Genomic DNA, 144,179 nt, shown 5'->3' with positions numbered 1-144,179 from the left:
AACCCCTATCAGTTTATTGTTTGCCATCTGTGATCTATTGGGGAGATTTCCCTTCACTTCCTGTCCCATAGCCAAATTAGGAAGTGAGAGGAAATCATGGAAATTAGAGGAGTCCTTTGGAGACCCCCAGGTCACCAGGACTAGTGTCCCCATTGGACACTGTATAACTTTTCTGGGGACATCCCACAATTTGGGATTTTCTTTTACCTTCACTTTCAATGATAATGGTAAAAAAGACAATTAGAGAGGTGAATCTCCCTAACAGGGGCACAGACAGCAATACAATCTGACAGGTGTTTGAATCTCTCTCCCCTTTGTCCAATACAAAGCTTTGCTTTAGTTATACTTTAACCCAACCCGGATTCGATCTCTGAAGCAGACATTACCTGCCAGGGCTGTATATCGTGTACTCCTGTGCACGGTTCCTTTCTACAGTAAATTAAGCTTTGGAAGGCATTGGCGATGGCATATACAGCATGGTAAACATTACAAGTGATTCTTAGTTGTGACACATCTGTATATGTGTTATTCACCGATGACAAGTCCTCATTGCCAGTACAGATGTTTGTATTGTTCTGAGATTGAGAAAGATCAGGCCAGGAACACCTGAACATGTTCTCCCAGAACAACTTTATTATAGGATCTTCAGGTTCCCATTGTGGATTCACTTGTAATAGAAACTCTTTCAGGCCTGAGATCCTTCCTGTGGGTATTGCAAGTCCAAGAGTACCGCTAAAAAATTGACTTTGATCTTTTGCTAACACAAAAGCGGATGTGCTCCAGCCTTCACTAGCTATCCATGTCCTGCCACTAATGTTCTGTTTGGCTACTTCCCAAATTATTGGTATCAAGTTAGTGTCTCCAGAGACCACAATTATAACTTTCGCTGAGGAACGTTTTATTGTGGAAGCAATCTGTTCATATTTTGTTTTTGAGTAAACTAGAGGAATTGTCTCTGAAAATGCGATGCATACACCAAGCCGTACAATCTGTTCAGTGAAAAGCTGCATTCCCAGATGTCCATAGTCATTGTCTTCAGCTAAAGTGCCCACCCAAGTCCAACCAAAGTGTTTCACCATGGCAGCCAAAGCTGTAGTTTGAAAGGTATCACTTGGTATGGTCCGGAAGAACGAAGGAAACTCCTGCTTATTACTTAAGATGTTGATGGAGGAATAATAACTCACCTTAGAAAATAAAACAACTCAGGTAATTACAATCAGAAATAAATAAAGTAACTTGACATACTTAATTCCTAAAATTCTATGTAGCTAAGCCACAATCTAAAGAAAACATGGCCATGTGGGGCTCCGTCAGTTCTGTGACTGAATAGACTACAACTATCTACAGCCTTTCGCGGCTGTCAGCTTGTAGTTCTCAATAAACTACCACGGCGCTGTTAAGCGTCAAGGTAGTTCATTGATTTCTCCTGTCAGTGTGAAAATGCCTGCCTATATGATGTATGGGCAGACAGCTTACACCAACAGTCTGCAGGAGACCTGCATGGCATCAGCGATCTGCTGATTACTGGTGCAATATTTTCCAGGCTCCTAAAAAAAAAAAATAGTAAATGCACATTTTTTTTTAACTGCAAAAAAAATGTGTATTTATTATTTTTTTTTAAGGTGAACTTATCCTTTAAGTCTGTGAAATACCTTCTATTGTTCTCAGCCATCTCCAAACCTCTAAATTTCTGTTGGAGGATGGCTAGGTTCATTCTCCATGATCCCACTGCATGTTGAAACATTTCCATTACTCTTGCTCGCTCCCGAGATGGACTGTGGACAATGGGATTCGTGGTGTGCAAAGAGCAGGGCGTATGACCACAACAAACATGCTTCGTTCATTTTAATCCCTTCACACCGACCGTACCTAGTATGCGGCCTTAGCTTGAAGGAGTTGTACCGGGGCGATGCCTGCAGCTGTACATTGGAAAGTGGTTGGCTTTCTTGGGATAACAACCGATGCGGCTAAGAGGCCGCTCAGGTGTTATCCCAAGCAGCGGGGGGGGGGCATCCCCCCCTTCCGCGGTGGGGGGGACATCCCCCCCTTCCATGGCTCTCCCTGGCTGTCCTGTACAACCGAGAGGGCCGAGCGATCAGCCGGCACGTCCGCCGGCTGGCTGGAGGCCCGAATAAAGCAAGAATCGGCTTCGGTCGGGTCTCAGATCTAATAACCTGGAAGCGATGTCATGACATCACTTCCGGTTTACAGAAGACTTAAAGCGGTTGTATCCTCAAAAAAAAAAAAATATGCATAATGAGCTAGTATGCATCGCATACTAGCCCATTATGAAATACTTACCTTAGAACGAAACCTCGAAACGGTCGCCCGGACACCGCTGAGGCAGCTGACACCTTCCCTCGGCGTCTCTTCTGGGTTCGGCGGCTCTGACGCTGTGAGTGGCCGGAGCCGCGATGGCGTTACTCCTGCGCATGCGCGCGGGAGTTCCCTTTCCCGCAAGGAGCTCTGAAGGTCCGTCGGACCTTCAGAACGCATGCGCCGCTGGAGTCAGCAGCGGCATGCAGGGCGAATATCTCCTAAACCGTGCAGGTTTAGGAGATATTAATTTTACCTACTGGTAAGCCTTATTATAGGCTTACCTGTAGGTAAAAGTTAAAAAGCGGAGTATTACTACCGCTTTAAAGGTGCCAAATTTTAAAAACATGACAACGTTCAAAACAGCCAAATTTGGCTAATGCTTTAAGGTGCAAAGAAGGGATTTGGGGTCTTATAGACCCCAGATACCTCCATAAAGAGTACCTGTCACTGCCTATTACTGTCACAAGGGATGTTTACATTCCTTCTGACAGCAATAAAAGTAATCAGAATTATTATTTTTTTTCTGAAAGAACAGTGTAAAAACCAAAAAAATTAAATAAATAAATAAGAAAAAAAAATGTAAAGCGCCCTATCCCTCCGTGCTCGTACGCAGAAGCGAACGCATACGTAAGTTATAACCGCAAATGTAAGCAATTTTCAAATCAGTGTGTCCAATGATGGGACTGGACTGATAGTATAAGTGCACAGGTGGCAGAATATGATAGTGAGAGCCTGTCCGCTATCCTTATGAAGTGATGGTCTTGTTACTGTAGATTAAGTTAGGTGGAATGTATTGATGTGTCCTTAACCAGAAAATTTATATACTCTATTCAAATAAAGATTTTACTCAAATTTTATTGCGCTATGTGAAGCGCTTTTTCTTTGCATGTGATCCCTATTAACAACACCTGCTTTGGAATTGTGGAGCAGAGTAAAGCCCCCGTTCACATAGACTGCAGCTTTGAAATCGTGCAATCTTCATCATCACAATTTCAAAGCGGCATGTCAGTGTGACTTCAGGTGCGACTTGAAAGACTTCTCTGTGGTTTCATGCACACGTCTATGCAAGTTGCACCCGAAATCGTCAAAAGTAGAGCAGGAACTACTTTTTCAAATTGGTGCGGCACTGCAAAGTCGGCGTCCCTTCGATTAGAACAGTGCGATTGCCGGTAATAGGCTGCGACCTGTCAAATCGCATACCAAGTCGCTCCAATGTGAACGGGGTCTGAAGGTCGAACGAGGTTTGTTAAGAAGAGGTGTGTGGAGATTTATTGTATGAAGCGCAGAGTGCTTGTCTGTGAAATGACAAGCAATACCGTTTGGTGACCATTCTACCTTCATTAAGATAAGGAGTTTGCACATAATTATCACTATTGGTGTGGTGGAATAAGATATCTTGATCTACATTTTAACTTATAATGTTTATTGGACTCACAGATGCACTATGTTGTTTTGAGGATTCTAATATACTTTGACTAAGGCCCCTTTCATATTTGTGCGACTTGTCCTGCGACTTGGGAATGCAAAGTAGCATGACAAGTCATACCCCATGATTTCCAATGAGTGCCATTCATCATATCTGTGTGACTTCAAAGTAGTCCCTGCACTACTTTGATCCAACTTTAATGCGACTTGAGGTCCATTGACCTCAAGATTACAAAGGCATTGCTTCAAGTCGCGTCAAAGTCGCGCAAATTTCAGGTTGCACAAGTGTAAATGGGGCCTTTAACACATTTAATATTTTATTTTCAACATATTTTCTTTGGGTAACCTTAGGGCAAAGTAGGGGTTGTTGTTTTTTAAGTTGTACTGTATAGTTGCTGTTTTAAAACATATAAGAAAGACAGTACACTTGTAATCACTGAAAACGTTGACAAAGAACACAAAGGGGTCTATATATACAACATTTTTTCATGCAGATATTTCAGCATTCACAGAGGCACAACAAATTCTCAACATATTGTTTGTAATATGAGTGTCTCTTATGATAGTCAGCTCCATCTAGTGGACAGAAAGTAATATTTTTCTGAAAATTTTTCAGAAAATCAAAAATGACTGCATTCTGACAATTAGATGGAGCTAATTATCATTGGAGTCATATGACAAGCAATACAGTAATAATTTGTGGCGCCTGTGCAAATTCTAAAGACATCAACACTGCAATTTTTTTTATACATAGACCCCCTTAGTACTACATGTGTGCTGCCTAAAATGCCAGCCAAGGTATAGCAGTTTTGCACATATTTTTTTTTTTTATACATTTCCTAATATTTTGTTATACATTTTAACTTAAAAAAATATTTTAGATATTGTATCCTTGTTTTTTTAAGAATGTTATACATTTTATAATGTATTTGAAAATATTGTATTCTTGTTTTGGCTAACCGCTGAAGCTCTAAACTCCTTCCTATATTTTCTCCAGTTTTTATAGAGGTTTTTTCTGGTTTTCTGTATTAAAAAGCTCAATTACTCAGCATTAAATTTGCACACACAAATGAATCAATGTGACTCCTTATCACAGACTCCTTACCCTCCTCCTTCCATACAGCTGCATTTAAAGCAGTATTAAATCCGAAACCAGAAATGTATTATATTATACTGGAAAATTCACTATAAAATACTTACCTTAATTTTCCTTTGCTGATGAACTCCGTGTTAGCATACGTTTGGGTAGCCCCTGTCCTCACTCCTACCCCATAGGACCCCCGCTCTCATAAATTTTCAGGCTAAGCCAGAGGCTGCATCCGTAACTAGCCTACTCATGACTCTGGGAGGGAACTCCTGCTGTCATGGAGTCCATCAGGAAAGAAAAATTACAGTAAGTATTTGAAAGTAAATTTTCCATTGTCCTGACAGACTTCCATGGCAGCATATGTTTGGGAACTAACTAGCCAAAAAAACTAGGGTGGGATGTCAGAAAGGAGGGTTTCAATCATAGGGTTTCTATGGATAGATATTGACAGCATAAGGAAGTTAGCTACACCCAACAAAGATCCAGAACAGCTTTAATGGAAGATATGTCATCCTCCAACTATTCCTGGTGCCCTTTCACAGGGTGAGACTGTGGTGACTGCTTCCAAAGGAACCAAGCCCTAAGCTTTAATGCTAATGACTAGCTGAAATGACCTATCCAGCAAAAATTCTGGATGACATTTCTGTCCCACTGATACTGCTAGAGAGAGGGACAAATGTGTCCTAAATCTCTGAGCAAAACAGTAGCTTGAGAGCATGCTCGAAAAAACCCAATATCCATGGCATGGAACCTGTTATTCTTGGTGGTCCTGCAAAAATCCTTTGTTCTCGTAGAATGCCAAACCCACCTCAGGTTGCCACCCGGTATGGATATAAACACTAACCGTACTGGGCATAAAGCCACAAGGATCCCTCTCAGGACAAGGCCCAGATCCCTGGCAACTCTCCTGACTGAGGAAAAGAACCCATAGAAAGGCTGCCTTCATGACTGATACTTTGAAAGAGATTTCATCTGGAGCAGCAAGCTGTCAAGGGGCCTCAAGAGCCCTGATTCTGGCCAAGCTTCCTGCTGAGGATGTAGACCTATAGAGATTGACATCAGGGCTCAATCCTTACTCCAACTGGACTGAAGGGCATCCCATCTGGAGCTTGAGAGTCACCAAAGGATCTTTCCTAGCCTAAAGCTGTGAGATTTGATCTTGGCAAATGTCCTGGCTGAAGAGATAGACCTTAGAGTGCATGTTGTCATAGCTCAGTCTTTACCCAGGCTGGACTGCAAAAAGATCTCATCTGGAGCTGGCAAGGAAACCCAGAGCAAGAAGTAAACTCTGCCTAGAGACACTTGGTTTTCCTTTGAGTCTCAGATGCAACCCCCCATCAAAGTATTGGATGAGTAAGAGATAGTTTACCCAGGAGACATTGGATATAACAGAGACTGCAAAGATCTGCCCTCTAAGAGAGCTTTAGGATCAGTTGATGTCCAGAATGCACCTGACCAGAGGACTGAAGCAAAGAAAACAAAGCTTTTAAAATCCTTTTGAAGGTTTTATAGATATTAGCTTAGAGAAACACCCAAGCCTGATTAGTCTCTTCCTGCCAGGATGAGAAAAAGGAAGAGATAAACAAATGTGGAATGTTAATCTTGATGACGGAAGATCTCTTCCAAGAGAAATGACTTCAATCTGATACCCCGGTATCAAAGGCAGGAACCAAGGCCTGTTTGACCTTAGCAACAAACCCCCCCCTCCCCCCCAAAAAAATTGTATATGGATCGAACTAGAAAAAATTTGCCTTGTGAGACCTTTCCTGATCTAACATAGCATCCGCACCCAGGGCTTAGCCCAGGCCCTTAGGGAAAAGCTTTGCAGCTTGTAACAGTAAGGAGATAGTACCAGATGTAACTCTGAAATCTTGTCCAGAGAAAAAATCCACTAGGAGGGACCTGTAAGTAGGAACCACTTATTGCCCAATTAGGCCACAGAATATGGATTATTCCTAGAAATTCTATGTAGATTTATAAGAGAGAATGAAGATTCTACTCCACCCAGATCACAGTCATCTCTACTTCTTCTCAGTGGACTGACCCTGCAGGTTCTGACCTGCCCCCTGATGTAGGACACCACTGTGAAGTTGTTCAGCCTCACTGGAGACTAAAAAGTCCGCTGTCAGGTGACAAAAGGTGAAGGGAGCATGAAAGAACTAGCCACAAAACCAGAGTGTTCAAACTAACTTCCCAACCGGGGAGTTCTACTGGCAAAACAACTTCCTGACCGGGGAGTTCCACAGGCAGTAACTCAGCAGCACAGGAGATGTATTACTGTTCCAGCCCTCACGGCTTCATCTTCCTGTTTTCAAGACATGAATTGCTGGGTGCATGATCAACATTGGAGAAAAAAAATTCTCAGGACAGGAGGCCTTTTCAATTGAGCACACCCTAATATAGGGAGAGACCATGGTCCTGATCATCAGGTATTGAGACACTGACAAGTGAAGAGAGGAAAGTCAGAAATACCCAGCATCCCACCACCAGTATGCTCTAGTGGCAAAATCTATGTATCCTGAACCATGATGGATTAAGCTCTCAGATACATAAGGATTTGCGTAGGAGTCACAAGACCCTTTTTGAAAGACTAGCCAGCCAATCTCTTGCAGGGTTCTGAGAACTCCCTCCGTATGCTTGACAGGAATTCCTGTATAGAAGAGGAGGGGATGGAGAACCCAACCAGCAGACATACAGTGGGTACGGAAAGTATTCAGACCCCCTTAAATTTTTCACTCTTTGTTATATTGCAGCCATTTGCTAAAAATCATTTAAGTTCATTCTTCTTCCTCATGAATGTACACATAGCACCCCATACTGACAGAAAAACACAGAATTGTTGACATTGTTGCAGATTTATTAAAAAAGAAAAACTGAAATATCACATGGTCCTAAGTATTCAGACCCTTTGCTGTGACACTCATATATTTAACTCAGGTGCTTTCCATTTCTTCTGATCATCCTTGAGATGGTTCTACACCTTCATTTGAGTCCAGCTGTGTTTGATTATACTGATTGGACTTGATTAGGAAAGCCACACACCTGTCTATATAAGACCTTCCAGATCACAATGCATGTCAGAGCAAATGAGAATCATGAGGTCAAAGGAACTGCCTGAAGAGCTCAGAGACAGAATTGTGGCAAGGCACAGATCTGGCCAAGGTTACAAAAAGATTTCTGCTGCACTTAAGGTTCCTAAGAGCACAGTGGCCTCCATAATCCTCAAATGGAAGACGTTTGGGACGACCAGAACCCTTCCTAGAGCTGGCCGTCCGGCCAAACTGAGCTATCGGGGGAGAAGAGCCTTGGTGAGAGAGGTAAAGAAGAACCCAAAGATCACTGTGGCTGAGCTCCAGAGATGCAGTCAGGAGATGGGAGAAAGTTGTAGAAAGTCAACCATCACTGCAGCCCTCCACCAGTCGGGGCTTTATGGCAGAGTGGCCCGACGGAAGCCTCTCCTCAGTGTAAGACACATGAAAGCCCGCATGGAGTTTGCTAAAAAAACACCTGAAGGACTCCAAGATGGTGAGAAATAAGATTCTCTGGTCTGATGAGACCAAAATAGAACTTTTTGGCCTTAATTCTAAGCGGTATGTGTGGAGAAAACCAGGCACTGCTCATCACCTGTCCAATACAGTCCCAACAGTGAAGCATGGTGGTGGCAGCATCATGCTGTGGGGGTGTTTTTCAGCTGCAGGGACAGGACGACTGGTTTCAATCGAGGGAAAGATGAATGCGGCCAAGTACAGGGATATCCTGGACAAAAACCTTCTCCAGAGTGCTCTGGTCCTCAGACTGGGCCGAAGGTTTACCTTCCAACAAGACAATGACCCTAAGCACACAGCTAAAATAACGAAGGAGTGGCTTCACAACAACTCCGTGACTGTTCTTGAATGGCCCAGCCAGAGCCCTGACTTAACCCCAATTGAGCATCTCTGGAGAGACCTAAAAATGGCTGTCCACCAACGTTTACTATCCAACCTGACAGAACTGGAGAGGATCTGCAAGGAGGAATGGCAGAGGATCCCCAAATCCAGGTGTGAAAGACTTGTTGCATCTTTCCCAAAAAGACTCCTGGCTGTATTAGATCAAAAGGGGGCTTCTACTAAATACTGAGCAAAGGGTCTGAATACTTAGGACCATGTGATATTTCAGTTTTTCTTTTTTAATAAATCTGCAACAATGTCAACAATTCTGTGTTTTTCTGTCAGTATGGGGTGTATGTGTACATTCATGAGGAAGAAGAATGAACCTAAATGATTTTAGCAAATGGCTGCAATATAACAAAGAGTGAAAAATTTAAGGGGGTCTGAATACTTTCCGTACCCACTGTATATGCTCCATGACGTCTTAATTCATGTAGAAACAGAGGTATGTCAGAAGACAGCTCTGGGAATTGGAAATAGGCATCCCTCTGTGCAACACTAGTACTCCTCTTAAAATCACATCTGCTGGAATTGGAATTGCCGTCCCTAGAGATGGTAAGAACCATGTTGGCTAGCAGAACTTGCTTATTGTTGCGGAAGCAAAGGATTCCTCCTGGCATGAAGGTGGCTGATTGACCAACATGGCCTGAAGTGCTTGACCTGAAGGTCCAACCGTCCGAGACCAAAGCTGTATCTTCCTAGCAGAAGAGGAGCAACCAGGTACCCATAAGTTACGTATGGGTGGCACAAATAGGAAAAAGGCCAGTAAACAACCTTTCCCCCAGAAGTGGAGCTCTTTGCTGAATACTTGGTTGAGGACTCTTTCTCTCTTCAATTCTTTCTGGACTCCAGGTTGGAACTGCAGGAGCAAACTTTTGGAGTTAGACACTGACTCTTGAACTGCAATCCTCTTATTCAGCAGACGTGTACTTTGAGGGAAGGAGGCCAGACTAAACACAGCTTTTGGCTGTCAAATGAGACTAGCCCTTGAAGGGTACTGTTTAGACTCTCACAATGAAGACAAGATTGTCCTACTTGTAGAATTATTCCCAGCTATTTGCTATCAAATAAAGCTAGCCCTTTAAGGGGACTGCTAGACTCTCGCAATGCAGACAAGACTCTCCCACTTGTATAATTATTATCAGCTATTTGCTATCAAATGAAGCTAGCCCTTTAAGGGATAGGTTTAGACTCTCGCAATGCAGACATAAATGTTCTACTTTTAGAATCATCTCCAGCTATTTGCCATCAAGATAAAGCTAGCCCTTGAAGGGGCAGAATAACTCCTGCAATGCAGACCAGATTGTCCCACTTGTCATAATTATTAGGAAAGAATATTCTTCATCCCAACTTCTATTGCATTGGAAGGAAGGCAAGGGTTAAGGCAGGCTCCTAGGCTGCAACTGCAGACAGATATACCCCTTAGGGACAAGTTCAACACAAGGCTATCACCAGAAGATGCTACACCCCCCAAGGACACACCCAATCATCCTGAACGAGTATACCCCTGAAGGACACAGCATCCTCCAATGACAACTCCATGACAACGGCTAAGCTAAATAAGGCCACATCAACCAAACAGGTGACTCATTATGCTGGAAAACATCTTCCACCATAAGTGCCTTAATCTGACATCCTGCAGTGCAGGTTGAAGTGTCCTGGTTGGGGTTTGAACTTGAGCAACCCAGTACTGCAAGGTGCTGACCACTAACACATTCTGCTGCTCTGTCCTTCTGTTCAAATTGCATCCCTCTTGAAGAACGATCTTCTAAGCTTTAACATCATAGGAAAAAAAGGAATGCACTCTTTGGAAGTGCTAATTGCATTGCAGGTACCTCTGCCATTTTAGGCACCCTAGCAGCCTACGAAAGGAGGTACAAAAAAACCTCCTCAAAGATCTTCCTCCGCTGCATATTCCTTTTACGAATTGTTTGAAGAGAGGTAAATTGGCCAATTGACTTGTCCTGCAAGAAAAAGCTTGACATTGTCAGAGTATAGAATCCTTGCACAGGGAGAGTTGAAACAAACTCCTTTAAAGTGTCTTGACTACCCGTGGCAACCTGATGATCGCAGTCATGTTGCAACCTGAACAAAATTGCACACCCCGCTCAGGCAGATGGATGGTTCAGCACATTGTTGCAGGTGCTCGCCTCGGCTCACCACGGCGGAATACAGAGATAAAAAGGAAGAATATGGCCGCACACCACAATCCAAAAAGTGCTTGTCAAGGTTCTTTATTCATTGCCAAATCAGACAGATACAATAGGACAAGGTTGACGTGTTTCACATGAACATACCGTGCGTGTTCACAGACATTTATTATGGATAAATGTGAACAAGAACGGTATGTTCGTGTGAAACGCATCAACCTTGTCCTATTGTATCTGTCTGACCTGGCGATGAAAAAAAAAAACCTTGACAAGCACTTCTTGGATTGTGGTGTGTGGCCATATTCTTCCTTGTTAATCTTGCAACCTGGATGCCTGAACAAGGCATGAAATTCATACAGGGTTTTACCAGCCAAGGCATGAGCAGCATAGGCCCAGTTTACGATGTGCATAAAACATGTAGATCTGGAGACGCTTAATAGCAAGTGTTCATTAGTCAGCTTTTCATACTCCAGCTTTAGGAGACCCGTAGAAGAGCTGCCAATCCATGAACAGTATCAGTAGGGAGACACTGCCCCCTTCCAGCAATAACCTGCATAGAGCAAACAAGGCATAGAGGTATAAGGCTGCAGAGGATTTGATGCAGAAATAAATAAATCTCAGTAAGTTTTAGGGAGAACTCCACATTGTTAAGAAAATAAATATTATATATAATTGCTACTCAAGCCATGCATTCATTTATTAATTAACCTTCCCAATACAAGCTGCAGCTGCTGAAGTTTCCTAAACTGTTCAGATAGACAAAGTAAGGGCTCTTTCACATGGGCGTTCCTTTTTTTTTTGCCCGATCGGGTCCTTTTTTTTTTTTTTGTAACGGACACGGATGACACTTGTGTCATCCGGTCCGTATGTCCGTTTTTCATCCCATCCGTTTGCAGATGAAAAACTGACATAATGCATGTCTATGTAAATACGGATGTCTGCGGATGACACCACTGACATCTGTTTTTGCTTCCGTTCTGTTTTTTGAAAAGAAGGAAAAATTGGGTTCTCCTCCGTTCAAAAAAACTGAACTGAACTGAACTGAACTGACAAAAAACGGATGTCAGAGGATGATCATCCGATGACATCCGTATTTACATAGAGATACATTATGTCCGTTTTTCATCCGCAAACGGATGGGATGAAAAACGGACATATGGAACGCCCGTGTGAAAGAGCCCTAACAGTTGTTTGTTTGCTAGGTAAGAGAAAACCCCTAAAGGGTTAACCACTGCTAAAGAAAAACTACCACAGCAGACTTCTCCCCACAGGTGATTTCATTAGACAGAGCCTCCATGCAAAGAAAAACCTTGCTAAAACATACAGATATCTGTTCAGGACAGAAAGCAACTGCACCAAACTTTGATAAAAATGCTACAATGCACATCACAGCATAGACATCTCCATATGTTTGCATTTTGGTTATTTAGATATTTTTCTTTTCTAACAGAAATAGAGTTACGCCCTAGCAGCCCGCATGGCATCTGGTGCCTTATGCTGACCTCAAGCCAAACATACTCACTTATTGTGGACCTCGTCCACAGAGCAATCGATGCATTGGCAGGGCAAAAGGACCATTGGACAAGAAAAAAGGGGAAGGGGGAAAAGAAGGGGAGAATAGAGGGGGGATACAGATGATAGGGAATGTAAGGAATGAGTCACCAGATAGTCCGGGGGGGCTTATTGGGAGACTAGGCCCCCCCTTTGGACTATCTGGTGACTCATTCCTTACATTCCCTATCATCTGTATCCCCCCTCTATTCTCCCCTTCTTTTCCCCCTCCCCGTTTTTTCTTGTCCAATGGTCCTTTATGTGTTCATAGCTTATATGACTCTCTGGATGAAAGCTCATACTTAGATTTATTTATGTATAATTCCTGAGAAATAATAACTAGACTTTTTTCCCTGCCAAAATAAATAAAAAAGAAATAAAAAAGAAATATAAGAATTTCAGATATGAATATTTAGAGAAAATAAAGTAACGTAGATGAGACTAATACATTTTTAAATTATAGATGAGGATTAAAACTATTTGATGTCTATTTGACTGTATTTATATATTGTCTTTTATGATTCTAATTAATGTATTATGTATCCTTAGATCATTGTAATTTCCTCAATATAAATGTATAAACACTTTTGCTGGACCCTGAGGAAGCATCCATTGCGAAACGTGTAGTTCCAGCAACGAATATGTGTCACCATTTACCCTTTATGGGATTTTTTTCAATTAAATGATCTTGTTCTGATCAAATAATGTAGATTTTATGAAATTTGTATGTCATTGTATTTAAATAAAATTTTGTGATACTTTTTAAATAATTTCTATTTGTAGCGTGTGATATATACGCATATACAGGTATTTTAAGAGGCACATTTAAATCCCCCCCTGGTGCGGCTCCACCAATTTTGTTGATCTGTACCCCCCCCCTCTCTTTCGAAATTGCAGCCTACCAATCATGACCGGGACACTTCTACATGCACTGCAGGATGTCAAATTAAGGCACTTATGTGGTGGCTGCATCAGTTTTCTTGCTTTTTTTCTCTCTGATTTCACCTGATCTGACCAGTAACACACCTCCTGTATTGTTGGGACACCATTATGGATAAATGAGCATAGGAAGCACAGCGGACAACAGCATTGTCAGTCTACTAAATGTATTAGTAGATTTAAATACACTAACACATTGAAGCCAAACTCCAGCCATACTTTATAATCAGTTACAGCAAACAGATTTTGCCTTGTGGGATGAAGGTGAATAAATAAATAAAAGCTGATTATTTTAAGCGCCCCTGCCCCTATTAAATGGTTTATTTCATTCATGTGAACTGATGCATTCTGCTGGACAGTGTGTGCTTTTGAAAAACAGACTTGCTGGGTGGATCACCATAAATAAATAAAAAGCATAAAAAAAAAAAATTTGTGCATGAAAAAAAAAAAAAACGCTTCAGTTGTGCTATCTTTTTAGGAAAAAAATAATGAATTTGTATAAATACTGAAAATACTGAAAAAAGTTGCTGAAACAACATATATGTGAACCTATCCCTTTTAGCAGAGCTCTAATCAGGGTGTTTACAGTGGTCTATCGTGGCTCCAAGACATCCTCAGTATCTACTATACTTAATTGATAGTTATTAAAGTGATTGTAAAGGTTATTTTTTTTAACAAACATGTCAAACCTGCTGTGTGCAAGGATTTTCCACAGAGCAGCCCCGATCCTCCTTTTCTGGGGTGCCCTGGTGGAGCTCCTGGCTCCTACTCTTCATTGGGTGCCCCCACAGAGAGACGCTTTCCATGGGGGCACCCTTGTGGGCGTGCTCACGAGTCCCGCTGCTGCATTCATTAACACAGACAGTAGGACTCTGCAACGCCCCACGCTCCCATGTCACTGGATTTGATTGACAGCTGCGGGAGCAATTGGCTTCTGCTGCGACCAATCTATCCAATGAGGACCCGAGACAGTGCCTGGAGCTGCTGGGCTCGTGCTCATCGTTGGAACGTTCGGGTTCAGGTAAGAATAACGGGGGGGGGGGGGGTCTGGGGAACAGCTGCAAGCAAGAAGGTTTTTCCCCTTAATGCATAAAATACATTCAGGGGAAAAACCTTGAGACTTTACAACTCCTTTAATTTAGGAGGACATTATAATGCCTCATATACCATGAATTTGGTAGGGAAGACTTTGCTAAGGGGAAGGGAAGGTCATTGGTGTTTATATTTATGATAGAAAAATATGTTTTTGGCATCATAAAATAAATTAATTATCATGAATTACATTACTCCAGTAGACACAATAATAAAACACCTGTGGATAATGATATGTGCCCAAAATTCTTGCCATTGCTATTGATATCACAGAGGCGGATTCACCAATAACAGCAGCTAACATAGAATTCTTTTGACATTGGTAGTTTGGAATATCTCTTGCTTCATTTGACGGTCCAGAAATCAGCTCAAACATCTCTTTCACTGCTTCAGCCATGTTGTCACAAGTGTCATAGATTGCATAGCCGAGCGTCGTATTAGGAAGGAGGTATGGATTATTATTAATTTCTTGGACTGTAAAGATCATTGTTTGAAGCCAGCGGAAGCTCCTAAAATCAAAACTGATAGAAGACCTTCTGATTATGATGACAATGGATAACAGGGCATATAATACAGATATAACTAATACTGTTACTATCAGTGATTACTATGATATCTATATCTCTCTTTCTGGTGTGCAAAGTAAATGTAAATAATGAATGTAGATGGTAAACTACAAATACATGCAGCTATGTAGCAAAGCATATCTGACAAGATACAAAAAGAGAGAGAAACATTGCCATACAAGCGTACAATCTAAAAAAAAAGAATGCATGGTAGAAACAAGAGAACTATTTGGGAAGGTTGTACAAAAAGATATAGTACAGAGTTTATTTACTATAGGAGCAGAATGCAAAATGAATAGTCACTGCGCTCAGTAAATAAAAAGAAGTTGTGTTCATCTCAATCATCCAAATGTGCAAGGAAATAATGTGTTGTTTTAATTTCTCTAGTAGACTAGACTGGGTATTTAGTGTGAACACAGCTACTTCTTGTTTACTAATCTAAGTGTATAGTCTCTATGTAGGAAATCACCCACTAGTGTTTTGTCACATAAAAGTAGAAAAACTGATAATAATATATTAAACCAGATTATATGCTTATCTGTAGTCTATGGATGCATTTAAAGGTGTGAAGAGTCAGTTGGTGGCAGCAAACATCTTAAGAAAGGGAACCCCAGAGAAAAGAAGTCTTGAACCGAGAGTGTGATGTGATGTAGAGCAGTGGTCCTCAACTCCGGTCCTCAGGGCCCACTAACAGGCCAGATTTTAAGTATTACCATGGGGAGATGCAGACTAGAGTACTGCAATCACTGAGCAGCAAATTATATCACCTGGGATGTATTTCAGTTATCTTGCAAACCTGGCCTGTTAGTGTGCCCTGTAGGCCAGGGTTGAGGACCACTGATGTAGAGGAAAGGGGAAGGTTATGAACACAGTGGCAGTTGCACTTTGGGGCATGCTTAGAACTTAGTGAAGGCAAATGTATGAAGGAACCAAGTTGGAGAGAACTTTGTAGGTTAGTGTGTTTTTGTTATTTAAAGTTACAATTAGTGAATCAATGAGAGTAAGGAATGGAACTTGAGAAATGAGATAGATCATCTCAGAATAGACTGAAGTAGTGCCAGTTCATTCATTGGTAGACCTGAGAAGATGGGCAGAATACAATAAAATCAACTATGGCCTACCATAGCATTTTAATTGTATCTAACATGAGAGGAGGACATATATGGCAAATATTTTAAGTTGGAGATAGCAGAAGGCATTTAGCTGTTTGGCATAAATTAGAAAGCAAAATGGAGCTAACAACAAGCATTCAAGCTTGGACTCTTTAGGGTGTTAACAATTAGGTTTATTATTCAGGTTCACCTGGGTAATAGATGCCTATCAAGAGGTACTTGGAATAAAATTACACCAGCCACACCAACGTGTACATGGTAAAAATTGGCTTTACATAGAGTAGGAAAGCATGTGAAAGGCAGATTAGAAAAATACAGTATAATAAAATTACCCAGGGCTGTAAAATTTCCTCCAGTTTGGAAGATTTGGCCTTAGAAACTTTTGTCCTGGAAATGTCAGGAATAGCCAACTAAGGAATAAAACCTTTATACTGTATTGCATGTTCAAGTTCCACTTATGAACTAAAGTATCAACGATACTTGTAAAGATATTACAGTTTTACTAAGTCTATGCATGTATCCTTTCTGACTCTGCTGCTTTCCTTAAGTGGGGTACACACTAAAATAAAATTGGTCTAACGATCATCAGATTTTCCTTGTTGTTTCACAGCAAATCAGAACCAATGAAGGAAAATTCATACGAAAATTCTCATACGACATAGGTTTTTTTGTTATTTATTGTTTCAGATCAAGCGCAGTCTTTTATTTCTGATTTTTTTGTACAAAAAGTGTACGAAAATGGTATACATTAAACTAAAATTATTCGTTCTGTTCCCATACTAGAAACATTTTGGAGCTTGGAACTTTTCGTTCAGAAGGTCAGAATGTAGTATTTAAAAAAAGCTTTTCCAATTGCATCCCTGCTTTTCCTTTCCTTAACCCTAAGTAATTCCCCTTTACTCCTTTCTACACCTAGAAATATTTTTTTGCCCTTTTTTTAACATTTCTAGATTCACAAAGATACATATTCATGTGTTTCGCCAATGTGCATTGCTGCCCTGCAGTGCCATTTATTCTGGTGTGCTAGTAAGCCCATTCAAAGGAATAGACTGCCATAATGCAATTCATGTGAACCGCTTAGTGACTGCCCACCGTAGATATACTGCGGCAGGGCGGTCGCTCTATGCCAGATCATGTACCTAATACGTGATCTGACACTTCTGGGTCTAGAGCACGCGCGTCGCCGGCAACCCGCTCTCACTGGGATAGGACACAGCGGGAACAAATCAGCGGGTTCAGCGAACGCAATGTCCGCCAGGATAGGCTGATCGTTCCGGAGAAAGGCAGAACGACGGTCTATGTAAACAAGGCAGCATGCCGTTTTGTGAGAGAGGAATGTGCTGAACCTGTGTTCCTGATAAGCAGGAGCACGGATCTTTACATTCCCCCAGTCAAAGCCCACCCCTCACAATTCGTAATCACTCACAGAGAACACATTTTACCCTTTGATCGACCCCTGATTTTAACCCCTTCCCTGCCAGTGTCATTAGTACAGTAACAGCACATATTCTTTAACACTAAAAAAGGAGGGAAGAGCGCCACTTGAGTGCAAGATTATGATTTATTATGACATAAATACGTAGTAACTTACATTAAAGTAAGGATAAAAGCGTCTGTCAGGTACAAAACGGTTCCACGATGGTGAGAGGGGTCCGCACAATCTCACCATCGTGGAACCGTTTTGTACCTGACAGACGCTTTTATCCTTACTTTAATGTAAGTTACTACGTATTTATGTCATAATAAATCATAATCTTGCACTCAAGTGGCGCTCTTCCCTCCTCCCTTATCCGTTTAGAGTTGACTTCACTCTGTTTGAATGAGCTGACCCTGAGCTGCGGATCACCCTTGGATTGCTTCTAAGCACTGTCAGAAATTTGCACATGGACTCTTAATCCCCCCCTGTGCGAACTGTTTTTGCCCCACCTGTGTACATCAACACTTTTATCTGCCATTGTTTCAGCTTATATCTATATGAACTCTTTGACCTTTGACCTCTGAGCACCTAAACCAGTCTCTATATTCTTTAGCACTGATCACTGTGTTACTGTCACTGGACCCAAAAAGTGTGAAAAGTGTCAGGTGTCCGATTTGTCCGCCACAATATCGCAGTTCCACTATGTCGCTGACTGCCGCCATTAGAAAAAAAAATATCCCATAGTTTGTAGACACTATTACTTTTGTGCAAACCAATCAATATACACGTATAGGGATTTTTTTTTTTTTTTTTTTTTTTTTTAGCAAAAATATGTAGCAGAACAGATATTGGCCTAAATTGATAAAGAAATTCGATTTTTTACATTTTTTTTTTTCAGGAATGCTTTATAGCAAAAAGTAAAAAATATTGTTTTTCTTTTAAAAAAATTGTCTGTCTTTTTTTTGTATATATATATATATATATATATATATATATATATACAGTGGGTACGGAAAGTATTCCGGCCCCCGTTAAATTTTTCACTCTTTGTTATATTGCAGCCATTTGCTAAAATCATTTAGGTTCATTCTTCTTCCTCATGAATGTACACATAGCACCCCATACTGACAGAAAAACACAGAATTGTTGACATTGTTGCAGATTTATTAAAAAAGAAAAACTGAAATATCACATGGTCCTAAGTATTCAGACCCTTTGCTGTGACACTCATATATTTAACTCAGGTGCTTTCCATTTCTTCTGATCATCCTTGAGATGGTTCTACACCTTCATTTGAGTCCAGCTGTGTTTGATTATACTGATTGGACTTGATTAGGAAAGCCACACACCTGTCTATATAAGACCTTCCAGATCACAATGCATGTCAGAGCAAATGAGAATCATGAGGTCAAAGGAACTGCCTGAAGAGCTCAGAGACAGAATTGTGGCAAGGCACAGATCTGGCCAAGGTTACAAAAAGATTTCTGCTGCACTTAAGGTTCCTAAGAGCACAGTGGCCTCCATAATCCTCAAATGGAAGACGTTTGGGACGACCAGAACCCTTCCTAGAGCTGGCCGTCCGGCCAAACTGAGCTATCGGGGGAGAAGAGCCTTGGTGAGAGAGGTAAAGAAGAACCCAAAGATCACTGTGGCTGAGCTCCAGAGATGCAGTCAGGAGATGGGAGAAAGTTGTAGAAAGTCAACCATCACTGCAGCCCTCCACCAGTTGGGGCTTTATGGCAGAGTGGCCCGACGGAAGCCTCTCCTCAGTGTAAGACACATGAAAGCCCGCATGGAGTTTGCTAAAAAAACACCCGAAGGACTCCAAGATGGTGAGAAATAAGATTCTCTGGTCTGATGAGACCAAAATAGAACTTTGTGGCCTTAATTCTAAGCGGTATGTGTGGAGAAAACCAGGCACTGCTCATCACCTGTCCAATACAGTCCCAACAGTGAAGCATGGTGGTGGCAGCATCATGCTGTGGGGGTGTTTTTCAGCTGCAGGGACAGGACGACTGGTTGCAATCGAGGGAAAGATGAATGCGGCCAAGTACAGGGATATCCTGGACAAAAACCTTCTCCAGAGTGCTCTGGACCTCAGACTGGGCCGAAGGTTTACCTTCCAACAAGACAATGACCCTAAGCACACAGCTAAAATAACGAAGGAGTGGCTTCACAACAACTCCGTGACTGTTCTTGAATGGCCCAGACAGAGCCCTGACTTAAACCCAATTGAGCATCTCTGGAGAGACCTAAAAATGGCTGTCCACCAACGTTTACCATCCAACCTGACAGAACTGGAGAGGATCTGCAAGGAGGAATGGCAGAGGATCCCCAAATCCAGGTGTGAAAGACTTGTTGCATCTTTCCCAAAAAGACTCCTGGCTGTATTAGATCAAAAGGGGGCTTCTACTAAATACTGAGCAAAGGGTCTGAATACTTAGGACCATGTGATATTTCAGTTTTTCTTTTTTAATAAATCTGCAACAATGTCAACAATTCTGTGTTTTTCTGTCAGTATGGGGTGCTATGTGTACATTCATGAGGAAGAAGAATGAACCTAAATGATTTTAGCAAATGGCTGCAATATAACAAAGAGTGAAAAATTTAAGGGGGTCTGAATACTTTCCGTACCCACTGTATATATATATATATTTATATATCGCCAAAAAAAAAAAATGCAGTGGTGATCAAATACCACCAAAAGAAACCTCTATTTGTGGGAGGAAAAAGGACATACAATTTATTTAGGTACAGTATTGCATGACCGCGCAATTGTCAGTTAAAGTAACGCAGTACCGTATCATAAAAATGGCCTTGTCATGAAGGGGGGTAAACCTTCCGGAGCAGAAGTGGTTCATGAAGGTGAATGTCTATGTGCACCAAAAAAATTTGAATGGGGCTTTAAAATTCGGAAACCTATTGTAACATGACTCTGACAGACTCAGCAATGGCATGCGATGCAAAGCTGCAGCAAGCAGACTATTAGCATGCATAAAAAGGGTATTTAACTTAGAGATAAAACTATAATCCTGCCACTTTATAAAATTCTGGTTCGCCCACATCTGGACTATCCCATCCAGTTATAGTCACCACCAATCCTCAGGAAGGGTGTGCTGAAACTGATGAGAGTTCAGAGAAGGGCAACAAAGTAAATAAGGAGACTGGAGGAGGAAAGACTAAAAACATTAAACGTATTCTCTCTGAAGAGACGTTTGAGATGAGATATGATAGCGATATACAAATATGTTAATGGTGATTCTAGCATAGGGAATAAACTATTCAGTCTCAGGGAGTGTAAGAAGACACAGGGCCACTGAATGAAATTGGAGAAGTTTAACTTTCACAATCGGTGGTGCCAGCTGGAAGTATTCATAGTTTCAAAGAACTCTTAGATGGGCATCTTGGTTAGCACAATATACAGGAATATGGGAAATTATTATTTTTTTTGTCATGAACACATCTATACAGGTTGAATTGGATGGACTGGTGTCTCTTTTCAACCTTACCTACTATGTTTGTTTACCATAAATGTCATTTAATTCTTGTGGTAGAAATAAAATATTAGGAATGAAATATTTACTTTAAATCTACAAAAATACTAGTCACATTGAAATTTGTCAAACTAAAGACATGCATATTCTTCAATTTTTTTTTTTTATCTTCGTTTACCTTTAAATAATTCTTGAAGGACAATTCCACCAAAAGAAAGTCATAAAAAAAAATACATATATATATATATATATATATATATATATATATATATATATATATATATATATATATATATACACGAGTAGCATTTTTCTCTGGTAGGTAATGACAAAGTTATAGTTGAATAAATAGGTCAATAGCTAAAATGCGAAAAGAAACGCTCTGGTCCATGCGGGATGTTAACAAATGTGAGAGGTGAAATGATAGGTATTGCATGTGGGACAGCTATACAATTAAAATGTACAGTCTTTTAGCACTCACCTGTCATCACATACTTGGGTGGATGGATTATCAGTAAACATGACATTTGTAAAGCTTTTAGTTCGCTTGATGGGGAATACCCCTCCGATGAGCACATCTCCTCTTTTGAATATTCCTGGGATCAAACTCATATCTAGTCTACAAGAGGGAAAAGTTATTTTGCAGATGGATACCTGACAAAGCAGCAAGTGTAGAACATAGCACAGCATCTTGTTGTAGTTTAGAAGAGACCATCTTAGCTCCTATTTATACCCTCCAGATCACTTGTCTCTTCAGGTTTAATTGTCCAAGAACTTTGCTGTCAGGTCCTATGGGATGTTCCGATATGGATGCAGACGGTGACATGACTTTAGCCTGTCAGTCCTGATTATGTGTGAAATGCTAGTATAAATATGCCACCAGAGGGATAACTTGATACATTAAACAGAATCTAAGAACATTTTGTACACATTTAAAGATACAGCATAAAATATATGTATATTATAGGGAACATAAACATATAAAAAAATATTATTTCATGAAGATGAAACTAACTTCAACAAGCTGCGATTCTTATAGCACGACACTAAATAAGATCAAATATTTGCAACAAAGCGCACACTAGGTAAGTGGGAATGTTTTAACTAAATAAGTTCATTAGTGATTGTTTTCCATTGGGTAGCATACATAAAAGAACAAAATTAAACTTTATGAAGTAACTAGTGTTAATAAATAAGTAAATACGAAAAAAACAGACATCTAAAAAGTACAAAAAAAAAAGGGACACCCTCTGCATTCAAGATTTACGAGGAATGCAACAAGAAATGCATTGGAGTAATCAGAGCGGTTAAAATAGAATATGAGAAAGACATTGCTACAGCAAGTAAAACAAATCACAATTTTATTTATTTTTTTCAAATATAACAATAGTGAAAAAGGTTGTGAAAGAAAAGATGGGCCGCACAATGGATGAACATGAAAAACAGGTAAGAAAAGACTAAAGAAACCTAATGTAAACAAATCACCAGGTTCAGATGGCTTACACCCATGAGTTCTTAGGGAACGGAGTTCAGTTACAACCAAGACGTAAAGATTTCAGGGGTCAGGATTAAATAATGCACAAAGTTCAGTGGTCAGCATTAACCACTGCAATAATGGGCACTTTTACCTCCTTCCTGCCCAGGCCAATTTTCCGCTTTCAGGGCTGTCTCACCTCGCATGACAATTGTGCAGTCATGCAACACTGTACCCATATGAAGTGCTTATTATTTTTTCAGACAGATAGTTTTCTTTTGGTGGTATTTAATCACCATGGAGTTTTTTATTTTTTGCTAAACAAAAAAAAAATTTAATAAAAAAAGTTTTTCCTAATTTCTGTTCTAAAATTTTGCAAATAAGTAAATTTTCTCCTTCACTGATGGGGTTGCACTAATAATCAGGGCACTGATGTAAACAATGTGCTGGCAGACTTGCTATTTAACAGCAATCCTTTCCTCACAAATACTGTAAACAGCTCGTGAGGAAAAGGACTGCTGATAACTGGCAAGTTTGTTTACATGTGATCAGCTGTGATTGGACACAGCTGATTACATGGTAAAGGGCTGCTGTGATGTTCCCCTTACTGATATCTGTGAGCAGCTGTGTCCAAAAGACACATCGGTCAAAGATCGCACCGGATGTGCACCCCAGGGGGTGCGCAGGTGGCAGGGTTCTGGGAGGACGTCCATGGATGCCCTTTCAGAACTGGACGACCACACTGTAGCCATCTTTTGGCTATATTGCAGTCAGGAAGTAGTTAGGTAATGCACAGAGTTCAGTATTATGTAATGCACAGAGTTCAGGGGTCAGGATTCAGTATCGCACAGCGTTCACATGTCACGATTGGGTAACGGACAGAGGCCAGGGTTCCAGGTTACATACGTACAGAGTTCAGGGGTTAGTTAAGTAATGCTCACAGTTTCACCATATAACTGGGTGGTTCAGTTTGATTTGAATTTTTCTTGCTCATCACTTTATTATTTTCACCTCTGACGAAGCTCTATTTTAGGAGTGAAACATGTACCGTTTGAGTGTTCAAGTTGTGTTCATGTTGAATGATCCCAAAACGTGCCACATCCCAAAATGTATAGCAAAAAGAGAATTCCCCTATGGGTGGGACTTTTTAGGCACTTGATTATAACATACACAGATTGCGTTTAATAATGTTTATTGAAAAAATTAATACAATAAGTTAAAAGCATGGCAAGCTGTGTAATGCATCACATGAAACAGATGGATAATAACCACAAAGCCCCAGGGTAGATACCCGACACGTTTCAGAGTGCCAATAAATACTCCTTCCTCAGGGGTGCCCTTGGAGAGTGGTCTGTAAATAGTTGATACAATAAGAAAATAATTTTACAATGAAAACATCACATGATATTATTAAGCACGTGTTGAAAAATATGTGATAGTAAACTTACATCATCCACTGTAGTGATTTCAAACAGATAGCCTGCCCAGGTATTAAAAAACAAGTGATCAACATGCCTTTATCGATCATCAGGAATGCCGTTTGAAGGAAACACAGGTTTTAAAATAAAACAAGGTCCTGGATCTATGATCTCGGTATTGCGTGCTGACCAACCATGTACCGTTTGAGGTCCTTTTGGGAGCACATATTTTTTCATTCCTTTTTCCTTAGGGATCACATGATTTAGTATTTTTTCCTCCTCAATCTTTTTTCTTTTTTGCTGGGGTGAAGTACAAAAATATGCCTGCCAAGACATTGGTTTTTTACTAGAGAAGGATTTTTGTGGATATGGGGCTTCGCCATTAGTGGTGTTTTTGCATCCACCTGGATGATTGTACTCACATTACATATCTGACAGAGATAGGTCCTGATAGGCCATAAGATAGATAGCTTCACATTCTGAGTGAGATAGGATTTTTAGACACTATACCTTTCTTTCTCAATTAATGTACATTTCATTGTGGGACAGGTGAACAGCGATAACCGCCATCTACATCCTTTAAGACCATATTTGTAAGTATGCCCAGATATATATTTTAAAACTGTTTTGGGTTTACATACGATAGTACCATATGGGGGTGATATTGCTATCATTGTGTTCCATACATACAGTATGTAGAAAGGTCTCAGCTCAGGATAATTGATTGTTTGCTATACATGTTGACATCTATATAGATTTGTGTTACTTGGAGGTACTTAAAACAAGTATATTTATTTTTAACTCACTCTATAGGAATTCCCATTTATGGTCATGAAACATACTTTTAGATTACTAATATACAGTTAAAAAATTTTCTCGGTGGCCTTTGGTACCTTGGGATACGCATCTATAATTGCCATATAGGATGGTTTTATAACTATATAAGGCTTTTGTAGGTTTCGAACACACAGAGTTTAGTGGTCAGCATAAGATAACGGGGCAGGATTAAAGAGGATTCCTCTGCAATCATTTACTTATAGGTAAGCCTATTGAAAGATTGTATTAATATGCCTTATGATTTTTCAGATATATATTTCAGTTTATGCCCATTCTGTGATGAAATGTGGGCCCTTGCATTCACATATTAACGAGCTAAGACTGACAACCGTTCATCCACCTTGGTCAGCAGACAGCTATGTTTTGCATTTAGACGACATGTAAACACCTGTTCATTCATTAATTGGGACACTTGACAAAGTTAAGTCTGCGCATGGAAATTACGGACACCACCTAAACAATTGACAATTGCTTACATTAACACATGACAAGCTGAACACAGACGGACCGATACTATAACAAGACACCCCATATTGACACAGATGTATAGGACACAAAATCCTTTTCATGTAACTGTTTCTATGAGTGATGTTGTACTGTTCAATTGACTTACGATTGTTTCAAGCAGTTTCTGCCGCCGAAATATCCTTTAAATGGGAGCACGAAACTTGAAATAAACAGTTGTGACTGCACTAAGTTTGAGTGCTGTGTGTCGTCATAACTCCCAGCTGGATGGAGGGTGAATTCATTATCTATTGGGAGGGTAGCAACTGAAGGGCTGTAATATCATCGTGATTGCCTCCTGACGAGATTTGAGCTAACACCTATATATAGGCTTACCTATAGGTAGTGTAAATATCTCCTAAATGTGTACCGTTTGGGACATATTTACATGACATACAGCCCATTCCTTCCGAGCCCCCTGCCGGGGATGGCGGCTCCTGCGCGCATGTGCGGGAGTGATGTCATCGCAGCTCCGGCCAATCACAGCGCCGGAGCCCACAAACCTAGAAGTAGCTCCAGGGGAAATGTCAGTGGTGACACCGATGTGCGGGCGCCGCTGCGGGGGATTCGTTCTAAGGTAAGTATTACATAATGAGCTTGTAAGCGAGTATGCCTTTGTCTTACAGGGTTTTTTTTTTTTTTACAACCTCTTTAAGTAATGCACAAAATGGTCAGTGTTATGTAACGTACAGAGTTCAGGCGTCAGGATTAAGTAACGCAGAGTTCACATGTCAGAATTAAGTAATGCACAGAATTCAGGGGTCAGGATTAAGTATTGCACAGAGTTCAGGTGGCAGAATTAAGTAGCACAGAGAGTTCAGAGGTCAGGATTAAGAGTTCAAGGGTCATGCAGCTACCCACAGATTGTAACCTGTGTCTGTCATCCCCAGGGCCTAGTTTTTGTAGAGCAGAGTAGACTGTATTCCCCAGAAGCCACCACCACAAACTTCTCTGTCCACAGCTTCAATTCATCACACTATGAAAAGGTCAGTTCAAAAATGGCAATGGTAGACTAGAGAGTGCTCTGCACCTGCACAGCCATTCATGCTGCCATGCATGCACAGACAACTTCAACTGTTCTGTGCAAAGCATCAGTCCAAAACAGTATGGTTGGAGCAGTCTGCACATGCGCAGTGGCATGAATAGCGATGCATGTGAACAGTACTCTACCAGTGCCATTTTTGAACTGTCGCTTCTGCAGTGTGATGAATGGGATCCGTGCAGTGAGAATTTTATGGTGGAGGCTCCTGAGGACAAATTCAGGGACGCTTGTTTCCAAAGTATAGACCCCTCAACAGGTACTGTCCCTGGGAAACCGGGATAACCCTATATTAATATATAGATATTCAAGCGCTCAATATCAATGGGTGATTAACCCAGTATAAGGTACCCACACCATAAAATATATTTTCTTTGTGATGTTTTTGTAACAATAAATTGATGCAATTTTATTCTGATGTAATGTTCTTGACGGTACCAAGAAACATCCTGATGCTCTTTTTACTCTTCGTGTTCAATCAAACCCTATATTAATCTAAAAAACAAACTTAATATATTGCAGTTTACCAATCTATAAACATGGTCGGCATTCGCTTTCTTTATTTTCACCTATTGATCCAGCCAATAACACACTTCTTGTCTTAGGATGTCTCCACTCTAGACGGAGGAGAAATGGAGCAAACCTTGGACAACAGCATAGCTTCTCAAAGAAGATGGTAGTGTTAAGCCTCGTACACACGATCAGATTATCGGACTAATTTTCCTCCGTTTTTTGTTACATGCTAGTCTTATAGCAAAAGTGAAGAGGTTACTTTCATATGAAAATTCTCATATGACAGAATTCAACTTCAGAAGTGATTTTCTGTGTTGAATTGTTTTCTATGTATTCTTTCACTTCTGAGCATGCGTAGTCTTGCCCTTATGATATTTTGAACGAAAACTGTCCCAATTAAATGAAAATCGAACGTTGTGTTTGCATACAATAAATATTTTATGGCTTGCACCTTCAGTGTTTGTCGCCCGAAAATTCGTAATCGGCTGTCAAAAGCACTATACTAACAACCTGAAAATTGGCAGATCGTTCGTCGGGACGAAATTTTACTTCCGATTTTCTTATCGTGTGTCCGGGCCTTTAGATGCACTAGCATATTTAAATAGACTTGACTAAAAAATTGAAGCTGAACTCCAGCTAACAGTTACAGCAACTGTTTATTTTCTTTTGGGATAAAGGCTTTATGTAAAAAGCTGAGCATTGTAAGCACCCCTGTCACCATTAAATTATTTTTCTCATCCCTGCACCTGCCACTTTTACTGGACAGCTTGGAAAAGTTGAAATATAACAAACTTACTATCCGGGTCATCAGGTTGAAATAAAGGCAAAAAAAATTAAAACTAATGGAGCGACCACATTTAAGAATTGGTAAACTGCAAAATAATACATTTGTAGTTTAGGTTTAATACCACTTAGGAAATGCTATCTTTACAAATCATCTTCTGTTCGCCTTAAAATATAACCAAAACTCAACTTTTTTTTAAGATGTGAATAGAGTGTTTTCCATCAGGAACTTTGGTGCCTGTCAAATATTAATGTTCATTATTGGCTGGACTTAAAGCGGAACTGTTACATTCCTGGCATGCCGGAAATGCTAAGCCCCCGTTCACACTGGGGCGATCTGTCAGGCGACCTGGTCGCCTGACAGGTCGCCTCGCATAGAGAAGCTGTGGACCCGTTCTAATAGGAGTGACACAAGTCGCTCCGACTTAGAAAAAGGGTCCGGAGCTTCTTTGGGGCGACCCGGAGCGACCTGCATAGACTTCAATGTTATGAAGTCCGTGCCGGCCGCTCCGAGGTCGCGGTGCGGGCAGCGCGCCGCGACCTGTGAGGTCGCCCCGGGAAGTAGCGTCGCCCCAGTGTGAACGGGGGCTAACTGTCACATTTGCTTGTGCTTGCAACCAAACTGTCAAACCATCAAATGGCTGGTGTAATAAATGATCACATGTGCAGCACCATGGCAGTTGCAGATCAAACAGAGGCCAAGATGGTAGCTTCCTTGGCTGAAAAGGAAAGGAGGGTTTTGTTCCACTCGAAAAGAGGGAACCTAAGGCGTAAGGAGGGACAGAGGGATTTGGTTCCAAAAGAAGGACAGTCCCTCCAAATGTCAAATTGCCCTATTGGTGTGTTTTTTAATGACATTGGTACCCTTATTTGAACCTAATGAAGTTTAAATTAGTGTGTTGATGGTGTTATGAAAGTGAACATAGCCAGGTCTGCAGTATTCTCACTAAAGCCCCGTACACACGCACCGATTGTTGGCCGACCGATCGGCCGTCTTTTGTCCAGTGTTGTTGTGTTGGTTGAAATGTGCTCTAGACTGCACACAAATTTTGTCGGCCAACAACAACCAACTGCAGAAGTGATGTCATGTTCTGGTCTACTTTTCGTGTGTTTTTTCTTCACTGAGCATGCCCAGTCTTGATCATCACATTTTTGTCGGCCGAAATCTGTACTGACTGACGAACAATCGGCCGTTCTGTTGTTGGCCAACAAAAATTTTATAGCCTGCACACCAGATTTTGTTCGGCCGAAAAGTCGCAGTCGGTTGTCGGAAGCATCATACTAACAAGCCGATAATCGGCGATCGGACGTCGGCCGAAAATTTACGGCCAACAATCGGTGCGTAGACAATAGCAAAAAAGTTGGGACTTTAGATGAGAGACATAATTTGACCAGACTGATGGAACAAAGTAATTACATTTATTGATGTGCACAATATTACATGTGACAGCATGATATGTAGATACAAACATCATAAATACATGGTATAAAATTCAATGGCAAGGTTGAACACCCCCAAGTCAGATTCAATTAAACCAGCATGACAATGTAAAAGAGTAACAGAGTATAAAAGTACATCATAACCATTAATGACTGACGCGTTTCGTGGACTGAATTTTCCACTTCTTCAAGAGTAGGTATATGATCGATATCTATAAAAAATGTGTATAGGAAACATTGTGTTATATGATGGTAAAAAGACTGGGAGGGGGGGGGAAGGGGGAAAAGGGGAAATGATCCCCGCATTCCCACAAACTTACACAGTGAGACTGGCGGTGAAGCAAAACTGGAGGCGGAGGCAGAGACCCAAACGCCTCCCACGGGAGCTGAGGGAGCATAAGGTCCATGGACAGGGTGAAGGACGCCGCACACAAGGGAAATATAGATGAAAGTGATGAGATTGATGCTTGTAATCACGTAAATACCGTATCTATATGGAATGAGTAAAAGGAAGTGATTACTGAGTATATAATAGATGATTGTATAGAAGTATCTATATGGAATGAGTAAAGGAGGATATATGAGAGTATATATTATATAGATTGTATAGAAAGACTTCATACTAACTTGCATATTATTATATAAAAATTGTTGAGTGAGGTATAAAAAGACTTCATATTAACTTGCATATTATTGTATAGAAATTATTGAGTAGGGGTATAGACTAAGAAAGCGTGGGTAAAAAACACAGTCAAGTAAGTAAAGAGATGGTGATATAGTATACCAGTGAGAAGGTGAAATAAACCAGTGACCAGGTTGAATGAATTGAAACCGAGTGGTGATTGTGCTGATACTGTGAAATGTTGGATAAAGTAAAAAGCCGTGAGCCTGTGAAAAATAGAGAGGTGAAAATGTGAATTACCGAATGAAGAGATACCATAAAGAGCAGAGAGTGTGCTCTGACTTCGCCGTTGGCCACCGACACTAGGGCTCCCAGCGTCACGTCAGTGCATACATGAGGACCCGCGGGAACGGCAGGCAGATTGCCAAGCCATCCACCGGACTGCCTCTAAATGCACTGAGGTGGAGAAACAGCCGTCGGCGTGTTGGCGCCAGAATGACGTCACACGTCGGCGCAGGGCGTGGCGCCGATGTGCGGCGGTACCGCCCACCCGCCCCCCCGCGCCCGAACAGGCGTAGGGAGAGCGGGGGGGAGGACCCCGCACATCGCAGCTCCCGAGGAGGACAGTAGGAAACGTCCCCGCCCACCAGCAGGCACCGCCAGAGACGCTGTGCAGCAAAAAGTAAAGACTGGTGAACCAGTCGCCAATTGATACAATGTATGTACAGAAGTGGCATATACATGGAGTATGAAAAATATATCAGGTTCATATATGTGTTAGGAGTGCAAAGAAACCCCCAACTGGTCCGGAGGGAATCTGTACTGACACAGCGTATTGGGCTAAGGGATATAAGCCACTATATACGGTCAGTGCACAGTGACACAATGTTATATAACCCTGTCTGTCAATGTTATGTCTCTCCATCCCTGATTCGGTAAGAGAGGAGGGGGAAGGGCGGGACTTTAAATGAGGCGCACGGTGGGATTTGCCGTGCGTCTCCATCCCTAATATCAATTGACAATAGCAAAAAAGTTGGGACTTTAGATGAGAGACATAATTTGACCAGACTGATGGAACAAAGTAATTACATTTATTTATGTGCACAATATTACATGTGACAGCATGATATGTAGATACAAACATCATAAATACATGGTATAAAATTCAATGGCAAGGTTGAACACCCCCAAGTCAGATTCAATTAAACCAGCATGACAATGTAAAAGAGTAACAGAGTATAAAAGTACATCATAACCATTAATGACTGACGCGTTTCGTGGACTGAATTTTCCACTTCTTCAAGAGTAGGTATATGATCGATATCTATAAAAAATGTGTATAGGAAACATTGTGTTATATGATGGTAAAAAGACTGGGAGGGGGGGGGAAGGGGAAGGGGGAAAAGGGGAAATGATCCCCGCATTCCCACAAACTTACACAGTGAGACTGGCGGTGAAGCAAAACTGGAGGCGGAGGCAGAGACCCAAACGCCTCCCACGGGAGCTGAGGGAGCATAAGGTCCATGGACAGGGCGAAGGACGCCGCACACAAGGGAAATATAGATGAAAGTGATGAGATTGATGCTTGTAATCACGTAAATACCGTATCTATATGGAATGAGTAAAAGGAAGTGATTACTGAGTATATAACAATCGGTGCGTATGTACGGGCCTTTATTCTCCAGGCCTGAGAATCGGGGGGGGGGGGGGAGCTTTCCAAGAAGGAATGAATGAATGTGGGAGGGATGCTGCACACTCTAGATGTGGGAAGTAATCAGGTAAAGGGTTTACCAGTGGAACCAAGTATCCATTCTCTAGGAATTCTTTACCTACAAAATCCATTATACCTTTTGGCAGACCTGCAGCACTGTCTACTTCACTTGTATCTCAGCCATCTAAGCTCATTGCTGCATCTGCATAGACATCTATAGGTGGCCAGTACATTAGCTCAGAAACTAACATACACATACAGTGAGTACGGAAAGTATTCAGACCCCCTTAAATTTTTCACTCTTTGTTATATTGCAGCCATTTGCTAAAATCATTTAAGTTCATTCTTCTTCCTCATGAATGTAAACATAGCACCCCATACTGACAGAAAAACACAGAATTGTGGACATTGTTGCAGATTTATTAAAAAAGAAAAACTGAAATATCACATGGTCCTAAGTATTCAGACCCTTTGCTCAGTATTTAGTAGAAGCCCCCTTTTGATCTAATACAGCCAGGAGTCTTTTTGGGAAAGATGCAACAAGTCTTTCACACCTGGATTTGGGGATCCTCTGCCATTCCTCCTTGCAGATCCTCTCCAGTTCTGTCAGGTTGGATGGTAAACATTGGTGGACAGCCATTTTTAGGTCTCTCCAGAGATGCTCAATTGGGTTTAAGTCAGGGCTCTGGCTGGGCCATTCAAGAACAGTCACGGAGTTGTTGTGAAGCCACTCCTTCGTTATTTTAGCTGTGTGCTTAGGGTCATTGTCTTGTTGGAAGGTAAACCTTCGGCCCAGTCTGAGGTCCAGAGCACTCTGGAGAAGGTTTTTGTCCAGGATATCCCTGTACTTGGCCGCATTCATCTTTCCCTCGATTGCAACCAGTTGTCCTGTCCCTGCAGCTGAAAAACACACCCACAGCATGATGCTGCCACCACCATGCTTCACTGTTGGGACTGTATTGGACAGGTGATGAGCAGTGCCTGGTTTTCTCCACACATACCGCTTAGAATTAAGGCCAAAAAGTTCTATTTTGGTCTCATCAGACCAGAGAATCTTATTTCTCACCATCTTGGAGTCCTTCAGGTGTTTTTTAGCAAACTCCATGCGGGCTTTCATGTGTCTTACACTGAGGAGAGGCTTCCGTCAGGCCACTCTGCCATAAAGCCCCGACTGGTGGAAGGCTGCAGTGATGGTTGACTTTCTACAACTTTCTCCCATCTCCTGACTGCATCTCTGGAGCTCAGCCACAGTGATCTCTGGGTTCTTCTTTACCTCTCTCACCAAGGCTCTTCTCCCCCGATAGCTCAGTTTGGCCGGACGGCCAGCTCTAGGAAGGGTTCTGGTCGTCCCAAACATCTTCCATTTGAGGATTATGGAGGCCATTGTGCTCTTAGGAACCTTAAGTGCAGCAGAAATCTTTTTGTAACCTTGGCCAGATCTGTGCCTTGCCACAATTCTGTCTCTGAGCTATTCAGGCAGTTCCTTTGACCTCATGATTCTCATTTGCTCTGACATTCATTGTGATCTGGAAGGTCTTATATAGACAGGTGTGTGGCTTTCCTAATCAAGTCCAATCAGTATAATCAAACACAGCTGGACTCAAATGAAGGTGTAGAACCATCTCAAGGATGATCAGAAGAAATCGAAAGCACCCGAGTTAAATATATGAGTGTCACATCAAAGGGTCTGAATACTTAGGACCATGTGATATTTCAGTTTTTCTTTTTTAATAAATCTGCAACAATGTCAACAATTCTGTGTTTTTCTGTCAGTATGGGGTGCTATGTGTACATTCATGAGGAAGAAAATGAACTTAAATGATTTTAGCAAATGGCTGCAATATAACAAAGAGTGAAAAATTTAAGGGGGTCTAAATACTTTCCGTACCCACTGTATAAACAAGTGAAGAATACTTTAGTGAAAAAAAAAAAACATAAGTAAATTACATCTAGTATACAATTGGCTTATTTAATACAGGGGGTAGACTTTTTACTAAGCCAATCAAACCTGCATTCCCTTTTAACACCCAGTTATCCAAAGGGTCAATTAAAAATATACTTTGATTTGCATGTTTGGATGACAGAGGTGAATACGGATGTACTGAGTGAAGTGAAAATGGTACTGCTTTTTTAAATTACCCAAAATGACAAGAGGTTACTTTTTCCTTTAGAAACCATCCACCAGTTGATAATTTCTGCTCAATGTTGTAATCCACAGGGCTTTATGTTGTCAACTTTATACAAAGCTTTCTTCTCCTATTAGTGAGAATTATTCCGGCTGGAAGAAATAAGTTATCTGATCTGTTGCTTTAGTCTCTAAATGCCAAAATCTTAGGGGAGTTTGAGTATCTGGGGAAGGAACATGTGTCGTGCATTAGTATTCTCTAAGGATATGGCATCTAATTGTTTTCAAAACCAAACATAGTAAATTTATAGTGAATTTGAGGTTATATGAAGGTCTGGCCTGTATCAACTGAGTTTAAAATTTATAACAGTCCAAAGAGACACATTTATTTTTCATGTCAGCAGCTTAAACCCAAAAATGTTATATATTGTAGCTTAATAATCATTAGATGTGGTAGCTGCAATCATTTTCTTTTTTTTAGGCCTTTTCCCCTCTGTTTTCACCTGATGATCTGGCTAGTTACACACCACCTGTATTAGAGTACCCCCACTCTGGATGAAAAAGAACAGGGAGCACAACGGACAGCAGCATTGTCAGTCTGGGGAGGAGGGGGGTAGTATTAAATATACTAGCAGATTTAAATACACTAAAACAAATTGAAGTCAAGCCAGCTTAAACTTTATAATCAGTTACAGTTAACAGTTTTTTCCTTTTGGGATAAAGGTTATACATAAATAAATAAATGCTGATAATTTTAACCACTTTATTACCACGCTTTAGCAGATATAGGGCTACATGACGACTCTCCAGTTCTTGGAGGGCGTCCCCGGATATCCTACCAAGAATGCACTTCCCCCATGCTCCCTTCAACACAGTTACATAGTTACTAAGGTTGAAAAAAGACACAAGTCTGTCTAGTTCAACCAATAGAAAAATAAAAAACAATAACCATACAATCCCATGTACACAATCCTATACCCAAATCAAGAGGAATGTAAAAAACCCCAGCAAAGCATGATCCAATTTGCTCCAGCACGGGAAAAAAATTCCTTCCTGATCCCCCGAGAGGCAATCGGATATTCCCTGGATCAACTTTACCTATAAATGATAGTATCCAGTTATAATATGTACATTTAGGAAATAATCCAGGCCTTTTTTAAACCAATCTACTGAGCTGGCCAGAACCACCTCTGGACGGAGTTTATTCCACAATTTCACAGCTCTTACTGTGAAGCAACCTTTCTGTATTTGGAGATGGAATCTCTTTTCCTCTAGATGTAAAGATTGCCCCCTTGTCCTCTGTGATGTCCTTAAAGTGAATAACTCAACATCAAGCTTACTATATGGACCCCTTATGTATTTATACATGTTGATCATATCCCCCTCAATCTCCTCTTCTCAAGAGAGAATGAATTCAGTTCCTCTAATCTTTTCTCATAGCTGAGCTCCTCCATGCCTCTTATTAGTTTGGTTGCCCTTCCCTGCACTTTCTCCATTTCCCCGATATTCTTTTTGAAAACTGTTGCGAAAAACTGAACTGCATATTCTAGATGAGTTCTTACTAATGATTTGTACAGGGACAAAATTACTTCTCTCTCTGGAGTCTATTCCTCTATTAATATAAGAAAGGACTTTGCTCTATTTGGAAACCGCAGCTTGGCATTGCTTGCTTATGATCTACTAAAACCCCTAGATCAGGAGTCTTCAAAGTATGGCCCTCCAGTTGTTTAGGAACTACAATTCCCATCATGCTAGTACGTCTGGGAATATCAGTTTTACAATGCCCCATGGGATGTGTAGTTCCGCAACAGCTGGAGGGTCGTAGTTTGAGGATCCCTGCCCTAGATACTTCTCCACCATTGATTCGCCCAATTGTACTCCCCCTAGTATGTATGATGCATGCATGCATATTCTTAGCCCCCAAGTGCATAACTTTACATTTATCAACATTAAACCTCATTTACCACATAGTTGCCCAATGAAACAGTGCATTGAGGTCGGCTAGTAAGTTGAAAACATCCTGTAAGGATGTTATTCCACCGCATAGCTTGGCATCATCTGCAAAGACTGGAAAGATACTTTTAATCCCAGACCTTATATCATTTATAAAAGTATTAAAAAGCAGTGGAAACTATGGACCGCCGGACTGGAAAGGAAGTGAGTGCCTGAGCAGCCCCCCTGTGTGCCTGGATAGGAGGGACAGCGGAGGCAGCTGCATATAGAGGAAATAATCTTTCCATATTCCTCCTGCAGCCGCTGAATGCCTGCAGAAGGGAGAGGAGAATCAGGAATTCAGCGGCTGCAGGAGGAATATGGAAAGATTAATTCCTCTATTTGCAGCTGCCCCCACCGCTCCTCCTATCCAACTTCTTTTGCTTGCCCCCCAGAGCTCTCCAGCCACCCCCCCAGTGCTCTTAAACCTCCGGTGCTCTCTGGCCCCCTGCAATGCTCTCCAGACCCCCCCCCCCCGAAGCTCTTCGGCTCCCCCAATGCCCTTCCGCTAATCCAGTGCTCTCTGCTCCCCCTAGTAGTGCTTTCTATCTTCTATCATATCCGCGGTCTCTGACCATTTAGTGTATCATGTCTGCAGTCTCTGACCATCTCTTGTGCCATGACTGCAGTCTCTGACCATCTCCTGTATCGTGCCCGCAGTCTCTGACCATCTCTTGTATCATGTCTGCAGTCTCTGACCATCTCTAATATCATGTCTGCAGTCTCTGACCATCTCTTGTATCATGTCTGCAGTCTCTGACTTTCACTTGTATCATGTTTGCAGTCTCTGCTTATCTCTTTTATCATGTTTGCAGTCTCTGACCATCTTTTGTAGTATGTCTGCAGTGCCTGACCTTCTCTTGTATCATGTCCGCAGTCTCTGACCACCTCCTGTATAATGTCTGCAGTCTCTGACCTTCTCTTGTATCATGTCTGCAGTCTCTGACCATCTCCTGTACTATGTCTGCAGTCTCTGACCATCTCCTGTACTATGTCTGCAGAGAATGTCTGCAGTCTCTGACCATCTCCTGTACTATGTCTGCAGTCTCTGACCATCTCTTGTATCATGTTCTCAGTCTCCGACCATCTCTTGTATCATGTCCTCAGTCTCTGACCATCTTCTGTAGTATGTCTGCAATCTCTTAAACACATTTTTCTGTTTATCCTGAAGGTAGGACTGTGCAGGGGAGGCAGAGAATGTAAAAGGGGGCACTGTAATTAGAGATGGGGTGGGGCAGACTGCAAGGGGCACTGTGATGGGGGGCTTTGAAATTTGTGCAATAAATATTCTTGAAAACATTACAAATTGTTGTGGGTGTTTTTACATTTTAAAGTTGGGGGGGGGGGGGGTTGCCAGATATAGGATTCGTTACGGGTGCCACATGCTCTAGGTATGCCCATCTTAAAAAGTAAAGGTCTCAACACTGAACCTTGGGGTACGCCACTGGTAACTTTAGACCATTCAGTGTCAGAATCATAACCACTACTCTCTGAATTCTGTCTTTTAGACAGCTTTCTATCCATTTACGAACTGATTTTTCCAAGCCTGTAGAATTTACCTTACACATTAGCCGTGTGTGGGGAACTGTGTCAAATGCTTTTGAAAAATCCATGTATTCTACATCCACAGCCACCCCACACTCCAAGGTTTTACTTACCTCATAAAAAGAAATCAGGTTTGTTTGACAACTTCTGTCTTTCATGAATCCATGTTTTCTGTTGCTTAAAATATTATTTCCCAGCAAGAACTCATCTATGTGGTCTTTTAGTAAACTCTCCAGTATCTTCCCGGCAATAGAAGTTAAACTAACAGGTCTATAGTTACTTGGCAAAGACATTGATCCCTTTTTATATATAGGCACCACATTGGCCCTATGCCAACCCAGTGGTACTATTCCAGTCATTAACAAGTTCTAAAAATTAGAAACAAGGGCTTTGAAATGACAGAGCTCAATTCTATTAGATTCCACGGGCAGATGCCATCTGGTCCAGGTGCTTTATCCACCTTTATTCTGTCTAAATACTTCTGGACCATTTCCCATTTGATCCATTGTGGGTCATTTGGGGCTGTGTCAATATAATCCCCATTATGGTCATGAGCTCCCCCATGCTCCTTTGTATACACAGAGCTGTAGAAAGTATTTAATAATATTGCCTTCTCTTTGTCCCCAGTCACCCACTCCAGATTATTTTGTAAAGGGCCTACATGCACAGACCTGACCTTTTTATTCTTAATATATTTGAATAATTTTGTGGGGTTTGTCCTACTATCTTTTGCAGTTTGTCATTTGTTTTGAATTTTTGCATCCTTGAATTCCATTTTACATATTCTGTTATATTCTTTATAACATTTAAACGATGATAGTTTTCCTTTTTTATATTTTTAAAAAGCACATTTCTTATAATTTATAGCTTTTTTAACTTTGGCCGTGAGCAGTGGATTACAGATAGTGGTAAAGGGCAAATCACAGAGGTCTTTACCATGTAATCAGCTGTGTCCAGTCACAGCTGGTCACACTGTAAACAGACTTTATGGTTATCGGCTGTCACTTTTCCACACAGAGACAGCATGTGAGGAATGGAGAGCCAATCTATCAGGGCACAGTGAGTACCACAGTTATAATTATAATCAGGGCAGTAAAGCTTATAAGTGCAGGCTCATCAGTGCAGGAAAGGAGAGGTACGGGAAAAGATTTTTCGGCCTTACTTCTCTTCTGGGTCAAAGCCCACCTACGACTAAAGTCGCAGAGCTGATCCAGGCTCTGCACGGATCCTGACTTTAATGTCAGTACCACCCAGATGCCTAAGCAGCAGCTGTCTCTCAACGCGCCACTGAGAGCCTGAGACAGCCACTCCCACCTCCTCCACAGCCCATCTCTCCAGTGAGCGCTGGAGGAACAGAGCAGAGAGCCGGTGACTAACAGTGGTTCTCAGTCTTAGAGCCGGCGGGGGAAGAGATGCAGCACCAAGCTGATGCTGCAGCCAAATAGGTACATATGTAGGTTTTTTGGTCTATATAAGCATTACTAACCGCTTCAATACTAGGCACTTTCACCCCCTTCCTGCCCAGGCCAATTTTAAGCTTTTAGCACTGTCGCACATTGAATGACAATTGCGCGGTCATGCAACAATGTACCCATGTGAAATATTTATCATTTTATTACACAAATACAGTATAGCTTTCTTTTAGTGTACAGATGTACCATGCGATCACTGTGATCAATCAAAGCTAGCAACACAATTGTACACAATGGATGGCATGAAAAGACGCCATCCATTTTTTACAACGGACATGTGAAGTATATGAGGTCTAATAATTTAAATCTTGTAATGCCAATGGTGTAGCACTACGGTGGAGAGTCACACAGCCATTCGCACTGGAGCATGTTCTTACATGTTCCAACTTGCACTTGCCTGGGTCGCAGACCAGTTGACTCAGTCTTTAAGAAGTAGCAGAAGAAATACAAGAGTGCAATGTGCTGTAGGTGGAAAAAAATGACAGGAATCTGGAGCAGCGGATTACCATCAAATTTTGCATGAAAATTGTCAAAAGCAGGAGTGAAATTTTTGCTCTGTTACAACAGCCTTATACAGTGCCTTGCGAAAGTATTCGGCCCCCTTGAACTTTGACCTTTTGCCACATTTCAGGCTTCATACATAAAGATATAAAACAAATTTTTTGTGAAGAATCAACAAGTGGGACACAATCATGAAGTGGAACGAAATTTATTGGATATTTCAATTTTTTTTAACAAATAAACTGAAAAATTGGGCGTGCAAAATTATTCAGCCCCCTTAAGTTAATACTTTGTAGCGCCACCTTTTGCTGTGATTACAGCTGTAAGTCGCTTGGGGTATGTCTCTATCAGTTTTGCACATGGAGACACTGAAATTTTTGCCCATTCCTCCTTGCAAAACTGCTCGAGCTCAGTGAGGTTGGATGGAGAGCGTTTGTGAACAGCAGTTTTCAGTTCTTTCCACAGATTCTCGATTGGATTCAGGTCTGGACTTTGACTTGGACATTCTAACACCTGGATATGTTTATTTGTGAACCATTCCATTGTAGATTTTGCTTTATGTTTTGGATCATTGTCTTGTTGGAAGACAAATCTCCGTCCCAGTCTGTTCTTTTGCAGACTCCATCAGGTTTTCTTCCAGAATGGTCCTGTATTTGGCTACATCCATCTCCCCATCAATTTTAACCATCTTCCCTGTCCCTGCTAAAGAAAAGCAGGCCCAAACCATGATGCTGCCCCTACCATGTTTGACAGTGGGGATGGTGTGTTCAGGGTGATGAGCTGTGTTGCTTTTACGCCAAACAGAACGTTTTGCATTGTGGCCAAAAAGTTCGATTTTGGTTTCACCTGACTAGAGCACCTTCTTCCACATGTTTGGTGTGTCTCCCAGGTGGCTTGTGGCAAACTTTAAACAACACTTTTTATGGATATCTTTAAGAAATGACTTTCTTCTTGCCACTCTTTCATAAAGGCCAGATTTGTGCAGTATATGACTGATTGTTGTCCTATGGACAGAGTCTCCCACCTCAGCTGTAGATCTCTGCAGTTCATCCAGAGTGATCATGGGCCTCTTGGCTGCATCTCTGGTCAGTCTTCTCCTTGTATGAGCTGAAAGTTTAGAGGGACGGCCAGGTCTTCGTAGATTTGCAGTGGTCTGATACTCCTTCCATTTCAATATCGCTTGCACAGTGCTCCTTGGGATGTTTAAAGCTTGGGAAATCTTTTTGTATCCAAATCCGGCTTTAAAACTTCTCCACAACATTATCTCAGACCTGCCTTGTGTGTTCCTTGTTCTTAATGATGCTCTCTGCGCTTTAAACGGACCTCTGAGACTATCACAGTGCAGGTGCATTTATACGGAGACTTGATTACACACTTGATTATCCAATAAATTTCGTTCCACTTCATGATTGTGTCCCACTTGTTGATTCTTCACAAAAAATTAAAGTTTTATATCTTTAGGTTTGAAGCCTGAAATGTGGCAAAAGGTCGCAAAGTTCAAGGGGGCCGAATACTTTCGCAAGGCATTGTAGTGAATATTCCAAAAGGATTTTTTTTTTTTTTAATAGTATAGGCGATTTAGGGAGGAACGGGAAGATGTCCACAATGACACAAGAAGTGGGCAGACTGATGCAAATGTGCAAACCCTTGTACGCTCCAAAAGAGAACCCTTGTAAGCTCATGCTAGTGTGTTTAATTGATCACAAGGAGATAGTTCACTACGAGTTCATAGAACATGATACAATGGTCAACCAACATTGTTACTTGGAAAAAGGTTACAGGAAGCTATTCGGAGGAAAAGACTAACTCTGACCTGAGAGGTGGATTATCCACCATGACAATGCTCCTGCACAAACATTTATTTTTTCACGGTCCACTCAAGAAATGAAATTGTCCCACCTCTTAGATTTAGAATTCTCCGAACAGTTCCGTATGTTGTTCATTATTCCTTTAATGGCAACCCTGGAATCAGCATTGTATTTCAGCTCCAGAGAACAGAAAAAGTATATTGCATTTACGTATTAACGTTATCTCTAGGGATCTAATGTAGCCCCAAACTGCAGTGCTGCTCTGCAAAACAGACCAGTCTGTCAGAAATATATTTTATCAATAAATTTTGCCCAGGGCCCACCTCTTTCTTGTATACCTCTTTTTTAGAATTATACTGCTGCCACTACCTCTCACTCCTCAGTCACCAACTATGAGAGGTGTGGATGTGCAGAGAGAGAGACAGCACTGGGAATTTAACAGGGGTTTTGAGCAGACTGAAAGCCAGAGGGGAGCCCTTTCCACCAGCATGGAAAGCAGAGGAATCTGTAAATGGAATGCTGTGCACCTTGGGAGAAGACAAAGCCTGTTGTGAGGAGCAAGAACATGTGGGGGATGCGGGCCCTGAAAGGAGCCTGGTGTTTCCAAGCTGTGTTGGATCTACAAGTCGCAGCATTACAGGGAGCTGGGAGGGGAAGGAGAGAGTTCCTGGGCTCTAGGCAGTAGTGCGGAGTACACATTGAAGCAGGCTGTCTACTGGACAAATCACTGTGGTTTCAGAAATACTGCAGGTCTGTGGGAATGTCATACTTGAGTCCAGTCTGTAGTTCTGTGGGAATGTCGTACTTGAGTCCAGTGCTGCTGTGGGGAGTTGTGTCACAGTTGAGGGATTAGAAAGCAGGAGGAAGCAAGACCTCAAATGATTCAGTAGCGAGAGGCTGCTGGCCACCACCTTCTGCCCACTATTCAAGGGAACAGAATTACCTGTTTGGGATACATTTTTGGCAACTATGCCCAGTTTTGAGTGCTCCAACACAGGAAACGTGGGCCCCAACATACAAGACACAGCCAGTGGATGGGGGTTTGACAAAATGCTGGCCATACACTGTACAAAAAATCTTTTGAACTCATTTTCGAAAAACAAATACTCAGCCGTGAGAGCAGACGATCGTGCCATAATGTAATGACCGAATTTTGAACAATAAATCGTTCAGTGGACATAAATGAATTCGTTTTTTGTTTATTTTGTCTCATATGCCTAATGCCAACAGTTCAGGTGAAAAACACATTAACTTTTCAATTAATCGTTCATTTCAATTAATCGTTCGTTTGGCAGAAGTGTTCCTTTTGGTTTTTTAGCTCTATTTGTGCTCATTAACTGGATGAAAAATGAACAGGCCAAATGACAGATTTTGGAACAATTTTTTGGCTAGTGTATGGCCAGCTTTACAGACCTTTAAATTTTGTATCGCCCCTTATTTAGGATGCTACTTTAGTATAGGGCTTAGGGGTTGAGTAAAGGGACCTAAATTCAGGTGTAACATGTTCAGAAGGTTAAAGTAGAACTAAAGGCAACTTTTTTTTTTGGAAAGAACAAGGGAGGGTTATATAACCCGTCATATTTTTGTTTTTCGTTATCTGTGTCCCATTGTGGAGAATTCCTTGTGGACCCCCAGGTCACCAAAACTACTGTCCTCATTGGAAGATTTTTCCTCTACTACTTTTCCAGGGACAACCCAAAATTTGGGATTTTCTTTCACTTTCAATAATAATGGCAAACAGGGCAAATGGAGAGGGTAAATCTCCTTAATGGGGGCACTGACAGCAATAAAAACCGACAGATGCTCTAATCCATCTCCACTCTATCTAAATCTTAAAAAAAAAAAAAAAAAAAAAAAAAGGGATTTTTCTCTTCCCATAAAATCCAGTTCTCTGATTTTCATTGACGGGGACAGCTCCTGATCTTCTTAACCATTAGGTTATACTGCCCCATACAGGAGTAGGACACTAGGCAGATAAAAAGCTTGATTACGCTTTTGGGCAGTCCCAGGGGGTATACTCCCACTCTCAGCTATAGGCACTCAGTTTTGTTACAAGCAGTGTCAGAAGAAATCCAATTACACAGAGGGGTTGGTGCTGTGTCCATCGATGAACATCAGAGAAATGGATTTTATGGTAAGACAAAAATCATTTTCTCCATCGTTCATTGACGGACACAGCTCCAGATCTTCTTAACCATTGGGATGTCCCAAAGCAGTGTTAAACATGAGGGGTGGGAACAGCAGAAAAAAATTCCCCAAGGCTAAACCATAGCCAACCAGGTAACATGGAGCTCAACCAAGAACAACTGGAGCTCACCTGAAAAAACAATACACCCTCAAAGAGGACCGGGTCCTCTAAACAGCAGCCTGCAAAACTTTGTGAGTCAAAGGAAGCATCCGCAGATGCCAACACATCCACTATATACAATTTTGTAAAGGTGTGCACAGGCGACCAGCTAGCCCCCTTGCAAACCTGCATCACCGACGCCTGATGAGGGAAGGCTCAAGAAGCACTAAGCGTCCTAGTAGAGTGCGCCATAACAGGGAAAGGAGGAACCTGACCCTTAATTGAATAGGCTTGAAACACCGTCTGTCTGGTCTATGTGAAAATGGTCAAAGCAGAAGCGGGCAACCCCTTCTGAGGTCCATCCATGAGCACAAATAGTGATTCTGACTTCCTAAAAGACGTCGTAGCTGCCAGGTACACCCTAAGTGCCCAAACCACATCCAACGAATGCAAGGCAATTTCCTTAGGATGTTTTGGCCTGGGACACAGGGAAGGCAACACAATGTCTTCATTCAAATGAAAATCAGAGACAACCTTTGGAAGTAATGACGGACAGGGGTGAAGAAACACCTTATCTCTGTGAACCACCAAGTAAAGTGAACGACAAGACAACGCCACCAGCTCCGACACCCTGGGCACAGAAGTGATAGTCACCAAAAAGGCCACCTTCTGGCATAACGTAAGCAGGGGAAGCTCCCTAAGATTTTCAAAAGGAGGACTGAAAGCACCAAATTGAGGTCCCAAGGCGGCAATGGAGACCGCACCGGAGGAGAAAAGTGTCAAACTCCCTGGATAAAAGTACGCACCAGGGAAAGTGTGGCCAATGGTCATTGAAAGAAGACTGCCAAGGACGAGACCTGGCCCTTGATAGTACTCAAGGCCAGGCGCTGCTCAACCCTCCGTTGGCGGAAGGTCAAGATTTGAGCCACCAGAGTGAGGATGAACCCCAAGAGACTCACACCATGGAATGTACGACTTCCATGTACGATGGTAGGTCTTCCTAGAGGTAGATTTTCTAGCTTTTAACAGTGTAGAAATCACTGGATCCGGCAAACCTCCATCTTTCAGCACTTGGCTTTCAACAGCCAAGCCGTTAAGGCCAGCGACTATAAAGCAGGATGGAAGATTGGTCCTTGGGACAGCAGATCTTCCCTGAGAGGAAGTCTCCAAGGAACATGAGCGACCAGCCGTACCTGATCAGCGTACCAAGACCGCCGAGGCCAGTCTGGAGCCACTAAGATGACTGGAATCCCATCTGCCTCGATTCTGCGCAGAAGTCTTGGCAGAAGCTTTAGAGGGGGAAATGTGTAAATCAGATTATACTGGCCCCATGGGGCCACCAGAATGTCTGTGGCATTCGCCAGAAGGTCCCGAGACCGTGACTGCACATTCCCATTGAGACAAGAGGCCAACAGGTCCAACTCGGGAGTACCCCAGCAGAGGCACAACTGATGAAACACCTCCAGGTAAAGTAACCATTCCCCCTGGTCCAACGCCTGTTGACTGAGGTAATTCACCTGCCAATTTTCCACCCCCCAGAATGTGTACAGCAGAGATGGCTGGAACTAAACGTTCTGCCCACCTTAGAATGATGGTTACTTCCTGAGCCACCAGGACACTTCTTTTGCCCCCTAGGTGATTGACATAGGCAACAGCTGTGGCATTGTCAGATTGTATGCACAATTCCAAGTTGTCCGCCAGAGGAGTCGGAGACTTTGCTTGCAGCAGATCATCCAGGTACCCCAGTACCACGATCACCCACTGACGCAACAATGCCAGCACCGGGGCCAACACTTTTGTGAAGACCCGAGGAGCCATTCAGAACAGGGTTAATCAGCACTGTCCAGAAAGAGGGTCAGGAGTCCTGCAGCCCCATAGGACTATCAGGGGAGAGTGAAAACTACTCCCACAAGCTTTAACCAGGCACTGATAGAAGCCACAAGACTGCTATATACTCCTGATGAGAACAGTTATTTAGCAGTTTGTATTCATTAAAACTGTTGCATTTCCATGTTATGTGTATTGTGAGAGACAAGGTATAGTGAATGTAGGGACCTGTGTTTAGTAACACTAACAGTGACATAAGGATCAGAGGATGGAACTATAGTGTGCTGTGGTGTACCCAGACATCTGACATTACTGGAAGTCTCAAATACTAGCGACTGACTTTAGCTGCAGCTCTGGAACAGGGAAAGTAGGAAACATGGGCCCTGTTTTTGCAGGGCACTTTTTTTTTTTTGTAACCTGAACTAATTATTTTAACAAGTGAACTTTCTACTAAATTTATGAAATGTTAAGTGTAAAATGGTTTTCCCCTCATGTAAATTCCCAACAACTGACACACATATGCAACTCCATTTGGCAAAATATTTATTTATAATAAATCTGTTCAAAAGCTGTTGGTCACATCAGTTATTCATTTTACATTGTTGGGCTATTACAATGGTTTTGATAAATGTATATAAATGAACTGCTTTTTTTACATTTTACAAAAGAAAACAAAAAAGAACAAAGAAATTTAAGAAAGAAGAAAAAAAATGCAACAACAGAAACACGTGAAAACAGGCGGATTCCGTAAGACAAAAGGCAAAGCAGGATGAGTTGTTTGCCCTCAGGCAACTGCTGCCAATATTGGTACCCGTACAAGTCCTCTGCCCCAATAAAGTATGACCCAACTTAAGTTTACTTTAGGTGCAGGCTCTGCGAACGGAATCAGATGTCACGTACAGTAGCAGCTCCAGTCAACTGAACAACAGTACTGCATGTCAACACTGGGAATGGTTTCTGATAAACGTCAAGCTGCACACAGTACTTTTACACCAGATTAACACATTTTATTACTCCCACTCAGTAGTCCCTGGTGGCTTAGAAGTCAAATCGTACATTACTCGAGAAATTCCTGGGATCTTCTTAATTTCGGTCACCATTTTCAATACAACCTGTAGCAAGAAAGAGGAAAAAAACAGATGTGAAATATTTCCAAATTAATAGTATGCTCCTGAATCCACAATCACATATTCTTGACACATAAGGTCTTGCGGTTAAAAATGAATTAGAGTAACTCATACATGTCATGCCCAAACATGGAAAGTACTTCAATATCTACAATCTGCAATACAAACTAGTGCTAAAAGTAGAAAGGTTTCCAATATTTGGGCCCATTCACACAGGCATACCAATCCATACACCCTTTGCGAAGGGCTTTCTTCACAGGTGATGGAAAGGTGTTCCCTGCAGGCAGCCTGTTCAATGTCAAGTGGCCAGCTGCATGGACCTGCATAGATTTTCGAGCGCATCCCAGAGAGTACATCAGAACTGTACATGTACACTAGGGGATGCCTTGGAGATCCATGCAGCCATCCGCCTGTCGTTGATTTGAGAAAGCAGCCTCCATGGAGCACCTGTGCATCCCACACAGGTGAAACAGCCCTTCACACAGTTGTATGGACTTGTATGTCTGTGTGAAAGAGGCTTTAACTGTAATTTAATTTAACACATGGCCTAGTAACCAGTCAAACAGGAAGTGGGCAGCTGAAGGGCACTAAGCCTATGACATCTTCTCAGGACCAACACTGAGACAATCTGGGGGATCTCTTTTAGAGCCACACCACCAGGCCTGGACTGGCCATAGGGCACACCGGGCATTTGCCTAAAAGACCGGACAGGGCTAACACAGACCACGGTCCCTGCTCACCTCCTGGTATGCAGCCATGTCTGTCTCTCCTCTCGTGGCTCTCCAGGCCCACAAACAATGTCATCCTATCAGCAGAGCAGGAGGAGCTGGAGATCTGCGCAGACAGCGGGAGTCTTCATATTAACAAGCAGGTAATCACCCACTTGCCAATATGATCCAGATCTCCAGCTTCTACCTTTGGCAGGGCAAAGGCTGGATTCAGCCTGTGTGTCCTCTCCAGGGTCTCCCACCCACGATGTCATCCTATTAGCAGGGGAATGGGGAGGAGACCCTGGAGAGGACACAGTCTGAAATCTGCTTCTACTCAGCCAAAGGAAGGCAGAGAGTAAAAGGAAGGGGGCATGTTAATGTAAAGGGGACTGCACTGTAATGATTACAGTGCCCCTTGATATCACAGTGCTTCTGCAACTCATTCTGACTAGATTTAAATACTTTTGCTCATGCACAGAGTCTGTGCAGAGATCCAATGCTGACTGAGCTCAAGTGTAGGCTACAGTATGGCCACAATGCAGTAGTTAATATCTACCAGCAGATGGCACAAGAACACACCTCAGCAGAGCATGCTTACACAAACCAGGTAGGGGGGGGGGGGGGGATGAGGCAAGAATTTGGCCAAGTATGGCAAAAGGTAAGAATATGTGGATAGGTAGCTCCAAATAGAATAAAATTAAGTTTGAGATTTTAACCGCTTAACGACCAGCCGCCGCAGATATACTGCAGCAGTCTGGCTCCCCTGCACAAACCACCGTACCCATATGGCGGCTCGTGGGAGCGGGTCTCGGGTGCGCGCCCGCTCTCTAGCCCTGCAGCTAAGCAACGGGGACAGCAGCCGCTGCAGGGACAGACAGAAGGCGGTGTGCTGTTGTAAACACGGCACACCGCTCATCTGTCACTGATTGAAACAGGGCTCCTGTGTTCCTGTTATTTTGGAAAACACAGGAGCCCTGTTTCCATCCACCAAGTCTGGCCCCCATACAGTAAGAATCACTCCCTAGGTACACATTTAACCCTTTGATCGCCCCGGGTGTTAACCCCTTCCCTGCCAGTGTCATTATTACAGTAACAGTGCGTTTTTAGCACTGAATACTGTAGTAATGTCACTGGTCCCCCCGAAAGTGTAAAAATGTCAGTTAGGGTCCGATCTGTCCACCGCAATGTTGCAGTCCCACTACAAATCGCTGATTGACGCCATTACAAGTAAAAAAAATAAAAATGACAAATCTTTCCCCTAGTTTGTAGATAGAGAAAACTTTTGCGCAAACCAATCAAAATGCGCTTATTGGGATTTTTTTTTTTTACCAAAAATATGTGGCAAATTACAAATTGGCCAAAAATGAAAAAGTTTGATTTTTACATTTTTTTTTGGAATGTTATAAAGCAGAAAAGTGAAAAATACAGCTTTTTTTTCAAAATTGTCGCTTTTTTCTGTTTATAGCGCATAATCAAATACCACCAAAAGAAAGCCCTGTTTGTGGGGACAAAAAAAAAAGGACTTTAAATTTATTTGGGTACAGCGTTGCAGGACCGCGTAGTTGTCAGTTAAAGTAACAGTGCCGAATCGCAAAAAATGGCCTGGTCATTAAGGGGGCAAATCCTTCTGGTCCAGAAGTGGTTAAACAACCTGAAATAGGTTCCAATGCTGTTCTAAGCCAATTAATGTGACGAAGGAACATTTTGTGTTAACGGCAGTAGTAGGTTACACTACAAAAAAAATGGCAACGTTAGGCTAGATGCAGGAAATAAATGAGGTGAGTCCAGCAAGCAGTACTTACTCTCCCTTCTCTTCAATGACTGATCTGCTGTGCTTCAATACAGGAAAATTGCTTCTTTAAAAGGGGGAATTTTGTTAAAACAAGTTATAGAAGTGGAAAATAAAATACCTCTTCTGGGAGTTCATTGCCTGGTGTAGCTGCAATGCCAGTCATAAAATCACTTGTGATAAATGTCCGGATGACAACAGATCTCTGACACGATGGCTGTTTTTGTAAAGGATCACGATCAAAGTGCATTGGTGTCAATATGATCGGCATCTGACTTATTTTGCCAGCATAACCTGTTTAAAAAGAAAAATCAGAAAACACCAGTTGCCAGCAGCACAACAAAGATCTACGTGTATGTGTAAAATGAATGTGTGCATGAAAACAGTAATGCTTCATACAAAAAAAAAAAAAAAAAAAAATGATTATATACAAAAAAGTAAAGATAGGAAGATAGAATCTTGCTTTTTATTATTTTTATTAGTGACTTCAAAACCATATGGGCTTGCTCAGTAGGGAAGTGAAAATGCAATGATGATAGTACGTATGTAACACATTAGAGTTTCATATACTAAGATCTGTTAAGAGACGGTATCTAATTGGTAGATATGAGTTCCAATACGTTCATACTATTGTTGTCCTATGCAATGTTTTAACAAATGAGCCTATATATCTGCACTTCTGTAATTTACCACTGTTACTGATATGAAAGAGTAAAATGTTACATAGCAGCACAGAACTACTGCAGACTCCATCAAGGCAGTTGTTTTAAAGGCTCCATATGTCTAAGCATCCTACACCATATGCATTTACACATACCGAGAAAGCAATATGCTGCACTGTATTAAACCAATGTGCCAAAGCAGAATGCAGAGCACTAATTACCAGGGGATTCTAAATAAATAACAAATGAGTCACTGCAATTATACAACACGTTTGCCAAACCCACGCACAGGAATTAAAGTGATAAGCTGACGACACTAGAGAAAGACAATTACACAATGGCAGCAACTTACCAGACTCTCTTAAAATATTATGTGCCTCAAAGTCAGCTTGTCGTAACGTACTAAGCACTCCTGTCGTTAAAAAGGTAGGGGTAACATCAGTGGGGGGTTCTTTCACGGGTGGACCAAAAACATATACCACTCTAGAAGAAATAAATAACAATCAGCATTCAATATTCACCTGTCAAAAATACAAGTGATCAATGTATGGACTTGCAACATTAACCTTTATGACACAGGAAAACATTTATGCGGCATCCGGGAGATGGGCTTTAAACCTGGGTATCACATATATTTGTTCTTGTGTTTGTCCTGGGAGCGCGCTGGATTGTACTCTCCCAGGACAGAGATCGGGCTGTCAGTGATACCCCTAGGACTCCTCTACAGATCAGTTCCCAGGGGAAACGGATGCCGATCCCATGATCGCTGTGATAGCCCTTGATTGGCTATCACAGTGATTATTCAATCTGTAGCCTGCCCGTATTGTATTTCTCTAGGGAGGGGAGAAAAGATACACTATTTTTTCCTCCTTGCCAGAGGACAGCTCTGCAAAACAAAAAAAAAAATCTGTTGAAGGAAAAAATAAAAAATAAAGATGAACTCCTTCAGTGCTTGCCCTTTGCTTAGTGAATATAGGTATCAGTGTTCGTGACAGTGTAAGTTACTATTGCTGTCAGTTACTGTCAGTATCAGTTAGTGGTAGCGTGTCAGTTACTGTTAGTGGCAGGGTAAGCCCTCGTTCACATTGGAGCGAACTGTCATGCAATTTGACAAGTCCCACCCTATTGTCGGCAATGGCTGAATTCAAATCACCAGCTTTCTGGTGCTGCATAGATTTTAAAAAGTAGTTCCTCCACAACATTTGGCTATTTCAGGTGCAACTTGTATAGACATCTGTGCATGAAGCTGCACAGATGTCTTCAAGGTTGCGATGAAAATCGCAAGATTTAAAAGCCGTATTTAATGTGAATGAGGGCTAAGTGTCAGTGTGTTTTAAGTAAGAGAAAAAAAGTTTTATATTTACTGTCAGTTAATGTTCATGGCAGTGTAAATATCAGTTAGTGTCAATGTCCTTAATTGTCAGTGTGTTTAGGGAAGACAAAAAATTATGCACAAATGTTTCTTGGCCATACTACAAGTACAAAATCACAGACATACATGATATCACTATGACCGTCAGGAGAAGGAGGATTTATTTTGCAGGTTTTGTGGTGGTAGACCATTGTAACGGCATAAAAATATACAGCTAAAATTTTTTAAATACATTTCTTTTACTATTTTTCCACCAAATGAAAGCCCTATCTGTCCTGAAAAAAGGTATAATCCACCTGGATACACTAAAAAGAGTTGTGATATGTACAGTTTTCAAATACAAAACTCAATCAGCGCAGACAGATAAACCTAAAATTACGGTATGCAAGCTGAACACCAAAGATAAATCACTTGTATCTCATATAAACATATACCGTATTTTCCGGCATATAAGACGACCCCCCTAATTTTCAAGTTAAAACATAGGTTTTGGGCTATACTCGCCGTATAAGACTACCCCCCTTCCGAAGCAAGGCAACACCATTGAAAAACATCAGATTTCTCAGATCTCTCATATATCTCCAAGGTACCCTATGTATTACCAGTAGATGTAATCTCAAGACGCTGGCTGTGCGGGAATCCTGTACCGGTATACTGTATGTACCGTAGCTTCGGCTACATACAGTATACCGCGCTGAGCCAATGTATTCTATTATTGAATGCAAAGCCTGCTCGGATTGGCAGAGTCAGAGAGGCGGGCTGATGTTACTCCGCCAATCCGAGCAGGCTTTGCATTCAATAATAGAACACATCGCTCTCTCTGATTGGCTCAGCGCGATACACTGTATGTAGCCGAAGCTACGGTACATACGGTATACCGGTACAGGATTCCCACACAGCCAGTGTCTTGAGAGATTACATCTACCGGTAATACTTATATTTAGGGTACCTTGGAGATATTATACGTATAAGACGACCCCCCATTTTTGGAGGATTTTTTTGAGGTTCAAAAGTAGTCTTATACGCCAGAAAATACAGTAATTATTAAAGTGCAGCGCAATAAATAGTGCCCCGCTGACGAAGTCCCCTATTGGACGATACGCGTACGGGAGGTGGAGCCGCTCGTCACCCGCCGCCATCCTTTTGATCAGCTGTACCCGGAAGCTGCGTTCCTCGCGTCCCTCTCTGGCTTAGGGGCACAGTGTCATGGGAAGAGTGTCACGCTTTTTACTTCTGTTTTAAATGTAAGTGCATTACCTTGTTTTATGTTCCTAATAAAAAGGGTTTAACAGAGCAGTTCTCTTTATTACATGGTATGCACAATGATGAGTGGAGATGGTCCGGGTTTGATCAGCTGACAGAGTCCCTTGGTTGAGTCGTGGATATAAGGAATCTATCTTGGCGATTAACCCTCCGGGGAAAGCGCTATATTTAAACCTTTCAGGTGAACACGGTGTACTCAGAGGTGGAGGGGACTGATTTGTTTCTAACTTTCCTGCACCACTTGGACAGTTTTGGGACTTTTTGCTTTATATGTACAGATTTACTAACACATGTCAAAGTTACAAAGTCGTTTTGAAGGTTTATATCCCCTTCACAAAGATTCATCCCCCCAAGAGATTATTGTAAAAGAAAACCTGTCACAAATACAATATGTAGCCTGCCATTGCTGACCATTTGCTTCTGAAAATGCAAGGTTTCTGGCTGGCCTGGAAAAAATATGCATACAAGGACATCTGACTTTACTGATCCTTATTCTTGTTTTGGGTTAGTGACGCTGCATACCAACCAAAGAGCATTTTCAGCAAAGTCAGCAATGAAAGTGACTAAAAATTGAGTCTCTCTCAATACAAGTCTATAGGAATACAAAAGCAGCTAAAAGAAGATCAGAAGGCCAAATAAACCACAACAACGTCTGAATGGTCTCAGAAGTGCCTCAAACGAATGCCAAAAGCAAGATGTATACACTCATCAATAAAAGCACTAAGTCAGGTTTATTTTTAAGAGAAACAAACTGCTGATTTCTCATTCTCAATCTGTAAGTTGCTTAGCTTTCATGCGGTCCCCCTCCAATTGTCACAGTGGGGTACAACTGGAGAGTGCAAAATCTGGTGCAGCTGTGCATGGTAGCCAATCAGCTTCTAACTTCAGCTTTTTCAATTAATCTTTGACAAAAAATCCTGGAAGCTGAACGGTTAGTATGCAGAGCTGCACCAAATTTTGCACTCTCTAAGTTTTAGTAAATCAACCCTGTGAGTGACCAATACAGAACAGGTATAAACATAAGGAATTATTTGCTTTTCCGGGTCACTTAAAAAGTACTGAAATTACTGAAGCCAATGAATCAGTAAAACCCCCTGGTAAAAGCAGAAGGTCAGCAATGAAGCTCCAATATTTTTTATGGGAAAGGTTTATTCACTTTATTATACTTCATAATTACAACCACCTAGAATAAAAAGATTACCTTATATCAAGCATACCATGTAACCTGCAAACACACACACACACACACACACACACACACACACACACACACACACACACACACACACACACACACACACACACACACACACACACACACATATATATATATATATATATATATATATATATATATATACATACATACATACACACACACACACACATACATACATATACACACTTTCTCTTTAATTATATATAACATACTAAGCAATAGCCAGGATATATACCTGTTGATGTTGTGACACATTCGTGGTATTAGCCTGGCTAAGTACTTAAGTGATTCCCAGTGTGGAGCGTCCTTACTTGAAATTCCACATACATAGCTGTATGAGCGACAGTCACCCTAAAAGAAGAACAGCATCAAAAATATTTTGGTAAGGCTATAAGAATTCAGTTAGACAGCAATTTATTTTTAATGTAAACACGTCACAAAAAAAAAAAAAATAGGCATTGCAGATCTCTTCTTAAAAATACTAGTTGCCTGGCTGTTATGCTAACTTATTGGCTTCTGGACAAGTCTGCAGATCGGGAAGGTTGGAGGAAAGGCAAGAGTCCCTATCTGCAGACTTATTTTAAAAAGGGTTAAGAGGAATTGAAGCAATAGTGTCACCATCCAGACATCTAGCATTTTCAAGAAAGGTTAACAATAGCATCCTCCATGTTTCCCCGTGACAGTTTTTTAGCACAATCAACGCATTCCATGAATACAAGCCAATTCAGCTTGGTGGGTTGCAAAGGAATGGTCATACTTAACAACGATCATGAGAGGAAGTATATAGTCTTCAAAATAAGGGTCCTTACACTGTCCCTTTATCATCCATCCACTGACAGATGAAAAACAGGCAAACGGATGTAAACAATCAACCATTTACAACCATGCCCGTTCAAAAAGCAGACCTAATCGGATGTAAATGGACAAATGGTCTCTTTTTGCATTAATTGTTAGGATCGACACCCGCCGGCATAACAACTAGTGACTCATCCCTGCTGTCAGCCCCAGGTATGAGCCAATGGTTATGGGGCCACCACCCACCGGCTTCCTAATGAGGAGTCATCCCGGTTGTAAGCAAGTTGAGTTCCCCTCTGACAGCAGGGATGGGTCACCAGGTGTTAGGACGCTGGTGTTGCCTCCTAACAACCAACACAAAAACAGATCATTTGTCTGTTTATATCCACGTCTGTTTTTGAAAACAGAACAAAAATACGGACTTGTTTAACCGGTTGCCGACCGCCGCACGACTATATACTGCGGCGGTCAGCCCCGGCCAGGCAGAGTGACGTATCGGTACGTCACTCGCCTGTCACTGACTTGCGAGCCTATAGCGAGCGGGCGCGCGCCCGCCGAGGCGCGCGCCCGCCGCGGCTCGTTCACAGGCAAGTCAGTGCGTGTGACCGGCGGACTCGATGTCCGCCGGCCACACTACGATCGCTCCTGTGAAGGGAGAAAGACAGAGCAGCTTGTGTAAACAAGCTGCCTGTCAGTTCTCCCTGTGTAAAAGTAAAGATCTGACCGTTCTACTATGTAGAACGGTTGATCTTTGCTTTTACACCAATAGCAATGTCCCTACACAGTAGAAAGCACGCCCCTAGGACACACTTAACCCCTCCCTTCCCAATAAAGTTAACCCCTTCCCTGCCAGTGTCATTTTTGCAGTAACAGTGCATATGTATAGCACTGATTACTGCAGTAATGTCACTGGTAACCCCAAAAGTGTCAAAAATGTCAGTCAAGGGTCCGATCTGTCCGCCGCAATGTCGCAGTACCGAAAAAAAAATCGCAGATCGCCGCCATTACGCGTTAAAAAAAAAAACACCAAAAATGACAAAAATCTTTCTCTTTGTTAGTAAACGCGATAACTTTTGCGCAAACCAATCAAAATACGCTTTTTGCGATTTTTTTTACCAAACATAGGTAGCATAAAACAAATTGGCCGAAAAATGTTAAAAAATTTTGATTTTTACTTTTTTTTTTGGGGAATTTCATATAAAAAAATGTGAAAAATATTGTTATTTTTGCAAAATTTACGCTCTTTTTTTGTTTATAGCGCGTGATCAAAAAATCGCACAGGTGATCAAATACCACCAAAAGAAAGCTCTGTTTGTGGGAAAAAAAGGACGTCAAATTCGTTTAGGTACAGCGTCGCACGACCGCGCAATTGTCCGTTAAAGTCACGCAGTAAAAAATCGCAAAAAAACCCCTGGTCCTTTAGCAGCCAAATCCTCCGGGGCTTAAGTGGTTAAAAACAAAAAACTGACTTGAACAGATGTGGATGTATACAGATGATTATCCGTTGCCCACAAGAATGCATTGCTGTCCATCCATGAACAGATGGATGAAAAAAGCACAGACAGAACGCCCATGTGAAAGGACCCTAACTGTTCTAGTGGTTCAAGTACTGCTATTATCTCAGTTGAAAAACAATTAACAAATAAGACAGTGAAAAGGTCTATAAAATATTACCCAGCATAGGCTTTAAAAGTCAAAGTGAACCTTAAGTGAAAGTAGAGCTAGGTTTTTGGGTAAATCAGTCAAATACCGTAAGGGTATTAAACGGGCTGCAGTTGTACAATGCAGGCACTTAGCTATTCAGGTCCTTGGTGGTAATATGGCAGTTTTTATACTTGCTGGTAGCGTCATGAGATGGCCTACCCACCTCCAACACACGGGTTTACTGGCCAGTGAGGCCACCCCTAACAAATGAAAGATGGTCAGGAACACGTAGTAAGTGGGGGCCCAACTCTCTACCTTACCAGGAAGTGTAAAAATGGTCATGATACAGCAACTTGGGATTCACAGCAACTGCATAGTTTAACCTATCCAGTACCTTAATGTTCTCAAAAACTAAATATTTCAATTCAACTGACCAGTGGGGTAAAATAAGAAAAACCAAAACATTTTTAATTTCATTTTTTTTTTTTTACAATCAAAGGCACAGGATTTTCAGAGGTTTTACGTGAAAGAAGGAATGTTCACCTGCACTCCTACAGTTTTAATAGGCATTAAGAAGGCATTCAGTGAATGTAGACTAGTGATGTGCATCAGTTTCTCCTGCTCCTCTTCTGTTGTACATGCTTTGACTCTTTGTAGCAGGGTGTGCGGCTGTAAAGAAAATATCAAAGCTTGACATGTTTATACCATACTATGTGCTTTGTGTATTCATTAGTTTGATTTCAGGCAGAAGTCCACACTCAACAATAACTGAAAAGGTTTTCAATACATGCAGCATTCTGCTGACTTCCATCGACAATGGAATTAAATCAGAGAATAAAAAAGGCATTCCGAGACATATGTGTTCATATGATTAAAAAAAAAAAAATATTAGTAAATGAGCAATAAGCAGAACTCGGTTGCGCCATCTTCTGGCTGTACATAAAATCATGAATTCAAATAATATTTCATCAATCATTCTTCTGGAAATAAATCACATTTTCCTTGCATACATACAGTATATACAAACATGTTTATACATCTCCTTTAATGTAACAAAGCAGAGATTAAAGTGATTGTAAAGCTTTAAAAGGATAAGTTCACCTTTTGTAACATGTTACAAATGCAACAAACAACCCCCCCCCCCCCCCCCTCTGCTGTGTCGTTTGACAGTCTCCCCCCCGCTCACTGTCACAATCTAGAAATAGGAAAAAAAAAAAAAAATCCCATAGGAGCCACTTCATGTATGCTCCATCCCAAGCAGGGCTGTTTGCGATTATTCAGACACACCGCAGGGCTTGCGGGTTTTGACTGACAGCAGCAAGAGCCAATGGCTGCCGCTGCTCTCAGCCAAGATTGTGAGACATGGGAGAGGGGAAAAGAGCTGATAAAGACATACATAGCACATTATCAAAATTGGGCTCAGGTGAGAAGGGGGAGACAGGAAGCTACTATTAAAAGGTTTTCTTTTTACCTTATGGATTAAAGTAAAAAAAACTTTTACCTTTACAATCACTTTAACCCAAAGCAATGGACCAAATGCAAGCTGTGATGTACACAAAACAAAAGCCCATGTTGCACTGACTGCTATGGAAGCGAGAGCAACCCTTTCAATAACATAGAAGGAACAGCTAGAACTTGCTCTGACTGCGAGAAGAAAGAGGAGAAGCCTCCATTCTCCTTGAGAAATAATGAAAAATAAAAGTAAAAATAAAAAAGGAATGTAGGTTACAGCATTCAGTGTCAGCCTTTTAAGAGACATTAAAGTGCAGAACCGATGCCAAGAAGAGGGGCATAACAAGCTGGAGCTGTATTTTTCAGTCAATGGGAATATACATTCCACTGAAATGGCACTCTTCAAATTGGTCTATATTTATCTAGGTACATTACAAATACATTAAAAAAAAAAAAACAATTTGTGCGGAATGCTAGTTTACTACTTCAATTAATCTGATGAATTTGATGATTTAAAGTGATCTATAAGTCTAGCTTTTGCACCTTTGTGTCTTTTGCCTTTACAATCCCTTTTAAGATAAATATTTACATAGATATAAAAGGTTTTTTGATCTTAAGGCATTCTATGCATGAAGATGAAAAAAAAAAAAGCCTTTTGTGTGCAGCAGCCCCCTTCACCCCCCTAATACTTACCTGAGCCCAGCCTTATGCAGCGATGTTGCAGGAGTTTCTCAGCTGCCCGAAACTCACCTCCCCTTGAGGCGAGACAGCAGTGCGGCGCGATTTGCTCTCGTTGCTGTCAAAGTCAGTCAGCCGAACAGGAGAGAGAGAGAGAGGGGGGGGCAGGGCCGGGACGCTGCTCTGTGTCTGAATGGACACAGAAAGCGGTGACTCGGCTCACGTGCCCCCACAGTAAGCTGCTTGCTGTGGGGGGCACAGGTCAGGAGCACAGAAGAGGGACCTGAGAAGAGGAGGATCCAGGCCACTCTGTGCAAAACTGACTACACAAAGCAGGTAAGTATAATATGGTTATTAAAAAACAAAACAAGACTTTACAATCATTTTAAACTGACCATACATGGATAAAAATGTGGCTGGTTCAACAAGGACCAGCCGAACTTGGATGATTGTATGGGCACTGTGATTGAACAGACGTCAATCTACTGACTGACTTCTGAACAAGCACCCTGTCAGATTTTAGCTGCTTGATATAGACTGCAGCACTGATCAGTGTGTTCCGATGGCAGTGCAGTCTCCCTTCTGTCAGAATACAATAGCTCAGCAGGGAAGATTTTCCCCATCCACCTGGAATGTATGGATGGGGATACTGGATCCGTTTTTTTTTTGTTTTGTTCAATTCACTGGTTGAAGAAAAAAATTGGATTTTTGACTTACCAAAAAATCAATTTCTCTGATGTTCATTGACGGACACAGCTCCTGATATTCATAACCATTGGGTTATACTGCCCCTTACAGGAGTAGGACACTAGGCAGAAAATAATTCTGGCTACACCCATGGGCAGTCCCAAGGGGTATACTCCCTCTCTCTTCTATAGCCAGTAAGTTTTGTTACAAGCAGTGTCGGGAGAATTATAACTCCGCAGAGGGGTGGGTGCTATGTCCGACAATGAACATCAGAGAAATGGATTTTACGGTAAGTCAAAAATACCATTTTCTCCTTCGTTCATTGACGGACACAGCTCCTGATATTCATAACAATTGGGACGTCCCAAAGCAGTGTTTGACATGAGGGGTTGGAACAACAAAAAAATTCCCAAGGCTAAACATTAGCCAACCAGGCAACAGGAGCTCAACCAAAACAACTGGAGCTCCCCTAAAAAAAAAAAAAAAAAAAAAAAAAAAACACACCCTCAAAGAGGATCAGGTCCTCTTAAACAGCAGCCTGCAAAACCTTGCGGCCAAAAGAAGCATCCACAGATGCCAACACGTCCACTTTATAAGACTTTGTAAAAAGTGTGCACCGACGACCAGGTGGCCGCCTTGCAAACCTGCGTCACTGACGCCTGAGGATGGAAACCCCAGGAGGCACTAAGCGCCAAAGTAAAGTGCGCCTTGACAGGGAAAAAGAGGAACCTGACCCCTGTAAGAATAGGCCTGAATCACTGTCTGTCTAATCCATCTAGAAATAGTCGCAGAGGAAGCGGACAACCCTTTTCGAGATCCATCCGTGAGCACAAAGAGAGAGTCTGACTTTCTGAAAGACTCCGTAGCTGCCAGGTACACCCTAATTGCCCAGACCACATCCAAGGTAATTTCCTTAGGATTGTTAGGCCTGGGACACAGGGAAAGCAATGTCTTCATTCAAATGAAAATCAGAGAAAACCTTTGGAAGGAACGACAGACAAGGGAGAAGAACCACCTTATCGCTGTGAATCACCAGGTAAGGTGAACGACAAGATAACAAGGCCAGTTCCGACACACTGCGCGCTAGGGCTGGGCGATTTTGCCTAAAAAAAAAATCTTCGATTTTTAAAGAAAAATTTGAGTTTCGATTCGATTTTCGATTTTTTTTTCAATGCACTTAAAAAATTACTGCAGACATCAGCTATAGTGTCAAAAGTGCAACTTTATAAAGTGCTTGTAGACTGTCTTGCTGAAGAAAGCATAGTAGAGTTCTATTGGAGTGAGTAGTAAATACAGTGCTTGTTGACTGTCCTAAGCAATGTAGAATGTTTGATGACTGTCTTGCTGGAGAGAGCAGTATAGAATTCTATTGGAGAGAGCAGTATAGAGTCTGTAGACCGACTTTGTGGAGAGAGCAGAATACAGTTCTTAGTGACTGTCCTGCTGGAGAGAGTGGTATAACGTACTTGTTGACTCTTGCTGGAGAAAGCAGAATATAATTCTGTTCAAGAGAGCAGTATAGAGTGCTAAGTGACTGACTGTCCTGCTGGAGAGAGCAGTAAATAGTGTGCTTGGTGATTGTCCAGGGGCTGTGATAGGTACAGAGAACTCCCCAGTAACCAGCCACCGCCGCGCCTGGATGTGACGTCAGCTGCCGGGAGAGGAAGCGGGCAGTGCGCCTGTACAGGGGCTGTGATAGGATAGGTACCTATCCTATCACAGCCCCTGGCCTGTACAGACGCACTGCCCGCTTCCTCTCCCGGCAGCTGACGTCACATCTAGGCCGGGGAGTTCTCTGTACCTATCACAGCGCGCTGCAGCCCCTGTACAGACGCACCGCCCGCAGCTGACGTCACATCCAGGCGCGGCGGTGGTCCGTTACTGGGGAGTTCGGTTCCTGTGCGGCGGACTAGGAGCTGGCTGGAGCCCAGGGTGTGTGTAGTTACGCGGGGGCTGGCTGCACAAGGCGGAAAAAGAAAAAACAATTGTAGAAAAAAACGAGTTTGAAAAAAAAAATAGTTTCAAACTAAAATATCGATTTATCGCCCAGCCCTACTGCGCCCAGAGGTGATAGTCACTAAAAAGGCTACATTCTGGGACAGCGTAAGCAGGGAATCTCCCTAATATTTTCAAAAGGGAGGCTGAGGGTGGCAACAGAGCCTGCACTGGAGGAACCAAAAGTCAGACACCCTGAAGAAAGGTACGTAGCAGCGTGTGACAAAGCAGACATCTGGCTCTTGATGGTACTCGAGGCAAATTTCTGTTTAACCCCCCATTGAAGGAAGGTCAAGATCCAAGCCACGAGAAGGAGGAAGAACCCCAGAGACTCATACCAAGCAATGTATGTCTTCCACGTACAATGGTAGGTCTTCCTACAGGTAGATTTCCTAGCTTTCAACAGTGTAGCAATCACTGACTCAGACAAACCTCCATTCTTCAGCACCTGGCGTTCAACAGCCAAGCTGTCAAAGCCAGCGACTGTAAAGCAGGATGGAAGATCGGTCCTTGGGACAGCAGATCCTCACTGAGAGGAAGCTGCCAAAGAATGTAGGCAACCAGCCGAACCAGATCGGCGCACTAAGCCAGGTGAGGCCAGTCTGGAGCCAGTAACATGACCGCAATCCCTTCTGCCTAGATCCTGCGTAGAAGTCTGGGCAGAAGTTAGCGAGGAGGGAAGGTGTAAAAAATAAGACGATACTGACCCCATGGGGCCACCCGCACATCTGTGGCTTCTGCCAGAGGATCCCTTGACCGAGCCACAAACCTCTGCACCTTTCTGTTGAGCCGAGACGCCAACAGATCCACCTCGGGGGTGCCCCACCGAAGCCACAGCTGATGAAACGTGAAGGGACCACTACCTGTGGTCCAAAGCCTGCCGACTGAAGTAATCCGCCTACACCAATCTTCCACCCCAGGAATATGCACGGCAGAGAGGGCTTGAACTAACCGTTCTGCCCACCTATGACTGCTGGCTACCTCCAGAGCCGCCAGGACACTTCTTATGCCCCCTTGGTGATTGATATAAGCCATGGCTGTGACACTGTCCGATTGAATGCGCACTGGACAACCCTGAAGACGATCAGTCAAATGATCCAGACACAGTCTGATCGCTCGGAGGTCCAAGACATTGATCGGTAGTCTGAGTAGAATGTTTGCCAAGGACGCCTCCCATGCCGGACAGGCTGGCATCCGTGGTGACCACCATCAAATACAAGGGGAGGAAGGATTTTCCCAGCCGAAGCATCGGAGAACGAAGTCACCATGTCAGGGACTCCTTCATGCCGCAACTCAGCTGGATCTGATTGCCCAGAGACTGCAGAGTCTTGTTCCATTTGGTAAGAATTTTCCTTTGCAGGGACCTCATATGGAACTGTGCAAATGGAACTGCCTCAAAAAAAAGTAGACCCCATCAGGCCCAGCACCCACATGCAAGTCCGGAGGGATGACTATTCGCTGGACAGCAGGAGGCGAATTGCAGCCTGCAATGAGGAAGGAGCACTCTGGCTAAGTCCAAATCCAGAGTCAGGCCCAGATAGTCCAGCTTTGTGGACAGAACCAGAGCAGACTTCTGGAAATTCATAATTCAGCTGAACTCCTGCAGAGTTTGTATTGTGATCTCCAGGTTCTCCACCAGAGCAGTAGGAGACTCCGCTCACAGAAGAAGATCGTCCAAGTAGCCCAGTACCACGATCCCCCATTGGCGTAGCAAATCTAGCACCAGGGTTAACACTTTTGTTAAGACCCGAAGAGCAAATGGGAGACCAAAGGGAAACGCCGCAAATGGATAATGCTCCTCTCCCACAGCAAAGCGGAGAAAACTCTGGTGACTGGCACATATTGGAATGGAAAGTAGGCATCCTTGATATCAACAGAGGTAAGAAAAACCCCCTGATACAGGGATGCCACCACCGTTTGAATGGACTCCATTCTGAACCTCTGTACCCACACAAAGCAGTTTAGCACCTTGAGGTCCAGGATTGGACGCACTTTGCCTTCCTTCCTGAGAACAGATTTGGGTAAAAACCCTGAAAAGGTTCTGAGGTCGGAACCTGAACAATCACCCCTTGAAGGAACAGGTTTTGTACCGTCCCAAACAGGCCCTGTAAGCAGTCTGGGGACAGGCGCAAGTTGGAAGGAAAAAACCTTACCGGATGACGAGAGCGAAACTCGATCTTGTGGCTGGACCGAATGACTTTGTGGACCAACTTGTCTTGCACCGGGAAGTCCACGGGTCTGGAAACCAGCCAAGACTTCCCCCCACCCCTGATACAGGTGAGGGCACAACTTCATGCAAAAGGAGCCTTATCCATGGGTCTGGAGAAGCCCGATCTTGGCTTACCAGACCAGGTTCGTTTGGACCCTCCAGAAGAGGCCCTGAAAGGCTTTGAGCCCTTGTCAGTCGACCCTGGGGGATGAAAAAAAAACGTATGAGCTTAGAAGGAAGGCCCACGTCTCCCACGAGGTTCCTTGCCCTTAGTAGCCAGCGGAAAAAAAAAAGAACTCTTCCCCCCCCTGTGAGACCTTTAATGATGACATCATGGGTAGCTCCAACCAGGCGATTTCCTTGAAAAGGAAGATCAGTCAAGGCCTTTTTTGAAGTCTGATCCACAGACCAGTACATGAGCCAAAAGACACGCCAAAAGGACCACTGCGAAAACAGAGCTGAGCCACATCCAAAAAGGCATCATAGATAAACTTCGGCTCCTAAACTGGACAAGCTGGTCCACCAGCTCAGCAAAGGTAGGAGGGAACTGTTCCCCCTCCATGTCACGGTGTAGGAGCTTAGCCCACTCAGTCAGAGTTTGTGACACTAGCGCAATGGTGAATATCGGCCTCATTGCCGAACCAGCTAGAGTGTACATAGAGCGGGCCACAGCCTCCATTTTCCGGGCAGCTGGATCCTTAAAGGCCGGGGACTCTTCAACCGGAATCATGGTTGCCTTGTTTAATCTGGAAACCAGAGGGTCCACCACCAGTGGCACAGTCCACTTCTTAAGAAGGGACTCCTCATATGGGTAACGCCTAGTAAAGCGCTTAGGGACCCCACGGGGACGCTTTGGTCATCTCCACTCTTTAACGACAATTCTGTAAAAATCGGCAGGGTTTTGGATGGCTTGTGAGTGCCAAAGGGCATCTGCGCCTCCATCACAGCTTTAGATTTACCTCCATCTTCAGGGTCTCGCGCACAGATACAATCAGTGCATCCATCATCACCTTATCATGCGCAGTCGCAGACGTGGAGGAATCATCCTCACTATCGGAGGATTCCAGGCGCCTGGTTGCAGGCCCAGCATGGTGAACCGGCGGCCGAATCAGATTCAGGATCTGATGAGACCGAAGAGGCAGGGGAAGGCGGAGGGCGCTTTTTGCTATCCCGTCACCCGGGGCACAAGGGACTCCAGGACCGCAGTCAGTGCATGGATGGATAGATGGTTGGGACCTGGAGGGCCCCGCTGCCTCAGAGAGGGGATCAGGTGGGGAAATGTGTTCAGTAGACTTCATGAGTCACCAGGGGGACCCCACAAAAAGTGTAAAACACTGCTAAGAGACAACCCCCACCACACTGGCAGCACTAGCCAGTCGCCAGGCACAAAGCGATCCTCAGCAGGCAGGGAGAGGACCCCACTAGACTCACCACCCACAGAAACAGGCATCTGCAGCCATCAGAAGAATCTGAACTACATGTGCCGCGATCAGGAAGAAAAATGATCCAGGAGTCAGCACCAGGGGATGAGGAGGGGAGCCCACCACAGGATTCCACAGTCATGGCCACCGCTATTTCCAATGGCAAACCACAACAAAATGGCTGCCGTGTATAGAAACACACAGGCTACAACAAAACGACAGCCCCGCGCAGTACCACGAGGCTTACAGGGACCCAGGAGGGGGACCAGGTCTCAAGGACAGATCCAGGATGGATGGGGGGCCCTGGCAGAGGTCCCTACCTTGGGGGGGCAGGATGAGGGACGGTGGGAACCCTTCCGTCCACCCCAAAACCCTCCGGGGGGGGGGTAAGGAGGGACATTTCCAGGAGGGCACTGCTCCAGACAGAACCCCTCTCCATCGGGGGCTGTCTGCCAGGAGGAACGCTGTGACTCGGGCCTAGACCTGGTCGTATGCGACCTCGCGAGGCATTTATTTCGCAGGCCAGTCCCTGTCCAGTGGGGTATGTCGCGGGCGACCGAAAAAATTTTGCCAGGACCAAAGATCCCAGCAAGGAAAATAGGTCCTTACTCCTGACTAGGCAGAGAAAAAAAGCGGAGTGGATATAGTAGCGAGAGGGAGTATACCCCCTGGGACTGTCCATGGGTGTAGCTAGAATTCTTTTCTACCTAGTGTCCTACTCTGGTAGGGGGCAGTATAACCCAATGGTTATGAATATCAGGAGTTGTGTCCATCAATGAACAAAAGAGAAATAAAACAGACCAATGTATGGGCAGCTTTAGGGTGTGCCACTTTTTGAAAATTATCTTTTTCCCACCTTTTGTTACTCCCCAATTGGAGCAACTATTTGTATTTGTAAGCCCTAGAGACTAAATTGTTTACAACACCTAAAAATAATAATCAGCTCAGTACTATTAGGAATGATTATATACCTTTTTAACACTTGCTGAATAATCTGTAACTATTTTCAATATATTGTTTGTCTCAGGGAAATCTTTGCAGATATAAGGCTCTTCGGCACAAATTACACGAATTGCTAATCCTGGACCTGTCGGAGAAGAAACCAAAAAAAATAAAAACATTTTAAAATTGAGAAATTAAAAGAATGTACTCTAATAAAGATGTACATTTAAAATAAAAGCACAGTCTATTAATCCAATACAAATATACAAAATGACCTTCTTGGATTACAAAACAAGAGTGAGGAAAAAAAATTTCAGCACGGCATTTCTGGAACATTGCCATGCGGGTAAAAAAAAATCTGCCACTACGACCCCATTGGACATCCTTTGTAAGAACTCTATTAAAAGGAGAATGGCCAAAGCTTTTTTTGGCCCTACTTCTCCTATGGATCACAGGAGAGCAGTTATTTCTGCACTCCTGTGACCCATTTTTAGCCAGTCCAGGCTGGTGATGGATACCAACTTTACAGCGCCTTGATCAGCAGCTGGCTCAACCTCCACTGAGAAACTGAGCCAGCTGCTCCCTCCCCTACAGAGCACAGCACTCCAGTGACCACTGAAGGGGCAGAGCAGAGAGCAGCTGACAGTCACAGTTCTATGCTCAGAGCAGAGGGGAGAACTGAGTGATCTATGGTGTTTGATCGCTCAGTTTTCAGTGCAGCAGGTGACAGACACAGCATCGGATCGATGCTACAGCCACCTAGATGAGGTTTTTTTGTACGTATACCCCATACTTCTCATTTAACTCCAAAGCTTGTATAGGATTTCTCAAGATGCTCAGGCTTACCCCTACCATATAAAGATTTATATGCTAAAGAAACTGTCTTCAAACCAAATTGGCCCTTGGAGCGTGCCTGGACGCACACCTCCAGTAAGCGCAATGACTGACAACTCCTTTATAGCATAGGCTAATGTGAAAGAGCTGCACAATATGGTGGCAGTATATGAACATGGAAAACAACAAGGTGGTCATTCTAGGTCAAATTATCCCTACTGTTCTTCAAAATAGTTAATGCATAATCAGGTGAAGGAAAGATTTTGGAAGAGGTTTGGTAATAAGAAAATGCTTAACCACTACTATATAAAAAGCTAAAATGTGTGTTACAAATATGCAATAAATACAACAAAAACTGAGAACAAAGACACATACCTGGGAAGGGATGTCGACTGACCAGTTCTTCAGGTAGCCCAAGCTCTCGTCCTAAGATTCTAACTTCATCCTTGTGAAAATCTTTTAAGGGTTCTATTACTTTACCCTAAAGGGAAAAACATGTAGCTTTAATGATCAGGATATGTCATAATGAGTACATCTGACAGTCAAGAGTGCTTCTTATCATACCCCTTTTGCTAGGTACACACGGGCCTAAAATCTTTCGAAAAGTTACTGACGGACATTCAGTCTGTGTACGACCTCACAATCGGCCTTTGTCAAATAAGCATACTGGAAAATCAGCAGCCAATCAACATCCGATCAGCGCTTTCAGCCAATGGTTGTGTGCGCTGACTGGTGTGTTCTGGCGAGAAAGGGGGGGGAGGTCCCCTTGTCAGAACACAATAGCACGCTGGGTTAAACGGAAAGCATTAGACAGCCAATTCTCTGAGAATGCTTAAATTGTTGTAGACCTTGGTGATAAACTGCATAATTGCTTCATTCTCAGGGTTTATCTGATATAGTTTTAAAAATTGGTCAGTGAAAGAACAAACTATATCTGGCCATAGATGCTTTCTTAATCAGTTGATTCTTAATCAGCCGGGCGATAAATAACTAAAACAAACACACACAAAAACATGAACGGATTCGCTTATCCATACATTTGTGGTGGATGAAGGAACCCTCCCTGCTGCACTATTGTATTCTGACAGCAGGGACTCCACCACTGTCAGAATACACACGTTCCATGAAAAATTTCTGACATTCCCCATTCAGAGCAGCTGTTAGATTGACTTCTCTCTAGAAGGAATGGCCATAGATTAATTGAAATTAAGACAGTCCCAACTGAACTGGCCGAAATAAGATACATCTATGGCCAGCTTAATGGAATTATTTGCTTTTGTTGTTACAGCTCACCAGTATGTCGCTGCAGAATAGAAATCCACATGACAGTAGTTTCAACACATCTATCAAAAGTATAAACATGTGCTGATAGCAAATCTCTTCTAAGGGCCCTTTCACACTTGGAGTCCGTCAGGCGAACTCCGTTTTTTTCAGCGGGGGATTGATCCGGAGGCGGATGAGAGCTGTGTCTCCGTACTGTGTGCGGAGACACATGCTGTCAGGTCCACATGCATCTCTATGGGGTAATCGGATGTGAACAGACCGTCTGTCCGTTCTCATCCGATCCGATCGACGGATGGAAAATAGTGTTTCCATCCGTCCAGATTTGACGGATCGGATGTCAGCGGACATGTCTTGGCTGACATCCGATGCCCCATAGAGATGCATGGGGTGACCGTTCAGATCCAACAAAAAAAAACTGACAAGCGGATCTGAACGGTCCGCATGTGTGAAAGGGGCCTTACACAAGCCCTCAAAAAATATCATTTCTTCTACAACCTAAATGAGATGTTTTGCAAAACAAATAAGCCAACATTACCTCTTCCCTCAGTTTTCTTATAAGTTCTGTATCATTGTGATGGGTTTTTATAACTTCCGCTTTAACACTGGCAATAAGAGATGCACTTTCTATCAGATCAGGTCGTAATGTGCCTTGTGCAAGAAAGACCTCCTGAGGATTAAGATTCAATTCACCTATCACCTCATTGGCAATCTGGAAAAGAATAAACTGGTAAGGAATGTGTAAACACTTGCAGACAAACCTTCCACTAGCCAACACAAACTCATCACCCGAAAAGCTCATCCACTCAGCACCTGTGCAGTCTATCAATACTCACTACCAAAATACCTTCACAAAGGTGTCACCAATGATTTTCCTCTTCTCCTCAGGGTTCGTTGTCATATTAAGGGTTTTGCTGATTCTTTTACGTGGTGTTCTGTCTTCATCAGATATTGGCAATGTTGTTGTACCATTATAAAAAGAATGTGCTGCATTGACAACTGTTAAAACACAAAGTCCAGAATTAACAACATTTCTAAACAGCCAATAATCTACTTACAGTGCTATGAAAAAAGTATTTGCCCCTTCCTGATTTTTTATTTTTTTTAATTTGCATATTTGTCACACTTAAATGATTCAGATCATCAAACAAATTTTAACACAAAGATAACCTGAGTAAACAAAACGCAGTTTTTAAATAATGACTTCATTTATTAAGAAAAAAAAAAAGCTGTCCAAACCTGCCTGACCCTACGTAAAAAAGTTATTGCTTTCTAAACCTCATAACTAGTTGTGCTACCCTTGGCGGCAACAATTGCAATCAAGCATTTGCGATAACTGGAAATGGAGGTTTTCACATCGCTGTGGAGGAATTTTGGCTCACTCTTCTTTGCAGAAATGTTTTAATTTAGCCACATTGGAGGGTTTGAGCAATAACAGTCTGGTTAAGGTCATGCCACAGCATCTCGATCAGACTAAGACAACCTAAATTCTTTTTTTGCTTTTTTGAGTCTTCAGAGGTGGACTTTCTGGTGTGTTTGATAATTTTACCGCTGTATAACCAAAGTGCACTTGAGCTTACGTCACAAACGGATGGCCAGACATTCTCCTTCAGGATTTTCTGGTAGAGAGCAGAATTCAAGGTTTCATCAATTATGGCAATTGTCCAGATCCTGAAGCTCCAAAGCAGCCCCAAACAAACACACTAACTCCACGTTTGACTGCTTGTATGGTGTTCTTTTAAAAAATGCTGTTCGTTTTACGCCAAATGTAAAGGGACGCAAACCTTCAAAAAAGTTTAACTTTTGTCTCATCAGTCAACAGAATATTTGCCCAAAAGACTTAGGGATAACCAAGATGTTTTTTTGGCAAATGTAAAACGAGCCTTTGTGTTCTTTTTGGTCAGCAGTGGATTTCACCTCGGAACTCTCCAATGAATACCATTTTTGCCCAGTCTCTTTCTTGATGTTGAATCATGAACACTGACCTTAACTGAGGCAAGTGAGGCCTGCAATTCTTTACATGTTGTCCTGGGTTCTTTTTTTACCTCATAGATGATGTTGTTGTACTTTTGGAGTCATTTTAGTAGGTCGGCCACTCCTGGGAAGGTTCACCATTGTTCCACATTTTCTCCATTAGTGGATAATGTCTCTCACCGTGGTTTGCTGGAGTCCCAAAGCCTTGTAACCCTTTTCAGACTGATACAGGTTTACATACATACTTTATCGGTTCTTGAAATTCATTAGATTGCAGCATGATGTGTTGCTTTTGGAGATCTTTTAGCATGCTTCACTAATGGGTAAAACTAGTATTGTGCTTCTGATGATTTCTCCATAAGAATAAACAGAACCTTAGGCCTAATGGTTAGGATTTAACTAAAGTGCCTGCACCCTGCCCCATTTACCTAAAACAGAAAAGCCTGTTAGGGTTGGATAGAGGAGTAGTTCTTCCCACATTCACATTAGTCCGATTTGACATGCCCTTTGACATGTCCAATCGGAGCCAATTGCCAGCAATGACACCATCCGTAACGATGCAACGCCAACTTTGCCGCACCGATTCCCAAAAGTAGTTTCTGCACTACTTTTGGTGCCTTCGGGGGGCGATTTCAATGAACATCTGTGCGAGAAACCGTACAGATGTCTGTGAAATCGTCCCTGAAGCCGGACTAAAAATGCTGGTTTGAAATTGTGCGAGTTCAGCTGAACAAGCACAATTTCAAACCGGCATCTGTGCGAACCTAGGCTAAATGCTGAACTCCAGGAAAGAATACATATTTACCCTTGTCTTTTTACTTATCTCTCCCCTCGCTTTCGCTAAAGACAGCCTCTTCCCTCTGGCACTCTGGCCTGTGGGTCGACCCTTGGCACCCTCACTTACAATGCAGAACTACTGGTTCTACAGTATACGTAATTAGGTCAGTGTACAACCAAAGGACTATGCACTGAAGAGGCTTAGCAGACTAATTACATGTAATGGAGGAAGCCTGTGGGAGTGACAAATTAGGCAAAAACAACTGGAACTAAAAAGGTACCCTGGACAAAAATGAGCATTTAACCTTTGCAGCGTGGGGTGGCCTAACTTCAACGGTAGTTTTAAACTTTTACCAGAGTTCAGCTTAAAAACATAACTAAGGTTTTAGGCTGCATGACAGGAGTGTGTGACCTGCTGGAGCTGGTTCACTCTGGTGCAGCCGCGGCCCGCACTGAAAAAGTGTCCTGTGTGTATTCTGGTCCATTTCAGATCTGAATTCAGGCAAAAATTCAGACCTGATTTGCACCTGAAACAGAGGACAGGGATGCATCGAACCACCTGCTGGGAGCCGTGGCCGCAGCTAGGGCAAACCCAGCCTTAAAAAAAAAAAAAAACCTTTGTTTAATATTACTGCCTACTTGCAAAAAAAAAAAAAGAAAAGAAAAGCTTTTGGTAAAGAAAGCCTTTGTTCTGTCCGTTTCCCTATCCTATATAGCCAAGACTGTGCTTAAAGCATTATTAAACCCAAAAGCCAAACTTTATATACCAGCATACAAATTCTTAGATGTGATGGTCGCATTAGTCTTCCTTTTAAGGCTTTCATTCTTTTATTTTTATCTGGTGAGCCAGCCAGTAAGCCTGTTTTTCAAAAGAACAAGCTCTCTCTTGCAGTTACAGGGATATGAGAATATTTAAAACTGTCAGGGATGCTAATAATGATCAGCTTTTATTGGTGTAAAAACTTTATCCCAAAAAGTAAAAATGGTTGCTTTAACTGCTTATATAGCATTAGCTGAAGTATGGTTTCAATTATTATTTAAAATTATTTTATTTGTGCATTTAAATCTGCTAGTACATCTAACAGTAAATAAGTGGTCCATATAGTGAACTAGGCGGTGAGTTGTTCACTTTAAGGTAATCACAGAGGACAAGGGGGCACTCTTTTCGTCTGGAGGAAAAGAGATTTCATCTCCAAATATGGAAAAGTTTCTTTACAGTAAGAGCTGTGAAAATGTGGAATAGACTACCTCAAGAGCTGGTTCTGGCCAGCTCAGTAGATTGCTTTAACCACTTGCCGACCGCTCACATTGAGCGTACTGCGGCAAAGTGGCTCGTTCCCGTCCAGCGACGTAGACCTACGTGGCTGGACTCCTACCCTTGTGGGCGGCGCTCGCTCCCGCTGTATTCAGTTACAGCGGGAGTCCGGCCAGGGGAGGAGCGGTGGTGATCACCGCCGCTCTTCCCCGATCGTCGGGGAATCGAGTGTGGAGATCTGCCCGCTTGTGTAAACACAAGCGGGCGGATCTCCTAAGTGACAGACAGGGTCAGATTGCAGGGTTCAGCATAGCTGAACCTGCGATCTGTCCCTGTGTCACTCAGTCACCTCCCCCCACACACGTCAGTAAGTACCAGGCATACATTAACCCCTTGATCACCAATAAAAATTAACCCCTTCCCTGCCAGTGTCATTTTTACAGTAACAGTGCATATTTATAGCACTAATTACTGTAGTAATGTCACTGGTACCACCAAAAGTGTCAAAAATGTCAGTGAAGGGTCCAATCTGTCTGCCGCAGTCCCAAAAAAAAAAAAAAAATGACAGAAATCTTTCCCTTTGTTAGTAAACGCAATACCTTTAGCGCAAACCAATCAAAATATGCTTATTGCGATTTTTTTTACCAAAAATATGTAGCAGAAAACAAAATTGGCCTAAAATGATAAAAAAAAATTGATTTTTACATTTTTTTGGGGGGGAATTTCATATAAAAAATGTGAACAATATTGTTATTTTTTCAAAATTGTCGCTTTTTTGTTTATAGCGCAAAAAGTAAAAATCGCACAGGTTATCAAATACCACCAAAAGAAAGCTCTGTTTCTGGGGAAAAAGGACGTAAATTTTGTTTGGGTAATGCGTTGCATGAGCGCGCAATTATCAGTTAAAGTCGCACAGTGCCGAATCGCAAAAAGTGGCCTGGGCGTAAGACCGCAAAATCCTCCGGTGGTAAAGTGGTTAAAGAAGGCCTGGATTCTTTCCTTAAAGTATACATTATAACTGGATACTAACATTTATAGGTAAACGTGATCTGATTGCCTCTCAGGGGATAAGGAAGGAATTTTTTCCCCTGCTGTAGCAAGTTGGATCATGCTTTGCTGGGGTTTTTTTGCCTTCCTCTGGATCAACTGTAGGTAAAGGATGTGTACATGGGATTTTATGATCCCCCCCCTTTTTTTATTGCTTGACCTAGATAGACTTGTGTCTTTTATCAAACAGGCTATGTAACTCTGCCTACACAAAACGCTGAAAAGAAGCACAGTAAGCGCCTACATGCTTTGAATTTGCAGCAGTGAAAGGCATTCTCAAAAGGACCATTACACTGTTCTGGAAAGGACAGCAAGCAGAACTCACCTTTGACTTGAATTCCCAGTTTCTTCAGAGCCTCTTCCACAGACTGGCTCTCCCTCTTCCGCATAAAGCCATTGTCTATGTGCACTGCAATCACTTGGTCTTTGTTTAAGGCTTTGTTTAAGAGAGCTGTGCAGACAGTAGAATCTACTCCACCACTCAATAGCACCTGCAGAGCACAGAAACAAGCAACCGATTTCACATAAAAGGGTTCCAAATACAAATTTATTCTATTCACATCAGTCAAAAAAAGTCTTAAATATGATTAACAAATGCTGAACATGAGTAAGATTGACAAAGTGTTTGAGACGAAAATTACACACAAAAAATATCAAGATCACTGAAGGCATGGGACAATCTCCCACTTTCTCCAATTGGAAAAATTAATTTAATCAAAATGAAATTCCTCGCCGGCAGACTCTGTTCTGCTCAGCGGGGATGGATCCACCGATCCCCGCTGAGCAGGTGGATGGCAGCTCCGTCTCCGCTCTGTGTGCGGAGATGGAGCGGTCAGATCCCCACTGTCCTCTACGGGGGAATCGGGTGAAAACGTACCGCCTGTCAGCACTAATCCGATCCGATGGAAAATAGGGTTTCCATCCATCCGGATTTCACGGACAGGATCGGATAGCAGCCGTTGACATCCGCTGCCCTATAGGGATGCATGGAGTATACGATCAGGTCCGCCTAAAAAAAACTGACAGGGGGATCCGATCAGATCGTTCGTGTGAAAGAACCCTAAGACACCCCCAGTTGTGGATTTCTAAAAATGTTTTCAAACAATTTTATTCCCTGCTCTCCTCCTTTCCCTGGAAACCCACTTCTCCCCGGTTTAGCAAGAAAACATTATGTAGGCCCCTGACACAGGGGGGATTAGCATGTCCTGATTTGTACTTTCCTTTTGCTAGCTAGAGGCATCATCCCGGTACTGTTTTTTAGAGCCGGCGGTCGGCTTTCTGGCAGTAATGACCGATGCGGCTCGAGAGCCGCTCTATTGTTACCCCGGCAAGCGGGAGGGGATGCCCCCTCCCGCAGCTCTGCCCAGGTTTCCCGTCCCACCGGGAGATCCGAGCAACCAGCCGGCGCATCCGCCGGCTGGATGGAGTCCCGATCAAAGCCGGAAGAGGCTTCGATCGGGTCTCCGATGACGTAACCCGGTGGCGGTGTCCATGATGTCACATCCAGGTTACTCAGCTGCTAAAGGCGGCAGTTTTAAAAAAAGTGAATGTATTCAAAAATGCAGTTTTCAGCGTTTTGAATACATGGAAGTGCAGTGGAGGGGGTCTAGGGTCTTTGAGACCCTCGATCCCTCCATAAAGAGTACCTGTCACTGCATATTGCTGTCACAAGGGATGTTTACATTGCTTGTGACAGCAATAAAAGTGATCAGAGCCAGAGCGTGAGCAATAATTAAAAAAAAAAAAAAAAAAAGCTACACTCTTACTCTAAACTGGTAGCCGTTAAAAATTTTTAAAGTGTCGCCTATGGAGATTTTTTTGACCGTAGTTTGTCGCCATTTTGCGGGTGTGCGCAATTTTAAATCGTAACATGTTGGGTATCTATCTACTCGGCGTGACATCTTTCACAATATACAAAATAATGGGCGAACTTTACTGTTTGTTTTTTTTTTAAATGCAGTGAAATGTGATTTTTTCGTAATTTTTCAAAAAAATGGCGTTTGAAAGATTGCTGCACAAATACTGCGTGACAAAAAATATTGCAATGACCGCCATGTTATTCTCCAGAGTCTTTGCTAAAAAAAATATATATATATATATATATATATATTATATATATATACACACACACACACACACACACATAATGTTTGGGGTTCTAAGTAGTTTTCTAGCAAAAAATACTGATTTTAACTTGTAAACAAAAAGTGTCAAAAATGGGCTTGGGGCTTAAGTGGTTAACTAAACCTCTTTCAGAATTATATAAGACTCTTCTGCCATCGGTTCATGTAGGCATGCAGAATCTACGGACTAGATGGCAGGCGGATGCTCTAGGTATTGATGATGAAGCTTGGGAAGACTGATGGGAGTATCCCTTCCCTCAATTGGTTGCCAGTAGAGACAAACTGATTCAATTCAAGTTGGTACACAGAATATATCCGACACCCAAAAAGTAAAAACAAAAAATGTTTCCGGGTCTTTCCTCTTAAGCCCCGTACACACGTACCGATGGTCGGCATACAAATGTTCCTCTTTTCTCCCCGGGATGTCGGTGTCTGTTGAAAAGTGCAAAGACAGCACAAGGACAGCACAAGAATTTTGTCTGCAGACTTCAGCTGACTGCAGAAGTGATGTCATGTAATGGTTAACTTTCCCTGTGTTTTTAATTTTCTGAGCATGCCCAGTCTTGCAAATCTGCGGTCTGTCGGCCGAATTGTGTACTGACAGGCGAACAATCGCCCGTTCTGGTGTCGGCATACAAAAATTTTCATGTTTGCAAGAAAGACTCTTGTCCGCGGATTGTGCGCAGACATCTGTCGGAGGCACCATACTAACACGCGTACAATCGGCAGATCCTTCGTCCACCGACGTTTGTATGCCGACGATCGGTACGTGTGTACGGGCCTTTAGTGCTGGAGATGTTCGGAGGAACATGCAGATTTCAAACATATGTTCTGGACATGTACAAAAATACAAATGTTACACAGTTCATTGCTACATTAACTACGGTGAGGGTCTCTCTCACCATAGAAGTTTGCTTACTTGGTCTGGTGACCCCTCTAGCTCCTCTTAAGGCGCTTAGAACCCCCCTTAGTTTACTCCTTTACTACACCCGCAAAGCCATTAGATTAAAGTGGAAATCTATGGAGGTTTCTACTATAGTTTTTTAGTAGTGAATGCGGTACTACCATTATTATAAAGCCACATACCTCTCCCGTGGCTGCCCTAATACATTTTCCAAAATCTGGGATACCTGGCTTGAATCCCCCTAGACAGTTTCTGCCTAAGATATTTAGCCCTCTTGAAAAAAAGTATTTGTCGACTGATGCTCTATGGAGGTACTGTAACCCAACTATGCATCCAGTAGCTCGAAGTTGCATATAATCCTAACTAATGAGAGGAACGGTACCATAAATTACTCTCCTTCATAACCCCGTTTTTGGAGCTGAGCAGCTGTTTTGTTAGACTATGTTATGGAATTATATGTTTATCTTTTTTTATTGTTGATGTGTTTATTTTGAGCTGGGTATGCCCAAGGCTCTGCTGTGAAGTTTTTATTTTTTGCAAAACTAAAAAATATATATACAGTATCTCACAAAAAGTGAGTACCACGCCTCACATTTTTGTAAATATTTTATTATACCTTTTCATGTGACAACACTGAAGAAATGACACTTTGCTGCAATTATTAGTGAGTGTACAGCTTGTATAACAGTGTAAAGTTCCTGTCCCCTCAAAATAACTCAACACACAGCCATTAATGTCTAAACTGTTGGCAACAAAAGTGAGTACACCCCTAAGTGAAAATGTCCAAATTGGGCCAAAAGTGTCAATATTGTGTGTGGCCACCATTATTTTCCAGCATTGCCTTAAGCCTTTTGGGCATATTGCCACTGGAGTCCTCTTCCACTCCTCCATGACAACATCATGGAGCCGATGGATGTTCGAGACCTTGCGCTCCTCCACCTTCCATTTGAGGATGCCCCACAGATGCTCAATAGGGTTTAGGTCTGGAGACATGCTTGGCCAGTCCATCACCTTTACCCTCAGCTTCTTTAGTAAGGCAGTGGTCGTCTTGGAGGTGTGTTTCGGGTTGTTATGTTTGGAATACTGCCCTGTGGCCTGGTCTCCGAAGGGAGGGGATCATGCTCTGCTTCAGTATGTCACAGTACATGTTGGCATTCATGGTTCCCTAAACAAACTGTAGCTCCCCAGTGCCGGCAGCACTAATGCAGCCCCAGACCATGACACTCCCACCACCATGCTTGACTATAGGCAAGACACACTTGTCTTTGTACTCCTCACCTGGTTGCTGCCACACACGCTTGACACCATCTGAACCACATAAGTTTATCTTGGTCTTATCAGACCACAGGACATGGTTCCAGTAATCCATGTCCTTCGTCTGCTTGTCCTCAGCAAACTGTTTGTGGGCTTTCTTGTGCATCTTCTTTAGAAGAGGCTTCCTTCTGGGACGACAGCCACGCAAACCAATTTGATGCAGTGTGCGGCGTATGGTCTGAGCACTGATAAGCTGACCCCCCAATCCTTCAACCTCTGCAGCAATGCTGGCAGCACTCATATGTCTATTTCCCAAAGACAACCTCTGGATATGACGCTGAGCATGTGCACACAACTACTTTGGTTGACCATGGCGAGACCTGTTCTGAGTGGAACCTGTCCTGTGTGGAACCCTCTTTATGGTCTTGGCCACCGTGCTGCAGCTCAGTTTCAGGGTCTTGGCAAACTTCTTATAGCCTAGACCAGTGATAGCGAACCTTGGCACCCCAGATGTTTTGGAACTACATTTCCTATGGTGCTCATGCACTCTGCAGTGTAGTTGAGCATCATGGGAAATGTAGTTCCAAAACATCTCTGGGGTGCCAAGGTTCGCCATCACTGGCCTAGACCATCTTTATGTAGAGGAACAATTTTTTTTTTCAGATCCTCAGAGTTCTTTGCCATGAGGTGCCATGTTGAACTTCCAGTGACCAGCATGAGTGAGAGCGATACCACCAAAATTAACACACCTGCTCCCCATTCACACCTGAGACCTTGTAACACTAATGAGTCACATGACACTGGGGAGAGAAAATAGCTAATTGGGCCCAATTTGGACATTTTCACTTCGGGGCGTACTCAGTTTTGTTGTTAGCAGTTTAGACATTAATGACTGTGTGTTGAGTTATTTTGAGGGCTCATCAAATTTACACTGTTATACAAGCTGTACACTCACTATTTTACATTGTAGAAAAAGGTTATTTCTTCAGTGTTGTCACATGAAAAGAGATTTTAAAATATTTACAAAAATGTGAGGGGTGTACTCACTTTTGTGAGATACTGTATATATCAAGCTCTTGACAGCCAACATGGATGAAATGCCTTAACTAATTTGTGTTCCAATTTTGTATGGTAAGAGGTATTATTGTTTTTAGGTAAACATGTAAAAGATTTGCTTAAGGCCCCTTCACACTTGTGCAACCTAAATATTGCGCGATTTTGCCGCAATCTATTGCAGCGACTTGAAGCAATATCTATGGACCTCAAAATGCATTAAAGTCAGATCAAAAGTAGTGGAGGCCTGGAGGGATGACGTTTTAGTCACACAGATTTGAATCATGGGGTACGACTTGTCATGCGCCTTTGCAGTTCCAAGTTGCATGACATGACAAGTCACAAAAGTGTGAAAGGGACTTTAGAGATCTCCAGGCCATTCATACAGCCGAAGCCCGCGTACTCAGAGAGAAGATCGGGTGAAGATGGAAGCACCTACAGTGGGGACAGCGTGCCTCTGGAGGGTACCAGAAATTTTTACACAGGTTACCTCAAACAGATTGTGTGTTTTTGGTTTGTTTTCTGAAAGCACACAAAGTTATGCATGCTGCATCTTTGCTGCGCTTTAAGAAAATGCATCTAAAGTGTGCAATCTAAAAAAGCCCATGGGAAAGTGCAGGTAACACGCACTAAACCCACAATTACACTGCACTTCCCCCTGCGCTGCGGCCAAATTGTAGCGCAGCAGTTTGAAACTATCCATAAGCTGCTGGCCACAATAAAAGTACTACAGGAATGTGCAACCAACTTACAAATCACTCAGGATCTCCCCAGTTAAAGAATATATCGCCAGCACACCAAGAATCTTTGATATAGCATCCAGTTTTATTGAAGCGATCACATCACAGCATAAAGTTACGATGTTCCAGAGACACGCAAGACCCCTTCTTCAGACAAGTTAAAGAGTAAGTTCACCTTTACAGAAAATCTGTAAAGTGAACTTACACTGGACCCTCTCCCCATCCCCCCAGTCCTGCTATACAGGAATTCTGCAATCACCCACCGTAAGACATCGGGTTGTCGTTTAACCAGTTTGAGGGTTTGAAATCCCCGCGGCATACTCTCCTATACGTACCTCTCAGCATGTACAGATAATTTAATTGGTAGGTGCCGTCACATGGACAGTGCTGACCAATTAGAACCCACTTAGCCTGTCCTGTCAGCGCTGGAGAACACAAGAGAAAGCCGCGGGGACTTTATATCCCTGGACCGGTATAGCGGGACCTGGAGGATGGTCCAGTGTAAGTTCACCTTACAAATTTTCTGTAAAGGATAACTTACACTTTAGGCTCACTTAAGTTATAAGGTCCCAATAGCAGCAATCACTGAGATTTGCAGCCAACAGATCAGTGACATACAATGATCCCACATCTCCATTTTTTTTTTTTAAAGCAACTGTTGACCACTATGAGAAAATATAACTCGTGGCCTATATATGAGCCTAGAATACTTACCAAAACTTTTGATGATCCCACTTTCTCCTTAATTTCTCGTATACATTCAATCTCTCGGTTCTGTACAGTATAGGTCCCACTACATCCGGCAACATCATACAAGAAGTTTTTCAACATCACTTTACCATTCTCTGTGAGACCAACCTCAGGATGGAACTGAACGCCATAAAGCTTTTTGGACTCATTAGCAATGCCTTTGCAGAATAAATGACATGTTTTAAAATTAATCACAGAATTTATCACAACAGATATAACATTTCAATTACTCTTTTACACATTTGCCACCGTAGAGCAAATAATACAACAGAAATTAGAACTCAAGCATCAGATAGGTTACTGATCAAATAATCATATCCTTAAAACCTGTATTTTTATTATTCCCTTGTAGCATTGTGTTTAGTAATAGGTTTCATGCTGGCCCTGCACAGTCAGATTTTGTTTCAGATTTATCTATCAAACGTAAAAACTTTACTGGCAACTATGTGATGTGAGGGTCTACCTGTCTAAATAAAATGTAAACTTATAAATCTTTTGCTCCTGCCCAGCTATACAACCTTTCTGGACCCAGGCTAAGGACCTAGCTCAACAATTCACTGATTACCCACTTCCCGATGACCAAGCTTTTCTCTTGCACCTGTCTACCATACCCACAAAGATGTATTTAAAATCTATTCTAGGACATCTGATAAACCTTGCCAAATCATGTATCCTGCCCTTGGAAAAGCTCCACTTCTCCATCCATTAAACTATGGAAATGCAACAAAGCAAATCTAGAGGATGGAGAATGTGATTCTATTAGCCAAAAAGTAAGTACAGGCTTTACTATTTGGAGGAGACTCAGAGCAAAAATTGGTCCCACTCTTGTCCTGCCAGTGTGCCCCCCCCCCCTTCACATCCCTACCCTCCCCAATTTATCCCATTGATCTTCCCTTTTCTGCATGATATTGATATACTAGGTTATACTCTTATCACACCACCACTATTTGGTATATATTTTGCCATTGCCTGTTTACCTTGTATACTGAAATCCTTAAGTATGGTCAAAGCTCTTTTGGCTATACTTCTCCTGTAGGTCACAGGACTGTACTTTGTTCTGCACTTTTGTGACCCAGATTTAGACAACAGTGGCTAAGGTCCACTGTTGACTGACATCACCAAGCCGGTCCAGGCTCTTCATGGATCCCAACAATGTCAGGTTAATCCCAGATTCCTGGCTCAGCCTCTAAACAAGCCGCTTGGAGACAGCCAGGTGCTCTCGACCCCTCCACAGCACAGCATTCCGGTGAGCGCTAGAGGAGCACAGCAGAGAGCCGGTGACTAACATTCACCTCTCTATGCTCATAGTGGACCAGAGAACTGAGCGGTCAGTGGCCTTCCATTAGTCAGTTCTCAATGTAGAGCTGGTGGGAGACAGAACAATGGTCGGAACGAGTGAGAAATCCTGCACTTCTCTATCTATCCATATCTATCTATCCATATCTATATCTATCTATCTATCCATATCTATATCTATCTATCCATATCTATCTATATCTATCTATCTATATCTATCCATATCTATCCATATCTATCTATATCTATCCATATCTATCTATATCTATCCATATCTATCTATCTATCCATATCTATCTATCTATCCATATCTATCTATCTATCCATATCTATCTATCTATCTATCTCTATATCTATCTATCTCTATATCTATCTATCTCTATATCTATCTATCTCTATATCTATCTATCTCTATATCTATCTATCTCTATATCTATCTATCTATCTATCTATCTATCTATCTATCTATCTATCTATCTATCTATCTATCTATCTATCTATCTATCTATCTATCTATCTATCTATCTATCTATCTATCTATCTATCTATCTATCTATCTATCTATCTATATATATATAGTGAGAGCGAGAGATGCTGGCTTTTTTTCAGATTTAATATATCAGATAAATATAATCTATTAGCCGCAAAGTAGTGCTTATCTACCCAAAAATCCCCCCCCCCCTCTTCTTACCTTAACCCGAACGTTCCAGCAATGAGCACGAGCCCTGCAGTTCCAGCTGCAGTCAATCAAATGCAGTGACACGAGAGCAGGGGCGAGTCCTGCGGTCTGTGTCAATGGACGCAAGCAGCAGGACTCGGGAGCGCGCCCGCATGGGTGCCCCCACGGAAAGCGTCACTCTGTGGGGGCACCCGATGAAGAGAAAGAGCCAGAAGTAGCGCAGGGGCACCCCAGAAGAAGAGGATAGGGCTGCTCTGTGCAAAACCCTTAAGTAGGGTAAGTATAACATGTTTGTTATTGTAAAAAAAAATAAAAATAATGAACCTTTTACAAATCACTTTAATATACGAACAAAATATTTTTGCACTTACTGTAAAATATTATTTCCTTGGAGTTCAATATTGGATACAGAATTTGAGAAAGTTGGGATACTGACAAACAGAAAAAAAAAATGCAAGCCAGCCCCAATATATCCCCCTCCCCTACCCCAGCCCCAATATATCCCCCTCCCCTACCCAGCACGCTACAGTTTTAAGTGAAAGCAGTACCAAGGGCAACAGCAAAACACAGACCGGTGAAAATATGTCCACCAAGAATTTTTTTCTTTTTTACAGCAAGCACAATTTTTTTCTTTCGAGGGACACAGAAATTTCAGAAAAAAGCAGTCCAACTGAGGGGTGGGAAAACAGCCAGTGACAAACTCAACACAACACAGCAAGGCAATCTGGAAAACAAGGTACCTGTAGGACCAATGCAAGAGTCTAAACCAAGGAAGAAGAAGCCTAGCAGGACAAGAAAACTGGGATGAATGCGGTGCCCCAGACCAGGACAGAGCACCACTACATACTAAGGCACTGCAAAACTGTGAGAACCACCAGCAACTCATCAAAACAGGTGGCACAACCTGTAACCTGAAAATGGGAAACTTGACCAACAACAGGTTGTGGTCAACAGAAAAATAACCACTGTAAAAAGTCCCAGAATGACAAAACCATACTGGAAAATACAGACAGCCAAAAACAAGTTCAACAGAAAAGATGAACCAGTCTACAAGAGAAGTTCAAGGCCTCCTAATCTTAACCCATATAATTTAGAGAAAAGAGGAGAAAACTCCCAAAAGGAACCTCCCCATCCAGAAGTCAGACTGACTGAAAGAGGGAGAACTATAACAAGACTCCCACACAAGGATAGGGAGAAAGGAAAAACAAACATACCACAACCCACAATGGTGCAGAAGACAAAATGAGGTTATGCAGGGACCCATCCGCATTAAAAGCTGCAGGGTTCTCCGGGTTTGATAGAGGAAATCTGCAATCCTGCCCCCCTCTGAACTCAAGGAGCATGACCCTGATAAAAACTGTCCCACCAAGATCCAATGAAGCCCTCCCAGCTGAGGATTGAGGGGCAGGAATCATAACAACAGTGCTAAGAACATATAGCTGATAAGGCACAGAAACAAGGAATCTGAATGAAATTCCTCATAAGGCTGTGCTTCATAGGAGATATCTACAGTGGATATAAACACAGTGGTCTACACACCCCTGTTAAAATGTCAGGTTTCTGTAATGTAAAAAAAAAAGATAAATATAAATCAAATCAGAACTTTTTCCACCTTTAATGTCTCCTATAAACGATACAACTAAATTGAAAAACCATCTGCAATCTTTTAAGGATATGGGGGGAGTAAAAATACCTGGATTTTTGTCTTACCATAAAATCCATTTCTCTGATGTTCAGTGATGGACACAACTCCATATCTTCTTTTACCCTTCAGTTATACTGCTCTCCATAGGAGTAAGACTATAGGCGGAAAAAAATTGACTACGCCCATAGGGCCGTCCTAGGGGGTATACCCTCACTTCCTGCTATAGGACTTCAGTTTTGTAACAAGCAGTGTCAGAATACATAACCCAACTCAACAGAGAAGTGGGTGTAGAGTTTGTCAAACATCAGAGAAAAGGATTTTACAGTTGGGACAAAAATCCAGTTTTCTCTTTCGTTCATTGACGGACACAGCTCCATATCATCTTTGACCGTTGGGACGACAAGACTTGTCAACATGAGAGGTGAGAGAAAAAAAAAAACACAGCAATAAACATATTTCCCAAAAGGGCTACATGTAGCCAACCAGGTTAACTAGGAGCTCAACTACCAAAGAAAAATAGACCCACAATATTCAGGAGCCTCTGCAACAGCAGCCTGTAAAACTTTGCGGTCAAAGAAGCATCCGCAAATACGAGTACATACACTTTGCAAAACTTTGTGAATGTGTACACAGACAACCAGGTGGCCGCCTTGCAAACCTAGACCACTGATGACGGAAGGCCCAGGAGGCACTAAGCGCCCTCGTAGAATGCGTCTTAACAGGCAAAGGAGGAACCTGATCCTTGATGAAATAGGCCTGCACCACCGTCTGCCTGATCCATCTGGAAATAGTCGCAGCAGATGCAGCCTCCCCCTTACGAGAGCCATTTGTAAACACATACAAGAAATCCGATTTTTAAATCGAAGTAGTCGCCGCTAGGTACACCCCAATTGCCCAAATCACATCCAGGGAATGCAAGGCTTAGGGCACAAGGAAGGCAACACGTCTTCATTTAAGTGGAAACCGGAGTACACCTTAGGAAGGAATGACTTTCAGGGACGTAGCACCACTTTGGCCCTGTGAATTACCAGGTAGGGTGACTGACAGGACAATACAGCCAACTCGGACATCCTGTGTGTAGAAGTAATAGCAACAAAAAAAGCCTTTGATGGTGCCCAGGACCAAACGCTGATCAACTTCTCTTTGTGGAAACTCCAGCAGACGGAACACTGAAAAGGAACAGGGGGGAACGGGGAACACGGGGAACACGGGGAACCCCCCCCCCCCCAAGACTCACACAAAGTAATTTAATGATGATAAATCTTCCTAAAAGTAGATTTCCTAGCTTTCAACAGTGTAGGAATTACCGAATCCGACAACCCTCTGTCCCTCAGTACCTGGCTTTCAATAGCCAGGCCGTTAAGCCAGCGACCGTAAAGCAGGATGAAAGAGTCCTTGAGACAAAAGATCTTTTCTGAGAGGGAGTCTCCAAGGGGCATCGGGTATCAAGACCTGCGAGGTCAGCCTGGAGCCACCAGAATGACTGGAATCCCTTCTGCCTCAATTCTGTGCAGAAGTCTCGGCAGAAGTTGTAATGGAGGAAAGGCATACATTAGACAATATCAACCCCAAGGTGCCACCAGAGCGTCCAGGGCATCGGCCAGAGGATCCCAAGACCTTGCCACAAACCTATGAACCGTGTTGTTGAGACGAGAGGCCAACATGTCCACATCAGGAGTCCCCCACTGGAGACACAGTTGATGAAAGACCTCTGGATAGAGACCATTCACTCGGATCCAGCGCCTGCTGACTGAGGTAGTCCGTCTGCCAATTTTTCACCCTTGGAATGTACACAGCAGAGAGCTGGAACAAAGCGTTCTGCCCACCTTAGAATGCTAGCCACTTCTCTGGCCGCCAGGGCACTTTTGGAAGGAGTCAAGAAGTGAATGTAATGTAAAGTCTTTGCAGTTGTTAGAGCCCCAAAAGATCGAAGACGTGAGTAAACAGGCTGATCCTCCAGGTGAAGGATAGTGCACACTGCATCTATAAGGTTTAAAACAACCTCTTGTATATTCTGGGTTCTACTTTAGAAGACTGATGAGTCAAACACAGCCTCACCAGAGGTAGATCGCTAGCAATCTGAATCAGAAATCCACAGGTTCAGGGTTAGTAGAAGGCTCAGGATGGTCACAACCAGAGACTGCAGGGGATGGCACTGGAGGATGCTTAAAACTTCTGTGGGAAGAATCTGTGCAGAGGCAGACAAAATCCAAAAGTAGACGCTGAGGTCCATCTGCAGATGGGGGAGGGCCTTGGTCACACCCAACAGAGTCGAGTTATAGGATCATCCCTGTTGGAGTCTAACAATAGGGGTTCTAGGTTCAGGATTATGAGCATATATTTCTTATTCAAATACCAGGTAAACATCCCAATAACCACTTGCGAAGTATAACTAGAGGTTACTTGTGACAGCAGGACTGTTCTCTGTGTCTAAAGACATGTTACATCCGCTCAGCAGTAATGCAACTAAACCAAAAACCAGGAAAGGCCTCAGATACTTAAAAACCCAGACAGCTAGTGCTGATGAGGGTTTCAGGTGGCCACAAGTGACCAAAACACCATAGGTGGGCAGTGGAATCAGACCAAAGATCCATGTGGTGCTTCAAGAGCAAGAGCAGCAGTAGGATGATGCTTGGTCCAGGCTGAATGGTGGGAGAGAGAACATGAAGAGGGCCACCCAACAGAAGGCATTATTGCTTTATCCCTCAGCCTTACTGTGGTAAACCGGCAGCAGTGGAAAATATTGAGGTAGCTCCTGGTGCGTTAACCCGACCGGGCTTACTCGCGAAATGGAAAATGGTCTGCAGCAAACAGTACAAAGTCAGGAAAAAAAAGTGTCACAATGTAGAGCCCAGTGCCCAAAGGTCCCATTCCAGGCCAACTTTGCCATGTCCAGTCCAGTGGGGTCAGGATATAGTCCCCAAAGTTTGGGCTGAGGAGCAGCTGATCCAGATGGCTGTTATGTAGAAACCAATTTGAGCAACAATGTAGTAACAAGAATCTTGATCTAATCACCGACTTTAAAAGCACTTGCGCCAGCTTGTTTGAAGTCACCAAAAAAAAAATGTTAGGAAGTTAGAAGACTAGACCAAAAAAAAAAAAAAACACTTTTTTTTTTTTTATATAGCACAGCCAACCTCATTAGCAAAAAAACTGGGGCATGCTGGGAAGAGTAGAGGTTGTACAGGGGCTGGCTTTTTGATTGCCAGTGTCTGAAGCTCCCATAGGCAACAGTTTAACCTGTTTCCCTCAATGGACAAGAAAGATGATACAATTCAGGGCCAGTTCACACCACATGCAGTTCAGTGCGTTTTTTTTTCCTGAATCAAAAATGTATGAAAAGTAGGTGATATGGTTTCCAATGGCATAGTTCACACTAGTGCGGTCAGTTTCAGAAAAAAAAACAAAGTAGAACATGCTGCATTTTTTCTGCACTGGAATGCAGTAAAACACATAAAAAATGCACTGGAACCCACATGTCCTTATTTAAGGTTAAGGAAAAAAAAAAAAAAGGCAAAAATGCACTGGACTGTATCAAAAACGCACTTAAACGCATCAAAAACCTGTCAAACACACATACAGAAAAGCATCTGGCACGCATCCAGACTGGATTTCTATGGTGTGAACTGGCCATCAAACACTCTCCAATAGCTATCATCTTGGCTCGTTTTCTTATTTTAAATTACTTATTTACCACAGGGTTTTTTTTTTACTCATTCAATAATAAATACACATTCAATTTTTAGATGCGGTCATAGCCTTAATAAAAATTCTTATATATCAAAATGTAATATCACATATTATCTGATCACATAAATGACAAGCTACCCCTTATGATGGAGGCAGGGTTATAGTGTAGAGAGAAGTGACCGAGATTAATCTATTTATAGTTATCTGTCAGGGTCATATTAAGGATACCAGACAGTCATAGGACTGCAAGTAGATATTTAAGATGCATACCTGCAACTATGTTTCCAGAGCGAGCCACAACTTTAAACCCATCGGCTACCTTGTCTACGCTGTCACCGTGTGTCAACAGCACAACCTCCTCTTTTTGCAGTCCCCTGAAAACACAAGTTAAACCATTGAGGAAGCAAAACCAATACAAAAGGAAAACAGATTCAGTTTTGCATAAACATGAGAAGCTCAGGCTTTAGTACAATTTACACACACTTCTTCACAGCTGGGAATATCAGAGAGGCCTTTAATGTTTGCTAAGTTAACACCTTGAATGAGAGGGCTGTGCTACTTATACCCCTTAAAAACTGTTTTATGGTTTTAAGACCATCACTATAAGATGCTCAGCTGTGGTCCAGCCATGATAACCTACAGGTTCTCTTTTTTTGGTTTTGAAAGCTTTATTGAACTATTTTTTTTTTTTTTAGGAAATCTAACATCAAATATTCCTTTTTGGCTTCATAAGAAAACACAAATTAATTTGAGCCTGTTTGTCATTCAATTTTATATTTCTTGCATAGAACTTTGCATCCCCACCATACTATGAACCATTAAATAAATAGCAAAGATCAAAAAAGAGAAAATAGGAGGAAAAAAAAAAAGAAGAGTGGAAAAAAGAAGAAAAAAGGGATGGCCTTCCTTCACAGTTTCCTATATTCAGATGTAAGAGAAACTAGATCACAGGTACTGTCTCAAGATATCCAAGGTGCAAAGTCTTTCCAAGCCCCCATTTAGCCATGAGTTTTGGGTATTTCTTCTGTAGGCTCGCGGAGAATTCCTCTATAAGCATAACATATTTTAGTTCAGACACCCATTATTTAATACTGGGAATGACACTAGAATTATAAACGTCTGGATATAATAGCACTGGCTGCGGCAAAGGTAAAGCATGTTAGACCCTATTTAGCCATCTGTGGTGATCCTGGAAAGATAGAAAGTAAGGCCAATTCTGATAGTTCAGGTAGCTTATTGCCTGTAATATGTGCTGCAAGTAGAAATACAGCCTTCCAGTATGGTCTCAAGTACAGACATGACCACCACAGATTCAACATTGTGCCAAGTTCCTTGCCACAGTGCCAGCAACTAGATGAATAATTATAGAACATTTGTATTTGGTCAGGGCATCAATACCACCTAGATAAGATTTTACAGTTTCTCTCGTGTCTGAACTGAGATGTTTCAATAATTTATAAATAAAAAGATTTTTCCCAATCCTCTGATGAAAGTGGGTGGCCTAATTCTCGCTCCCAATCTCCGATATACAAGGGATTGTGAGAGAAGGCATTTTGAACAAGTGTCATAGATAGTAGATATTGCTCAGGTACAATCCTTCTTCAGAAAACACAGTCTCTATAAGAGCTGTGTCTCGAGAACATAGACCTTGTTTGGTGAGCTGACCAAAGAAATGTTTAAGTTGAAAATAGTAGAGCCAATTGACTGGGCTATTGAGTTCCCCTGCTGTAAGTTCAGCTAGTGGAAAAAGTCCAGCAGCATTGTACGCTTGTTGTATTGAGGGCAGCCCCATTCGCCAGTGCAAAAAAACCCAGGGAGGAGAGCCCAGCGGGGAAGCTCGGATTGCCCACTATCGGTTTTAAAAGGGCCTGGCACGGAAGAGATTCCCCATCTCCCCACCGCCATATCAAAAAAGCTTGGGTCAAGTATGGGAGCGACTGTCTTGGTGGTTATACATACACCCATGGAAGGGAGGTCAATGGTAGATTCAAAAGCAAAGAAACAAAAAAGGGCGCACAGACCTAGCGCATTATCCTCAATAGAAGGCTTTATTAAAGTAACATTAAAAAATGGCTACTCACAGACGTAGATAAAATAAATCATATCAAGCTCAATTGCTCAAACGTCCGGGTGTAGTCCATACAATCGTTCATAACTGATGAGTTGACGGCTGACGCGTTTCGAGGCCCAGCCTCTTCCTCAGAGCCACCAGGAAGGCCAGGTGGCTCTGAGGAAGAGGCTGGGCCTCGAAACGCGTCAGCCGCCAACTCATCAGTTATGAACGATTGTATGGACTACACCCGGACGTTTGAGCAATTGAGCTTGATATGATTTATTTTATCTACGTCTGTGAGTAGCCATTTTTTAATGTTACTTTAATAAAGCCTTCTATTGAGGATAATGCGCTAGGTCTGTGCGCCCTTTTTTGTTTCTTTGCTTTCAGTACCGGTGGACTACCCCAGTCCGTTATGGGCAGCAAGACCTAAGCCATCTAAGAAGCCAGTTGTGAGTCCCGGAAGGAGTGTGGTCGAGGGGCCTGGATACCAAGCGCAGGAGGAGGGTGGTCACACCTTATTGTTTAATGGTAGATTCAACCATGTTTTGCTCTATGGAGACTCATTGTTTGAGTTTAGAGTGGAGAAAATGTAATAACCGGGTCAGTATATAAGTCACATAATAAAAATCCATCTGTGGCAACCCTGTCCCTCCCTAAAATTTACGCTTAACCAGAACTCCATAGCATATACGAGACAACTAATTTGCCCAAAGATATTGCGATAATGCTGTGTGTAATGACCAGAAAAAAGATTTCTGTAGGAAAAATTGGATTTTTGTACTTACCATAAAATCTATTTTTCTGAGTTCATCGTCAGACACAGCACTCCATAAATCATAGCCCAAGAAGTACTCAGCGCCCGAGTAGAATGCGCCGTGACATGGAAAGGTGGAATCTGACCTTTAATAGAATAGGCCCGAGTCACCGTCTGATCCATCTGGAGATGGTAGCCGAAGAAGCAGCCAGCCCTTTTCTTGGTCCGTCTGTAACAAATAGCGAGTCTGACCTCCAAAAAGGCTCAGTAGCTGCCAGATACACCCAAATCGCACAAACCACATCCAAGGCATGCAAAGCAAACTCCTAGGGATGAGTCGGCTTGGGGCAAAAGGAAAGAAAGACAATGTCCTCATTCATTCAAATGGAAGCCAGAGACAACTTTGGGCAAGAATGATGAACAGTGACGAAGAACCACTTTATCCCTATGGAGCACTAAATAGGGACCGCGACAGGATAATGCCGACAATTCTGATACCCTGCAGGCTGAGGTAATAGCCACCAAGAATGTCACCTTCTGGGATAACGTAGGCAAGGGAATCTCAGGAATATTTTCAAATGGAGGTTTCTGGAGAACCCGAAAGCACTAAATTTTAGTTCCATGGCGTCAAAAGAGACTGTACAGGTGGAGTCACATGTCGAACCCCTGAATGAAGGTACGAACTAAAGAGTGCGTGTCTAGGAGTCACTGAAAAAAGATTCCCAAGGCAGACACCTGGCCCTTGATGGTACTCAAGGCCAACTTCTGAACAATGCCTGTTGAAGAAAGATTAAGATCCGAGCCACAGAAAAGGATCGAGGATGAGCGCCAATGGTCTCACACCAAGAAATGTACGCTTTCTACGTACGATAGTATATCTCGCTGGAAGACAACTTCATTGTCTTCACCATAGTAGGGATCACTGATCGGGACAGAACTATCCCTCAGTACCTGGCTTTCAATAGCGAAGCCATTAAAACCAGCAACTGTAAAGCAGGATGGTAGATCAGCCCTTGGGACAACACGTCTTCCCTGGGAGGAAGCCCCCAAGGGACGTTTACAGCCACCAGGATGATTGGACAATCCTCGCTCTTGATTCCTCGCAGGAACTGCAGAAGCAGCCTTAGCCAAGGATGATACTGGCCTTACCGTAGCCCTCAGAGGGGATCAGAGAACCCCATGACCTTGTCACAAATTTCGGTATCCTTCTGTGGAGCAGAACCTGCTAAAGGAGTTGCATGTAAGACTGTGCAAACAGAACTATCTTGAAGATGGATACCAGCAGACTCAGAACTGGTATGCAAAATGGGAGAGAGAACTATCCGTGTGACAGCAGCCGGTGAATCACGGCCTGTGGTCCCTGAAGTTTGTGCAGAGAAAGGACCACCCTGGTCAGAAATAGAATCAGACCTAGGTAAATCAATTCCCTGGACAGAGATAGAGGGGACCTTAGGTAGTCCAGACATCACCTGAACCTTTGCAGAAATTAAATCCGCACAAGGAGACTCAGGACCTAAAAACCTGAAAAGGACAAGCTTTGTCCCCCTTTTTGAGTACCCCCAAAAGAAACATTTTGCAGATCTCATTGACACTTACTAAAAAAAAGTCCACGGGGCCGGAAACCAGCGAATATGTCCCCCCAACCAGAATAATGGGTGAGAGCAGACCTTCATGCTGAAGAAGTCTTGTCTGCTGGTCCAGGGAAGCTAGCTCTAGGCTTACCAGACCAAGGATGTTTGGAACCTCCCATGGAAGATTTAAAAGATCCATTTTAATTATTCTCTGTCCTAGAAGCACATAAGAATTTATGGGCTGAGAAGGAGGGCCCCCGTCTGCAGCGAGGCGCCTTCCCTTTCTTTGACTGTGGCAGGAAGGTACTTTTCCCTTCCATGATACCCTTAATGATGTCATCTAGGGTAGCCCCAAACAAGCAATCTCCTTGAAAGGGCTAATCAATGAGAGCTTTCTTGGAGGCTTGGTCAGCGGACCAATACTTAAGCCACAGCACACGCCTAACCACCACCGCTGAAAAAGAAAGTTTGGACAGCACAGGAGCTGTATCCAAAGCTGCATTACAAACTGCAGCCCATGGACCAACTGGCCTACTAAAACAACATAAGCAGCGAAACCTGCTCAACCCCCAGGCCCTGGCACAAAAGCACTAGGGCTAAGGCAAAGACTGGCCGCAATGCCAAACTAGCCATAGTAAACATGCTGCGTGCCACAGCCTTCGCTTTCTTGTCAGCCGGGTCCTTAAAGGACGGGGGTTCCTGGACAGGGAACATGGTTGCTTTATTGGAAACAGGAGGGTTCACCACTGGTGGATCAGCCCAATCTTTTAAAAAAGGGACTCCTCAAAAGGGTAACTTACAGCAAAACATTTGGGAACCACAAAGGGTAATTTTAGTTGTTCCAATTCCTTACAGGTAAACCTGTCAAAATAAGGCACATAAGGAAACTCCTTTGGAGTACGATGCGATTTGTGCGTACCAAACGACACAGCCACGTGTCTCACGCGCTGCAGTGATAAATGAATCTACAAACGCTTTTTAATTCGCAGCTGCGACCATGGAGGAATCATCCTAATCGGATGGATAAGGGGGTGTGATATTAAATCCCCCTGGACGGGCTGCGTCCACTGCGGCATCAGGCTCAGAATCAGATGAGACAGCCTGAACAGGGAAAGGCGGGGGATGCTTCCTCCTGAGCCTTTGCCCACACATCACTTCCACCCGGGACACTAAGAACTGCAGAACCGCCGTCAGTGCAACCATGGGAAGCTGGGGTTCCGAGGGACCTGCCAACTCCATGAGGAGGTCAATGGGGGAGATGTGACCCTAAGGCTCCAGAACGAAAGTAAGACCTTGCAGTACAAAAACAATCTTTTGGCACCACTAAAGGATCCCCTCAAGGCAAAGGGTACCTATCAGCAGAGAGAAAGAGAACATCAAAGATAACATAGACCCCCCAAAGACTCACCCTACCGACTGGAGGAGCGCAGAGAATTTGTTTGAACACAGCACCATCATGGACGCTATCCCTGTTCATATGTCCCGGACAAAGGAAGAGGAAACTAAGGAGGAAGAGAAGGAGCTTCGGCATCCCCACGAGGCTTCAGTGGTCTCCAGAATCTCCCAGACAAAGGGAAAATGGCCCCCATGACATTATCCGGCTACACAAAGATGGTCACCAACTGAAGACCAGCCAGACTACGGGAAAATGGCCACATTCAGCTAGAAACACTGAAGCATGCTGCCAGGATCTTTCCTGAACCCTCTGCAAGGTGGCCCCCCTGAAGGTAGGACACACATTTAGGGGAGAGACTGCTGTGCACTCTGCACCAGCCTCTGCACTGGGACCCCCTGAACTATACCCACACTGCAATCAGCAGGGCATGCACCTAGGGGTTTCATACACTGGGACCCCTCTAGACTACCAGGGTGGGGGACAAACTATCCCAAGACCCCTACAGAGTGGGGATACCAAGGGAGACCCCAGGGGTCTCTGCTGCATTCTCTGCCCTGGGACCCTCACCAGACTCTAGCTCTAGACAGGGGGGGATGGCAGTGGGGGAAGACCAGCTCAGTGAGAAAACAAAAAAGATGTAAGGATGGAGAAAATTGCTAGGACCAGAGATCCCAGATGTCCTTAAAACTGATTACCTAGAGCAGAGAGGGGTTATATACCAGCTGAGGACAGCCCATGGGCGTAGCAAGGTGTTCTTTGTTCTGCCTAGTCCTACTCCTAGAGGAGGCAGTATAACCCACTAGTTATGGTTTGTGGAGCGCTGTGCCCGTCAATGAACGAAAGAGAAATGAGGAGGGTTTGGTAAAGATAAAGAAAACAAGGCAGTAGACATCCATTTTTATAAAATTTCGATTCTACCTATCCAAGAGTGATTCTTAGCTGACCAGGCCTGTAGTCTACGCACTGTAGAGTTCAGGAATGGTAAGTAATTAAATTCATATAATTTGGAATGAATAATAATGAGGTAGTTATCTAGGTATCCAATTGTTTTGGTCAAAGGCGACTGGTTTCGGTCTTTCACTTCTAGCAGCAGAAGAATGAATGGCAGACGACAGGCAGAATATTGCAACTATTTTTTCCCCAGACAGAATAAAATTTAAAAGTGGAACTTCACTCTCTCAATCAACATTTTATTTTTTACATTTGTTTCAATTACTTCCTGCTTTCCATGCCTAGGCAAATGATGACATACATCCCAGTAGCCTTCAGGAGAAGAGAAGGGAAGGAATTTCTCAGCTAAGCACACACATTTTTCCGCATGCCCGAGCTAAGGGCAGATGGATTCCAGGAAGTAAATGCTACATAAATCATCTTCCCTTACTCAAGATGATCATGGCCAGAAATGTTAGGGGTGTTTTTTTAAAGTTATTTCTCTGCAAAATAAAGCATGGAGACATGGATGGGGGAGTTTGCTTTTAATACTAAAAATGAATTAAATAGCGTTTTTGGCTTGTGGTGCTCAGATGCAGTGTAGTCCCGCTTTAAAATGTTGAAATGCTTAAGTCACAAAAGCTCCAGTGGGACAAATACAGTAAAACCTTGGTTTGAGAGTAACTTGGTTTAAGAGCGCTTTGCAAGACAAGCAAATTTTTAAATTAAATTTTGACTTGATATACAAGTAGTGTCAAGTCACAACTGGGTATAAAAGAGAAGAGAGGTGCCTCCAAGTATAGCAATATGGGTACATTTAATGAAGGTACAGTATTTAGCAACTCACATGGTTGGTGATTAAAACAGGCACATATAAGTATGCAGGCATCCGGGGTAAAGCTGTCCACATAGACCGTCCTCCTCACTGCCATCTTCATCACACCCTTCCGCGCTGCGATCCACGAGGGATTCAAAGTCTCGCTTTCAGATCACTCTACTGCAGGGTAGTCTTCCCAATCACGATTGCAGACTGACATCGGTGAGAGCCAGTGGTTCAGAAGATGGCCTATGTGGACAGCTTTACCCCGGATACCTGCATACTTAGATGTGCCTCTTTAATCATCAAACCATGCGAGTTGCTAAATGTTGTACCTTCATTAAATGTCCCCATATTGCTACACTTAGAGGCGCCTCTCTTCTCTTTTATACTCTGTAGCTCCTGCTGGATTTTGCTTCTAATCCCCTTGTGGAGGCGCCATTTGTGGATGGACATTTTATGATGACACAACCTATCACATTAATATAATAATCTTTGTATATAGACTATAAACTGAAAGACTTATGAATAAATGGTTGTGGAACGAATCATCTGAGTTTCCATTGTTTCTTATGGGGAAATTCGCTTTGATATAAGAGTGCTTTGGATTACAAGCATGTTTCCAGAACGAATTATGCTCGCAATCCAAGGTTTTACTGTACTAGCAAAAGTGTAAATGGTAATTCAATAGGTTGGAATTCATGGGTCCTATTATATACCATGTTACTTTTTTCACATTTTTGTATTGCCAGCAATGGTCTTTTTTTTTTTCTCCATTCAGCTGTTAGCAGGAAAGCCAGCTGACAGCTGAGGACTCATCTGTTAAGGACGCAGCGGTCGGCTTCCCAGCCCACTCCTTAACAACCAGCTAATCACTGGTTGTTAAGGACGCTGGTGGCCTCCGCATAATTAAGTAAAATGAAAACCTGCTGAGCAATGGACACAGAGTTTAGCAGCATTTAGGAGCGGTCAGTGTTTTTTCCTGCTAAAATGCTGCTGCTCCAGAACATGCTTGGCCCTGGGTTTTTTACAGCTTCTAAACGCCTATGCCACTAAAAGCTCCTTAAAGCCTACATGTGGACACACAGAATAACATGGAGGGGAAGTTTTGAAGCTGTAAATAAAAAAATAAAAAGTCCGATGTGATTTAAAATGCCCTGTCGGCATCAGGCGTAAAATGGATGATGGGTTTGAGGCCTGGTTTACATTGACACGCACGGTAAAACACAGTTTTTTGCCATGCAAGCAGCTGTCTGTGTGAGCTACAGCAAGGAGTGACGCAATGCAGGTTTTAGTGCATCACACGGCTTACTTGTCTTTTTCTTTGAAGGGTCAGATAGTGACACTTCATTCATGTCTTGGCATTGCAGTTCGGTGTGTTCAGCTGCAGCATGTTGACACACAGCGAGCCATCCAGTGCGCTGTGGAAAAATGCTTTTCTCTGATCTGCACATCACACTAGCATTGTGGGGTGACCAGGGCACATAGAAAACAAAATTGTTCCCAAGCAGTGACCTGCATTTATCCAGTGCAAAAAACCACACGTTACCAGACATAATAATGTGAACAAACACTAAAGAAACAGAAATTACAGACAATATGGACAGCATAGCTCATATATGCATGGACATCAATTGAATCCATCTGTGCCACAATGACTACAAGCATATAGGGTGAAGGCAAAGTATCACAGGATGGAGCGGCTTTAACATACAAATTGATATAAGCACAGTTTCTGTTCTTCTGTATCTTTAAGTCTGCTACCAAGCAGTGTTACCATCAGCAACTGAAATTACAAGCAGCCAGATCAAATGGATAAACAAAACTGTGATCAATAAAATGAGATGAGCATGTCCTGATCCAGGGATTATCTCCTGCCAGTACTAAATTGCAGACAGCACAGGTTAACCCTTCAGCAGGGTATGTGATTAAAAAGGAACTACACTGTATCTGAAAAAAAAAAAATACTTTATTTTGCTGAGAATTCACTTTGAAAAACACCCACTAGAATTTCTGAACATGGCCATCTTGAGTAAGGGCAGATGATTCATGTCGCATTTACTTCCAAGAGCCAATTTACCCTTAGCTCAGCCATGCAGGCAGGAGGGTGTGCTTAGCTGAGTAAACCCCTACGTTCCCAAAGACTCCTAGGATGTATGATGTCACTTGCCTAGGCATGAAAACCAGGTACAAACTGAAGAAATATAAAAAAATAAATAGAGTTGCTCTTACCGGTAATGTCTTTTCCAGTAGTCTTCCAGGACAGCCATCTTTGAGAGACCCTGGCTCCTCCCTTCTCAGGAAACACCGCCCCATCCATACAGATCTAAGCCTCCTGATAGCCGGTGCCCTCCAGTTCTCCAAGAGTACCTCTGGCCAGCTTGGGAGACACAAAGACATATCATACCAACCTCCATCTTCTGACCGTCTTATGTCCAGACCTGCTTCGGGTGGGTAAGAGTGCTGTCCTGAAAGACTACTAGAAAAGACGTTACCCGTAAGAATAAACTTTTTCCCCTATCGTTTTTCAGGACAGCCACCTTTGAGAGGATAAGCGAGTATTTACCCCTAGGGTGGGACCACCGCTTGACGGACTTTGTGCCCAAAAGCCTGATCTTTAGCAGACAACAGGTCCTGGCTGTAGTGCTTGGTGAAAGTTGTAAAACTGGACCAGGTTGCTGCCTGACAGCTCTGCTCTGGGGTAGCACTGGCTCTTTCTGCCTGAGAAGTTGCCAGTGCAATGTGCCCTGCGTAGCCAGCAAATTGAAAGAAGTAATCAGATATCCTAAATTCCTTTGTACAATCCATGTACTGAAGGGACACACCTAACATCTAACTTATGGAAATTACGCTCCTGTTCATTCCCCAACAGAAAAGTGGCAAAACTATTTCTTGGTCTGTGTGGAACTTCGAGACCACTTTAGGTAAGAAAGTCGGATCTGTTCTCAAAATAATATGATCCGAAAAAAACTTGTAGAAATTGAGCTCTTATAGAAAGAGCTTCTAGTTCACTAACCCTTCTTGCGGTAGTGATTTGCCACCAAAAAAAAAAAAACGGTCTTGAGGGTTAAAAACTTTGCCGTACAAGCAGTAATACGTTCAAACGGCTCTCCCAAGAGGGCCTTTAGAACCACGGATAGATCCCACATAGGAAAAGCGAGATGGCTCACTGGTCTCTGCCTGTTTATGGCCTTCAAGAAACGAATAACCCAGGGGTTTTTGGCTAAGGATACTTAAAAAAAAAAAAAAACACTTATTGCGAAAATTTGACTCTTTAGGGTGCTAAAAGCGAACCCTTTATATGCCCCACTTTGTAGAAATTCCAGTACTGTCACTGGGCTACCTACATCCAAGGAGCTTCCTGCGCAAAAGCTGTTAAAACACTTCCAGGTCTTAAGGTAAATGGCCCACGTTTCCTTTTTCATCGCCACCAAGTGATCCGAAGAACCCCTTGCTCTTCAACAACTCTTCCTCAGAAGCCAGGTTGCGAGATTCCAATGCCCCACCTGGGGACAGGAAACTATGCCCTGAACGAGAAGGTCCTCCCAAACTGGTAGAATCCAGGGGGGTTCTACTGCCAAACCCTTCAGGACCGAAAACCACAGTCTCCTGGGCCAGTGTGGTACTATGAGGATCAGGGTAGTGTCCTCCTGAAACTTCCGCAGGACCGCCGGGGAAAGGCATAGCATCTGGGGAAATGCCAACTATAAGAGAGAGCATCCATTCCAAGAGCCCTTTCCCACCTGTTCAGGGAGAAGAGCCATGATTTTGTATTTTGCCGAGACGCAAACAGATCCACGCATTCCCCATCTCGGAGTTATAATCCTGAAGACATCCTGATTCAGGATCTAGTCACCTTCCCATAAGGTTTTTCTGCTCAGTAAGCTAGCCAATTGGTTTAATTCTCACTTGAGGTGAACCGCCGACAGGGAGAGCACTTGGGCTTCGACCCATTGAAGAATACTTTTTGCCAGAGATCACAGAGGCTTGCTCCTTGTTCCCCCTTTTTGGTTGACATAAGCAACCACTGCGGAATTGTCTGAGCAGACCTGCATATTGCGTCACTGTAGTTCTGTCTAGAAAGCTCCGAGAGCCAGCTCGACTGCTCTAAGTTCTCTCCAATTTGAAGATCGCCTTGATTCCTCGCTCTTCCAGGATCCCTGCACCAGATGGGAGGCCAGGTGTGCGCCCCACCCTGTGCCACCACCTCTTTGGCCCTAAGATTTCTTCTGCCCCTCTGGCCTCCTCAGGGCAGAAAAGTTTCTCTGAGGGTAAGACTTCTTTTTGAAAGGTTTAGTACATCCACGCTTGACAGGAAAGGATTTTTTCTTGTCCGCTGTAGGACAGTTTCCAAACCTGGTCCGAACAAGTGGTCCCCTGTAATGGGAATCCCGCACAGTTTATCCTTGGACCCGCTATCGCCCTGCCAAGTCTTGAGCCAAAGAGCCCTCATTGCCGAAATGGCTAGGGCTGAAGATCTAGCGGACATGTGTACCGATTCAGCCAAAGCGTCCACAATACAAGCCACGCCCCGTAGAAGCTTGGGGAAGGAAGATAAGATTGTCTCCTACAAGGTGCCAGCCTCAATGTACACTTCAATCTGGGTTAGCCAATACTCTGGATTGCGGGTAACTACCGTCATAGCCATGGCGGGTTTAGGATTCCCCAACAAGGAATCCCAAGCTTTTATAAGGAAAGAATCCATCCTTTTATCCATGGGATCAGGAAGAAAGCCCATATCCTCAAAGGCTAGGTCCTTCTGCTTTGAGACCTGAGAGAAGGCCGCGTCCAACTTTGGTGACTTGTTCCAAACTGAGGCGTCCTCTTCGGAAAAAGGAAAATCTCCTTTTCAGGGCTCTGGAAAAGAAAGGCTTCCACTCAGGATCTTGCCATTCTTTTCTACCGCTTTCACCAGGATTTCATATACCGGGAAGACCATCCTTCTTTGCCTAAGCCCAGGTACATTTGGTCATGAAGAGACAACGTTTTCTTCTCCTCTTGGATTCCTAACGTGGTGTGGATAGCTCCCAAAAGATCTTCCACCTCTTCAAGGGTTAATTTGTACCTAGAAGCTCTAGTGGACTCACCATCCACCCAGAGGGAAGTTCTGGGGCGAAGGAAACTGGAAATTTGAAAATAAATCCTTAAATGACTAAGGTGCTAGAAAGCTCCTTGACAGATGCAGCTAGATCAGTACTTTGTTCTGCCGAATGTTCCCTGACTAGGCTCTCCACACACTCTTTACAAAGCGTCTTGGTCCAGGATTGCCTCATAGTAGCCTTGCATGATGGCCATTTTCTCTTGGAGCTATGTGGTGATTTGGATTTGTCTGAGGCCTTACTCTGGAATGCAAAAGGAAAAAAAAATGCACTGACTAAGCACCTATCTGGGCCCCCAGCACAAAGCACAGCATGCCCCATAGGGAGTGTATTTGGTACCGACCACCACCAGGGTCCCAGAATTACCACCATAAATCCCCCCCCTCCTTCCGACCACTCGGGGGGACTACTCCGTGGAGCTAGTGGGGGAAGGGAACACCACCCCAGGGCTTTCTTAGCTTAGGATGGCTGGTGCCAGCTTCACTAGGAGTAGTCCCTGAGGCCTGTGCCTCCGACATGTCCTTGGAGTGGTCCCGCCTGTATGCCTGTAGCTGTCCCCCAGCTTCTGGCTTGCACCATTCCATCGTCCGGCCCGCTCTCCATTACCGCGGCTGGAAGTCGCAGCTATTGGCAGAAGTGCCCGCCTCCACCGGAAGTTACGTCACCTGTCATCCGGTCCAGCAGCTCCATAGCTATTTACTAATGCTAGCAGCATATCGATTACAAAATGGTCAATGTTGAGTGAGGGAGTGAAGTCCTGCTTTATTCAGACATGCTAGTAAACCTTGCCAATTGCCTCAATTCTCTCAATGATAAATCAGTACCAGAGCCCCCATCCTGTAACTCCTTTAACCGATCTGTGCAGCTCTTTTTCTCCCTTTCATTTGAGGGCATTCAGATTGTGTCTATACCTACAACTTCCTTATGTCTTAATGCTTCTACAATAATTAAAAATTATATTTTTTGATATGGTATGCAAATACAAACAAGTCTTATTTGTGCTGGATATATTAACAAACATGTAAATTACATTTTCACGCCCAATGGGTTTTTCCATCAGCTGAATATTAGCATAAATACCTACAAGGCAATCCTTTACCTGAACAGAGAACATGTATTATCAATGCTGATACTGAAGACACCGTCTTCTCTCACATTTTTCTTATGGACAGTTCCACCAAACACTTTGTTCATCATCTGCAATAATATAGTTACGCAGTTAAAATGTACCAGCGTATAATCCGCTACCAATTTTACCCAATTTATTTCCTTCTACAAAAAAATGTGCGAGAGCTCAAATGTAAAAACGGACTTCGGATTAAAGTGGAGGTGTTACTCAACCAATTCCCTTCAGCAGCTTTAAGTATTCCACCCTAGCTAGCTTTAAATCCGTACCATTCAATATAAAAAATCTCTTCGCTCTCAGCCCTACAATAAAGAGTAACATCAATACTTTTCATCCTCTCCAGCTTGTAGGAATGGCACCCCATCAGTACCACATAAAAACGTATATTTTTAGGTATAGGTTGAATCTAATTTTTGAGTGATATACTGGACTTTAACATCTCCACAGAATGCCAATGATGAGATTTCTGACACTAACTGCACACCTGTTGGATGCTCAGTGCTTTTGCACATAAATGAAATGAGTTATCACCATTCCTTGTGTAGTATAAACAGATTTAAAAGAAATTAATTAAAAATGCAATTCAAAAGCAACAGTTGGGACCTCTGAAATTGCCTTTGTATGTGGACAATGTCCATTCACAGGAGTGCTGCCCGGGGAAAGCTTACTCTAGTGCCATCACAGCGTTGGGTACTCAGTGGCGGCGGGGAGGAGCCAAGACAGCCAGCAGGGGACATAAAAAGAAGAGGATCGGGGTTGCTCGGTGCAAAACCATTACAAAGGGCAGGTAAGTATAACAACATGTCTGCAATTTTTTTTTTAAATACCTTTAGAATCACTTTAACACTAGAGATAATCCCCCCTTGTAGTGGGCTGCCCCTGCACTGGAATGGGTTAACTGCTTGTTTATGTCTAAGGGACATAAAGAACTTCTACTAACCTGATACTTCACTCCAAGACTGGACCTTGTAGCTTCTCACCCCTGCGAGCAGCCCCACTGCAAGGGTGGAGGTTTACTTTTCCCAGAGATAGGCATAAAACGTTCAACTAATGCAAGTGATTTTAACATGTTAAGGTTTTAAAAACATTGCTTCTATGTATAATATGTAAATATAAAGCGTTCCTGGGAAAAGTTACATACAGTGCCTGAGCATTATTGCTCCTCTACAGCAATGCAGGTCAATAGATTGGTGGATTTATTCCAAATGCACTCCGTATGTTTCCTCAACAGTTGTGATTGGCAAACAGAACACTTATGCAAATAAGGAACAACACTGAGGACAGAAGTCATTAGTAGTTTTCTTAGTCTGGGTTATCTTTTCAAAGTACTAAAGCAAGAGGATCAGCAAGGAATTTCTAAGGATTTAGCAATAGCAGCCTCCACGTTTCTCTCATGGTGTGTTTCTTTTAGCCCCCAGGATTTCCTAAACAAAAAAATGGATTTTTGTAAAATCTTACCGTAAAATCCTTTTCTCTTAGCTCATTGACAGACGTAGTCCTCGGTGATACAGCACCTTCGGGTTATGTTGCCTCCACAGGAGCAGGACTAGACAGGAAATTAAAAAGCTCTGGCCACACCCTAGGGGCAGTCCCAGAGGGTATATCCTCTCTCTCTCTGCCTCAGCAAATCAGTTATGTGAAAAAGCAGTCTTTAGAGATTTTAACCCAACCCAACTCAAAAAACAGAGGGGCGGGGACTACGTCTGTCAATGAGCTAAGAGAAAAGGATTTTACAGTAAGATTTTACAAAAATCCATTTTTCTCTATCGCTCATTGACAGACGTAGTCCTCGGTGATACAGCACCTTCGGGACGTCCCAGAGCAGTATCACAAATGAGGGGTGGGAAAATGAAAATCAAATCCCAATCTAGAAGGCCCAACCGGTGCCAACTAGAAGTTTACAATGCTCATCCTTAATGATGAGACTCAACAAAAAAGAGAAATTTTTTTTTTTTTTTTTTCAAACAGAAAAAAACCCTCGAGGTAGACCACCGGTCTCCTCAAATTGCGGCCTGCAAAACCTTGCGGCCAAATGAGGCATCCACCGATGCCGTCACATCAATTTTATAAAATTTTGTAAAGGTATGTACCGACGACCAGGTGGCCGCTTTACATACCTGGACCACTGACGCCTGATGGCGAAAGGCCCAGGAAGTACTGAGCGCTCGAGTGGAGTGCGCCCTAACAGGGAACGGAGGACTCTGACCCTTAATAGAATAAGCCTGTACCACCGTCTGTCTAATCCATTTGGCAATGGTCGCCTTTCTGGGGCCATCCGTGATCACAAAAAGTGAATCCGTCTTACGGAATGATTCCGTAGCTTTCAGGTATAACCTGATTGCCCGAACCACATCTAAGGAATGCAACGCATGTTCCCGATGATGCTTGGGCTGAGGACACAAGGAAGGTAGTACAATATCTTCATTCAGATGAAAATCTGAAACCACCTTAGGAAGAAAAGATGGCTTAGGATGAAGTACTACCTTATCCCTATGAATCACTAGGTATGGGGACTGGCATGATAATGCAGCCAGTTCTGACACCCTGCGAGCAGAAGTGATAGCCACCAAGAAGGCCACCTTCTGGGATAAAGTAAGCAAGGGAATCTCCCTGATGTTTTCAAAGGGAGGTTTCTGTAGAACCGACAAAACCAAATTAAGATCCCAGGGCGGTAAGGGCGCGCGGACTGGTGGAGCCAGGTGCCGCACCCCCTGGATGAAATTCCGCACCAAAGACTTGGTAGCTAAAGGTTTCTGAAAGAAGATTGCTAATGCTGAAACTTGACCCTTGATGGTGCTCAAGGCTAGCTTCTGCTCAACCCCTTGTTGCAAAAAAGCCAATATTCGAGACACCGAATAGGTACGTGGAGGAAATCCTAAAGATTCGCACCATGCAATATAAGTCTTCCATGTGTGATAATAGACCTTGCTGGAAGTCGCTTTCCTTGCTTTAATAAGGGTAGGAATGACTGAAGTAGACAAACCTCTGTCCTTCAGTACTTGGGTCTCAATGGCCAGGCCATTAAAACCAGCGACTGTAAAGCACGATGGTAAATTGGTCCTTGAGACCACAGACACTCCCTGAGACGAAGTTCCCACGGAACGTCTGCGACTAGCATGTCCAAGTCGGCCAGGCCGACTTGACGAGGCCAGCCTAGAATTTCTAGGACCACTGGCGCTGATTGGATCTGAACCAGGCGTCCCTAGAGGTATCTGGCCCCGACCATCCGAGAAAGTCTGGTCGTTTTCTGTTCCCACACATTTATCAGATACCTGATTGTTATCAGGAAGGGTGATCTTTTCTGGTTGAACCTCAGGGACCGAAGTCACCCGACTAGAGGCTTCTTGGCCTGTCTGGTCAACCAGATCCGATTCCTGTGAGGCATAGGGACTAATCTTAGGAAAAGGTAAAGGAAAAGATCTATTCAGGGAACGGTAACTACCGCTTCCTGTAGTACTTAAATGTTGGAAGGGAAGAATCGCACCGGTAGTAGTGGTTGATGCTCGATCTAATGTCCTGAATACCGGTGAAAACGTCCCCCCACCCTGAAACCGGGTGGGGGCGCACCTTCAGGCTGTGTACTCCTTTGCTTCGGGTTTGGCTGGGTGGGTCCTCTGTTTGTCCGACCAGCCCTTCTTGAACCCTCCTGGAGGAGTCTTGCCTTTCCCGCTTGTTCCAGCCGGGCGCCCTTTATGGGCGGTAAAGAAAGGTCCTCGCTTGTTGCGAGGTCCCTTAGCTTTAGCAGCCAGTGGCATCCTTAATGATTTCATCTAGGTTGGCCCCAAATAGACGATTCCCCTGAAAGGGGAGATTTGTCAAGGTCTTTTTGGAACCTAGGTCAGCTGACCAGCATTTTAACCACAGCACACGTCTGAGGATGACCGCTGACATAGATGCATGCCCTAATAGGGGAGTAGTGTCCAAGGCTGCGTCACAGATAAACTGTAGCCCTTGTATAATCTGTTCCATCAAATCAGATGTCTCCTGGGGAATATCTTTTCCCCTAAGGTCTTGGCGTACCATTCTCCCCCATTCCGTAAGTGTCTGGGAAACTAGACCAATAACAATTACTGGTCTAAATGCTGACCCTATCAGAGAGAAGATGGTGCGGGACTCTGCTTCCATCTTTCGATCCACCGGATCCTTAAAGGACGAAGTGTCCTCCACTGGGATAACCGTGGCTTTATTCAGCCTGGAAATAGGTGGATCCACCACTGGTGGTACCGTCCATTTCTTAATGATGGATTCCTCAAACGGATAGCGTCTAGCAATACGCTTGGAAATAGTAAAGGTACGTTTAGAATGCTCCCATTCTCCTTTAATCTTATTACCAAAACACTTGGGTACAGGAAAAACCTTCACCGTTTTGATGGGCTTGTTAGTACCAAAAGGAATCTCTGTTTCAGTTGCCTCTGCCGGTAAAACCTCAAGTTTTAAGGTTTCCTGCACTGCCACAACTAGTGCGTCCACCAATGCTTCTTCCTGAATTATAGCGGGAGAAGAAACGTCCTCCTCACTGTCTGAGGGAGCTTTACCTGAGGTAACAGCCCTTGCAGAGGGACCTGCAACTGCAGTGACCATCTCTGAATCTGAGTCAAAGGTGTCAGATAGTATAGGGGTAGGCGGGGGTCGCTTCCTTGACCCCCGTCCCTGACAGGCCGCCTCCACCCGAGCCACCATAGACTCCAAAATTGCTGTAAATGCCTCTACACTCTGTGCACCGGCGGGTCCCGTGGCCCCCTCGAGGGAAACAGGTGGGGGAATATGTGTGGCAGGGTCCATGATAATTCCAGTCACTTCCTGGATAATATAATTCAAAAATAAAAAACTTTTTTTTTTTTTTTTTTTTCAGACCCCCAGCGCCACAAAAGCCCCTTAGTGTTACCTGCTAGGGATCCCTATCGATCGAGAGAGAGAGAGAGAGAGAGAGAGAGAGAGATAGACCCCCAGGCTCACCACTTGATGCTCAGAGTTTAACTGCAACAGGTTACAGCGCTGTCTTGACAAACAGGAAGTCTTTTGGCTGGCTGCCCAGGAAGAAAAGAGGCGGCTCCGCCCCTCTGCACGCCTTCCGGCGCCTCCCCTAGCTCCACGAGGTGTTTGGATCACCTCAAACATGGCCGCCCCCATGCTGGAGACACGAGGCTACGCCAAAATGGCGGCTCGTGCGATCCAGCAAAAAAAAAAAAATGGCGGCGGCCTGTACTGAATAGCGGTGTGCTGCAGGGCACACAACACTCTCTCTGCATGGGGATTTGGCGTGGTTGGCGGTACCGGCCCTGGCGGACCGCATGGCCGTTCGGGAGGCCTGCTTATAGCTGGAGATCTGATTTAGGAAGGCAGTCTACATGTCCGTGGCTTCTGACTGGTAGGTACCTTATTCTTATCACAGTAAGATTCCCAGAATGCCACTGATTACAATCTTTTAAACATGTATACAATTAGATTGTTAGCTCCCAAACCAAGCCTCCTGGCTTTTTGCACATAAAATCACACTCAAAGTAGGGGGATCTGTGTCATGTTATAGGATAGAGGGGGACTCTATCTTACCATACAGAGAGGGGCCCGCGTTCACCACAAGACCAGTCAGGGGAAAAGGTGGAACATACTACTCACCATACCGGAACCAGGCGGGCACCAACTCCTGACAGTACCCCTCTCCAGCGGGGCGGGAGGGCTGTCGACCGATATGGACGCCGTGACTCATGGTCTTTGGCGTTTCAGCGAGACGTTTAACTCGCGGGGTCAGTCCCTTAATGGGACTTTGTCGCGGCCGACCCAGCGCGGAGCTATGGCCTGCACGCGCTCGTAGGCTGAACTGGGGTGACCACCGGATCTCAACATCCAGCCCGTCGCCCAGTTCAGCTTTCTTGCTTGAAGATCTCACAGGAACACTGGAGAAAAAAAGCTGTCTAAAAAATCTTTTAAGAAAAAAATCTTGCCAGGACCGAAGATCCCAGCAAGGTATCTAGGTCCTTACTCCTAACTAGACAGAAAATAACTGATTTGCTGAGGCAGAGAGAGAGAGAGGATATACCCTCTGGGACTGCCCCTAGGGTGTGGCCAGAGCTTTTTAATTTCCTGTCTAGTCCTGCTCCTGTGGAGGCAACATAACCCGAAGGTGCTGTATCACCGAGGACTACGTCTGTCAATGAGCGATAGAGAAATACAAGTTTTGGATGGACCAGAACTTTAAGAAAATAATGCAGTAGGATTTTAAGAATCACTGGTATGCAAAGTTTGAAGTATGTTTAGCTGTTATACATATGCAGCTTAGAGTATTGGTTCGAGTACTACACTGTGCAATGTGCTGTGTGCAAAGCTTTGACTCCCTTTTTTAGAGAAAAATCATAGGATTTGCGGGACAGACCTCAGAGGTCTCTTTTCTACATACATTTTTATCTTTCTTCTCTCTTATAAATATATATGCCCTAGATGGATCATAGGATTAAAGCTTCTGTATTGCAGCATACGAATCAAATTTCCTGAGTAGCGTGAACTGAGCAGCAACAGCACATGATGCGCCTTTCTACGCTGTGATTCTGTGTCAAAAGGGGTTGTTACAAGTTGTAGATAGAGAAAGTGTCAAAAAGGTTAAAGCAAAAAGCAATACTTAACAGAAAAATATTGACATTTAACTATTGAAAGGATAACAAAGAGATGGGCATGTAACATTACAACTATGACTATTTTATTTCCTACAGAGGTATTAAGGTTGTCTACTGATTGCATACCTGCATGCCATAGCAGATTCCAAGCACTGGCTTTCCAATTGTGAATATGGCAGAATCAAACCAAGGTGCATCTTCAGCGTATACAGAATTTGGACCTCCTGATATTATTATAGCACTGTAAAATAGCAAATACATGAACTGTAACATTTTCCAGATTTAACATAGTCTTCTACACTAAGACATTTAAAGAGGAACTCTGACCTTACCATCATTCTTGCACATTTGTACTGCACCAAAATATCTTACTCCGATTAGAAGCTGCAGCAAGTCAGAGCCTGCCTCATTTCTTGGATGGAGGACATTAGGCATCATTTAGCCCTTCCTTCCCTAGCCTTAAAATGGTTGTAAAAGCTGAAGGTGTTTTACCTTCATGCATAAAAGTTAAAAAAACCTCCTGTGTGCAGCATCCCTCCTAATACATACCTGAGCCCAATCTCGATCCAGCAATGTGCACGAGAGCAGGGGCTCTCCTAGGTCTCTTCATCCTCATTGGCTGAGACGATGAGGTTCCTGCTGCTGTCAATCACAGCCAGTGAGGATGGGGCAGGGCTGAGACGTGCTCTGTGTATTTTATGGACACAGAGGCGGCTCGAGAGTGAGAACGCACGAGTACCCCTACAGCAAGCTGCTTGCTATGGCTATTGGGGCACTCCGCAGGGGGGAGGGGCCAGGAGTGCCGACGGGAGACCCAGGAGGAGGAGGACCTGGGCTGCTCTGTGCAAGACTACTGCACAGCGCAGGTGAGTATACCAAGTTTGTTATTTAAAAATATAAAAAGCCTTTAATATCACTTTAAGCTGGCCATAGATAGTTTAGGAGGGACCAGATGAATTTTGAGCCGCACATGGCCATCCTTGTTCAACAGAAGACAACCCTTAAATCGACTTCTGTCGAATGACAATGGTGTTACATTTTTGACATCAGCAGCTTGCAGTATATTCTGACAGCAGAAAGTCTCTCTATCAGAATACAATGTCCTGGTGGGGGATTCCTCCATCTACCACCTTGTGTGGATGGCGGAATGGGTTTTTTTTGTTCAGCCCGCTGTCCCTGACCCACCCCTTTCATTTACTCGGATGCCATTTTTTTCAAATATAGAAGTTCAGTATCACATGCGAGTGCTGCCTAGGGCAATCTGAATGCAAAATACAGCTTTCCAAGTAATGCCCACTTGTCCAGGATAAGGACTTATCCCATGAGCCAGCCTGCTGCTTGCATCACTGCTGTTGGCTCTTTGGAGGAGTATTGAGACAGGGTGCTGTGATGTTTTCAGGAAGCTTATAGCACCCTGCCAGGCCCTTCCATCAGCCATCACCTGCCTGCACTGCAAAGAGAAACACAGACGCAGTGCTGACATCACTGGGTTTCAAATACAGTATGTAATGAAAACAGAATGGACTATATAAAATGTAATTATGGGGGTCGGGGGAACGACACAGTCTTCACAAAATTGATAAGTCTTATTTTGAAATTCATATTAGAAGCGTCCAGTAAACTGAAATTGCACTGTAAACTTCCAAAGTACCATGACAGTAGAGCTGACAGCTGTATACTGAAAAACACACCTACTGGTTTATGTTCAACAATGAAATTATAATCACCCACAGTAAAAAATACCCAGAGGAAAAAACAACTCCCACCAAAATTATTAATACAAACACACATTCAAGGACGTGGGAACTGACCCTTTGAGACGATAAGCAGAATACAAAACATTAATACAAGAAAAAGAGGCACAGAAACGCAGCGCTCTTACCGAAACCCTTGTTCTCTTATGGCAAATGCTGGTGTTTCCAATGGATAGATTTCAGATTGCACAAAGAATTCTCGAACACGTCGGTCAATAACTTTTCCATACTGGGCGCCTGCATCTAGAATGACCACAGATCCCTCATAGTGATGCTGCCCATCTTGAACTTCTGCTCCAGTTTTGCCCAGCTAAAAATAAAATGTATAGATATATAGAAATTTTACAAACAATAAGGATAAGCGCGAGTGTGTATATATATATATATATATATATATATATATATATATATATATATATATATATATATAGCAAAAGTTCAAACAGGGATTGTTGCACCTAAAATTTATTGCAAGTCCATAGTAATATACAAGAACTACATGGTATATCCCAAAAGGCCTTTTGTAGGTTACTATGGACTTCCAATAAATTTTAAGTGCAGCAATCCCTGTTTGAATTTTTGCTATATATGACTGGTGGGATGGTCTGATAGCTTTGCACTTCATCTATATCCGATATGCTGTTCACCGCCCCTGTCTGGAACATGAATATATATATATATATATATATATATATATATATATATATATATATATATATATATATATACAGGAATTCAAAGACAGACAGTTGTAGTCCACTTCTGTTTATTTCATATACAGACAGAAAGTAACAGCAATGGTTTTGAGCATACCATGCACTTTATCAAGCTTTTGGTATACTATGAATGAAACTTTCTATTACTTTGTATCACTATATAAAATAAACAAAAGTGTGCTGCAACCAATGGTTTTCGGATTCCTGCATACAATACACACACACACACACACACACACACACACACACACAAAACACCTAACATACTGTGCTATTACATTTAGAACAAAAGTATAGTTTGAACTAGCCCAAGTATAAATGCAATTAGAGAGGCAACTTCCTTTATATTTGCTGTTTCTAGCCAACTCCACTTTAAAGTATTTTTCAAACCAAATTATGACATTCATATAACTAAAGCAGACAACAGTTTACCTTGTCCATAATTGACCAAAAGATGTTACAATGGCTGCAAGAAGACAGGTAGTGCAGTCGGTAGTAGCATATAACCTCAGTGTATAGTGTGGAGAAGATTTCCCAAAAAATGAACTCCTTATTTTAGGCAGCCAATGAGGTGAAGGGGTGTAGATGATTTTGTTACTACACACTCATTGGGAGGGATGAGTAAAGAAAGAATAATGGCACTCATAAATGGAGACATGTGACCCCAAGACACATGAGGTCATCAATAGAAGGTCAAAAACCATCTACAACTGAAAGATCTGCAAATCAATGAAATGAAGGTCGAAAAAAACCATGCTTGTAACCATGTGAAAGCATGAAATCTAGCATACATTTTCTAATGTCATTATCTCTACACATCCTCTAACAGATGAAAATCACAAGACTTTCATATTAACAAATGTGACTCTCAGGCAAGCTAAAAAGAAGTGGAGATTGCTTGGAATAATTATTTATATAAAATAACACATGGCATTTATTTAAAGTGGTTCTAAAGGCTGACGTTTTTTACCTTCATTCACTCCATGTATTTAGGTAAAAAATTTTCTGTGTACAGCAGTCCCCCATCGCCGCCCCCCCCACCAATCCCCAATTCTTACCTGAACTCCCTCTGATCCAGCGATGTTCACAATAGCCTTGGCTGTCCCGGGACTCTCCCTCCTCATTGGCTGAGAAGCAGTAGGAGCCCATTGGCTCCCACTGCTGTCAATCACAGCCAGTGAGCCAATGAGGATAAAACGGGGGGGGGGGCAAGCCACAGCTCTATGGGACTTATGGACTCAGAGCAGTTGCTCAGGAGCGAGCATGCAGCGGTGTCCCCAGGACAAGCAGCTTTCTCTGGGGGCACTGCTCGAAAGGGAGGATCCAGGAGCGCTGGTGGGGGGAACCAGAAAGAAGAGGATCAGAGCTGCTCTGTGCAAAACTATTGCACAGAGCAGGTCGGTATAAGAGGTTAGCTATTTAGGGGAAAAAAAAAAAAAAAAAAACACAAACGATGTGTGATAGCACTGTAAGACCCCCTTCACACTGATGGACGGATTGGGTCCGTCTGTCAGTTTTTCAAGTGGACCCGATCGGACCATCTATTGCTCTCTATGGAGAGGCGGATGTCAATAGACATGTGTACGTCAACACCCAATCCGCTAAAAACAGACAGATAGGGATCCGTACCCCCATCTGTCTGGTGCATTGGATGATAGTTGGATGAAAACAGACAGATGGTCCATTTCCATCCGACAGCCCATAGAGGGCAGCGGGCTGTGTCCGTATCTGCTATGCATCAGCAGATCGGACACGGACCAGTCATCCGTCTGCTCAGTGGAGATCAGCGCCAGTGTGCAAGGGGCTAGCTCCCCTTTGTTTTAAATACAAGTCCAGCTAGAACCAGACAAAATGTATATTTTTGTGTTTGCTTGCAGTGGGTAAAGTTGGCCATAGATGAAGCAATTTTCTTTCCTGCAAACGAAAGAAAAATCACTCAACTCCCCCATCAACACAAACGCAGGGCTTACGTGTTCTCCCAGCAGGAGAACACACAATTATTGCTTGGGTTGATAAACTTGGATATAGTCAGCCTGCCCATACATGGTTCAAATCTCGGCTGGACCCTGCTGAAATGGCTGAGATTCACACCGTTTAAGGCTGGCTTAAAGTAGTTGTAAACTCTCCACTAAAACTTTAGCTCTTTATAATATACATTACTAATGCTATTGATAGCTGCCTGTTAGACTTTATTTACTTGTATAATCTTCTTACAATACGCACAGCAATCTTTATTACGTCACCGGCGCATGCGCGGTTCGTCATTAGATTCTCTGCACACTATCTATGTGTGCTGTTTCTGTAACAGCATCATGCCAGGTTTGTCAGTTCCTCTGAATACGGCACAGCTAGGAAGGCTTGTGATACTGTGCCTTCCTCTTCAGCTTCCCGGTTCTCTCCTTGTGACTAGTCAAGGCAGCTAAGAATGGTGGAGCTTGGTTGCCATAGTAATGGCGATAGAGAAAGAGGCTTGGATAGCAAGCAATCGAGCATGAGCGAGATTTCGGCAGGGGAAACAAGTTAGGGCGGAAATTATGTCCGCAGGGGAGACAGAAATCAATACCCAAAGATAGCAAAGCCGATTCTCTGAAGAAGATAGAATTTACAATACTAAAAAAAAAAAAAAAAAAAAAAAAAAAAAAAAAAAAAAAAAAAAAAAAAGAAGAGTTTACTTCCAAACAAGAAGGAAGGGTAAAAAAAAAAAAAAAACTCCCCTTTGGCCACACGGGCAAACCTGGACTGGGGTTCTAACTCTTCCCTACATACAGTGCTGTGTTCCAGGCATGGGATGGAACTTCCCTTCTCAATCCTCAAAAAAAAAAAAGTCAGGCTGAATGCTGTTCAGCCTTTCATAGGCATCTTTGTATTCTCTGAAGAAATACAGAGCTTCCTCTATCAGACTAAGTCTGGGATTGGGACATTCTCCCGCCTCTCCACCTCATCCAAAGAGAGAAAGCTTAGCATTCAGAGAATACAAAGCTGCCTATGGATGGCTAAGCAGTACTCAGTCAACTCAATTTTGTTCCAGGTGTGGGACAGAAAGTTCCCATTCCACAGCTAGAACACATTGCTCTATACTGTATGTAGCGGAGGCTACTAAAAGTTTATAGCACGCCCAGTGGGCACACCTGTTAGCGTAGAAAAGTAGTTTGGGCCCAAACAAACTAGTTAAACTGACAGAAAAGTTGCAGATCAGACTCTAAAGTATAACTAAAGGCAAAAATTTAAGTTTTGGATAGGATGGAGAAGAAATGAGGAATTAGAACACCTATTAGGTTTTTATTGCTGGTTTCATGGTTAGGGGTGATTTACCCTCTCTAATTGTCCTCAATACCATTTAAAGGGAAGTGAAAGAAAATTCACACATTTTGGGTTGTCCCCAGAAAAGTAATAAGAGGGGAAATCTTCCAATGGGGACACTAGCTCTGGGGACCTAGGGGGACACTAGCTCTGGGGACCTCGGGGGACACTAGCTCTGGGGACCTCGGGGGACACTAGCTCTGGGGACCTCGGGGGACACTAGCTCTGGGGACCTCGGGGGACACTAGCTCTGGGGACCTCGGGGGGACACTAGCTCTGGGGACCTCGGGGGGACACTAGCTCTGGGGACCTCGGGGGGACACTAGCTCTGAGAAGTGTCAGGATTAGCCAGGGAGTCAAGTTGTTAAAAAAGAAGCTTCAGTATTAGGCAAGCCTTAAACGGTTCATATCTCAGGCGGTTCACCAGGAACCGGCCGAGATTCGAACCGTGTATGGGTAGACTGAATGTATCAAGTCGATCGATCTATCAACTTAGGTACAACCAGCATGTCGGATTTTACCTTCGGTTATAGCTAGCATCTGCCATAGCCGTTAGCAATAATCACTGCAATCTTCTCCCGGCGGGGACGGCTACCCTCGACCGCCCTCCAGCACTGTCTGTATTGATGGGGGAATCAATTTCTTTCCTGCAACCACAATTCTCTGTGTATGGCCGCCCTTAGTGCAAATGTTACATCTTTTACACACTGACTCAAGGAGTAATGAGCATTTTTAAAATATGAACACCTTGAATATTTTTTTTTTTTTACCTAACAGAACAAGGTCAATTTGTTTTATTCTTTGGTCAATGGTTGATCTGGGTTTGTGAATATCATACAAATATTTCTCAATGCCCTCCAATTCCATACAAGACGTTTATGATGCAGTCTGAATATTGTTTGATGATCACATCTGTTCAGAGCTGCCTCCCTTGGTGTGGTCCTGTGTTGTGTTTCAAAGATAAGGAACTGGAATCCCCATGTAACCTTTGTTCTGTTTATCAGATGTGCTCAAACTAACCCAGCAATCTATATAACCCCTTCTTAAGGAAAGAGTTTTGTCTTCCAAAGGTTATTCAAATAGTGTAAAAGATCAGCTAGAGGTAAATAACTCAGTATGGGTTATTGATTTTAAAGCAGAATTCCAGACAAAAATAACAAATGACTAGCCCATTAAAAGATAAAAGAACAAAACCAGTTTTAGCTGCAATTTTCAACTTCAGGATAAAGACTTCCTCCACAGTACTTGGTCTTGCTGTTAGATGTCCTCCATCTGATGGCTTGCATCATTCAACCCACTTCCTCTGAGCCCATGTTCTGGACCTACCCCAAGCCTGTGATTGGACAGTGAAAGAAAAACCAGTGCGCAGATCTCGGTCACTCTGATGTCCCCTTCTATTAGCATAGTTCTTGCTAGAACATGATCTGATTGGCTCCTTGTACTGCTTCTTTCTCTCACAATTCAGCTCTGCTGTACAGGAACTGAAAGAGGCTGATACAGGTCAAATTACGGTCACTTACAGGGTTTTCATTTAAAATATATCATTTAGGATGCATTATAGATAACAGAGCTGCATTCATTTGTGTATTTTATGTCTGCCTGGGGCCCAACTCTAAAACCTTCTTTCCACTCTATGTACAACTAGTAATTACAGGTGTCCCATGTACATTAGACTGTATATTAGCTAATTACTTACAGCGATTAGTAATGCAAGTCTAAAGCAGGCAACAAAGGAGCCTGGTAGAAATCTTTTGGCAACGACTGCATCCAATCAGATTCAGGCACTGCTCAGGTTTACTGACAGTCGTGGGTGTTAGCTGTCAGAATACAATAGCTCAAGCAGGGAACAGACATAGATGGATGGAAATTTGGCCAGTCCCTCCTGAACTGGCTGAATTTCAATCCATCTATGGCCAGCTTTAACCCAAGTTTTGTAAAACTGCAAGCAGGCAGCTTTTTAACCACTTCCTTAACGCTGGATGTCCATATGACATCAAGGACTTTAAGTGGGGATATCTGAATAATGCCTACAGCTGAAGGCAGCATTTAGATATTTTTTTTCAGCCGGCGATTCCCTGCACCATAGAAACAACAATCATAGCATCGGGTCCGCCGGTCACACGCCGGGACTCCTCTGTGAACGAGCCTCAGCGGGCGCGCGCCTCAGCGGGTGCGCGCTCGCCCGCTATTGGCTCAAAACCCGGTGACAGGCTAGTGACATAGATCTACGTCACTCTGCCTGGCCGGGGCTGACTGCCGCAGTAAATATACTGTGCGCAGTCGGCAACCGGTTAAACACGCACCCGAGTCCCCTCACTTACTGGTCTCACAGGAGACACGAATGGCATTGGGAGCCATTTTCTTCTGTCCGTCAAACTCATGTGAGGAGGGGGCGGGGCAGCAATGCGTACATCTATGGATGCGTGCACACATGTATAAACCTTGGCACATGGCTTGCTGAGGGGGCACCTGGAGTAGGAAGGAGCTGGGAGTGTCAGAGAGGGACTGACAAAGGAGGTAAAAGCCCGCTCTGCACAATATCATTGCATAGAGCAGTTAAGTAGAACATCATTTTTATTTTAAACTCCTAGCTTTGAAAATGAAAGCCAGAAGCTGATTGACTGCAATTCACAGCTGCTTTAGATATAATAAATTCCCCTATGTATGGAAGGACTTAGTGTGTGAGGTAAATTATTGATTAATTATTTATATAGAACTGACAATTTACTCAGCATTTTAAATATATTGTGTACATTTACATCAGTCCCTGCTCTCAAGGAGCTTACAATCTATGGTCCCTAAATCACATTCATACATACACATACTAGGGATAAGTTAGACAGGAGACAAAGTGCCGGCATGTCTTTGGAGTGTGGGAGGAAACCCACGCAGGCACAGGGAGAACATGCAAACTCCAGGCAAGTAGTGCCATAGTTGGGATCCAAACAGACAACATTAGTGCTGCTAGGTAGAGTTGAGCGAACAACTGGATGTCCGGGTTTGGCAGGTTCGACCGAACTTGAAAAAAAAATGAACTTTGCCCCGATCCCGAACCCCATTGAAGTCAATGGAGACCCGAACTTTTGAGCACTAAAATGCCTCTAAAACAAACATGGAATGCGAATGGCAGCAAACTCATCTTAAGAGCATGGCAAGTGCTCTGCAAACAAATGTGGATAGGGAAATAACTTAAAATAACAGAAAAAAAAAACAGAAAAATAAAAAATAATCATCTTGAATGATGTAGGAGGAGGACGAGGCCCATATGGAGTAGGAGGTTGAGGTGGCGGAGGATATGGCGGTGTAGGTGGAAGCAGCGGCGGGTGAGGAGGATGAAGAGGCCCATATGGAGTAGGAGGTTGAGGTGGCGGTGCAGGTGGAAGCGGCGGTGGAGGAGGACGAGGTAGCCAACACTGGTTTTTGTTTTTAATTTTATTTCTTTTTAAATTAGGGTACACCCCAAAAGAGTTAGAAAGATCAAAAATACAACAATGGCTGGGTAAGGTATACATGTCTATTCTGCACAAGGTACGGACAAGTCCTGTGGGATCCATGCCTGGTTCATTTTAATGAATGTGAGCTTGTCCACATTGGCTATTGACAGGCGGCTGCGCTTGTCTGTGATGACGCCCCCAGCCGTGCTAAATACACGTTCAGATAATACACTGGCTGCAGGGCACGCCAGCACCTCCAAGGCGTAAAGGGCAAGCTCAGGCCATGTGCCTAATTTGGAGAACCAGAAGTTGAAGGGGGCAGACCCATCATTCAGTACGTCTAGGCATGTGCACACATACTGATCCACCATGTTAGTGCTGGGTGGTGGTGCTGCTCCTGTTTCAAGGAGAGGACATGGTCGATCCATGCCAGCTACACGCACAAGTGAAACACCTTTCTCAGCTGCGAGTAGGCGACAGAACCTTACAGCAGTATTTGGCAGGGCCTAATGCGCCTCTACAAATGTTGAGACCAGAACAAGTACAGGCGATAGTAAATTGGGTTGCTGACCGTGCCTCCAGTTCCTTCACATTTTCTCCCACCCAGTCTTCTGCTGAAAGGTCAGAGTTGTCACCTGCAACCGATGTCCATCAATCTTTCACCTCACCCCCTTGCAAGTCAGCCAAGCAGTCTGAGTCCCAAGTCATGCAGCAGTCTCTTTTTGATGACTGTCAGCAGGGTTTACCAGGGCCATCCACCTAGCCCTGCCCCAGAAGTGGAAGAGATTGAGTGCACCGATGCCCAACCACTTATGTCTCAAGATGAGTACATGGGAGGACGTCTCGGATGATGACGAAATGCAGGTGCCAACTGCTGCGGAATTCCGAATTGTGGAGACCGACAAGGGTTGCAGGGGTGAAGACTGCGTGGAAGATGATGTGGAGGACGATGAGGTCCTCGAGCCCACATGGAATGAACGTCATGCAGGTGACCCGAGTAGTTTGGAGGAAGAGGCGATGGTCGCACAGAGCCACCAGCACAGCAGAAGAGGGAGCAGGGTGCAGAAGCGGAGCGACCGTGCCCTAGACAATACGCCTGCGACTGCACAACGCAGCAAGGGACCGAGCACAACAAAGCCAGCTCGAAGAAGTTTCCTAGCGTGGCAGTTCTTCAGACAATGTGATGTTGACAGGACACGAGTGGTTTGCACCCTGTGCAATCAGAGCCTGAAGCAAGGCATAAACCTTCTCAACCTGAGCACAACCTGCATGATCAGGCATCTAAGTGAAAAGCAGGAGCTGCAGTGGAGTAGACACCTCAAAAACCAAGAAACGTCTCTGGCTCCTCCTGCTTCCTCTTCTGCTGCAGTCTCGGCCTCTTCATCCACATCTGTAGTGAGACCGGCACCTGCCACCGCGCAAACAAAAGATCTGCCAGCAACACCACCACCTGGGTCACCAACAACCATCTCCACAATGTCCCGTGGAAGCATTCATCTATCTCCCAAACACTGGAGTGGAAGAGGAAGTACCCCCCATCCTACCCACCCGCAATCCCTGGCCCTGAATGCCAGCATTTCAAAATTCCTGGCCTTTGAAATGCTGTCATTCCGTCTGGTGGAGACGCAGAGTTTTAAAAGCCTTATGGCGGTGGCTGTCCCACAGTACGTTGTGCCCAGCTGCCACTACTTTTCCAGGCAAGCCATCCCTTCCCTGCACAACCAAGTGGGTGACAAAATCAGGTGTGCACTGCGCAACACCATCTGTGGCAAGGTCCAGCTAACTACGGATATGTGGACCAGTAAGCACGGTCAGGGACGTTACATCTCCCTAACAGCACACTGGGTAAATGCAGTGGCAGCTGGGCCAGAGGCGGATAGCAGTTTGGCGCATGTCCTTCCACCACCGAGGATTGCAGTGCGCTTCAGTTTGCCTCCTGTTCCTAACTCCTCCTACTCCGCTTCCTCATCCGGTCAGCATAACACCTTCACCACCAACTTCAGCACAGCCCGGGGTAAACGACAGCAGGCAATTTAAAAACGTGCCTGTTTGGGGGAAAAAAAACACACACCGCGCAGGAGTTGTGGAGGGGCATTGAACAGCAGACCGATGAGTGGTTGGTGCCAGTGAGCCTCAAGCCCGGCCTGGTGGTGTGCGATAATGGGCGAAATCTCGTAGCAGCTCTGGGCCTAGCAGGTTTGACACATACCCCTTGCCTGGCGCATGTGCTAAATTTGGTGGTGCAGAGGTTCCTTAGAAATGACCCTGATATCTCAGAAGCTGCTGCAGAAAGTGCGGGCCGTCTGTGTGCACTTTCGGCGTTCTCACCCTGCTGCTGCTCACCTGTCAGCGCTGCAGCGTAACTTCGGCCTTCCTGCTCACCGCCTCATATGTGACGTGCCCACAAGGTGGAACTCCACCTTGCACATGCTGGCCAGACTGTGCGAGCAACAGCAGGCCATAGTGGAGTTTCAGCTGCACCACGCACGAGTCGCTCTGCGGAACAGCACCACTTCACCACCAGTAACTGGGCCTCCATGCGAGACCTGTGTGCCTTGTTGCGCTGTAACATATGCAGACTAGGCCGCAATGTAATATTTTTTCCCTAAATGGGTGTTTACTGAATGGCGGAATAGAACAATAGTATCCAAAGGGTGTATCTCACAGTAAAATATGCAGACTAGGACGCAATGTAATATTTTTTCCCTAAATGGGTGTTTACTGAATAGCCGAATAGAACAACAATATAGAAAGGGTGTATCTCACAGTAAAAATATGCAGACTATGCCGTAATTTATTTTTTTTCCCCTAAATGGGTTTTTATTGCAATGCACAACACAACAGTATGCAATAGGTGTATCTCACTGTAACATATGCAGACTAGGCCGCAATTAACTTTTTTTTCCCCTAAATGGGTTTTTATTGCAAAAGCGGAATACAACAACAGTATGCAATGGGTGTATCGCACTGTAACATATGAATGAAAAGCTGTAAAATAATTGTCCCCTTAATTGGTGTTTGTTGAATAGCAGATTTGAAATGCAGTGTCTGTCTAAACGCTGTAAGTCACAGTAAAATATGAAGGAAAAAAGTTTTTTTCTTTTTTAAATGCAGATTAAGCAGACACATATGCACTGAGGTTGCAGGAAATGGCCGCTACACACCGCACGCCTAACAGGTTGGATACTGTTGTTGTTCTATTCCGCTATTGAATAAAAAAAAAAACACATTTGAATGAAACACTGAAAAATATTATTTTTTCCCTAAATACTGAAAAATAATTATTTTCCCCTTACATTGGTGCTTTTTGAAGAGCAGGTTAGAAAAGCAGTGTCTGTCTAAACACTGTATGTGAAAGTAAAATATGCAGGAAAAATGTTTTTTTAAATGCAGATTAAGCAGACACATATGCACTGAGCTTGCATTAATGTGCAGCACCGCACGCCGCCCACCTAACAGACTGATAAGTTTTTTTTTTCTCCTCCTCACTGGGCTCAGGACAGGGCATAAAGATTGTGCACTGCACCCCCACACAATACAATCAATGTAGATCGCTGTCTGATTAAAGAAGATTCTTCCTATGCTTTCCCTCAAAGCAATCTCAAGCCTGACCATACAGTAATCTCCCTATCTCTCCATCAGCAGCATCAGGAACCTCTCCCTAGCATAGTTATAGCTAGGGATGCACCGAAATTTCGGACACCAAAATTTTTGGCCGAAAATGGGCCTATCCCATTTCGGCCAAAAATGGGTTAAAAATGCCGAAATTAATGGCCGCCGCGAGGAAGGAGGAGGGCGCAGTGCAGGTTTGAAAAGTCCCGCCTCTGGCCGGCCGCCCGTCTCTCAATGATGTCCCTACTACTACGATATGCATGAATGAACTGACACACCGGGCGGGAGGGCGGGCGAGTGGCCGCTAATAACTATAACTATGTGAGCGCTTCACTCCCCTGTCATGCGGGTATCTCCTCTGACAGGGAAGTGAAGCGCTCACATAGTTATAGCTATTAGCGGCCGCTCGCCCGCCCTCCCGCCCGGTGTGTCAGTTCATTCATACACAGATCATAGTAGTAGTGACATCACAGGGAGCCGGGCCGCCAGTCAGAGGCGCGTCTTTTGAAACTGGAAGGACACCGGAGGAGCAGAGTGAGTAGGAGATTTTGCATCCTTGGGATGGGGAGGGACGCTGAGGTGGGGGGGGGGGGGGTGTACTGACGAGAGGGACGCTGAGGCAGTGGGGGGGGAGCTGAGAAGAGGTTACCAATGGTATTAGTATTATGCAGCATGAGGGGGTTAATATATTGTCACTGCTGGTCACTGATGCATTAGTGACCGACCAGTGGCAGTTAATTAACCCCTTTGTGCTGCATTAGTGCAACCAGTGTTAATTAACACATACTGGTTGCACTAATGCAGCACAAAGGGGTTAATTAACAGCCACTGGTCGGTCACTAATGCAGCAGTGACCAGCAGTGACAATTCATTAATGCCCTCATGCTGCATAATACAAATATCATTGGTAATTAAATTAACCTCTTGCCAACCCGTCACAGTACATATACTGTGACAGGGTGGCAGCGACAGGTGTACGTCGCTGCCTGTTTTTGGTGTATGCCCCTCTATCTATTTTAAAATTATTTGGGGGAAAAAGTCATTTTCGGTTTTCGGCCAAGGGCATCCTGCATTTTCGGTTTCGGCCCAGAATTTTTATTTCGGTGCATCCCTTGTTATAGCAGAGTGACGCGCGGCGCTATGTGACTCCAGCTTATATAGACTCTGGGTCACATGCTGCACTGGCCAATAGTAGACATGGCTGTGATGGCTTCTAGGGCACACTAGTTAAACGCTTGCTGATTGGCTGCCTTGCACATGTTGAAACCGCGCCATTAAAACCGTGCCAAAACATCAAATAACGTTACCGAACAAAGGACAGTACCCGAACATACAGTGAAATGTTCTGGTTCGGGTACCGAATACCCAAAAGTCCGGTACAAACCCGAACAATACAGTCCGGGTTCGTTCAACCCTACTGCTAGGCAGAAATGCTAGCCACTTAAGTGTGTAAACTCAACATTTCATATTCCTGATACGTGCCTACTTTACCATGTACTTGTATGAAAAATTCACCTGTTCTGTGTATTGCTTCCTTTATGTGAAATCCCTGGTTTTCCTGCCAGTCCCTCTGCTTTCCTATTAAAAACTGACCACACCAGGCATAACAGCACAACATGGTCAGTTTTCTATCTATGCTGGGAAGTCAACCTGCTCTCCTCCAATGATCAGACTTATCCTGACAGCCCCCACCGTTTACTGCAAAGACCAGTGTATTACTGGGTTTCCTTCTCCCCAGCTCTTATGCAGCTGAGAAAAGAGAAAAAGTGATCACTTACAAAAAAAAAAAGTTATATAATTCTTTTTTTATCTATTCACAAGTGTTTTGCCTTTCGTTTACATTTTAAACTGAATGAGTTGTTTTACAAGGTGATCGTTTACAATCATTTTAACTACAAATGCTGGCAGATCCCCAAACCCATGCAGCCAAAGATTTTAACCAGCCAATGTCTTCTGACATTTGGCCTGTATGTACGGGGCTTGACTCAGCAGCCTGCGCACGTTTCCCCATTGTCCGATGAGAGAAAATGTATGTACAGGGGCTGATTTACTAAAAATGGAGTGGGCAAAAACTGGTGCAACTCCACATAGAAGCCAATCAGCTTTCAGGTTTTTTTTTTTTTTTTTTGGGTCAAAGCTTAATTGAACAAGCTGAAGTTAGAAGATGATTGGCTGCCATGCACAGCTACACCAGATTCTGAGAACTCCAGTTTTAGTAAATCAACCCCAGATGTCAGTGTTGTGTGATATGATAGGATATATGATGATCTGCGATATACACTAGGTCAGTGCAGTGTGATATGATGATGAGATATAGGATGGATCAGTGCTGTGTGATATGATGAGGATGTGTGATATGATGGGTGTGATATGATGAGTGATACAGGATGGATCAGTGCTGTGTGATATGACGTGTGTGATATAGGATGGATCGGTACAGCGTGGCATAGGATGGATCGGTGCCGCGTGGCATAGGATGGATCGGTGCCGCGTGGCATAGGATGGATCGGTGCCGCGTGGCATAGGATGGATCGGTGCCGCGTGGCATAGGATGGATCGGTGGATGGATCAGTGCTGTGTGATATAGGATGGATCAGTGCTGGGTGGCATTGGATGGATCAGTGCTGGGTGGCATAGGATGGATCGGTGCTGGGTGGCATAGGATGGATCGGTGCTGTGTGATATAGGATGGATCAGTGCTGGGTGGCATAAGATGGATCAGTGCTGGGTGGCATAAGATGGATCAGTGCTGGGTGGCATAAGATGGATCAGTGCTGGGTGGCATAGGATGGATCAGTGCTGGGTGGCATAGGATGGATCAGTGCTGGGTGGCATAGGATGGATCAGTGCTGGGTGGCATAGGATGGATCAGTGCTGGGTGGCATAGGATGGATCAGTGCTGGGTGGCATAGGATGGATCAGTGCTGGGTGATATAGGATGGATCAGTGCTGGGTGGCATAGGATGGATCAGTGCTGGGTGGCATAGGATGGATCAGTGCTGGGTGGCATAGGATGGATCAGTGCTGTGTGTTGCTCTCATGTGCTCCCCACGTGTGTCAGAGAAGCCCACACTCACACAGAGGTGCAGTGTGTCCCCCGATCCGCCAGGAGGAGTACCCCAATGACGTCACATGTAAACAGAGGGGAGCAAGTGGGGTCCGGTGAGGAATGGTTCGGCGCTCAGTAGAAGGAAAGCTGTGAGGAGACCTCGATGTACAATGGAGGAGGTGAAGAACAAAAGGAGGTTGCTGTAAATACCTAAAAGGGGCGCAGGCAGAGCGAGGGGTCTCCGCGGACCCCATCCCCTCCTGGGCTGTCACCGTCACACAGGCCTCGCCTTGGACCCCCCTGACCATCCGCTCTGACCAGGCCTCCCTTCCCCGCCCCACACACTGACCTTGGATTCTCCATTACACAGAGCCATGGGTGGCCGCGAGCTGAGCGGCTGGTGGCGCGGATAGCAGTGCGAGAGCGCGGCTTCAGATAGAATGGTAGCAGCGAGTGTGCGCTCCGCAGTCTCCCCGCCTACTCCCACTCAGGCGCCGCTAGGTGGAGCCCTCGAGCGCCATCCTAGCATGCTGACGTTCTATTCGCCATCTTATTTTTGGGAGTGACCACACAGTTTCATCTTGTAAACCCTATGGTAGAGAGGAATAAAAGTCCCCTATTGACCCATATAGCTAGTAACACCCGTACAACGCTTTAGTCAGAGTAGTCTTTACGACAAAAGCGGCTGGCACGTTGCAAAGGGGCACGTTGCCCTCACAAAAAATGGCTTCAAGCAAGTTTAGCTACGTACCACACGTTCCTGAACGGGGCAGTTCATTGCTAAATGCGCTCCCGTCAACAAATATATGAAACATTGGTTCCGGAGCAGTCACAGCACGAGGAAAGAGTTCCAGGACGGACAATGTTTGGAAGGATGGCCGGCAAAAGATGGGAGTGCTGAGCTGTCACTGAGAAAGGTAAGAGGCAATGCTGAGGAGTTCACTTCTCCTACTTCTCTAATGTGTGTACTGCTCTGGACTCATGTCATAGGGAAGCAGGTGTAATTGTAGAAGTTTTCTATTCATTGATCACATTGGAGGCACCCGGCACACACTCCATACTCCCCTACCTGGAGGGATCTCCTCGTCCTCACCCTATCATTATCTATAGAGGGGACAGGACACCATAGCACCTGTCCTCCTGTCTGATCTCACCTCTGACATCACCATATACAGCCCATTCCAGGCTCTGGAGGCCTCAGGTCTTCAGGATAGAAGGTGATTTATATTACTATCATAGTATAGATCTGGCCTATCACAGCTGGATACCTGAATAGTCCGGGGAGCAGCTCCGCATTCACCTCCTGACTTTGGAAATTATAAAATTATTATTCCAGTAAAACAGAGAATCCGTCCACAATAATAATATGGTAATGTTACCTTTCAAATGAATTAAAAACCAACATTAACAAGAAAAAAATGAATAACCCATTGGTAATCCGCTTTTTCTGCAATATTTACCTTCAATCTAGAGCTCTCCCCCTGCAGTACTTTATTTCTACCACTAGATGTCCTCAGTCTGATGACTAGTTTCATTCAACCAACTTCCTCTGAGCCCAGGTCATCCTGAACTGTGGATAGTGAAAGAAAAAGCAAGGCAGTGATGAGCTCATCTCTAAATGGGCTTTCTCCTCCTATGGAAATACAAATGAACTCGCGCTTTGGAATGTATATTGTGTTTCCACAGAGTGCAAAAATGATGATCAAAATCACCGTGAATAATATATTATAAGTGTAGGCTGTTACTGATAAAAAAAAAAGTTATCTTTAAGGGCCATACACACTATAAGAGTTTCTGAAGACTTTTTCCTTCAGATTTACCTTTTCTATGTAGTGCAAGGGCCTGTCAGATTGCATACAAATTGAAAGTGTTTAGGTTGGACCTCATATTATATGGTTTTGGTAAATCTAAAGGAAAAAGTCTTCAGAAAATCTTATAGTGTGTATGGCCCATTAGTTTAAGATATGTGTTGTGAGTATCAGCACTGCTCCCTTATATCTGCTATATAAAAAGTGTTCAGTGCCTGCTGTAAATAAATATCTAGGTGCTGTAACTGTATATCTAAATAAAAAATGTCAATCCTCTATATATATATATATATATATTTAATGTGTGTAAATACTCAAAATATATCAGCTCAAATTGCGTGTAGTTTCTTCATGTGAAAAAAAGGCAGTAAATAAATTCATATACATAGACTGCCCAAAAAAAAAATATATATAGCCCAAGTGAAGATTGAGAATCCCTTTAGTCTGCAATGACTATATAAAAAGTGCAAGGTGAAAGCAGTCCTGGTAATTTCCAATAACAATATGGTGAGGTAGATATTCAGAAAGTGCTCAAACTTTGAAAAAATTAGAGATCCTTGTGCTTCACTCCGTGCTCACCGGACAAATCGTAGGGATGGGCATAATTAGTTTCAGCAGGGAGGCATACATTTCTATAGCTCTTCCTGTTGTAATGAGATTGTGGGTCTCCTGGATTCTGGGATCACTCTACTTCCAAGGCTCCCCATACATGTGCTCAGACAAAAGAGAACGCTCCATAGTGTAAAATTGTTATAGATTTATTACATAAAAAAATATCCACTTACAATTATAATTACAGTAATCAGCTTGCTACGATCGGGGTGGACGCTATTTCCTGCTTGCGTTCCAACAACCGGAAAGCCGGATGTGATGTCAGATGGACGAATGCCAGCTTTACGCGTTTCACCCCTCCCTCCGGGAAGCTGAGGCGTCATACATAAAGTTATTGGAAATTACTAGGACTGCTTTCACCTTGAACTTTTTATATAGTCTTTGCAGATTATAAGGACTCTTAATCTTCACTTGGCACTATATATATATATATATATATATATATATATATATATATATATATATATATATATATATATGGCACTCTATTTATATTAATTTATTTCCTTTTTTGTACATGAAGAAACTACATGAAATTTGAGCTGATATATTCTGAGTATTTACACACATTTAAATATATAGAGGATTGACACTTTTTATTTAGATGTACGGTTACAGTACCTAGATATTTATTTACAGCAGGCACTGAACACTTTTTATATAGCTGATATAAGGGAGCAGCGCTGATACTCGCAACACATTTCTCCTCCTGTGAGCATGCTTCTTGTCAACACATACATAAGTGGTCCATATAGTGAACCTAATGTTGGGGTGGTTGTCATTTGTTTGTACTGTTGGTTAATTGGTGAGGGGGAGCACTGGATACTTTTGCTGCCATTGTGCTATTGTTAGGTTCCAGTGTGTCCTTGTACCTTTTTAACGAGGGGTTGACTTCCTCCAGGCATACCTGGTACAAGAGATGCAGGGGCTGCGGGCATGGTCCAGGAGATATGGAGGCTGCGGGCATGGTACAGGAGAATGCAGGGCTTCGGGCATGGTACAGGAGAATCCAGGGCTTCAGGCATGGTACAAGAGATGCAGTGCTGCGGACATGGTACAGGAGGGCATGTCAGAGGCTGCGGACATGGTACAGGAGGACATGTCAGAGGCTGCGGACATGGTACAGGAGGACATGTCGGAGGCTGCGGACATGGTACAGGAGGACATGTCGGAGGCTGCGGACATGGTACAGGAGGACATGTCGGAGGCTGCGGACATGGTACAGGAGGACATGTCGGAGGCTGCGGACATGGCACAGGAGGACATGTCGGAGGCTGCGGACATGGCACAGGAGGACATGTCGGAGGCTGCGGACATGGCACAGGAGGACATGTCGGAGGCTGCGGACATGGCACAGGAGGACATGTCGGAGGCTGCGGACATGGCACAGGAGGACATGTCGGAGGCTGCGGACATGGCACAGGAGGACATGTCGGAGGCTGCGGACATGGCACAGGAGGACATGTCGGAGGCTGCGGACATGGCACAGGAGGACATGTCGGAGGCTGCGGACATGGCACAGGAGGACATGTCGGAGGCTGCGGACATGGCACAGGAGATGCAGGGGCTGCGGAGGGATCTTACTTACCCATTGGTGAGGCGCCTTACATTTGAACATGCGGCCGCCTGGCGCCATCACGTCACTGTGCATGTGCTGTCTCATAGAAAATGGCTGAGAGTGTACAGGCTTTCCTGATTGGCGGAGCTGCATGTGCAGTGTACATGTCGGGTCGGTCTCAGCGTTTTTTTTTTTTTTTCTTTACGGGTGCAGCTGACAGGCAGCCCAAGGGCTGGGGGACTTGCCGGCCTACCAGGAAATTTCACGATATCCCAGTAGGCCAGTCCGGCCCTGGTAATGGATAGATTGATGGTAGTATGCCTGGAGGGAGCTGACCTCAACCCGATAGAACACCTTTGGGATGAATTAGAGCGGAGACTGCAAGCCAGGCCTTCTCATCCACATGAGTGCCTGACCTCACAAATGTGCTTCTGGAAGAATGGTCAAACATTCCCATAGACACATTCCTAAGCCTTGCGGACAACCTTCCCAGAAGAGTTGAAGCTGCTATAGCTGCAACGAGTGGGCCAACTCAATATTGAACCTTACGGACTAAGACTGGGATGCCATTAAATTTTATGTGCGTGTAAAGACAGATGTCCCATTACTTTTTGTAATATAGTGTCTGTGCCCCAACTCCAAAATTAGGACTATAGATAATACTGGGGTGCAATGACACGGTCATTATGCAGCTTATGCATGTATTTGCAAATGTGTGTAAACTAAACCCCTCTTTTTAAGGTGAACTGTTAGACAGGACAGCTTGGTTTGTTGCAGGGTGGCTGGTACGTGAGCTGGGAATTTCTCTTTGTTGCTTTAGTGAAAGGAGAAGCAGGGCAGTGAGCTCATCTCTATATTTCTCAACTTTCTCCTCCTGTCAGCATGCTTCTTGTCAACCCATACATTATTGGTCCGTATAGTGAACTCTGTGTAGTTACTTTTAGTTTATTGCAGAGGACAAGTTAAGGTCTTTACATCTGAGAAAAAGAAGATTTAACCTCTGCACACGGAAAGGCTTCTTCACAGTAAGAGCTGTGAAATTAACTCACTCAAAAACGAGTTCTGGCCAGCTCAGTAAAAAGTGCTGTATGCATTCCTAAATGCACAACATGTAAATGAATTCTAACATTTCTGGGTAATAATAACACCAGGAGTTTATCCAGAGAATATCTGATCTTGGGGGACCAGGAAGAAATTCTGTTCCCCCACTGAAGCAAATTGGATCTTTATTTTGCCTTTCTTTGGATCAGCTGTGGGTATATATGAAGTATTTCTATTTGTTTGTTTTTTCTATTGATTGAACTAGGCTGCAAAAAGCACACAAGTCTGACTAGCTATGTAGCACATGGCTCCTTGTGCTGATACCACGTCACATTCAGGTAGCTTTTAAAAGAGCAGAATGTATAGTAAGCTTTACAAAGAATTTATAATGCTTTTAGCAAGATTCGGGCACTTTTGTTGAAGCTTTTACAGCATTACAGATTTAAATTAGATGGCTGGCTGCCAATTTAAAAAAAAAAATACCTTAGCAGGCTTTTAAAGATTTTAAAGCGAAACTAAACCCTCCTATCCTTTACAGCCATCTTAGCCACAGTTTGATCTGCAGTTGTCATGGCGCTGCACATGTGAACAGTTATGATACCAGTGATGGCTTGAAAGTCTGCTGAGAGCGCAAGCAACTGTGAAAGTTCTCATTCACAGCATGCCTTGTATGTAACTTTTTTAGGAAACCGCTTATATGGAATAAACCTCCGCAAACAAATGTTTTTTAGTTGGGCCTCAGGTACCTTTAGCCATCATGTGCTAGTATGCACAGCATATTAGAACACTCTGGCTGATGTACCTGGCTAATGATCTCCCCCTGCTGTCAGTGCTCCTGTTAGTCATATTTACATAGTTACATATGGCACTTTTCCACTGCAAGTACCGGCTCGGCATTACTCGGCCCTTCTTGGCCCGGTTTGCTTTTCCACTGCTGGTACCGCATGGTACGGTGTTGGAACGGTTCGGTACGGTACGGTATAGGTTTGCTTTTCCGCTAAAGTAGTACTAAAGTTAAGTGGGTGAGATAACAACGGGGTGGGTGGGATTCTCTGACCAATCAGTGGCTAGAAGTGACTGCATGCAAAGGATTGTGGGATATGGTACCAGTTATGGTACCTGTTGGAACCACAATCGAGTAGGTACTGTTTTTTCAGAGCCGTACCGTTCGGTTCCATGCAGTGGAAAAGCGCCGCCGTACCGAACCGTTCCGACACTATACCATGCGGTACCAGCAGTGGAAAAGCACAAAAGCGTGCCGAACCATTCGGTTCCATGCAGTGGAAAAGCGCCAATAGTGAGGTTGAAAAAAGACATCAGTCCATCCAGTTTAACCTATGATGTGTGTGTGTGTTTGCTGTTAACCGTACATTGTATACCCCTGTATGTTGTGGTCTTTGAGGTGCCCATCTAATAGATTTTTGAAACTATCAATGCTCCCTGCTGATACGACAGTTTGCGGAAGAGAATTCCACATCCTTACTGCTCTTACAGTGAAGAACCCCCTGCGTATTTTAAGGTTAAACTGCCTTTCCTCTAGTTTTAGTGAGTGGCCACGTGTCTTATTGTATTCCCTTTCCCTGAATAGGTTTTTCCATATGCTAGGGTTGCCAGTACAGTATTTGTACATTGATATCATATCCCCCCTCAATCGTCTCTTCTCCAGAGAGAATAAGTTCAGTGCTTGTAGTCTTTCCTCATAGCTGATGTCCTCCATTCCCCTAATTATTTTTGTTGCCCTTCTCTGGACTTTCTCCAGTTCCAGCACATCCTTCCTCAGGACCGGTGCCCAGAACTGGACAGCATATTCCAGATGTGGCCGGACCAGAGTCTTGTAGAGTGGGCGAATAATCTCTTTATTTCTGGAGTGAATCCCCTTTTTTATACATCCCAGTATTCTGTTGGCATTGCATGCTACTGCCAAGTCTGTTGTCTACCAGTACCCCCAAGTCTTTTTCCATCCTAGACTCACCCAGAGGTTCCCCCCTAATGAGTAGCTTGCTTTCTGGTTTCTGGCACCCAAGTGCATTACTTTACATTTTTCAACATTAAACCTCATCTGCCATGTAGTTGCCCACCCCATTATTTTGTTCAGGTCCGCTTGTAAGGTTTCCACATCCTGCATAGAAGATATTGGCATGCTTAGTTTAGTATCATCCGCAAATACTGAGATTGTACTAGATATCCCCTCCTCTAGACCATTTATGAATAAATTAAACAGGATTGGTCCCAGGACAGAACCCTGGGGGACCCCACTTTCCACACCCGCCCAATCCGAGTACTCCCCATTAATCACCACCCTCTGGACTCTCCCCTGGAGCCAGTTCTCTATCCAGGTACTCACCTTATGGTCCATACCTACCTTCCTTAGTTTGTACAGTAAGCGTTTGTGGTGAACGGTGTCAAAGGCCTTTGCGAAGTCCAGATACACCACATCCACAGGCTTACATTTATCTAGGTGGCAGCTCACTTCATTGTAGAAGGTTAATAGATTGGTTTGGCAAGAACGATTTTTCATGAATCCATGCTGATTACTACTAATAATACAGTTTTCATTACTAAAGTCTTGTATGTGGTCCCTTAACACCCCCTCCAAAATCTTGCAGACTACTGATGTTAGGCTGACCGGTCTATAGTTACCCGGGATATATCTCGGCCCCTTTTTTTTAAATATTGGTACCACGTTGGCTTTTTTCCAAGCAGCTGGCACCATACCCGTCTGTAAGCTATTCTTAAAGATCAAGAATAATGGTCTGGCAATCACCTGGCTGAGCTCTTTAAGAACCCTTGGGTGCAAGCCATCCGGTCCCGGGGATTTATTTATGTTAAGTTTCTCTAGTTTAGTTCTAAGTTTATCTTCTGTTAGACATGGCGGTACTTCCTGAGGTGTATTATTTAGCTTGGCCTTACAAGCTGGGTTAGTGTAGCCCCCAAATTCTTTTGTGAAGACTGAAGAGAAGAAATTATTTAACACTTCCGCCTTTTGCCTGTCCTCTGTGGCCAAAACTCCCTTATCGTCTTTTATGGGGCCAATGTGTTCTGTCCTCGCTTTCTTACTGTTTATATACTTAAAGAATTTCTTGGGGTTCTTTTTACTCTCCTCCGCTATATGTCTCTCGTGTTCTATTTTAGCCGCCCTGATTTCGTCTTTACATTTCTTATTACACTCCTTGTAATGCTTGAATGCTGCCAATGACCCCTCAGTCTTGTATTTTTTGTAGGCCTTTCCTTTAGCATTAATATACATTTTTATGTTGGAGTTTAGCCACCCAGGGTTTAGTTTTGCTCTTTTAAATTTATTTCCCTTTGGAATGCATCGGTCAATCCCTTTGTTAAGTATGCTCTTGAAGAACTCCCATTTTTCCTCTGTGTTCTTTGTTCCCAGGGTTCTATCCCATTTGATATTTTCTAGCAGCGAGCGCAGTTTTGGGAAATTGGCTCTTTTGAACTTCAGTGTCCTTATATTTGCCCTTGTGTTTCCTATTTCTGTAATTTAATACTGAAACAAATTGACCCATGGTCACTGTTTCCTAAGTTGCCCTGTATTTCTATATCCGTCAGCAGGTCTGTATTGTTGGTAATCAGTAGGTCAAGTACCGCATTGTTTCTTGTCGTTGCATTCACCATCTGACCCAAAAAATTGTCCTGCAAAACATTTAGGAACTGCCGAGCCTTGGCTGAATGCGGGGTTCCTTCTGCCCAGTCTATATCTGGATAATTAAAGTCCCCCATTATAATAATATAGTCACGGGCACTGCCATCTTCTCCTTGGCTTCCTTCCAGGTTACAGCTTTTCGGGTGCTTTGTTCACAAGGCCACGGTGACATCACTCCTGCATGTGAGTACATAAGTCTCATTGTTGCAGTGCCGTAAATGTACGCAAGCACAGCTCAGTGTACACAAACATGGACAGGCAGGGAGAAGGGTTTATGACAGTAGAGACCAAAAAGGGTCTGTTCATAAAAACTCCGATCTGTCAGTGGGGTTTTTTCTAGGTTTAATTCTACTTTCGATTTGGTTTATTTCCACCTTAAGGCTGGGTTCATATATTTGCGGCTGTAGTTTGGTGTCCTGTGCATTTCTGTTCAGCTGTGATTCAGGTGCAAATCTTTCCCTGAATTTTGAACCGGAACCGGATCCAAAACACACAGGACCTTTTTCAAAACTGCAGCTGCCCTGGACCTGTGAAAACCGGTCACACTCACATGTTATGCCATTAAAAAAGCATCCAATTCTCCTATGTGTGAACCCGGTCTAAGTAAATCTGAAGCCTGCTAGCAGCTTGTTGATAGCCAGCACTGCTATTTTAACATCTTCAAACTGAAGCTGAAGGATGTTTTACCAGCTTCAAAGCATTTGCTGAAAGCTTTGCAAACTTTTTATAAAAGTTTGCTGTACACCCTGCCCTAATACAAGCTGAAACCCCTGTTACCAAGGACTGTGAGTTTAAGGAATGCCAACAGAATTCTGTACTATGAATGTACATGTAGAGCTGTTGCAGGTTCAGATTTATGTTTCGGTTCATCCAAAGCAAAACAATTGTTTTTGTAACCTTGGTTGGGAAAGTATTGGAGTATAGAACTAAAAGGACATATGCGGCCAGCCCCTTTTAGCCTTCTGTGTCCCATTTTCTTTTCACTTCCTGTCCCATAGCCAAGCAGGAAATGAGAGGATTTTCCTGCAAATTAAGGGAATCCCTTGGGGACCCCCAGGTCAGCAGAACTTTATCCCCATTGGAAGGTTTCCACTCTATTACTTGTTGAAAAAAGACACCAGTTCAACCTATGATGAGTGTGTGTATAAGTGTTTATGTCAATAGTACATTGTATACCCCTGTATGTTGTGGTCATTAAGGTGCCCATCTAATAGTTTTTTGAAACCATCTATGCTTCCCGTTGACACCACTGCTTGTGGAAGAGAATTCCACATCCTTACCGCTCTGACGGTATAGAACCCTTTACGCAAATTAAGGTTAACGGTAGTTATATTTCCTTTCGCTAAATATGTCCCTATGCTAGGGTTGCCAGTACAGTATTTGTACATTGATATCATATCCCCTCTCAAGAGTCTCTTCTCCAGAGACAATAACTTTAATACTTGTACTTTCCTCATAGCTGACATCCTCCAGTCCCTTTTATTAGCTGTGTTGCCCTTCTCTGCTCTCACTCAAGTTCCAGCACATCCTTCCTGAGGATCGGTGCCCAGAACTGGACAACATACTCCAGATGCAGCCGGAGTCTTGTAGAGTGGGAGAATAATAATTTCATCTCTGGAGTGAATCCTCTTTTTAATACATGCCAGTATTCTTTTGGCTTTGCTTGACGCAGCTTGACATTGCATGCCATTGCTGAGCTTGTCATCTACTAAGACCCCCAGGTCCTTTTCCATCTTAGATTCCCCCAAAGGCTCTCCCCCTAGTGAGTAACTTGCATTTGTATTTCTGGCACCCAAATGCATTACCTTACATTTTTCAATGTTAAACCTCATTTGCCATGTAGATGCCCACCCCATTATTTTGTTCAGGTCTTCCTGTAAGGTTTCCACAGCCTGTGTAGAAGTTATTGCCCTACTTAATTTGGTATAGTCCGCAAATACGGAGATTGAGCTGTTTATCTCATCCTCTAGGTCGTTTATGAATACATTTAAATGGGATTGGTCCCAGGACAGATCCTTGGGGGACCCCGCTTAAAACACCAGACCAATCTGAGTACTCCCCATTTATCATAACCCTTTGGACTCACCTCTGCAGCCAGCTTTTATTGCAGGTACTCACTCTATGGTCCATACGTACTGTAAACCTTTGTGGGGAACTGTATCAAATGCCTTTATGCCTTTGCAAAGTCCTGATACATCACATCCACAGGCCTTCCTTTATCTAGATGGCAGCTTACTTCATTCATAAAAGTGTAGCACCCTACAGGTAGGTGCTAGGCAAATGTATAGTGGGCCTTGTGTGCCTAACAGCAGGGCCATGATTTCTTTTTGCCAGGGGGTCATGGCTTCCAGGTGTGCCTGCTGAGAGGCAGTCTCCCCATTGGTCCCTGTGAGAGGCTTCTCATAGGGCGGTGGAGGAAACCCAATCAGGGGACACATTCAGGCTTGTAACTACCCCAGAAGGCAGATTATGCTGCAAGGGATTCTGGGAGTGGGTATAAGTTTGTGGGAAGTGCGTGACTGGGTGTCTTTGGTGGGAGCAGAGTCCCAGGAGGGAGAGAACGTCTGTCTCTCCTCCTGTCTGAGGAAGGTGGATGTCTCGGGTGCTGCCTGAGAATCCAGAGAGTGCTGAGTTAAGCTGAGGGGATCCGGTGTGCCGAGAACCAGCGGAGAGTGAGAGGGGTCCAGTCCCAGGAAAGCCTACACAGGTCGTGAGTACTGAGGATTGTCCCTGGGGTCTGCCTGAACTGTTAGAGGGGACCACTCCGGAGGAGGTTCTGGGATCCAGTGTCAGCTAGCTGTAAAGGGGGTACCTAGGTTGAGGACCCTGAAGTGACAGAGGGGGTACCTAGTCTGGGGACCCTGAAGACTTAAAGGGGGCACCTCCAGTTTGGGCCCTGAAGAGACAGTGTGCAGTGTCCTAGTTGAGGGTTGCAGCCATACAGGATTTCACAACAGTCTACCTCAAGCCAGTGCCAGGCTGGAGGAAGAAGTTAGTGACTTTGCAGTACAGCAGTGTTCGTAGCTCATTGTTCTACAGTCCTGGATCTTTTGAACTCAAGGTCGAGGATCTAGCACTTCTTTCAAGTTACAGTGTGTTCTGAGCGTCAGCTGGCGTCAAGGCAGCATTAACAGACATTTTCCTGAGAAAGTCCCAAGTTGTACTTAGTTGAGCCTAAAGGAGTATCCCACTCATTCCCTTCTCCCATCCCCTTAATTACAATAAAACCACAGAACAAAGATGCCAGAGTTGTTAATGTCTCAGTTCTCACACCCAGGGTCGCAGCTCACATGGGCTGGAGAGGTAACCGGTAACAATGGCAGACCCACATCGGGCTCAATGCCTGGAAAACCTGCTACAGAAGGTTAATAGATTGGTCTGGCAAGAACAATTCTTCATGAATCCATGCTGATTACTACTAATTGGAGCTGCACAATTAATCGTTAAAAAATTGCGATCTCGATTCACCCCCCACGATCTTAAAACAGCATGTCCTCGATTCTTACATAGCTGTTTTCAGCTCACTCACAGTGGCCAAAAAAAAAAAGAGCCTCCATGTTTATCAACATTGTTAAGGCTTCTAGATAACTATAAACACAATGTTTTACAATGTATCATTTCTTTCTTTTAGATCAAAGGAATGAACTTCCGTCTGTAAGTGAGGGTAGTTTAACCTCTCAAGGCTTACACATGATACTCCTGTTTTCAGAATCTCCTTTTTTTTAGCCGTAAATTTCAGGTGTATTTGTCTTATTGAAATGCGCGCATTTTCGTGCAAATGTATTCTTGCGTTTTTTTGTAAAAATTTGCATTTTTCAGATCAACAGTATGTTCGTGTGTGTTCATTTGTTCGCAGTTGCGCGCATTAGGCGTAAATTACTGTCCAAAATTGCAGATTTTTCTATTTTGTTTTACTGAAAAATACACGGCGCTCATTTACGTGCCTGTGCTGTGTGCATAGGCACATTACAATGAATGGGCTGCATTTTAGCTCAGAAAAAATGCTGTACTGAGCTTTTTTAAGCTGCAAGTGTGCAAGGGGCCTAAAAACTAATGCCCCATACACACGTGCAGATTATCTGCAGACTTTTGTCTGCAGACTTACCAAAACCATATAATATGAGGTCAAACCTAAACACTTTCAATTTGTATGCAATCCGGCAGGCCCTTGCACTACATAGAAAAGGTAAGTCTACAGACAAAAGTCTGCAGATAATCTGCACGTGTGTATGGGGCATAACTAAACCTTTTTCTGACACTTGTTGCTTACAAGTTAAAATCAGTATTTTTTGCTAGAAAATTATTTAGGACCCCCATACACACACACATGCAGACTGGCAACTTTCAGCCCAGGGGCCAAATACAAACCAGAGGCCCATGGTGCAGTGACTTGCCCCCCCTTCCACTCTCCCTCTTCCTGTCGTCCTCCTGACCCTCATTCCAGGCTGAAGCTCCGCTCCTGGTACTCCCAACTCACCAGCTGAATCCTGGTTCCCGACCTGGTCAGCAGGGGGCAATTGAGGGGGTAGCTGGGACAGCTTGGTTGGGGCTGGCTGGGGGGAGGAGAGTCTCCAGTGGGGCATTAAACCAGCCTCTGCTCAGACACAGTTTACACCATCCATGCTGGGGGAGAGGCCTGCGCTCTGTTCTTGAATTCAACCCGCACTCAATAGGTCAGTGGCAGGGACCTTTTACTTCTCCTCACTAGAAATCCTTTAGGCATGTCTGTAGAAGAAGCGGTGCAGCCTTTTTACAGGGAACCAGAGCGGCCCGGGGGGAAATCCCCCCCCCCCCCCTGGCCCAGTCCTCCCCTGATCCCTTTCAATATCTTACAGACTACTGATGTTAGGCTAGCCGGCCTGTAGTTCCCAGGGATATATCTGGGCCCTTTTTTAAATATTGTTACCTCGTTGGCTTTTTTCCAATTAGCTGGTACCATTCCCGTTAGTAAACTATACTTAAAAATTAGGAACAATGGTCTGGCTATGACCTGGCTGAGTTCTTTAAGGACCCTCGGGTGTAAGCCATCTGGTCTAATCTGAGTCTGTCTTTTGTTAACCATGAGATTGCTTCCTGTGACATGTTATTAACTTTAACATTACAGTCTAGGTTACTGTATCTCTTCCCCCCCCCCCCCAATTCTTTTGTGAAAACTGAGGAGAAGAATTTATTTAGCACCTTCGCCTTCTCTCTGTCCTTTTGTAGCCAGATTCCCTTTGTCGTCCTTTATGGGGCCAGTGTGTTCTAGCCTCACTTTCTTAATATTTCTAAATCTAAAGAATTTCTTGGGGTTTTTTTTTTTTTTTTACACTCTCTTCCACTATGTGCCTTTTGTGTTCTACTTTAGCCGCCTTACATTTCTTATTGCATTCTTTGTAATGTTGGAATGCTGCCACTGACCCCTCAGCCTTGTATTTTTTGAAGGACTTTTCTTTAGTTTTTATATGCATTTTTACATTAGAGTTTAGCCACCCAGGGTTTATTTTTTACCTTTTTTATTTAATATGTTCCTAAAGCACTCCCATTTTTCCTCCGTGTTCTTTGTTCCTAGGATTTTATCCCATTTTTGTATCGTCTAACAAAGAGCGCAGTTTAGGGAAGTTGGCTCTTTTGAAATTCAGTGTCCTTGAATTACCCTTGTTTTTCCAATTTCTATGATTTATACTGAAACTAATTGACCTATGATCACTGTTTTCTAAGTTGCCCCATATTTCTACATCCGTGATCAGGTCTGTATTGTTAGTAATCAGTAGGTCTAGTAACGCATTGTTTCTTGTCGGTGCGTTCACCATCTGACCCATGATATTGTCCTGGAAAACATATAGGAAATGGCGAGCCTTAGATGAATGCGCGGTTTCTTCTGCTCAGTCCATATCTGGTTAACTGAAATCCCCCAATGTAATGACATTTCCTATCCTTGCTGCCATTCTAAGCTGTGATAGGAGGTCTGCCTCCCCCTCCTCCCTCTGGTTGGGGGGCCTATAGCATACACTCAATTTTACTTTCCTCATAGTACCTTCCCTTTGAAGCTCTACCCATAGGGGTTTTACCTCCTCTCTAGCTCTATTTGTGATATTGTCCCTCATATTCACTTGCACATTGTTCTTGATATACAGGCATACCCCTCCGCCCCCCCCCCCTTTTTTACCCTCTCTATCTCTGAGATCAAGGGAATACCCCTGAATGGTTGCCAGCCAGTCATGAGAGCTGTCAAACCAAGTCTCCAGAATTCCCACAAAATCAAAATCCTCCTCATACATTAGCAGCTCCAGTTCTCCCCATCTTGTTGGCCAGACTTCTAGCATTGGCATTCAAACCTCATAATTTTGTCTGGCTGCATACTAAATCCTCCTTGGATGGTATTAGGCTGCATTTAGATTTGTCAGCCTACCTACCTTGTGTTTTGGATCTCTGGTCACCCTACCAGCAATGCCCTCTGAACCTTGCTCCCCGCTGGCTAATTCTACATCTGGACCCTTGCCCCCCCCCCCTAACTTTTCAAGCATCTTCTCTCCCAGTACGGCTGCACCCACCCCATTTGGGTGCAGTCCATCACTACTAAAGAGCCGGTAGCCGACTGATAAGTCGGCCCAGTTCTCCAGGAACCTGAACCCCTCCTTACTACACCAGCTCCTCAGCCACTTGCTAACTTACCTAATCTCCCGCTGCCTCTCTGCCGTGGCTCGAGGTGCAGGTAGTATTTCTGAGAATTCTACCTTTTGAGGTCCTACTCCTTAATTTAGCTCCTATGTCCCTGAAATTGTTTTTTGAGAGTCTCCATCTCCCTCTAACTTTGTCATTGGTACCCACGTGTACCATGACAGCTGAGTCCTCCCCAGCCCCACCCAATAATCTGTCCACCAGATCCATGATGAGCCAAACCTAAGCGCCTGGTAAATAGGGATGATCGAACCTTTCAAAAGTTCGGTTCGGCCAGAACACCCGAACTTCCCAAAAGTTCGGCCCGGATTTCAGAACCCCATTGAAATCAATGGGACCCGAACTTTGGTAATCAAAAAACACCATTTTGAAGCCCTAAAACCCAATAAATGCCCCTAAAAAGTGCCTAGGGTTCTGGGTCATGCCCCAGGGACTATTAATCACACACAAAAGTTCTTAAAAATTGTCATTTTTGATAGAGAGCCAATTATTGAAAACATTTAAAAAAAAAAAAAAAAAATTTTTTGTATCTGGGGGGTCTAAAAAGTGTACCTGTGAAGTTACAGCTCTGTAGCATGTCCAGAACCATAAAAAAAAAAAAAAGATTATTTGTATTATGTCACTTCTAGAACAGGGATATGGCTCCGCTATTTTCACACCTATATATGTGTAAGTGTAAAAATTATATACAAGTATGTGTGTATATATACCACTATACACAAGTTCAGATGTTTTGCCTGCCTCCAAAAACCCCCAAAAAAATGCCTGCAACAACACACCTGGGCGTTTTTTTTTTTTTGGCGCTAGCGTTTTTTTGGGCATCTTTTTGGGTGTCTTTGGAAGCAGGCAAAACATCTGAACTTGTGTATACGGGTATATATATACACACATGCTTATATGTGTATATATATATACACCTCGACATATAGGTGTGATAGTAGCAGAAATATATGCTTGCGCTAATGAAATAATTAACACTAATATGGCTCCGCTCCTATAACACCTATATATGTGTAAGTGTAAAATACATATAAGTATGTGTGTGTATATATACCACTATACACAAGTTCAGATGTTTTGCCTGCCTCCAAAAACCCCCAAAAAATGCCTGCAACAACACACCTGGGCATTTTTTTTTTTTTTTTTTTTTTTTTTTTTTTTGGCGCTTACATTTTTATGGGCATTTTTTTGGGTTCTTTGGAGGCAGGCAAAACATCTGAACTTCTGTATAGGGGTATATATGTACACACACACACTTATATGTATTTTACACTTACACATATATAGGTGTTATAGGAGCGGAGCCATATTGGTGTTAATTATTTAATTAGCGCAAGTATAGTGTTCTGCTCCTTTCACACCTACAGTGGGTACGGAAAGTATACAGACCCCCTTAAATTTTTCACTCTTTGTTATATTGCAGCCATTTGCTAAAATCCTTTAAGTTCATTCTTCTTCCTCATGAATGTACACATAGCACCCCATACTGACAGAAAAACACAGAATTGTTGACATTGTTGCAGATTTATTAAAAAAGAAAAACTGAAATATCACATGGTCCTAAGTATTCAGACCCTTTGCTCAGTATTTAGTAGAAGCCCCCTTTTGATCTAATACAGCCAGGAGTCTTTTTGGGAAAGATGCAACAAGTCTTTCACACCTGGATTTGGGGATCCTCTGCCATTCCTCCTTGCAGATCCTCTCCAGTTCTGTCAGGTTGGATGGTAAACGTTGGTGGACAGCCATTTTTAGGTCTCTCCAGAGATGCTCAATTGGGTTTAAGTCAGGGCTCTGGCTGGGCCATTCAAGAACAGTCACGGAGTTGTTGTGAAGCCACTCCTTCGTTATTTTAGCTGTGTGCTTAGGGTCATTGTCTTGTTGGAAGGTAAACCTTCGGCCCAGTCTGAGGTCCAGAGCACTCTGGAGAAGGTTTTTGTCCAGGATATCCCAGTACTTGGCCGCATTCATCTTTCCCTCGATTGCAACCAGTCGTCCTGTCCCTGCAGCTGAAAAACACCCCCACAGCATGATGCTGCCACCACCATGCTTCACTGTTGGGACTGTATTGGACAGGTGATGAGCAGTGCCTGGTTTTCTCCACACATACCGCTTAGAATTAAGGCCAAAAAGTTCTATTTTGGTCTCATCAGACCAGAGAATCTTATTTCTCACCATCTTGGAGTCCTTCAGGTGTTTTTTAGCAAACTCCATGCAGGCTTTCATGTGTCTTACACTGAGGAGAGGCTTCCGTCGGGCCACTCTGCCATAAAGCCCCGACTGGTGGAGGGCTGCAGTGATGGTTGACTTTCTACAACTTTCTCCCATCTCCTGACTGCATCTCTGGAGCTCAGCCACAGTGATCTTTGGGTTCTTCTTTACCTCTCTCACCAAGGCTCTTCTACCCCGATAGCTCAGTTTGGCCGGACGGCCAGCTCTAGGAAGGGTTCTGGTCGTCCCAAACGTCTTCCATTTGAGGATTATGGAGGCCACTGTGCTCTTAGGAACCTTAAGTGCAGCAGAAACTTTTTGTAACCTTGGCCAGATCTGTGCCTTGCCACAATTCTGTCTCTGAGCTCTTCAGGCAGTTCCTTTGACCTCATGATTCTCATTTGCTCTGACATGCATTGTGATCTGGAAGGTCTTATATAGACAGGTGTGTGGCTTTCATAATCAAGTCCAATCAGTATAATCAAACACAGCTGGACTCACATGAAGGTGTAGAACCATCTCAAGGATGATCAGAAGAAATGGAAAGCACCTGAGTTAAATATATGAGTGTCACAGCAAAGGGTCTGAATACTTAGGACCATGTGATATTTCAGTTTTTCTTTTTTAATAAATCTGCAACAATGTCAACAATTCTGTGTTTTTCTGTCAGTATGGGGTGCTATGTGTACATTCATGAGGAAGAAGAATGAACTTAAATGATTTTAGCAAATGGCTGCAATATAACAAAGAGTGAAAAATTTAAGGGGGTCTGAATACTTTCTGTACCCACTGTATATATGTGCAGGTGTATATATACATACATGGGTGTGTATATATACCCCCTATACACATGTTCAGATGTCATGCCTGACTCCAAACATGTGCTCAAAAAATCCCTATAAACGCCTGCAGCCAAAAAGCAAGCTGACCGGCGAGAAGCCATATCAGTGCTCTGAATGTGACATAAGAGAAACGATCTTTTCTCTATAGCGGTCACCTTGACATGGAAGGGTTTGGTCACCCTGCCATAGCAGTCAGTCAGTTCACCCTACACTACATTACGGTCACCCTGGCACTTAACACTTTCCCTACAGAAACAAATTTTTTGCATCTAACAAAAGTGTAAAAGAGCACTCTAACTACACTAGATATCCCTTTCCTCACACTAATAAATGCTAAATTACACTTTTAAAGCAAAATTAACAGAACTGCTTCCACTCTCTTCCATGTCCCTGTATTACAATGCTAGGAATTTGCCGGGGCTATCCAGAGTTGTATAAAGTACTCGAAACCCATACTTGAGTAAAAGTACAAGTGCTCGATCAAAAAGTGACTTGAGTTGAAGTGGAAGTGCTCGATCAAAAAGTGACTTGAGTAGAAGTACTAAAGTATTCAACATTTTTTGTACTTAAGTATTGCAAGTAGTTTCTTTAAAAATTTTGCTACTCAAGTACTGAAAGTAAAAGTACCAGTAGTTTTGAAAAAAAAATTGCTACTCAAGTACTGAAAGTAAAAGTACAAGTACTGTGTTATGTAGTTATTAAAGAAAGAAGTCAAAAGTTTGAACATCATATTGTTTTTTATTATTTCAAATGCAGCTTTTATGTATACATACAGTAACTTTTATTTTCGTATGCGCTGATAATACACATGTTTTGAGCTTCATGAAACCTGCCATCTACTGTTCTGACAGTGGTAATTTTTATAATAGTAACGAGTAACTATGCAGCACAAAAAAAAAATAATGGAGTAGAAGTATTGAAATCATCGAAAAAATGTAGTGAAGTAAAAGTGGAAGTAGGAGAAAAAAATTCTACTCTAGGAAAGTACAGATACCGCCTTTCGGTACTTAAGTACAGTAGTGAAGTAGTTCTACTTAGTTACTATACATCTCTGGGGCTATCTTATATACTGGGGGGGCGTATTCACTAATGATTGGCCTAGGGACCCCCTAGTCACTCCAATCACATTCCTAGCATTCGCCTGCCCCCTTAATTGGCTTTTACTAATGGTTCTGGTCCAATCACGGCTTTTAAAGCCCACTTCCTGACCCATTGCATTTTGGTCGGTTCTGGTTGCCGAATTCCGAACTTTTTTAGCAAAAAGTTCTAAATTCGGCCGAACCTCGAACAGCCAATGTTCGGGTCGAACCGATGGTCGACCCGAACCGTTCGATCATCCCTACTGGTAAACCACAAACAGCGCTTACGGTCTTTTTGATAGATTGCCCTCTCTGTTCTTCTAATAATTGAGTCCCTACCACCAGAACCTGTCTTTCCTTACCCTTAACCTCGCTCACACGGTCACCTGGAGGAGTTCTTCCTCTGGCAGCTAGGGGTGTTGTTCTGCTCCAGCAATGCTGGTCCCTGACTGGTTTCTCCAACATCATGCAACAGGGCATGTTTATTGGGATGTTCCAGCCCAGGACTGGCCACCTTGACTGACTTTCCCCTCTACCCTTCCTAACTGTCACCCAACTACTCTGCTCTGGTGCCTGCACCCTTGTATCTCCACCCGCCTCTGTGCTGGCCCCTGGCGGCACCTGCCGGTTACGTTCCCAGCTCTCCTTAAGTATGGAGATTCTTCTCGGTGTTGCCAGTTGCTTCCCTAGATTCAGAACCTGAGCTTCCAGGGAAGCAACGTGCTTGTATTTCGCGCAGCTGTTTTCACCCTCGATCGGATGATCAAGGAACGCATACATGCCACAAGATGTACTCCGAGTCGCATCTCCACACCCACTGGGCATTGTACCCACAAATTTAATGGGGATTGGAAATTTAATTCTGTTTAAATTGGCTGTGTTCTAGCTTCCTGACTCTAATTTCTTAGCACACAGTTACTCCTCAGTCACACACAGTTTCTCGGCAGTATTTAACGCTACACAGTCACTCCACTCAGGCACTTTCAACGCTCAGGTACTCACACTTTAGTTTCATCTTCAATGATAATGGTAAACAGGATACTTTTCCTATAGTTTTTTTTTTTTCCGTAATGCATCCTCTGCTTTAGGCTGCTTTCACACTGATCAGTTTTTCTTCTGTTTTTGCGTTAAAAAAAAAAAAAAAAAAATCCAGAAGAAAGAATCATTACCTTTAAATTCTAAGGAACTCTTCACACTGGGCAGTTGCGAGTCCTGCTTGCTGAATTTTTGGCGCGTGTTTAATGTGGGGAAAAAAAAACATACCAAAAATACACCTCCCGATTTTAAATGAATGTAAAATGCACAAAAAATGCACCCGCGGTTGTTTTTTTTTTTTTTTGTATGTTTTTTGAGTCCTGTGTCCTTTTTTTCACAGGTGCAAAACATACCGGAAACATGGTAAAAACACATATGCGTGTTTACCGCATTTTTGTAACCGAGCAGTGTAAATAGCTTTAAGTGCCTGTTCACATTTCTGCGATGACAGAGATCGCATGTAATTCGGAGCGCACTGCTCCTAAAATCACATGCGATGTCTGTGGGGTGCAAATTCAGCCATACAGTTTGTATGGCTGAATTCGCACCGCAATCGCACTAAAACTCGTACAGGACCCTTTTTTTGGTCCGCAGCAGAATTGGATCGCATGGTGGTTCACACTAGTGCTATCCGATTCTGTGCGAACTTTCAGATCGCACTGCGATATGCGATCTGATCTGTGAGTGTCGTTAACCTTTAATTGACACCCCCAGCGTATCGCATATGGCAGTGTGAACTGCCAGGGGTGCGGATGCGATGCGGGAACAGGCTGTATATTCGCAGCGTTCCCGCATCGCAGAAATGTGAACCGGGACTAAGTGTTACTAAACCCACAACGGTAAAATCAGGGTGTATAATGCAGCAAAGCATGCTTGTTATACTCCCTGTGGAATCTAAGGTGTTAATCCTCTGCATTGTGTAAAAAGGCTGTTTATTCCTGTCTTCTCTGATCCTCCCCATTATCCACGGTCCCCAAACCATCTCCCGATAGAACAGAGGTTAGGGGAAGAGCTGCATATGTTCAGTTTGGTGTGTATTGCTAGATAGTCTTTTTTTTTTTTTTTTTTCTTGGAAAAGTGCATGTGATTAGCACAGGGTCAATCAGCACTGTCCAGACCAGAGGGTCAGGGGTCTTGCAGCCACAGTAGGATGAAAACCTCTCCTCTCAAGCTTTAATCAGACACTGATAGTAGAATAAAAGTCACAAGACTGCTC

General features: G+C 43.5%; 1 protein-coding gene across 1 annotated transcript; it reads right to left on the bottom strand.

Moving 5' to 3' along the window:
• Window positions 1-45,502: 45,502 nt before the first annotated feature.
• GMPS (guanine monophosphate synthase) lies at window positions 45,503-122,955 on the bottom strand. Its single transcript, XM_082249324.1, has 16 exons — window positions 122,815-122,955; window positions 108,483-108,664; window positions 106,727-106,841; window positions 99,966-100,063; window positions 86,514-86,617; window positions 78,898-79,091; window positions 72,435-72,600; window positions 67,904-68,055; window positions 67,595-67,768; window positions 66,151-66,256; window positions 64,971-65,086; window positions 56,101-56,226; window positions 53,354-53,469; window positions 49,617-49,747; window positions 48,724-48,896; window positions 45,503-46,088 (listed from the first exon to the last, which is right to left on the bottom strand). Exons 1-16 carry the CDS (start codon window positions 122,839-122,841, stop codon window positions 45,987-45,989), a joined length of 2,082 nt encoding a protein of 693 aa, XP_082105450.1. The 5' UTR covers window positions 122,842-122,955; the 3' UTR covers window positions 45,503-45,986.
• Window positions 122,956-144,179: the final 21,224 nt, after the last annotated feature.

This window comes from Pelophylax lessonae (genome assembly GCF_965119305.1).
Source record: "Pelophylax lessonae genome assembly, chromosome: 3".
Lineage (NCBI taxonomy): Eukaryota > Metazoa > Chordata > Amphibia > Anura > Ranidae > Pelophylax > Pelophylax lessonae.
This window is presented reverse-complemented; position numbering and strand designations above follow the sequence as displayed.

Excerpts from the sequence above, each read along its gene's own strand:
- GMPS (XM_082249324.1), bottom strand. The coding sequence starts at position 122,841 with ATGGCTCTGTGTAATGGAGAATCCAAG. Across the intron at positions 86,618-99,965 it reads AATACATGTTCTCTGTTCAG|GGGACTGCAAAAAGAGGAGG; the intron begins GTAAAGGATTGC and ends TTGTGTTTTCAG. Across the intron at positions 46,089-48,723 it reads GCAATGAACTCCCAGAAGAG|GTTGTATTGAAAATGGTGAC; the intron begins GTATTTTATTTT and ends TTCTTGCTACAG.